The 111,604-nt window shown below is 31.4% G+C and overlaps 7 protein-coding genes and 1 long non-coding RNA gene across 11 annotated transcripts; 4 read left to right on the top strand and 4 right to left on the bottom strand.

Moving 5' to 3' along the window:
• Positions 1-13,362: 13,362 nt before the first annotated feature.
• On the bottom strand, positions 13,363-75,681 carry LOC114126050 (nuclear hormone receptor FTZ-F1-like). Of its 2 annotated transcripts, none has more exons than XM_050201907.1 (10): positions 74,837-75,681; positions 61,595-61,651; positions 61,250-61,306; positions 45,815-46,198; positions 29,802-30,070; positions 27,959-28,717; positions 18,086-18,344; positions 17,755-17,855; positions 17,254-17,650; positions 13,363-16,442 (listed from the first exon to the last, which is right to left on the bottom strand). In XM_050201907.1, the coding sequence occupies exons 1-9, from the start codon at positions 75,123-75,125 to the stop codon at positions 17,504-17,506; spliced, it is 2,322 nt and encodes a 773-aa protein (XP_050057864.1). In that variant the 5' UTR covers positions 75,126-75,681; the 3' UTR covers positions 13,363-16,442; positions 17,254-17,503. The 2 variants fall into 2 exon arrangements, with proteins under 2 accessions (XP_050057864.1, XP_050057865.1); XM_050201908.1 differs by lacking the exon at positions 74,837-75,681 and adding an exon at positions 67,165-67,511.
• An 86-nt stretch (positions 75,682-75,767) lies between these two features.
• On the top strand, positions 75,768-78,317 carry LOC114126051 (vacuolar protein sorting-associated protein 4). Its single transcript, XM_027989923.2, has 8 exons — positions 75,768-76,053; positions 76,371-76,482; positions 76,551-76,692; positions 76,756-76,990; positions 77,064-77,331; positions 77,397-77,610; positions 77,684-77,912; positions 77,973-78,317. Exons 1-8 carry the CDS (start codon positions 76,030-76,032, stop codon positions 78,072-78,074), a joined length of 1,326 nt encoding a protein of 441 aa, XP_027845724.1. The 5' UTR covers positions 75,768-76,029; the 3' UTR covers positions 78,075-78,317.
• Positions 78,318-79,974: 1,657 nt separating this feature from the next.
• LOC114126067 (pyruvate dehydrogenase [acetyl-transferring]-phosphatase 1, mitochondrial) lies at positions 79,975-82,687 on the bottom strand. 2 transcript variants are annotated; one of them, XM_027989941.2, is made up of 6 exons: positions 82,448-82,687; positions 82,239-82,383; positions 81,071-81,555; positions 80,861-81,006; positions 80,559-80,751; positions 79,975-80,382 (listed from the first exon to the last, which is right to left on the bottom strand). In XM_027989941.2, the coding sequence occupies exons 1-6, from the start codon at positions 82,568-82,570 to the stop codon at positions 80,062-80,064; spliced, it is 1,413 nt and encodes a 470-aa protein (XP_027845742.1). In that variant the 5' UTR covers positions 82,571-82,687; the 3' UTR covers positions 79,975-80,061. The 2 variants fall into 2 exon arrangements, with proteins under 2 accessions (XP_027845742.1, XP_027845743.1); XM_027989942.2 differs by lacking the exon at positions 82,448-82,687 and having other exon boundaries at positions 82,235-82,379.
• Positions 82,688-87,484: 4,797 nt separating this feature from the next.
• Positions 87,485-90,450, top strand: LOC114126076 (peptidyl-prolyl cis-trans isomerase-like 1). The gene is made up of 6 exons (XM_027989955.2): positions 87,485-87,869; positions 88,090-88,295; positions 88,360-88,493; positions 89,397-89,486; positions 89,590-89,697; positions 90,149-90,450. Exons 2-6 carry the CDS (start codon positions 88,213-88,215, stop codon positions 90,259-90,261), a joined length of 528 nt encoding a protein of 175 aa, XP_027845756.1. The 5' UTR covers positions 87,485-87,869; positions 88,090-88,212; the 3' UTR covers positions 90,262-90,450.
• A 5,316-nt stretch (positions 90,451-95,766) lies between these two features.
• On the top strand, positions 95,767-99,564 carry LOC114126077 (small ubiquitin-related modifier 3). Its single transcript, XM_027989956.2, has 3 exons — positions 95,767-96,033; positions 96,762-96,878; positions 98,774-99,564. Exons 1-3 carry the CDS (start codon positions 96,016-96,018, stop codon positions 98,921-98,923), a joined length of 285 nt encoding a protein of 94 aa, XP_027845757.1. The 5' UTR covers positions 95,767-96,015; the 3' UTR covers positions 98,924-99,564.
• Positions 97,004-98,372, bottom strand: LOC126550419 (uncharacterized). The gene is made up of 3 exons (XR_007604501.1): positions 97,498-98,372; positions 97,182-97,408; positions 97,004-97,095 (listed from the first exon to the last, which is right to left on the bottom strand). It is a non-coding gene; the product is annotated as an uncharacterized LOC126550419 (long non-coding RNA).
• LOC114126074 (uncharacterized) lies at positions 98,903-102,096 on the bottom strand. The gene is made up of 5 exons (XM_027989952.2): positions 101,895-102,096; positions 101,282-101,396; positions 100,827-100,994; positions 100,146-100,765; positions 98,903-99,473 (listed from the first exon to the last, which is right to left on the bottom strand). The coding sequence occupies exons 1-5, from the start codon at positions 101,919-101,921 to the stop codon at positions 99,246-99,248; spliced, it is 1,158 nt and encodes a 385-aa protein (XP_027845753.2). The 5' UTR covers positions 101,922-102,096; the 3' UTR covers positions 98,903-99,245.
• Positions 100,840-110,876, top strand: LOC114126075 (cell cycle control protein 50A). 2 transcript variants are annotated; one of them, XM_027989954.2, is made up of 9 exons: positions 100,840-100,987; positions 107,148-107,374; positions 107,449-107,582; positions 107,643-107,780; positions 107,859-108,048; positions 108,453-108,566; positions 109,144-109,362; positions 109,438-109,603; positions 110,249-110,876. In XM_027989954.2, exons 2-9 carry the CDS (start codon positions 107,335-107,337, stop codon positions 110,298-110,300), a joined length of 1,053 nt encoding a protein of 350 aa, XP_027845755.1. In that variant the 5' UTR covers positions 100,840-100,987; positions 107,148-107,334; the 3' UTR covers positions 110,301-110,876. The 2 variants fall into 2 exon arrangements, with proteins under 2 accessions (XP_027845755.1, XP_027845754.1); XM_027989953.2 differs by lacking the exon at positions 100,840-100,987 and having other exon boundaries at positions 106,875-107,374.
• Positions 110,877-111,604: the final 728 nt, after the last annotated feature.

Raw genomic sequence — 111,604 nt, 5'->3', positions numbered from 1 at the left:
TTATATAATAATTTTATTTTATATTCAAAAATAGTTTACACGCCTATATACCTATCTGTATGACTATTTAAATCGCACGAAAAATGAGTATAATATTGTGTATATCAGTAAAAAATTGACGTAAAAAACTATAAAACGATGTGATAAAAACTTAGCACATCGATCCGGTGTGCTAATATTTCCTACGGGCTTATTACGACACGCGAATTAATAAAAACGCGAAAGAAGATATTGCGTGAATCAACGAAATGAAAAATATATACTTATCTAAAATCTCGCGTATAACTTACTAATGTATAATGATCAGCACTTAAATCACGTGTGAGAAACGATGATAATTGTAAATAAACGTTTTATTTAATTATTACAGTATAAAATTGTACTAGAACGGAGTTTACATTTTCGGAGTTTGTATATCTATATACAGTCTATAGTCTATAGTCTGCAGATATCGACTATATGTCTCAAACGTTGAAACAGTGTTCGTGATACGAATTTTAAAGAGGTCGTTTTAAGCATTATTTGTCATATAAAAAAGATTACATTAATATTTCATACTGTTATTTAACACTAAATTATGCAGTTCGTGTTAAAGCCATTTTTTATTTTTATCTATATTAATCGAAATTCCGAAACCAAACAAATGTTATAAACATTTATAATACCTGTGTAGGTGTTTCAAAAAATTATCTAAACTTTTGATATACTGTATTTAAATTCATCATAGGTACCTATTACATTATGATATTTTGTTTTGTGATATGTGCTCAAATTTACTTATTTTTATAAAACTAATTAATTTTACCTAATTACTTTAGCTAATATCTACCGCCAACGCTTCCTAAAACGTTTACAAAATACGTCCAAGTTTGGTGAAGCGAGCTTAGTACTCTCTTATCATGTCATTGGATAGAAAAACAGAGAAATTATTTTTACAGCCAAACGAAAGCTCAAAACATAAATTTTTAAGTATAATATGTAATCGTTTTAAATAAATTTATAAGAATATTTAACAATTATTATTGCCATTATTATATATTATATTTTTTTTATTAGCTTCTAACGTTAGACTGTTTAAATCTGATAGAATATTCTTCAGATAGTTATAGATTGTAAAATTTTGTAGAACACACATGACACGGGTCAGTTAAACGAATTTTAATCTGTTAGTGCACAGATCCCATATGGACGAAGAAAACATAAAAAAAAACGGGTAAGGTTAATATAGAAAAAATAAAAAACAAATATCAACCTAATGTACGTACCTAATTGTTAATTTATACGAATTTATGGAATAACTATAAAAAAAAAAAATGAAAAAAGCCATAATATTCTTACACGCAATAAAAAAGAGTTTTGTTATTTACACGGAGGGAAACTAGTGTTATGCAAAAGCTCGCGTTTACACGATATTGTGGCGGTGTTTGATGACGATGATTGACGCGTTAAATGAATTTTTTTACAATACTGCCGACCTGCAAGTGGTAAGGCGTTTAATCATCTTTGAAACCACCCCGCATTGTTTGGTTCAACAATAACTGCTGCAAAACAAACAGCATTAAATAGATTATTTCCTAAATAATCATTTCTGTATGTATAATAATGAAATATTTACGGATGTCTGCCTGTCTGTCTTGTATACCTGTCTGTTTGTCTATCTGTCAGCCTTTGCCTAGGTATAACAACGGAGTGTTCGTCGAATATTATTACTGCTATTATATGGCTCACCGTCGGAGAGTGCCCGTCCAACGTCTAGAGTAACAATATTATTATTATTATATTGAAATAAAAACCCTCAGACACATAATATATTGCATACATATCAGTATAATACGAGAAAATTATCGACGGTAGAAGCTTCAACAAAGTCTTCCGCGGAAAGACCGAAAAAAAATAAAAATAAAAAGTCCCTTGATGAAAGATATACGCCTACCCCGTAAATTCGTGTTTACATTACTTATTTGACAGAAGTTCTGTTGCGCTTTGATCGACATACCATCATATTGATATTTTATTATATAACGTGTACAAGCGAGCCGCGAGCGTACAATATTATAGCGACGTCACATTTTTATCTTCCTAACTTTTTTTCCCCCCATTACAATATACATAAGTATTATATTTGGAACACGATCAATCGAGTGTGTAAGACACGAGATGCGAACACTGTCTATACGCTTTACACGCACGTGTACCGTGTATAATATACGAAATGTAAACGGAGGAAAAGATTACGGGAACACAAAGGAAATGTACATTTTACTGCGCTCGTATATTGTACATGATGGAATATTATATTTTTATATTTCGATCGTTCGTTTGAAGAGAAAGTTTTATAATGGTCGGTACACATTGCTATTCCTATAGTTCTTCCGAAACAGATGTAAATATGCGCGCGACACTACTGCGACAAAAATATAAGAGTGGTGGAAACAAGCAAACACGAGATGGCAGAAAAAATAAAGACAATATTATTATATAATATACACTAGAAACACGCGTGCACTACGTATACCTATTCTAGTTGTTCTTTGTTTACCGAATTTCTATAATATTACGCCGACTGCGCGAGAACACGTGCGACACGATGCGATCTCTTATTATCAATCCGTGATAATAACATGCAATATTGTTATATCCGATGACGAGTATCGTACAAAATAAACAAAGTCTGATTTGAAAGATTTAGAACTTCTTAATTTGTTTTCTATCGACCTTTTAAAAGTGATGTAGGTATACCATGTATGTTATCTCGAGTGATATCTATCTAAAAGTAGAACAAAATACCAAAAGCGTATATACAATAACAGAAACGATTATTGCGGAAACAAATCCGCAGGTTAAGTTACGTAACAATAGAAAAAAATTGAGATTTAGATCGAAACTTGCAAATTCGATGACTTCAGATCTCGATAACACCTGAGAATTATAAATACCTATATATACACGCATCGTATAATACTATAATCAATATAGTTGTGCACTTTAAGACGTTTGCATAGGCCCGACCTCATTAAAATAAATTAACCGAACCGTAATGCATTTTAAATTTAATCACTAAAAATGTTTGCACTTACCTATATACTCTAGTTTTAAAGGTATTATATACGTCTTGACAGTGTGTTTATAAATCACCATTTTTCGAACTACCGTTAAGTAAGCCTCAAACGTATTTTCATTTCATCACAAACGCTATATGAAACTCTCTAGACTTCGTTTCTCTGTTAGATTTGAGTAGAAACGCTTAAAACGAGCAACGACAAAATAATGATCGTGTGATCATATAGTGACGTAATACATATATGTGTGTAAAATATTAATAATTATTATATTTCAATTTTTCATACAGATAAACCGCATAGTAGCATTAAAAAAAAACAAACAAAATCTATATCACGAAAAACGTGCAACACGTCTGTTAAGCGGGTTTATAAATTCTAGTTTAATATTCAACACTTAAAATGTTTATAATGACTGCTATATTCACATTGTTTCTCCCTTTAATCGTTGTCTGCAACCAAATAAGGTCCAAGTTAAAGTTTATACAAAATGTTAACTTTAACTAGTTGAACTTTATGTTTTTTGAACAACAAAACTTTACTTATTCATTATGCGTCCGCTGTAGTTAACAAATTATTTAATTCAAAACTTGACTAAACAATTAGTTAAATTATTACTCAATAGTTTTCTAATTTGTTTTATATTTTCCTCGCGTAAGAACATAACTTTCTCCCTGCGTAGATCATCATATATAGACGCATTTCTATTATATCTACCTAATCTATAATTTTACATTATGGACATTTAATTTTTCTTTCGAAAGAACTGTAAAGTGCTATTATTTTATAACAATAAAGTATATAAGCTACTTTTCAGTTTAATCATAAGCTGAGTTAATAAAAAATAAAATACTTTAACATAAAAAAAGTTTGAAAAACACCAAAATGTCTACATAAGATAAAATTGTTTTAATAGTATTTCTCATATAAATATCTTAAAATCGCATAATCAAATCAAATTAATCGACAAATACAAACCAAAATAATTTTGACTTTAACAATAATGTTACAGGTATAATTTACATGCATATAATAATACATACTACCTATATACTCAGATACAATTATTGTGTATACAGTATACACTCAATTTCTCATCTTTTAGTCTTTTTGGGGATAAATCTATTAATAAAAATTTATATTTAATGTTTTCTTTGTTTTCCAAGTTTACAAATGACTTATATGTGCTCGTGTTTGCTTGACTTCAATCAAATATGTTGTATATTTAATACCTAGCGAATTGTTGAAAATATATTTACTTTATTTACTTAGCATTCAATTCATATCAAATATCATATGTGCATAGCATATGGTACACGTCTTCTTAATAATTATATAAGTATTTATTACCAGTTTCTAAGATACTACTATTAAACTCGAATTTGTTCTATAGTAACATAAATTCAGTATATATATATACGTTTGTATCATATAACTATGTATTTATATACTTATAGCTATGTAATAAGACCAAAGATATTTCACAAATGTACTTTGGATACTTGATTGCCTTGAATTCTATCCTTGAACTTTGTATCTACATATTTTACAATATTGCAGCAGTTATAATACTGTTAATAGTTAATTCCGCTTTAAACATGTTATACCCATATACTTCATCTATACTTCTACTTTCACAGTTAAGTATATATAAGCTAAATGTTTAGTTTAAATATTTAAATAAAAATAATCAGAAGCTTTGATGTATTATTAAATTAGGTCGGTGTATTAAAAGTTCGTCTATCTATTATTCAATATCGTCTTGGTAGAACTTTTCGAAGAATTCGGAAAGTTAAAAAAAATATATTTATAAATCCTTTTTAGTTTTGTTAACGTTTGACGATGTATATATTACGATATTAATAATCATATCATACTATGTCGTACACTTATACAAATCGTAAAAATATTACAGAATATAAACAATAAACATACATGTGATAGGTACGTGCAAAATTCACTAGTTTGGACTGCGTGTGATAATTTTCTCTTTTTTTTTGTACACGTTTAAAGAATAAAACTTTTGCCAGTGTTTGACCCCCATTAAAAGACCACTTTTGGACTCAAGGGTGCTATTAGACCGACATCTGAAGTTTACGAAAAGGAATTCTACAACTTAAGTTCCTCCCTCTCGGTCCATCTTTCTGTATTTTTCTCTCTCACTCATAGTCACACACACACACACATCCAAAGATTTCGCTTAACGCGTATATTACATATAGTACGACAAGTTTACGAGAAATAAACTTAAGGAAAAAAATAACCGTTTATATAATGTACAACATATAATATAGTGCCGTGATAACAACGGCGAAAAAATCGCAGCGACAAATAAAAACCACGTATTATATCGGGTTTAAAAAAAAAAAAAACTGGTGGTTTTAAAATCCATATTCGAGTGTTTAACGTCGCTTTCGGCTATGCCGAAATACTGTGCTCCAGTTTTTGTCTAGCCAAGGACACACGCGAATGTGTGATTATAGCGGCAGCCTATCTCTATAGTATTCTAAATAACCAAATTATATTTCTAACGTCAGTTGCCCCTATATTATTAATAATATTAAATGTTGTAATGCAAATAATATCATGGCTCGAAATTAGCATAGCATTAATTATTTTATTTATGTACGAGAAACATCTGTGGATAAACGAATTATTTGCCTTAATTACTTACAAAATAATGTTTCGAATTAGTATTTTCACCTTTTTCTATATAATAATATAACATATATATATATTATTATTATTATAAACGTTAAAAGCGCGAATCTGTATGACAGTGGCATGACGAAATTAATATGTCTGGTTTTAATTGCCTGTTATATCATAATATTATATACGATTATAAATTTAAAAAAAATATTTAATACATACCCCAATACATTTATTTTTTTTTTAGTAATTTGCTTACACATAACTTCGTAATCGGGTTAAGTAAGAAATCCGGCCACATTTAGTTGAATTCCACGAAGCTTTTAATTTTTCTCTTTTCTAAACACACATTATGTTACATAATAATAAAGGTGTATATCTACCTAACTTAAATCGTAATAACATGTATAATTACAATATTATATGATACAAATATGTACATAGTTTAGTATAAATTATATAATCTACAAATTGCATTTATTAACAAAAGCACGAACGCCGGATAAGTGTTCCTTTCAATAGTTTACATTATTTTACTTGTACTCTCTAATTTAAACATCCTTCATAATAAAATTAGTACCGTTAGGTATATAGTACATATTTTGTGTACTTATTTTTAAAATATTCCAATTACAAGGCCTTATTGAAATGTATAATCATTATGATTTATTTATTTTAAATAGACACTCGTTCTATATTTATTATAATTTTATTAGTATCTAGGTTCTTAAAACGGAACCATAAGAATGCGTGTTGGTTTATTTTATACCATTTTAGAATAATATTTTATTACGTTGTTTTTTTAGTACTCTTTTCTGTAAACAGTTTTTTTTTTGTTTTTTGGTAGAAGTATGCTCTTAAAGTTTTATGTAACAGTTCTAAAGATCTAAAATCTAATTTAGACGGTACTTATTTAAAAAAGGTTTTTTTCTAAGAAAAAAACTGTTGAAGTAGAACATGTTAGAATAAACTTCAGCAAGCGTGTAGTTGTAAACAAATGCAGTTCAGTTCAGAATACTATAAAGTTCTAACCAGGATTATTATTCTAATGCAATGATTTATCAATGCATTTAGATTTAATTTCGTAACACAACACATTCCTAACACCTGTACTTTCCAGTACCCCGAGCCGAAATTATACATGTCCAATGACCAACACTCAGTTTCTATATCTATAATTTATATTATAATCCTTATGAAAATATAAAAATTGTCGCCAAAAAATTAAAAAAGTAGAGTAAAAAAAAAAAAAAATCAATGTAAGTCATGGCTCATTCGTTATCACCATTCGACAAATCTGTCAGAATCGTCAGGTTCGTGATAAACCATGTCGTGCACGTCCACTCGTGGCACGTTGTCCTCCATTCGCAACTCCAAGGCTACTGGAGAAATAAAAATTATGTCGGACGATTTGGAGACGATTTTCGACGAATTCGGAATAACTAAAAGATTTCGATTCAGAAATATTACACAATAAGGCGCGTTCGTGCGATATGCAATTCTCGATTCAGACCAATTAAAATTTCCCGAACCAATATAATACGATGTAGAATTTTATTTATTTTACTATTTTAGTCGTAGTAATCAAAAACAGAAATCCGTCCGGTTGAACGTCTTATAACGACATCAATCACGTTACATCCCGTGCTCGCCAATACTTGCAGGGTTTTCGTTATAGGTAATCGATTATTTTCAAGTACCTGTAAATGTATATAACCACAAAAAATATATAGTTGGTGAGAATGCAATAGTCCGTGAGACAAAAATACAATTTTTCAGGAAACTCAAAATAAAAGGGTAAAAATAGGTATAGTGTTGTTACAATCATATAAACATCACTGCACTTTTGTTGCCGATATTCTATGTACAGTAAACATGTAAGTACGATGATAATATTGATGTATATAAATATACAATGTATTATTAATTATAATACACTATAGATACTCACCTATACAAAAATCTAAACAATATATTGTTTCTTCGCCAAGGTTGTGATTATATTTTTTTGATTTTTATCTATCTATTAAAAGTTTTTACATTTTGATTAAAAAAAAAAAAAATTGTTTCCAGTAATAAAATTACCTTAGTTATTAGTATATTAGTTAGTATTAGTTATGAGTCTAGGATTAGGTATTGAAATACTTATTACCTAACCAATCACTTATGCTATAATGGAGTATGCATTGTTCTCTGACAGACTGGACGTAATATTTCGTTTACTATATGAACAAGATGCGTCTGTAGAAGTTAATATATCTGTTTCGTCCGATTGTTCAGTGCCTATTGGGTTAGGTTTTGAGCAGTGGGCAGTGACATATATATAGTGATATAATAATTTCAAAAATAACAATAGTTATGTGCCAATATTTTTATCAACAGCGATAAATATTAAGCATCCCTCCTATATACTTCACACATGGGTACGACGTCCTCTAAAGCCACACCCTCGCGTATTGTCTGTTGTTTCTGTCTCATTATATACGAACGTACAATACACAGCAAATTTAATACTCAAGAATATAATTCGAATAATTGTAATGATTTCAACGAGTCAAAGAAAACGGACGCGTACAAAGTCGGATCTCCGCATAATAATATGCATATTGCATGTATATAGGGTAAGGCGTATACCTATGTGTATAAGATAGGTATTATGTAAATATATAGGTAATAACTAATTAATATAAAACTACAACCTCGTAACATAATAATAGTATAGGATCTGGTACACGACAATAATATCATAATAAGTTATTATACATAAGTACAACTTGTCGTCACACCAATAATTGGTGGCTACCGTTCAACGTCGCAATATTAGCTGTGATTTACCGACCTTCCACACATAAAAGCTACGACCGACGAGCGAAAATATAATCGATTTTACGGTGGAACCGATACGCGCATCACTTTTCAAAGTAAATATATTTTTACGTGCTCCTGTAGATGATTTTTTTTTTTAGTACCTACGTTAGTACATCATAAACGTATAGCTGCTGGTTATACGGAGGTATACCACACACGTGAGTGCATTAGGTAGATACCTATGCGATATTTACTTGCACGGCGTGTGGATTTAGTAAATTGTTTTTCTCTTTGACCGCAGAAAATCGTCGTTAATATTATTATTATAACATTGAGATCGCGTGTTGTTCTCGATTTTTTCTGCACCAAATTTAATTAACTCTCAACGCGAGCATAATATGAATTGAAATTAAATCCAACAATGTGTTTACATGTTATAGGTATATCTCGATTTTCATTATTACATGATAATAAAGTGATTTCGACACAATTTGTATAGGTAGCCAATCATTATTCAATATTCATTTTGTTCTTATAATAACATAAACTGTAAATGAAAGACTTATATTTTATTATACGATAGCTTATATACAATATGCAATTCACAGTTTTCGTCAATAAGTTATGGCGATTGAGATTATATAGGTACCATAAATTATTTTTCTATATTACTGTATCGGTAATTAAATCTTATGTTACTTATACACTTAATAATGTTTATGTTAGTACTAATAAGTAACTTAGAATTTGGTTAAAATTTTGTATTTATTCATATTTAAATTCGGAACGAGGCAAATTATTACCTACACGGTGAATATTAGGTATATATAATAATAATTTTACTAACTACGTAACGTTCTAAGAAAAGAGGATGATCAATTTGGTTAACCTTCGAAATATCTGAAAAATATGAAACATACTCACCGATACGACACTGTATTATTGTATCATTATAGTCAAATAATTACGATTTCTACACATTTAACTGTAAATGGTTTTGGAAACTGAAAGCTATGGGACTCCAGTTTTAATTCTAGAAAGAAATTAACGGAACAAAAACATCATAAACTTCTTTAATAAGTCTAAAATGGAAACTTTAAACTACCTCGTTCTCTGCTATCGCATAGTGATTTTATCGGTTTGATTCGGCACGTTGAAGGCGCAAATTTAAAAAAAAATTACTGTGTCACTAAATTTTAATATAGGTCACAGATAACCCCTCGTAGGTACTCCAAGAGTTGCCGGACGAATATATAGTAGTGGGTCTATAGAGAACTAGAAGACTTGAATTCAGCTGAAATACAATTAAAACTAATATCCAAAGAGTTTTGGCGATTTACATGCAAGTTTTTCAAGGTTAGTTTGAAAATGTTGTACCCGCGTTCAATCATTATAAAATTGTAATACTCCGTGCGATATCTATAACATCACGGTCATCCACCAGAAGACTGCACAATAATATATTTTATTAATAAATTAAGAAGTTAAACAAGATATAGAATAGTTTGTGCTCATACATACTAATTAGGTATTCTGGTACATCGTACATACATATTGTTATTACTTATTGGGTAATTCTGTTGTGTACACTGCAAATACAGTAGGCGGTACCTTCTATTTTAATATACTCATTAGTGATAGGTGTTAACTCACAAATCACAATATACATTTACATAAAATCTTTAACTCCGCACCAGTGCCGGACTAGATTACGTATATTTTTATGCAAACGATGAGCTTCATTCGTATTTATTATACATTACTATTATTATTGACCATAGATTATTATAATATTATGTTTAAAACAACGAATGTAGCGTAAATTCAATGGTAAACTATTGAATATTATTATTAATATTACGTGTTTATATTGAAATATAAAATACTGATACTGTCGAACCTGTAGAACAGCAATGCGCATTTATATACCTACGCGCAACTATATTTACATTATGTATTACTGTGATGGACTGATGATTATAAGGACGTGACAGGCCTCTGTTCGATAACTTACTTCAGTGCTTATAGTTCCGACGACAATTTGGTAATACGCATGGCACATTAAGTATGTGTACACTGTTCGCAAACCATTGTCCGTCCAATTAGAAATCGTAGTTTCCGGAAAGATTTATATATTTTATTCGAAATCTGCTCGGCTTGAGCATCGTTGTTTATTATAAGCAGTAGGGCGTGTGCAATACACCTATGCCCATATAAGTATATTAGGTATATGTATATACCTTTAGTGACTTACTGTATACATAATATATAAAAATGCAAGTGTATTAAGGCACTAAAATACTATAGTTGGAGTAAACTCAGAGTTTCGACCTTTTTTCACAAGGTAAACTTGATCGTGATCGGATAACATATGAAACCGTTCGACAATAACATAAAACTTAGTATCGGTCTGCAAAGCGTTCGATAAAAACAAAATAAATTGCACATCGGTGGCATACGTTTATAATGATATGAAAATATATTATCTAGTTTTAACATTTATAGTGATTATGCGAATATCGTAACGCAATAACCGGTGGCGTATCCAAAATTTCTGATATAAAAAATGAAATCATAAACTTTTAATTATATAAGAACTGTCATGATATGACTTTATAGGTAGGCAAAAATTCGGTCGATTGGGTGTAGGCTCATTGACTGATTGTCTACGCTACTGACATGTATGCATTAAAATCGAATAACACATCATAATACACAAATAAAACCCAATTGTCGACGTTTTTCGTAGCTCTGAGCAAAATGGAAAACCCACGCCGCGGATTTTGTATAATATATACGATTCACAAAAGTAATTATGAAAGGACTTGTACAGTATAGGTAGTTAGGTACCATATTATATCGTATATAGATACGTCACCACTATGACAAAAATGTTAAGTGCAGACCATCAAGGTGAAACGACTGCAACGTCAAAGTTCTGACTATACCTATATTAAACTTAAATATGATAGAAAGAAAATAATAAAAAAAAATCTCACGAAAAGCGAAATACGGTACCTACTGAGGGACATTATGTGTGTGTGTGTGAGGATAATAAAGACGGTAATTATTGAAAAACAAAATCTCGTCCCGAAACTAGGACATGGACGTTTTAGGAGGACGACGGCGAATAATATAATAATAATAATAATAAATACTAAGACCTTCGAACATGTCATGGACGAGCGTTCGTTACCATATACATTATAATATTATATAGGTAGGCACCAATAAAGTGAAAGGTGTGTGCTGTGCAGTGTATGAGTTTTGTGTGCGGTACAAGCGCTGTACATAATAATAATAATACCACTATACATATATATATATATATGAATATGTATACCTATTATAAAATAACATAATAAATAGCGATGGACGAAACTCATAACGAATGCAAAAAAAAAATAAAAAATTGGAATGGGTAATAATAATAAAATAAAATAATAATTACACGCAGAACACGTCAATTAATTTTCGTTTAATTGCTTAACTTACAACATATTATATTATATTGGTTAGCGCAACACGTATACGCTGCATATATATATAAATACATATAATATTAGTACCTATATGCATATAATTACGTGTGTATAGAGGTATATACGATTACATATGAACAAAACCGTTTTTCTTATTATATATACGTAGGCGTATAAATATATCGCGTACACGTACTGAATTTGTTGACAAGTTCACAACCGACAAATCGTACGCGTGCGAAAAACGGACGTTATAATATTATTATACATTTTACAGTTAGGTACCTATACGTTATAGTATGCGACGAGACGACAAAACGATTATAACAATATTAAAAGTATAACAATTTTTGCTCGACGAGTACAATAATAATAGTAATAATAATAATAACGATAACAATAATAATAATAATTATAATATTTCGGCCGGTGGTGTCGAGTGCGACATAAGATAGTAATAGGTATACAGCTGACATAATACTTATATAATTACTTATATATGGTTTATATTATTGGCCGCGATCCTTCCGTTTACGCTCACTTGCATCACTCGCCCGTCTTAAATTTGTTCTCCGTTCGTCATATATATGTATTCAAATTTTCAAATAGATGAGCACGCAACGATAATGATAAACATCCGACCTATTAACAGTTACCAAACCCTCTCTTTCGAGTGTTCTAACACTTGCGGTACCTATACTCACTTTCAGTCTCGAATCCGTATCAAAACATCGCACGATATGGTCGCAAATTCGTCTCTTCCACCACCCCCCATCAACCAATAACCACTTTTCGACGACGAACTATCGATATCATATTATGATGACAATAACAACTGCAACGTATCGACTTGCAATATCTCAAAAATAATATCACATTACCGTGCACTGCTGCAGAATAATGCACAATATACGAGTACCTATCACGTATGCACACATCTGCATCGATTGCACGCGTTATTTCATATTATTGTAGTGCCGGTTCGATAGAGACGTGTTGGAAAGAAAACGGACGGACCGAGCTTTAACGTATATACTGTATTAGGTATATATAACAATTAAAATTACATTTATCGAAATAATAAAATCTTAACCGAAAAAAAATATATAATGTTATATTATTATTAACACAAGAAAAATAATAATGTCCTTGGCTTACATATCCCCCCACCCACCCACCCACTAGGCTAGTACTCAAAAATCAGCTCTCTCCGAATCCAACTATATAATATCACTCAACAATAACGATATTTCGCTTATCCTAATTGTGGCTATACGTCTAAATAATTATCCTCGATGCCGTTCAGTATGTATTATGACAAAGAAAAAAAAATGATAAATAAATAAAATAAAAAATTCAAATATAATCAATAAACATTATATTTTAAGATCAATACACATAATACGAATAAAAATAATACGCTGGTAACAGGTTTTAGAAACATTCTCGACCACAATTTTGTACCATTAATTATCCGTGTAAATTATTTTTAATTTCGTTAAAAAATAATAATAATAATAACGTCTTAACGAGACAAATAATGTGTTCTGAATGAAAAAAAAAATATCGCATAAATAATAAAATTAAACGTAAATCTATATTTACATCAAAAATAGATAATACAAACACAAAACACTTAATAACATGGTATTTATTATATTTTTTTTTATTTAATAATAATAATTATTAGCTTAAATTATATTTATGTATAAATTATGTTATTTATAATATAATATATATTTATATATATTATTTATATATATTATATGGTACAAACGCAACGAATTTATTGAGGTAACAGGATTTTTTTTTTCATATTTCTTAAAAAATATGTGTTTATAATTGTATTCCAAAGCAACGAGAAACATAATCTATGTTTTATTTTTCGCGTTCTCGTAACTTATCTATAATATACATATACATAATAAAATGTTCATTTAAAAACTAATACGAAACTAAGGAATAAAAAATAAAAATACATAGCTTATATTCTAAGCGCGGTTAAAAGTTGAAAAAAAACCTTAAGGGAGGGTCAAAATATAATTATACAATAATGATAATAATAATAATAATAATAATAATGATGCCAAATATATAATAGTAATATAATAATAATAATAATATAATAATAATAATAATAATTATAATGATGGAGAACAAAAGAACCAACAGTGTTAAAACCATAATAAAAACTTAAAATATTTCATTATCTCAAAAAATAAAACGTATTTTCCTTTTAAAATAGATTAAGAAATATACTTCCAAAATATATATTTATAAATGTATTATTATATTAATAACATTATATATTTTATTTAAAAAATATTCAATCACAATGTTTGATCACGAATTCATACGAAAACCCTGGACGCTTTTTTTTTTTAATAATTATGATTAAATTTTCTTTTAAATTATTAGTTTTCGAGAAAAAAATTGGTTACATATATTATATATATATATGTCTGGAAACATTATAGAACTTTGGTCGAAATTCAAACATTTTTTTCTTTTCTTCTCTCGATATTTAACAACAAAAAAAAAAAAAAAACTGATAAAGACTTGCAGCGATATCGCACTGCTTCGGGCGCGTATGTAAAGGAAGACAGAGGCTGGGAAGCGTTAACGCAAACGCATACACATACACACATCGGACATTAAGTCCGTGTGAAAATTTATACAATCAAATATTGAGATGATGTCTGGATATATCGTGTGCGCACGCTTGTGACAAACCAAACGAACAATACAAGCATAAATGACGAATAAAAAAAAAAAATAAAGGAAAAAGAAAAGATAAGAAAAAGAAAAACAATGAGCAAGTACATAGTAATATTACTTACAAAAAAAAAAAAAAAAAATTTAACGGTAACTCATAGTTTCATACATTCATTCTTGTGTTTTATAAAATTGTTTTTTTTTTTAACGACAATATTTGTTTTAAAATAAATATTTTTAACACCTAACATTATGAACCACAAAGGTATATTATATAATAATAATAATATATGCAATAAATCTATGTATACACGCATAAATAAATAAATCTCTAAGTCTAAACAACTATGAAACTATGTTATATGATAATAACTATAATAATATTATACTTGTAGAGGAAATAAAATATAAAATAAGGCGAACGCTAACTTGTCCATCACCTTCTACAAGGAGAAAAAAAATGAAATAAACGTTTTTAGGTATTTGTTTTTAAATTTAATTCATTTAGACGGAATGTTTTTCTTTTTTTCAAACAAGATCCAAAAGACGAATGCCGAATCAGTGATTTTATGCCCAAATATCCCAAAAAAAAAAAAAAAAAATTGAAAGGTAAAACTAAAGCTAATGGGGTTAACAAAGATAACGAATTGGTTTTAGAAAAATATTTTGTACTCTTGTTGTGGAGGCAATGGTAGTTAAATCATTTTTATTCAATTGATATTTAAAAATACTATATACATAAATAAATATGTATAGGTACAGTTATTTTTTACACAAATCATCGTAAAGAATCAAAATTTGAGTGTGCGGATATAGTAAATTGATTTGAATCATTAAGATCTTTATAATTTTCAATTAAAAATATTAATAATAATGATGCAATTTACAATAAAACACACGAATACTGTAAACAGCAATATTGTCACATATAATTCATTTTAATCATTCTTTCTTTGTATATGTTTCTCACTTATTTATCTCTTTCGTGAACAAAATTTCTGCAAATTAATAAAAAGAAGAAAAAAAACCGAACATATCATAACGGATTAATATCTTATTTAAAATTGGAACAGCGTGTGTAGGAACTGAACGGCTTGTATTATATTGTTAATAATATATTTTTTTTAAATATTTTTTAACCTTGAGCACATCTCCTTTTACTGGCCTTTTGAGATTTGGTAACCAAACATTAAATACCTAAGCTAAGCATTAAAATCATCATAATATATGTACAAACTATTTCGCTCATAATAAAAATATATGTATACATATGCATTATACTCTAATATATAATATTATGCACTATTAAACATAACATAGTTAATAATATAATAATCGGATATTTTGAGCGCACATTATGCACTTTTATTTCATTAGTCATCGGAAGGATTACTTTTCTTATATATAGGTATATATATATATATGTATCATAATAATTAATTAAAAAAAATAACATAATTTAAATAATTAAAAATAAATAATATTAATAATTATGTGGTGTGTATTTGTGTAAGTGTGTGTAATTGTGTATTGGTGTATGTGTACATCAGTGTACGTGGTGTGTACGAGTAGTTTTGACCAACATCGCGTACGTGTGTAATGACGCTGTCGACGAGATCAGTTGGTAACTCTGTAATGACTCAAAATGTATTTAGTTGTCATGGTAACGTGGCTGTCGCTCAAATAGACGATGATGGGATTTGTCTTTAAAAATATTTGGCCAACCCTGAAAATAGAAAAAAAAAATTAGGGTTAAGCACCATATAAAACGGACAGCAAGCAATAGACGGTTTCGTCGCAAAATAAAAATTGGCTGGCGACTATATTATCGGAAGTTACGGAATCGTTTTGTTGTCCGTCGACGGTCGTGTACCGAAATGAACGGCAGAATATCGTTTAGATAAAAACATTAATAATAATATAAAAAAAAAAAACAATAACAGTGCGATAAACACGTAATAGGTTGATAGGTAGGTAGGCGGAGCACTACGACTGCATTTCGCGATTTCGATATAAACGACACGATTCGGAGATTTTGTACTCGGTCGGTGTCTCGATGTGGAAAAACATCACCGGCCTAATTGGCGATGTATAATACATTATTATTAGGTAGGCGGTTTACATCGTAAATAATGTTAATAATAATATGATGGTCGCGAGGATATTACGCGAACGCGGCGTAGTACAAACACGACGGCTGTGTAACGAGTCGAGACTAGTCCCCCTTGACACCGGACGGCGGACGGGTTCGCGAATTAATGTTATCAATTATTATTATCATATTATTATAAAAAAAAAAACAAATAAATAACACTCGTTCGTGTCTGATGACCGTCGGATATAAACCAGTAGCGGGGCCCACAAGCGATAAAAAGAAAACGGGTTAAACTCGAGCCGCCCGCCCGATGAACAGCTATATATAGAGTTGTATATCATCATAGGTATAATATAATAACAATATTATGATATTACATATGATTCCGACGACGGTAAAAATAATAAAAAAATCATAATAATTTAATGTACGAGTCTCTTACGTGTGAACGAGTGCGAGGAGTGCGGGCTCGTGTCTCTTCTCTTCGCATATTGCAGATGGTGTCGATTTGTGTGTGTGTATGAGTGTGTACGGGATGGTGTTGTGTTGTGTGTGGTTTATATATATTTAAATATATAATAATAATAATATATTATCATTATTATATTAATAATAACAGTACGCTATTATTGTTATAAATATAATATTTTTGGTGGTGAGTGGTGTGTGTAGGTATTTTGTGTAATTGTGTGTTATTTTCGCTTGGCGTGCAGCATCTCCATGAGCAACGTCTGCGTGGGAGCACCGCCGCTACAGTGCTTCAAGTAGAGACTCTCCTCGCCCCTGGTGGCTATGTGATGGATTTCTGGTAGCACGGACAACAACTTGGTAAATTTGTCCTGTAAAAACGATCAAAATCGAGACGTTAAATGTGGGATCGTTACTAAAATATGTTATCTATATAATATAATTCTTCGATGATTTTATTTCAAATCTCGTTTACCTGTACTTGAGAGTTGGCTGTGATGCAATAGTCCAACAAAGCCTTCAACACTTGCTCGTGACCTTCGTGAACGTGTTTACTGTTACCGATCCCTTTGACGTCTATAGCAGAAAACAAAAACAACAAAACTGTTAAAACCCGTCATTTCTAAAGTATACCAAACGCGGTACACAGGACGTGATCCGGAGGATTTGATCTAAACTCTACGAATTGTCTGTCGTTATTGCTGGTTTCGTTTAAATCTTTAAATCCTTTAGACAAGCCATGTGTATACGAGTGGGTGGATAAGAGGGGAGTAATGTACGTCTTCTGTATAATAACAACGACTTACCGGGGTTCAACAGTAGCAGGAACTTTAAGCAAATGTAATCGCCAACGTCGAACTTGAGCTCCTGTAACCTGTCGATGACCTGGGCGAAACAATCGGCCATCGAGGTGACGCCGAGCAGGCCGAGCGCGAGCAGATCGAACTTTTGCCCGTTGTGCAACATGATCTCGTTGGCCAGATTGTTGTGCATGTGCTGGTGGATGTGATCCAACACTAGCATGTCCGACCACGAGTGCTGCAACAGTTTCATCTGGTCGTCAACCTAGAAAAAAAAAAAAATAATAACGTTTAGTAAATCGGATTCACAAACAAAAAAAAAACCATATGCCTAGGTAGTATAATATTTTAACTTATATAATATACACATAATCGAGCAGATACGAAATATCATCTTTCCGGCGATGGCGGCGATACGACGTAATACCATAGACGACTGGTGGGTATGAGCTTAATATAATATTATAGAGGTAATCTCAGAATAATAATACGTATAACATTATAACTTCGTAAATCAACAACAGTGCCGTGCACGTTAAGTTCACACGTTTGAGCGATGATAATGACGTTTTATTGTATATGCGCACATAATATTGCGTTATATACCGGCTAATATTATACGGCGTGTACTTAGCCGCCGCGTCTTAGAATTAATTATATCGCAGCTTCGGGGCATCTCCTCTACCGCCGCGGTAGACGGCGGAACGTTATACCGCGGCGGGGTTGAACGCATCATCATATACTGCAGGGGGATGATGGGCTTATGCCGGGGACGCGTGGTGTCTTGTTGCTCGACCGTGATTACGACGACGGGTCATGGCGCGTAGTGGGTATAGGATTAAATTTATATCAATTCCCGTCGCCCCTGTCCACTGCTGGTGCTGCTGCCGCTGCGGATATTCTCTTCGCACATATACCTAGGTATATGTACATATACCTAACAACGATATCGTCGTTACACGGGTATAAAAAATATGTACGCGTGTTGTATTCACGGCACATCGCGCGATCGGAGCGTATAATATTATGATCAGACCTACTTGCAGCATTTACGCGTAACGAATCGTAAGACCTTGAAAAGTGAAAGAAGAGTCTGTGACGGCGGTGGTTGCGCCGTATATAGAAGTGTATTACACATACATACATACATATATACGTATAGATGCATAGTACATCTACTGCACGGTATATAATAATAGTAATAATAATGATATAATAATAATAGGTATAATACAGGTATAAGGTATATATACGTATATAAATCCGTAACGACTGCGTGCACTCGTTTTCGGTCGGACGGTAATTTCGTTTTTATATATTCTCGTCAGAGTCCGAGACGTACACACAAGACGACGATTACTATTACACTACAACTGCTATATATAGTTACTATACTACTTCTACTACTACTACTACTAACACTAACACTATACAACGACCACGACTATAACAAAATAACTACTATTACTTCAATAACAACAATAACAAAACAGCCATCTTTAGTCCAGTGTTTCTCAACCTGTGACTCGTGAAAAGCTCACGATATAAACGATAATCAAAGGTAATCTCGATTAATAGAAAAACTGAAATCGTTATTTACATAATATTGAATATCGGCGTTGTCCGCACAAACCTTACTGGATTCTAATCCTTTATTTTTCATGTGGATACGTCTGTGTAAAAAATACATTTTCCTACTTATTATTATATTCAAAAAATAAACATCGAAATAAATTGGACGTACAGAATATTTTAAGAATAAATAACATATATTGAAGTCCTCGTTCGTTATTAAAACAAAACCGATTGTGAAATATATAAATCATAATAATTGTATAAGTATTTCACTTTACTTTTGTACATTAAATGATTAAATTTTTATGCTACGCAGCTTTTTTAACAAAAGACTCCTCCCCGCAGAAATGAAAACAACGTATTCATTTTTTAATAAACAAAAAAATTAAGTTATAAGATCAAATAATAGATATATATATATAGAAATTTTCAAAACGTATATAGAGACAGAACTCGGATATAAAAAGGTTAAGAACCGCTAATTTATATATTAATTCTACAAAGTGCTGCTATTACGTCTTGGTACAAATTAACATTCCACCCGTTATACTCTGTGTCAGTAGTTGTAGTCGTCGTCGCGGTCGGTGCGAGAAAATCCGAAAAGAAAAAAAAAAGGTTTTAAAAATAACTTAATACAGTAATGCGTTACGCGCGTTATTACGTGAGTCTTAATTTTTTTTTTTTATACACTCCGTCTCATCTGCGTTTTCCGCTTTCACCGCAGGATAGAACCTTGAAGCTCAAGGCCAATGCCGGCGATTTCACTCGTACGCGCGCGTGGAAAATCCGATACGCCGCCGTAAGAAAAACGACGCCATCGTACCACGGCAGTATAAAGCGAGGTATTTCCACGGCAGGACGAGAACGTACAACGCTCGATATTACCATCGAGACCTGCAGTGCAGCGTGCCTAATCATCGCCGTCATCATCATTATTTTTTTTTTCATTATATAGGGTTGGCCACCATGTCTATTTTTAATATAATATTTTATATACGCTACATAGGTGTTGTTATATATACACACACAATAATATATCGTTAGAACGCGTTCCCGCTGATTTTATTAATCCACGAGAACCTTGTAATCGTAAAAATGGGACATTTGACATGTGGCGTACTGGATACACGCCAAAAAAAACTATATACAATAATAATAATAATAAACAACGACGACGACGTAACATGGGAGTACGTTTTATTATCGTTACCTACGCGCGTTATACATAATAATATAGTTTTTTTTTTTAATATCAGTGAAATTGCGATATCACATACGTACGTAGGTATATTGCATCGTGTGTATCGTCGTAGACGTTGGAATATTTTGCTATTATACACGATATTACGTACCGATGAGTAGCAACAATAAGTGTTATAAAATGTATCGAAACGATCAAAACTCGTGCATGACATCATTTTAAAAATTATTCTTTTTTTTTTTGTCTTATAATGACGTCAAGAAAACTCCCGGCCGCAGCCGTCTGCACTGCACCCATATTATATTATTATGTCGATATACATATACTACGCCAAAGTATAATCTCTGAGCATCATCGCGCGTAGTAGACACAACGCTGTACGCGGCGAGTGCAGCTGCACCGGGAAAAAAAGTGCACGTCTGAACGTCAGAGTGGCGTATGATAATAATTACAGAAACTTATCGGACAACCGGTTGGACTATAATATAATATATAAGTGTACGTGTCAACACCACGCCACGCGGGATCGTGACGTGATGCACATAACGAGACATGATTGTGATATTTACAGGCTAATTCTTCTGTTAATGAGTTGGTCACGCAAAAGTTTAAACACGTTGCCCACGGTTCGTTCTCAAATCGTGGCTGTAATGTAGTTGAGCATAAAAAAAAAATGAGGTTTGGATGAGATTCGCATGTAGCCACCCTCGGATCAACCGCAATCTACAGGTGGGTGTGTGGGTGTTTCAAGTATATTGTGGATTTAAATATTTTATCTTATACTCATAAGATATTATATTATTATAATTATAAAGATTTATTTGAAGATCTTACTATTCGAATCGGTAAAATCGAGAAACAATAGATTTGATCAAATGTTACACAACAACACAACGCATATATTACATTATTATGTAGGTATTTGTTAAATTAAAAAAATTAAATTGCGTAATCAACAAACGATTTACAGCAGCAAATCGTCTCGATGATTGTATTCTGCGCACATCCCTAAATGCATCACAATATATATATTCAATATTTTTGATTATTTATTAAAACAATAAATTCACGATTTATTAGTGCACATCAGCGCAATAATAAGTATACCTACATAATGTGTGCGTAGCGCGTTGTACTAAATAGGAATTATATAACAGGTGTGGACGATTTATTGAGGTAGAAACGACACTAGAGTTTGATAATACTTAGGAAAAAAATCTTTCTCGCAGCATTATTACTATACGTTTTATAATATTTAAATGAATAACGAGGAAAGGATAGCATGACACAGAACACGTCATGTGAATGTGGATATTAAGTATCTACTTATATACATTAATTGTGTTTGGCGTAAACATGTCACCGCCGTGCGATTTATACGGCACAACTCGGGATCGCAATATTATAATTATTATATAATATAATATATCAAAGGGTGGGAAAAACGAACGAATCCGAAACCCACGTGTATAGTCTGATTGGACATATCGCCTTATAGTCGCTTGTATACGGCGCGACGCGACACAAGGGCACACACTACACACGATAATAATATCAATAATAATAATAATAATAACACGCGTTTAATGAAATACTAAACAAATCTCGGGCCGATGAACTTCGGGTAAAAAATAAACTACAATAGTAGCAGTTGCCTGTGTATGGAACGACGGAGTCAGTGTCCACCGTGATGTTGATATTATATATATTATGTTGTTATAGGTAGTTTTTTCTTCGGCACTTCCGCGTGCAGCGTGAGCATGTGTGTGATATTTCCCCCCCTTTTTATATTGTTCGTCGACTGCGTTTATAGTCAGAAGAGCATCGTCGATTTCAAGGTGACAAAAATTGGCATTAGGTTCACGACACTTAATATTTACACTAAAAACAGCGTGTACACGCGTTTTTCTATTATTGTTATTTCTAAGTATAAATATAACAGATACACAAACACACACACACACAAGTGTTCTTAACCCGCGGTCGTCGCAGAAAACAATGAACTTGAAGAGTGCATTTATAACTCATTGTAAGCATAATATGGCGCGGGAAGTTGATATCTGTGATATCTGAGAGAATAGACGCCGTCCTGTTGCCGAAAAGACAAATAAATAATATTATAAGACCCGACACGTATAGACAATAATAATATTTAATTGGCGGACGTATAGACGGGGGCCGCGAGTATTTGCGAGTCCAATCCTTAAACTTATTCTGTTTTTTTTTTTTTTTTTTGGCAACCCCGAAAAATAGGTCATCGGAACAGCGCGGCGGCGACGTTGTTAGCGATATAATCGGTATAACGCGTGAGGGGTGTCGGGTGGGTCGTATTATATATATATATTATATTTATATACGTCTCGCGTTATTTGGCGCGCGAACAAACACAATCGGCGAAAAATATAAACGAAGCCCTTTGCGAACAAAAAAATAAATAAAAACGTAGACGACGGAGGAGAAGACGCGAAAAAAGACGAAGAGGAGGAGAACAGTTTAAGGTTTTCACATGGAAACCAAAAAAACAATAATAATAATATTATAATAACGGAAATAAAAACTCATCGACCGGAATGCGTCTAACTGGCAAATAATATTGCACAAGCCCTATCGAATAAAAAACGAAGCGTTTATAATAATAGTATCGTAATAAATGGGACACGATACTATGTATATGTATAGCGAAGTACAGGCGTCTTGGGCGACCTACAGACACACACACTCGCGGACTCGCGCACGCGCACATACGCGATGACGTATATCCCTTCCCACCCGCGCCCGACAAAGATCGATCCCTGGCCTGACCATGACCTACCGTACACAACCAAATTAACCTAGTTGCAAACTGCACCCCTCTGCGAACGTTTAACCCCCGGTGTCGCCTACACGATGGCTTAATAATGTCCGACCACCTCCCCTCGACTGCGAGCGTAAACGACATATTATACGATTATAATATTATACATGAATAACATCGAATTATAAAAATATATTATTATATATTATGTATAAAAAGTGTTATTTTTTTGTCGCTCTGATGGAGGCCGCCAAGCATTTCCCATTTTCGACGAAAACTCCCCAGAGACAATATGTACTTCCTACCCTTCCGTATACATCACGCAAAATATAGGGTAAGCCGACCTTTGGACGAAAAAAAATGCAGAAAAGTTTTTTACGTTAAAATAACCGACTCTCATTTAACAACTCTAATATAAAACTCGATTATAATACATATATAATATGTATAAACGTCATTATGACACGGCAATATAATACTCGATTATCATCGTTATACCACGGTTAAAATATTATAGACGTGTATTATACACACGTATAATACGAGTGACTATATTATACTCAAAATCATCTTTTTTATTCATGATTTGTACCATACCGTCATGGTTTCTAAAAATATAAAAACTCTTACATAAGTGTATAGAATTAACATCATGTCTGCAGCACATCTATAAAAATGAAAAACTATATGGTTTTAGAAATGCAGTCACACGTTATCGGTATGGTTACTAAAATATTATTGTTAACACGTGTGACATCCAAATAAAAATTACATAAAATTTACTGCGTATATTTATACAAACCGTTACGTAAGATACAAACAAGAAATAATATCATCCAACAAGTAAATTAATTTCGTTACAAAAATATCCTCCGAGGCTCCTATAAACAATATTATAATATATTTCATATTAATATGCTATTGTAATTTGTAATACCAGTTTTAAATTCACATTTACAATTTTCAGAAATGAAAGTTTTTTTCATTTTCAAACGTAATATGCGAGACTCCTGACCTTGGCTCTCGCGTTGTTTACAATATGTATTTATATATATTTATATATTTTTATTTTATTTTAAAAATTCTCCAAAAACAAAATTCTATAATAATTTCCGTCAAGTAAACAATAATATTATTCTCTCGGCATTCTTTCAGTTAAAATAAAACATTGTTTATGCATAGAACATTGTGCTTAAAACACGTTTTGGATTTTTAACCGTTTTGCAAAACGCATAATATATATTGTTTTATTTTGTACGTACGCGCATATTATATATAAAAAAAAAAAAAAAAAACTGAAACCGAGTAATGAATATAAATATATTCCGAAATATTTGTGTCACGGGCGTAATGCAAACTTTTCGCCTCGTCGTTCGTGCGCTAAACAACAGTCGTGTAATGTTTATAATACATACATCAGTATTATTATACATACACGTATCTAATGGGAGTTGCCCGTCGTACAATGATATGGGAGCACACGCGAGTACATAATATAGTGTATCCATCCGGTCCACATTTTATATTTATTCAAGTATATTATTTGATTCATTTTAATTATTAAAAACGTTCAGAATTGTCTTAAAAAATAATTTGATATTTACAAACATACAACGCATACCTAATACGTGTACATCATAAGTTATTTTAATAAATACAAAGTATTTGATAAAATACGACCACAACTGAAACAACAATTGGAATATTCTCTCTTGTTGAAAAAAATCTACAATATTTAAAACTTTCGAGACTTCAAATGTTTTAAACTAGCCTAAATTGGTAATTATCGGTCAAAAAAAAAAAGTATTCTATAATTCGACAATTAAATATAACATGTAATCAAATCGTGTTTCTTCGAACTGGCACAAAAATGCTGATGGCTTGGTATTAGCGTAAATAACGCAAAAGTTTGAGAAAATATTTTAATATTTAATTGGTACTCGGCTATTGTTAGTATCGAAACCTATATTATGAGTAAATGTGTCGATAGCAATCGAAAGTATATGAAAAAAAATGAAAACTATATATTTAAAAACTAGGGAAAGAATGATGGGATGGCGGGTTTATCGAGTAGTACTACAACGGTCGAACTTTCGTTCGGGGGCGCTCCTTTCCGGCCATCTATACGTCACCAGCGAATATTTCCACCACGCCATCGATATGACCCAGAAAAAAAAACACAAACACACACTAAAGTGATATTAGTGTACAATTTACCGACGAACGAACACAAATGAAATATTTAACTAAATTCGCAACTGCCGGTCGTGCAAAACGAGGTTAAATATTTCAAATAAATAAATTGTAAAATTTTAACAATAATAGGAAATTTAAACGTATAAAAAATCGTGCTTTATTTCTGATTCGTACAGTATCGTGACTATGTAGCATTTTCCGAACTCTATTACCGGTGCAGGCGGACAATGCAGCCAGCGGGATATCGGGACTTTTCTCGGTACGGTTGGGAGTAGGCGGTAATTTTTATAATTAACAAATGGAGGCATTCCTGCTTTATAGACTGTAGATAAAAATATATATTGAATATTATTGTTTCGTGTTAAACCATTACTGACATTGTTAAAAATAATGTATTAGATAAAAACATACTGTGCAAACTGTATTAATATACTATTCTGTTTTTATTAAGCGGAGTACTGCAACGTTATTCTACACGCTCGATAATCACTAACTATATCGAGGGCGTCGTGTTCCACAAGACTTCGAGATAAGCACGTGTACCCCCCAAAAATATGCCCAGGACGAAATGGTTTTTTTTTCCGGGGCCGAATGTTCAAGTCCGCCGCCGAGCCCTATCGTGACGAGTATCGTCGCCACACGCCCACACGGCATACGTATTATAATTATTCATAATATTATGAGTCGAGGGCGACATCGCCGTTCCGACTCGATTGAACACACAACAATAATAAAGTATTTTATCAACGACGACGACGACAACGACGACGTCGGCGGAACGGCAACGCCGACACAATGTAATGAGCATCGTCAAAAGGCGGAGAAGGCGGCGGCGCGAAGCGGAGGGAACGGCGCGAGCACCACCGCCACCACCGCCGAGGACGTCTCCGCCACCGCCGCCGCCGCCGACCCCCTAAATCGGGCCCCCGGGACGACTGCGGCCGCGACTACCGCACACACACACACACAATACGGGGCCGGTGCCGCCGCGACCATCGGTTTGTCTTTGTGCCGGGCCAACGAGCGCCATGCGCTTACTCGCCGGCACGGTACGCCGCCGAACGTTATTATATTTATACGCTCGTCTTTTTTCGTAAATTATTTTTAACCGACGACGCGCGCAAAATCAAAAAAACGTCTGTACGATAAACGGCATAGGTATACGCCGTAACGTTATTATACACGACGAGCGCGTTCGAGCGGTATAGCTGTAAAAAAAGCGCTTTCGTATTTTACGTTTTCCCGTTTAATTATTAAACGTTCACGGCGATAAAATATGCGCGAATCCCACGGGATTTCGCGTGTTCCCGGGCGGGCCGAGTCCCGCCGTCGCACGCACCGCGCGACGACATAACGCAACAAACCTGCAGCTCTTACGCGATACATAACGAGAACAATATATATAATAATAGTGTATATATACAATCGTTGCTGCGGCCAACTCGTTTTTTTTTTTTTCGGCGGCTACACATAATAATATATCATTTCGATCGTAATTAAATAATAAATACGAAAAAAAAAATAAATCGCACGCACGGCATCTACGGCGGCATTGTTCTACACACACACACACACGCGCGCGCGCGTACACAATCGGTTTCGAGTCGTTGGGCTTTCTGTGCGCCTGAGTTGCGCAAAACCGCGCGGGCCGGTCGCCGCGCCAATGTGAGTGCGAGAGCGTTACGTACACACAACAACGACGACGACGACGGCGACGACGACTTGCTGAGTGCTTGCGCGTGTGTGCGGCGGCGATGAACTTGGCCTCATTTTTTATTTCGTTCGTACGTCCACTCTACCCCTCCCCCCCTCGGCACTTTAATCATATTTGCAACCAACCCGAACCGCGAAACGATCGGTCTGCCGCTGTTTTCATAATGGACCGATCACGCGCGGGCGTGTACAAACACGAGATTGAACACATATATACATGCATACGAGTCTAATAATATATGATCACTTATTATTATTATTATTATTGAATCATATCTAAATAGGTTTTACACGTATCGGCCGTCACTCGAGTGTATATCGATGCTCACGTCGTCGGCTCACCCTTTATCGGGTTTTTTTAAACTTAAAATCTATGAGCAGTATAGTATAAGATCCTTACCTTCAAATCTTTGAAAAACACCGAATTCCGCGCCCAGTCCACCTGCGAGAACAGATTCTGGTCGAGCACCTTGCACATGAGTTCGAAAAGATCGACCTCGCACTGGTTGTACGTCTGGTTCTGCAACAGGCCGAACAGCGAGCTCTGCCACTCCCGGTCGTCCAGGCCCTGCACAAAGTCCCGGATCATGGGCGACATGCCCTTGACGCCGGTGCCGCCGACCACGTTGGCGGTCGCGGCCGCGGCGGTCGACGTGCTACCGCCGCCGTCCACCATCTGCTGTTGCTGTTGCTGCTGTTGCTGTTGCTGCTGCGGCGACACGTGGTGCTGCTGCTGTTGCTGTTGCTGCTGGTGCGCGGACAACAGGTAGTTCTTGGGCGACGATGGTGGCGACCACATTTTGTTGACGGACAACATGGACGCGGCCGGGACCGCCGACTGCTGTTGCTGTTGCTGTTGTTGCTGTTGCGCCTGCTGGTGATGTTGCTGGAGCGGCGAAGGCGGCACGCCGCCGTTCGCTCCGGTCATGTTGGTCACTCCCGTGCTGTTGTTGTTGTTGTTGCTGCTGCTAGTGTTGTTGTTGTTGTTGTTGTTGTTGCCGTTGGCCGATGCCACGATTTGCAGCGTCATTTGCGAGTGTTGGTTGACCACGCACGTAGTGCCTCCGGCGCCGGTGGCCAGAGACCCGAGTCCGGCCTGGCCCAGAGCCACGGCGATCGGGCTGGGAGACGAGTCGGGTGAGGACGTCAACGAAGACACCTGTTCGAGAACAAACATAAACGTATTAAAATACATACACCATGATATTAAATCTAAGTTTCTATCCTTTTTTTTTGTGCGAGTTAGGAGTGTGTAAAATATTACATTTCGGTTGGGTATAGAGAAAACAAACAAGAGTTCTGACATTTTCCTTTTAGCGCAAACCGTCTGTCACTTATAGCGGGCCTAAATTAATAAAATATCGAAACTCTGCACGAAACGAGCTTTTGGCTACCGGTATAAGCGTATAAAAATAATGTTAATTACGGGACGGAGGTTGTGTGAAATTTCCATTTCGTACCAGTTTAAACAACTACGCACATTTTACTGAGCCTACGCGATCGCGTAGGACACCAACATCGGTCGCAATAATCATGTTCGTTGTAACGACGATCGCGAGTTATATTTTCATTATTATAATAAGTGAAATTGATTACCGCAAAAATTACCCACGCAAATACGTAAATAATATTGTTATGTGATGATGTGCGTTCGTCCGATGAAAAAATAATATCGATGCAGGTACACCACACACCGTTATTACTCAGAAACAATAACGTATAATTATTTTGTATGAAACTCATCGTTTGAAAACGCAGAAAAATCGAACGTCGGTGCGATCGTAATGATGCAATAGGTATTGGAAACGATATAAATCAAATAAAACTGATCGAAAACGCACGGTTTTATCATTATTATGTTGTATAAGTACTTCCTATACATTTTAAAGTTGAGATTTTTTTTTTTTTGAAGAGAAGAAACCTAAAATTCTATAAACACATGGACAATATAAATATCTAATCTACGGGTGGGCAAAAGACTTCGATTGAATTAAAAGGTTATAATAATTAATGTAAGTTTCGCGTGAAAAACGCTTATACTCGTAATGTGGTTTTAAAAATTAATTTGCTATTTTAATTTATATGCCCTTGGTTAATTGTGATTTATGATAAGGCATTATACATATAAACACCGAAAAAAGTTCAAAGTGATTTTTCATGTCATTTTATTTGTATTTTTTGCTTAGACGTTACCGAACGTATCTAAGCACGATAATATTATGAAAACCGCAAACTCGTCTCACCTGGGGAATCTGAATTTCTTGTTTGATGTGCAAACTGGACACCGATGATGTGATGGTGGAGCCTGGGTACTGGCCTAGCGTAACCGCGTCGCCGGCCAACATGGCGAATTGGTGGTGGTTGTTGGCTCCGGCCGACGTGACCACGCCGCCGCGCAACGTCTGCACGGCCATCTGTCGCTGACGCATCATCTGCAACTTTCTCGCCCTGTCACGTTTGTACATCGGACCGAATTTGTTTCGTCCTCCTCGCATCCTGTCCGCTCGGACGGCTGAAATACAAAACAACACACTATTAGTCAAATCGTTCAACTTGACAGATTAGATTGTTTTAGAACTTAATATTGATCTATAAACGATATGTTTTAACGTTATCACTATTTGTACATTATATACCACTGAAAAGAGCACAATAACAAACTATATATAAACGCTATAGCGGCATGAGAAAACGGTGGGTGTCAAAATGGGGTACATCGTTTAATCTTGACTGTGAAGGGAGGAGGATAAAATAGAAATGTGTGTGTTCATATCAATTATATTATTGCTTTGATCCAAAATCAAATTATTTATCTGTTTAACACTCCGACATTACAATACCAATGTACAATGAAGGCTTTTGGCGGTTGTATATATAGTAACAATGCGGTACATTGTACATTCAATATTGGTAAACCCATATTGTTTTGATGCCGTCCAAGTATAATATTATATCGTTGTCGCCGAGGTGCGATCATGATTATAATTAAATAATTTGTTTCGCAACGTCGTAAGACCGCTAAAAACAATGGACCGCGATTACGCCACTCGCAACCGGCGGCGACGGTGGCGGCACGGAGCCAAGGTTTAATGTGAAACGGGCGACGGAAATCCTGTCCGGTGGACTGCCTATGGCGGAGATTTATGAACTAGTCCGCGAAAAAGCAACACCCGGCCAAGTGTAATAACTACGCAGTCGAAATTTAATAGACAAAACTATATTATATTATAGCGACTGCATGACACACGAAATCCCGACTAATATTATAACTGTTGACCGGTACGCGCGTTGCACAAAATATAAACAGAAAAAAAAAAGCTCAACGATTTTAACAATACGAGGAATAAAGTCATATATACGTCGACGAAGATCATAATAATATGCTGCTATACGAGCAGCCGCGTCTGAGAAAACGATCGCCGTACCGATACGAATAATATACGTACTCGGCAATTTACGTACGTGTAGAATAAGTGTGTAGACTACATATTTTATAACATATATTATAATATATGTATAAAGCACAATGTATTAATACATATGTACCTACGAGTGTGTGTTTTTAGTCAACAATGGTTCTCATCGCACAGGTTTCCCCGCCACGTCTGCACGGGAGAACAATAATGATAGTGAAAAAAAAAAAATAACTCCTATTATTAAAGTTATTACCAAACCGACATATTATATTATTACTATATTATTATACGCGAGACGACCGCGGAACGTTACATACGACGACGACGACGACGTGTAGAAGAGGGACACCCGCACGGCGTAACGACGACGAATGCGACGGCGACTAGTATTGCATAGTCATTCTCTACACCACATACACTATATAGGTATATATATATTTTAATATTATGTTATTATTATTATTATCATCGTCGTCGTCGTCGTCGTGTGAGTGTAGATACAATGATTACGACCGTGTGTATACACAAAATAATATATAGTTTTTCATCGTCGTTATCATTATAATATTGTTGTTACAATTAATGGTACAAAAAATAAAAAGCGAAAATAAATTAAGAAAAAAATTCGTAAACCGTAGATGATATTATTATGTACGGGTCGGTAAAATAATATATATTGTTGACGGTTATTTGACCGTCGCGACAGCGTCTTAACGACGCAAAATATAAATGGGTCAACGGTTTCAAATATATAAGAAAAATAAACCGTCTGTACACATCCCGTCTTACACGGGATCATTATGAGTAATAAACAATAATAATTATATAATATCACACGATCGCTGGACCCGCCCGACACCGCTGGACGACGACGATGACAATATGAAGTATTTTTCTCGGTTTTACGCGCGTAAACAGAATTAGGTTTTAAAATATTACAATATTATATTAATTTATATACTAGTACATGCAATATTTCGTACGCGCTCGTGCGTATTCATAATGCGCCGTACAAGTCGTAAATTTTCGACGGAGAGGGTGGGAGGACGCAAACGACTTTTGGTAGTCGACGAATATCATTATTACACTGCGTAGTGAATAATATAAGTGAACGAAATAAAAACACAAACATTTTTGCGGACGTTGTAAGATCGTATTTTGGCGGGCGCACGTCGCGTTGTATAATATATATACTAAACAACGATGATGCTGACATTGTTTTTGTTATTATGTACGGTGTACCTCTACCTATGTATCTATCATATTCTATAAGTTTTTTTTTTTTTTTTAATATAAAGTAATATAATGATAATAATATTATATTAATAATTACACGCCGGCCGCACAGATCTCGGTAGAAAAAACAAACGCTAGTAAACACAAACCGGTTATAGCGCAGGTTATGACGCACAACAAAAAAAAAATTAGATATACACAATGGATAATGATACATAATATGCGACCACCGATAATGATAATAAAACATATGGTCGTCCTCAATCGATTATATTAAGATCGTGATAAGGTCGAGACCTGCAGTATCTGCTTTATCTGCAGCGTGCCACTGCCGAATCGTATGTCGTATACATTATTAAGAAGAAACGTCGAAATATTCATATTTTGTATAAAATCGACTTAACGCGCTCATTTATAGTACATCATAGTAAACATGGAAATATATAAAACTCATTCATTCAGCTGATCAAAATAGACGAACAATTATAATAATATTATATTAATACGTTTTGCGGTTTAAAATAATAATAAAAAACGCAAATCGAAAATATATAAAACCAACACAACTCTGTTTCTGTGGGATCGAAATCAATAATAATAATAATAATAATGTCGGTCAGAGTAAAACGTTTTTCCGATCGGATCCGCCAATAATACACACGTCGAATAATAATAATGTTTTAATACGCATGCCCGTGCGTGTGGTGAATTTGTGAGCATTGCGCCACGGCTCCATTGCGTAAGGATATGCGCGCGATTTCAAAACGTAATTTTAGTGGATACATATCGAGATTGGGCGTTAAAACGAAAATAATTACAAAGCGCATTGCGTAAGTTACGAAATAACGTTGTCGTCGTCGTCGTCGTCACCACCGCCGCAGCGATCCATTATTGGATGGAATCGATTACGGACTGTATGTATAAAAATAGGGAAAAAACGTTTCGATGTACACCCTAACCGACGGAACAAAGGTACGTACGCGAACACTGTATATAAAAAGGAAAAACGAATCGTCGCCAAAGGATTTATGTACGACGCATTGTCGTGTCCGAACGCCGAGCCGTAAGTCAAGACTTAAATTTTGATTAAAGCTCGGCTTTTCTTTTGCAGATCGCTATCGAAATCCGTCCCGGCCAATTGTAGTGCGCTGTAACGTTCTCAAATCCGTTTTCATTCGCTCCGAGTCCCCGTTATCGTTATTATTATTATTCTCTCGTCGTCGTCGTATATTATAGTCGTCGTCTGCCTCTCCCTCCGATCACGCCACCGGTCGATATTGTCCCGCCGGTCAACATATATTGTCTTGGCGTTCTTTGCGCGGAATTTCCACGCTCGTACGTTATCGCGAAGCTCGTTAAAAACCGATCGCCTCGAAATGTTTACGAGCACATACTGTATGTATGTATGTATGTATTATATATTATATTATATATAGAACTTATCTTTATAATAATATATGCTGTACGATATCTATACGAGAGGCGAGTCTTTGGCGGCGGCGAATAGTTTATAATCGATATAGTCGGTGATGGAATATAAGACAATTATTGCCAACACCACGTTGTGAATATCACAATATTATTATTCTATAAAATTCGATATTATCATCAGCATATATAGGTACATATAGTAAGTAGTATAAACATAATATATAGATAGGTATATATAACGTATACGGTGCGCTCTCAGATGTTGAGAGCTGCAACTGCGAGACGGAGGGAGATAAGGAGGTGACCGATTTTCTCGGCCGCAGTCGTACATTATACGCACACAAACACGATCTCGAAGGCGCGTGGCCTTGAGAACGACACCACCGCCGAAGTCGCCACGAACGATAGATACACGCCGCTTACGCAATTAAGCGGCAGCGTTGCAGCTACGCGCAAGCGCGCGACGCGGCGGCTATGTAATAAATATATTATTCCGTTGAGCGGGGAGGCGAACGACGATTGTGTGCATATTATGTGTACTCGCCTAGCGCGCGGTTGTTGCGACGTTGCCGTCGCCGTCGCCGTCGCCGCCGCCGCCGGCCGGTCACGGTGTTCGGAGACTTGAACGCCGTCGCCGTCACGTGTAATGATATGTACGTACAAGGAGTGAATATATTCGGAAAGAAAAGAAAAAAAAACTCGAAATTACAATAACAGTAGCGCGTTATTAGTCGGCTGGACGGAGGGCGAAGTGTAGATGTAACGGGGGGGGGGGGGAGTGAAAACGCCCGTCAAATCGCCCGACGACGATTTTGTGCGTTACTATATATATTATTATGTACGTAAACGGTGTACGCGACGACATTATAAAATAAATTATCATATAGACGGAGATATATGTAGATATAATTCTCGAGCGACAACTCGGCTATGCAGTACCTATATATTTGCATATACGTAACAGCTGTCTACCGATTGATCGACTGCCACTCGAAGTGAGCGAGAGAGACAGATATGCGTTTGCGATCTCAACGATGTGGCCGGTGGTGGCCGAAGACCGCGGGTGCGCGCCAGTGCGAATACGAATGCGGCGGCGGTATATTATTATTATGCACACGATTTACGGTCAAGGCCATTCGCCTTGGCCCAGTCGCGACGGAGAAAAGTGAGTGCGCCGCGAGAGTTATGTATATATAATAATATAATGGCTATGGCGTATAATAATACGAAAGAAAGCGCGTGCAGAACTGCCGCCGAGTTCCGCTTTTACTTTCTTCGGTTTTGCCGGCTCTTCGAACGTAATATATAATATATATCTATATCGCCGAAGACTGAAGGTCGTGCCGCCGGATTAGCGCCATCGCGTCGTAATCGGGAAATATTGATGCACTAATTCTCGTAATACGATGTATATAATATGCCGTCATCGCCGCGAACGAGATCAGGCGAGATTGCGCAGTCGAAACGAATTTGCAACTGCACTTTATATACGCGGCTATATTTAGACTCGAGAGTTTACGACCGGCGATATTGTGTGCGCATCGGAAGTAGTGACTTGGTGACGGGTTGACGGTAGTTGGTGTCACAGTGAAAAATATTTAAGACGACCGAATTCCGTTCAAACACGACTAGGATTTAACGCATATATACGATAAGATATAATATGCAAGCTGTACAAATGTTTTACAGCGACTGTGTATACCTGCTATATCCTAGATAACGAGATAAGTAATAACGCGTCTGCGTGATGTATAGATAAGACGATATTTGTGAGAAAAGGGTGCACAAATTGTAAATAAATAATATATATAGGTAACGCGGTACAGATATGCGGTAGGCAGACAAAACAATGCCGCCGACAATCAGTGTTAGTTTTGTATATGGACTGTAAACACGGAGAGAACATTATATTATATATGAACACAGTAGAGTTATTTATACACTGCAAAGTGCAAATAATGTTACGTGTAACGTGATAGCTGTAGACTAAGATAAAACGACGTAAAGTAATTTGATGAAACGACAAATTTTGAATTTCATTAAGATCTATATGCGTCAGATACACCATCGCGGTTATATTACACAAATATATACAACACATACAATATATAGATTACATACATAATTGAGTTCACGGGTTAAACCAGTGAGTAACTGCAGATGATATAAAAAAAAAAATCATTGATATTCTACAGGAAGTATAAGAAAACTGCAGAAATGGGTGGTGATGTATGGGAGAGAGTTGTGAAGTTATTACAGACGTAACAGATAGGTAATGCATTATACATAATATATTATAGATAGACACCTACCTAAAATAATATATATCTACTAGGTGTACATAAAAAAAAAAACCAAAACGCTATATGAATAGTGATGAGTTACTGAAAGAGATATTACGTTATTTAAAGTTACGTGTTTCTAAAGTTGGTGAATTCTAACTCATTGTGTTTCAATATCTACGCAACCGGTATGCATTTTCATCAAAATCGATTAATTTCGTTTATGAGATATAAGTGCGCTATACACCTACGTTTTATTTTTTTGAACAAATCTCAGTTGTCAGTTAGTTAATTATATATTCCCACGTTTATATAGCAAATACAGGTATACAAGCGACTTATCGTCTATAGTAAATAGGCATACAAAATAATAGTACATTTCGTCAAGTGAAGACGCATAGTGTTTCGAAAATAACAAGTGAAAATTATCAATTGTTCCGTTTTTCTTCTGTTAAACGAACACAAATCGATCGGATTTTTTTTTTCTCTCGCGAATCTATTCTTGTCTGAACACCAGGAAGAGATGCTCCAGAGTTGAAGGTCTAATGGTTGTACGGAGAGATATTATACTAGGAAGTTGTCGTTGCCGCGACGCTGCCGTCGACGGCGGGTTCACCTTGATTATCACACCGCCACACGCCGCCGCGGTGTAAACAACAACCCGGAATGGACACAACAATGCATACCATTTTCAACAGGAGAAATATATACTCCGCCTCTCTACTGCTACACAAGCTCAGTCGGATTATTATAAACAAAAGCGCATAAATCGAGTTAAATTAGACTATTGAAGTATACCTAACGGGGAAACGTTTCGGAATCTGATAATAGGCTGCAATGAAATGGAAAAACAATTTTGATTTTGTTTTACTGTACACGGTATACCTACAATATATAAATGCACCTGCAGTACATTATGATATACTGCAGGTGTACTATATTACCGGCCTACTCTATTATATTGCACCTCGTTCGTATTAGCCTCACGGGGCAACCCCAAGGGGCGCTCTATCGAAACCGTACCGGTAACTTTCTAAAACTAATCTATATTATGACATTATTATATTACATTACAACGGGCATATTGTTGAGGCGTCTATTATTATGCTATGATTAGGTATTATTTTTGTTCTTATTGTTATTGATAATAATAATAATAATAATAATAATCATAATTAAGTAACCAACGCCTCGGGTCAATGTGTACATATTACACGCGAAGACTGAGAACGCAAGTCCTACTTTTTACGACACACGCTGTAAGAAGATTATGATTCGAAACCTTAAAAGTTTTATAAGAAAAATAGTAGCTAGTAAATAAGCCATATCTAAGTATAGCTGTTACGAAAAAATTTCATCTTGCTTAGTATATTTAATTTATGATACCGAAAAATATTCGTGTTGATTCGAATCAGGATTGTTTATTTTCACAAAAGAAACGATTTAATCAAATGTTTTCAAACTACACGTCAAATCACACATACAATACAATGTAATAATATATATTATATAAAAAACGGATTTTATTTTATTATTTTTACTGCACACACGAGTAGACTAACAAAATACGTTGATATAAAAAAAAAAAACCGTAATAAAAATATTTATTTTGGTCACGTAATATTGTTTCGTTTAATATTGTTTAAACTTGTACAACAGTTTCAATTCCGCCACCATGGCGCGACTATATGTCATTATCGAAGCGTTATTATTTTTCTTCGAGAAGAAAACTTCAGCGAGGATCTATAATAGAATATAATATACGATATTGTCCCGTGAGCGAACGGACGGAGGAACCAAACCTTATAAAGGCACATGCATCGATGGCAATTGTTTTCCCCTCTTTCTCTCTCTCCTTCACTATTCATACATATTATATATATATGAATATAACATTATATACACGTCGTCGCGTGTGTATACCCCGGGGGAAAGGAAAACACGAGAATTAAAGAGGGCTGTCTCGTGATATCAAATCCGAATAGTGGTGGCGGCGGCGAATCGTGCTTAACCTTGACAACTCGGCGTGGCGCTAATATTCTCAAGGCCGACAACGGCTACACAGTCGTGATAATACGCGCAAACCGCACCCGACGGTTAATCATCGTCGCGGTTTTCGATATACTCATTATCATCATTATCGTCGTATCGCAAATCGTCAAAAGCGCCTGTATACACCCTACGTAATACGGCGGCGGCGGTCTCGGGCGGCAAAAAAAAAAAAACAGCCGTCGTCCGTTTTCTCTTTATTGTCCCGCTACCCCGCCACCGTACTAAGTTCACCGAAGATCTGTTTGAATAATATTACACATATTATTATTATGCTGCGTTTAACAGCGTGCGTGCGTGTGTGTCGTCGTATCGGATTGTGAAACTGGTTGTACCTAATAAAATTAAATAAAATTTGGGCACGTGACCATCGACAGGTGGTGGGTACACACGACGGACGGACGGACGGAGGGGCGGGCGGGCGCGAGCGCGGCGTACGTAATGGTGAGGCCGAGTTTGGAGAAAGTGAACCCGATGTCGTGTACACACATATCTATAATATAATATATAATGTTATACGCAGGAGGAGAGGAAGAAGAAGCAGAAGACGAAGAAGAATACGATATGTAACGTGCGTAAAATAATGTGTATAAATGTATTATAATAATGGTGTGGTATAATAATATATTATACATTATGTAAAGGAGAGGGAAAAGTGGAAGGGGCCGGCGCGAGAAAGATATGGGACGCGCGTCTGCGCTGAGGCAACCGAACGGCGACCGTTGCGTAACGTTCGCTCCGGGCACGTCTGCAGACATTGACAGTGGCCCATTTCGACGATTATGATATTATTGCCAATCATCAGACGTCCAAAAAAACTGACGGATGATGGTGAAACGGGGACGACGAGAAACAATAATTATCACTGGAAACGATTTCATAAAAAATCGATTTAAATCTCGTTTTCTTGTTTTATCGCCGTTTACTGCCTACGACGTCCTATCCTATAATAATAATATTAAGTCGGCGTCGTCCGCAATCGTTCAATCGATAAATCATTGGTATTGAGGTTATAATATATATAATATTAATATGCGGATGGAAATAATATAACAGTACAGACGCGCACAATATCCGACTAATAAAAACATGGCTCAACAGAGTCAATTGCTCTTTGCAGCGTTCATCCGTCCGTAATTTCATCACAGGCGGACGCGAAGCGCATAAAAAAAAACAATATATGCATAATATAGGTCTCGGCGCGTAGAGACATTTACGACGCCGCTACGTACCGCCCACGTGCGATAGCTCTCCGTAAGCAGACGTTCCGTTGGTGAAAGCCGGACACACACGCACACACATCATAGGTTATAATATTTCGGTTGCAACCGCACCCCAGACGCTTTCGACATTAAGTACGAACAACCGTACAACAATAATTGTCTGGACATTGTCATTCAAAGTTATTTTTTCTACATATTTTTGGTGTGGAACGAGACGACGACGACAACAAAAAAAGGTAATAAAAATACGAGTGAAAACGTCTGCCCTATTGTTTTTTTTCGAAAGCAAAAATGCGTGCACAAAACAGACCGCGGTTAACGTACTTTTTACTGGGAATCGAGATAATATTAATGTACATGCGAGCGTGCCGGTTACACGCGTACGACATATACTTAATAATACACGATATATGACATAAGTACGCGTATTTACATATATAGTTTTTAAATCGGCGTAGATATAATATTATTGATATAAAATAATAGCTGCATATAGTACGGACGGGGGCCGCCACCTGGGTAGAATTATTATGATGCAAAGCAAAACGAATGTCGCAAGACGCGGGCGAAAACGGACGGAAAATATCGATTCGATTCGGCCGGCGTTTTGAAATAACCGACTACAGCAGCAATATATAGTTTTACGGATGGCGAACCAACAGGCATTTTTACCCCGCGACCCGGTCCACAGGTCGTTAAAAAATTAAAAAAATACGAAATTCGTTTTTCCGTTAGAACACACACACACGCTCGGTGAATGTCGACACGGACACCATGAAAAACCAGCGGCTCGCGTGAATGCATCGCCGCCGCCGAGTATTTTAATGCCGACAGATTAAGCTGCTGTACGTGTGAAACAGTGAACTCTGATAACTCTCGAGGTGTTAGGTGCAGACGTGCAATGGTATAAATATTATCATTGTATAACCGAATGTAGGTGTTGTGTACAGACAAAAACCATATTTAAAAAAAATAGGTCAGTCGATCGAACGTAACGCGCTCGTCGTCGCTGATAAAACGACAGGAAACACGCACCTATCTCGGCGCCAAATGGAACTTGGAACAAAACTTTCGGGAGCGTTGGATAATTTAATTAGAATTTATTCTATCGTGTTCGATGGATGTCACGAAAACACCGCGAGACTGTGATTATTAATAATAATAATATTATCGTTTTATATAATTGTAAATAAATATTAAATAATATATTATTATAACAGTGCGGCGTTAGCGGCATTAAAAAAAAAAAAAAAAACGCGTTTATCGTCGTTACGTGATGACTACGGATGAGGCGGCGGCAGCGGTTGGGTGTTGGCCGACCACGTTCTCGCATACATATTATTATTATACGTCGAGAGAAACCTACGACGACGACGGCGGCGGCGACGGGTCCGCAGGGTCTCCGGGGCGGTCTTTTCGTATGATTATCATTAAACTCTTTATCCCGACGGACAGAAATTATTTAGTAATAATCGACAGCAACGTTAAAATAATATTATATTACAATAACGTATATAATATGACTCTGGCAAACGGGAGAAAACGACGACGACGACGATTCGGTGGCGGCGTAACCGTCGTCGCCGCCGCCGCCGACACCGGTCTACACACACCGTACAATGACCGAAACGCACACGCACGCACGACAAGGAATATTCCGATCGGCCGAGCTCAGAAAAAACCGGTCCCCCCTCGGCGGCGGCGGCGGGGCGGTGGCGCGTCTCATTATAAAAAGCGGCGGCGACGACGACGTGCACGCGGCGGCTTCTTATATAGGGGGCAATGTAACGAAAACGAATAAATCGTACGAGGAAAAAAAATCATCCGACCGTCGTCGTTTTGCTACGCGTCCTGCCGAGAGAGCTTTTCTCGACGGACGTCGTACAGAAATAATTATTTTTTAAAAACGTCGCGATTTTACCACACTTTACGTCTGTGCCGCCGTTTTCGGACGGTCGTGTATAGTATATTATTATAAGTTTCGAAAATCGTAAGCCACCGCGATCGGCCAAGCCGGGGGGGAGGGGGAAAAAAACTCGCGTAACAATTTGCCGCCGCGTACACCCGGTGAGCGTGCGCGCGCGCATAATATACGCGGGCGGCGGCGGCGGCGGCGCGGCGCGCAACTGGGCCAACGGGGCGAGCGGGGGGTGACGTTGGGCGGAGATTGTGTGACCTACTCGCCGGGACCCTAATTAAAGGAGCGCGTTGCGAAACGCCTAGGCCGCGCGCGCCGCGCTCGTGTGTGTGTGTGTTTGTACTCGGGTAAGCGTGTAAACGCGCGTGTGAGTAATACTCGTGTGTGTGCGTATATGTACGCGCCCAGCAGACACGGCACACACACACACGCGCGCGTCTGTAAATGAATAATATGCTAATCTACATTCTGAATGCATTGTGTGTGCGTGCGCGCGCGACAGCAAAAGAAAAAACGCAAACACACACACGCGCGCGCGCGCAAACATCAAACCGCACCGTCGAGAGTGAGAAGAATGATGACAACTATTGTGCAACAGCCTACGCGTACCTGCAGGTGTTTGTGTGTGTGTGTGTGTGCAGGCGCGCGACTCGATTTTCGTTTTCGTTTGATTATTCGTTTGTTTTTCGTAAAATATATACATAATATGCAGACTCGCTTTCGCGCGGCGCGGCAGATAACGCAAGAAACTAGGTAACCGCCGCCGCCGCCGCCGCCGTAACTGAAATATTCTCTCCCACCGCCGTCGCCACTGCCGTAACGTTACGACGACGGATTATTAATGGTCCGTTAACGAGAGCCTATGGCGCGCGGGGGATTTTTTTGCACAACTCGAACGGTGCAGCGTATTTCAGAAACCGTTTTTTCTGTCGAAAAAATATAAAATCGCGTGCCCTATTTCGGCGTAAAAGAGCGTATACGAGTAAGTAGCTACCGGTGCACTCGACCAACACCCCCCCTCGGGACACGGCAATAATAATAATATCGCGGGTGCTGACTCGACACGATACTTATACACAACACAACACCTGAACAATTTATCGCCCGAAACACAAATGGTATATATATAGGCATTAGGCGCGTATATAAAGGCGACACGCGCGAAACGAACGATATATTTATATATATATACAGCTGTAATAACGTAATATAAATATAGTTGGGAAATCGATACGCGCTTACCTATATAGTTTTATTGTTATTATTGTTATTATTGTTGTTATAACCTATACTACATACGTCGTCGTTATATAGTCTTAGGGGAGAATTTTACCACCCACGCCGCACGCACGCAAATGTCGTACACACGTATAAGCACGCATCGTGTCCGATGTTTTTGGTCATATAGGTCACGGATGGTATTGTTATTGTGTTTTTCGTGTACGTACCGCGACGACGAGATGGAAAAAAAATATAAAATAATAAAATAAACGTGGAACGCGTTGCGCGTACGAATCGATGCGATTTGTGATGAGCCAATTTTCAGATTGCACGCAACAATCGCTACGAAACAATCGACAATGCACATTACGCAGAACAGGATTTCCGAACGCGATTATCAGCAGTACACAAGCGCCCCGGCGGTTAAAAGAACGGAAGTTCGATGCGTAAATTTCAATAGAATAACAGATTGAACGAGCACACACACATACGCGCCGGCCAGGGCGGGCGGGCGGGCGCGCGACAGCGTCACAAACGTATACGTCGTACAGAATACACCTCGATGTCTATCTATACATACGTATTATACTCTGGTGCACTATAGCGGGAAATTAGGTTAATTTTCATGCCAAAACCAATTATTATTATTATTATTATTACTGATAATAATATTATATATATATTAAATATAGCTACTCGTGTATATGTACGACAAATGCTTTATCATTTTATAATATCTAAACCATAAAAATGCGCCACAATTTTTATCATTATTCAATGGTCAACCACATTACTCCCTTCCACCGCCTATAACCACCCGATACACATATCAGTGCATAATATTGTATGTATATAGGTATCTATAATACGACAACGAAAATTAAAGAATATTATTTTATTACTTTAATACGTAGCATGTACACCGAATATATTATATATAAATGGACATATACAATAATAATAATATAATAGGTTATACAATTTTAACTTTTTTTTTTTTTATTATTATTCTTAAAAAAACCGAAGGACTGAATAGATTATAAGTACAAAACGCAATACATCGTCGTTTTTATATATGTATTTCTATTATGTATTTGATATTCTACCGGTGGGACGAATCGCCTTGTAATAGAATAGCAGAAATAATAATAATAATAGTAATAATAATAAACTGTATGATGTCATGGAAGAATGGTGGAAAGCAATGTATACAGATGGTGGGAGGGGGGACGCTGAGAAAATCTTGACGATCTTGACACGGATTCGGTCTGTGGAACAGAAAACCCGAGTTTTTTTTATCATTATTATCTCTGCGTGTATATATTCCCCATAATACGAGTTACAAAATAGTAAATGTGTTTTTTACAACTTGTTACAAAAATCTTATGAGCAAGTTTTTTTTTTAAATATTATTTACAAACACTATAAAACTAAAAGTGTATGTACCTCAATAGATATTACTATCCAACCTTATCATATGTGAATATCACGATTTTATTTCATTTATTTTATTCGAATCAATTTTAATATACATAGCAATATTATGATATATTAAATAAAATTATTAACCATTAAATTTACTAACGTGGTATCATATCAATATTATGCGGTTTCCTGACAATAATTATAATGTAAACATTTTATTATTTGCACGAGTTATTATACGACCATTATCGTTTATCGAAATACTAATTATTTTACACAACACATTACAACAAACGATACACAATACGTTAACTTTAGTTTATTGGCCGACAGATGAAAATATTGTATAATTGAAATTTTTTCCCAACGTGCAATACATAATTTCAATAGTTTACGTTGAAACAATGTACTAGGATAACGTAAATAAATGAAACACGGAGACAATAGTAAGGATACTCGAAATTTTAAAATAACGATAATACTATAATGCGACCAACGGACCAAACATTAGAACGAACTTTTAGCGTATATTTAGGAAAGCTTAAATCGAAACTTCACCACTGCAGAATGATTAGGTAATATTTCGGAAAATCATGTATAGGAATTTATATGATTTTCTATAAGATTAAGGGTTCTATAATTTCTACATATTATGTATTTATCAAAAAATATATACGTAATACTGTATGGGAATCGTTCCCTCCTGTTGCGCAATAAATGGAATATGATTTTAATAGCAGAAAAGAATTAACACCACGGGTTACCCGTCAATAAAAATCAATATCATTAAATTATTATATGGTAATAGATATAACCGAGCATAAACAAAGACTTGAAAATTGTACAAAACAACAATTCACATGTGGGTATATTTATTATAGGCGCGTTGGAAAATTAAAATAAAACGTTCAACCTCGAAACTCCCTGGAACCTTATTAATAATATATTGCAAGACTGACTTTGATGGTTAATACTACATACAATAACCTGGGTTTAAAAAAATCGAAAATACGGGTTATCAAAGTTGTACTTTTGATTGTTTTTTTTCCTGTACGCGCGGTTGGAAATTCACAACAATACTACGCGACCCGCATTTCCTCAAAACACGATTATTAAACGCAAATACTCAAATTAATTAATTATTAAAAAATAAATAAAAATAATAACGAATTAATCAATCCGAATTTAATCCGCACACCGGGATAATTGAAAAACGCTATCCGATTCAAAATAGACAAACACTGACCAATTCGTCGGCCACAAATTGAGAACACGATCTTAAATTTTACAAACGATATTATTATCACTAAGCATTATAAAGGTAGTAAAGTAGTATAGGAGTGATGTGTCACACACACGCACGTTTTTCGAACTCGGGAGAGAAGCATTTAATTAAAATAATTGGGCGGATGATCCAAAATTGTACACTTACGATGTTGTTTGCTGTTCGGCAAACGTGTACAAATCCCTCGTAAAATTTATTAGAGCTGTTTTACGTATATCATCATATCGCCCGGTGACTATAACACGACAAATTATTACAACTACATAATAATAGGTGATACGCGCTGCGCAATTTTAGAATTTAAACACCAGGCGTTGTTTTCGTACGTTAACATACTATAATACACATGTCAGACAAATGCGATTTTCGATCGTATACTTAATAGCTTTAGATGGCAGGTGGCGGCGGTTATTGATAATATTAGTCTATACTATTTGACCTAACGATATATTTACGAAAATACCTCAACCCAAATAATGATAATAAAGCGCCTACAACGAATAAGTAATAACGATGACGTGTTTTTGATGTTCAATTACTATATGGAAATTTATACGACGGCCGTTTAAGTTTTCAACTTTGAAACACAATGATAAAGAACTTTAAAAAGCACGATTTTACGCAAACAAGACAAGTGTACGTGTACGCATTAATGTAGGTATAGAAGTACTCGAAACAGACCACGGGTGAAGTACGGTAGATACGTATATAATGTGTTAAATAGTGATAATAATAAAAAAATAATAAAACATTAAAAATATGACACTAACCTTCGAGTTTCATGCCGACTTCGAGACATTTCTGGAACCGGCAGAACGGACACCGCTTCCTTTGGGTCTTGTCGATGTGACACGATCGCTCGGCCACGCACGTGTACACCTTTTTGTTTTGAACGGTCCGCTTGAAAAAGCCTTTGCACGACTCGCACGTGAGCAGACCGTAATGGTAACCGGACACCTTGTCACCGCACACGGGACACAGTTCCTCGATGCCTTCCTTGGTGTCAGGAAGCTCGGAACCGGTGGCCGACGGGTTGACGGCGGCCGCGGCCGCGGACACGGGCGTACCGCCGCCGTTTCCGCCGACGGCCACGTACTGCTGGAGCCCGTCCATGGAACCGGACACGCCGCCGCTTCCTCCGCCGCCGTTTCCACCTGCGGAACCGAACAAATACGCTGTGTCCACATTACCCAGCTGATAACAGCCCTGGTTGCCGCCACCCATCATCGAGTACGCGGAAGCCGCACTGGACGAGGGCGTTTGGTGCTGGGGCGGCATGTACTGGTACAGGGGAGGCGATGAGGCGGGCGGCTGGTACAGCGAATCGTCACCGCCGTCGTCGCCGGACGCCTGTGGCGGGCTTAGCCCGAAATGGGACAGATAACTGGCAGAATGATCCATGCCGGCTGCTAACATATGACGTACGTACGGGGCGTCCCGGAGGGGCACCCACAAGACACGCGGATTGCACTATTTGTCACGAATAAGGGCTGCTCGAGAGCATATTATTTTACTAATGTACTATTGTATGTGTATATGATTTGCTGCAGGGTTCTGCGACGGGGGTGGCGGGGCGCGAAAACGACCCTACAGCACCCGACGGAAAGAGCTGTGTTTTTTGTCGTTGCGACGACGGCCGTTGCGCCGGTGTCGCGCTGGAATGTCGTCGCCGTGTATTACTATAGCAGTTGCGAAGACCGCACGGGGGGGCGGCTAGCTGTCGGCTTTCGTCATGTCTATATGGATATTGCACTGCAGGTTGGCGGAGACTCGTTTGCACAACAACGCGCCCGGCCCGATTTCGTCACTGAGACTGAATCGGGCGACGACGACTGTACGACGGCGACGACGAAACGCAATCGTTGCGCGGCTCGCCGCACACAAACACACACACACACACACAAACGAACGCGGGCGCGCGCGCGCTACACGAACACACAACAACACACGAGCGCGCGCTACACGCTACACGCACCGGGACCGGTGGGGGACCGACACACTACTGGCGCGCGCGGACACTGTACGACTGCGACGACGGTAACGACGCGACGGCGACGGTGACCAAACACGAATATTCCGAAAATTATAATAATATATTATAATATATTATTATAACGAATAAACGGCTTTATTTAAAAAAAAAAAAAAAAAACGATTTTTTTTCCGATTTATATTGTATATATTATTTATATCCGTACGATATAATAATACATATATATTTTACACACTAATTCGAGATTTATAAATACGAAAAAAAAAAATAAATAATAAATTTTCAGTAGTAAAAATAAAACGGTACGTACGAAAAAAAAAAATTTTTACAAGTACCGCGAGAGGACGTATATTTCGTTTCACGACGGATCAAGCGCGCTCGACGAACACATGTACGAAACTTCGCGGCAGAGTCAGGTTAGCCGTGGCCGTAAGATCGGATACCACACACACAGACACACTGACACGGACGGCACGACGAAACGGCTGAAACAAGTGAAAGTGACGGGGCCGGCCCGAGGTGGGGGCAAACGCGTAATGGCTGTGGCGGCGGCGGCGGCGGCGGTGGTGGCGACGGTGGCGGTGGCGGCGGCGGCGCGGTCGTACGGTCGGAGGCGGGGCGGCATAGGGGGGGATCTCAATGACCTACTTTCAATTCTGTATGTGTGTGTCCACAATGAGTCCGACACACGGAGCGAGGCGGGTTAGCGAGGCGCGGGCGCGCGTGTGTGTGTACGAGCGCGAACGGGGAGTGTGTGTGTGAGTTTGAATAAGCGCGCCAAGAGGGGTGGCGAACGAAGATACGCGCGCGTCTCTCCTCAAGGTTGCTTAAATAATTAACTAATATAATATATTATTATATTATGTATTTATATTATATTTGGAGGGAAAAAACTAGTTAAATATTAAGTCTAAAGTAATAATAATAATAATAAAAAAAAACCCGTAATTCACGCGTAATAGTTCTAGGTATTTTATAACTCTTACATTTTAATATCCTATAGCTACCTATATATTATTATGTTATAAGCGTATTGTATCGATCGCAGGATTTCGATAAACGTGCGCGGTTTATTATATTATATTTAATACCCGAATACCCGAATTTTACATATTATTTTATAACCATAAGAAAATATTCTTAGACCTGCAGTTAGAACCTCGACAATCGTTAAATCGTTGAATTTTTAAAACAGTTAAGACCTTATTATAACCATAGTATACCTACTTTAATACTATACCTAATAGCAGTATATACCTACTATATTATGGATTTTTTAAAATAAATGTGATATTTCTTTGTTCCATCGTCGCAATCAAACGTTTTTAAACATTTTTAACGTTATTAATTTGTTGATCAGTCCGGCACATATACGTACGAAATACGATTATTTTGCTGTATTGGTTTTACAATAAAAATTATGCATATTTTGCCAATATAAATTCCAATATGTGGCAACTGTCCGATAATTTAATTGTTAATTAAACTTTATGCAAATTGTGCGTATATGCTTAAATATTACAGAGAATCATTCTCCTATGTGAGAACAGCTTTTCTATATATTAAACCTAACTGACGTGAAACGTGTTCTATTATTATAATTTTGGGAAGTGTATCTTCTAACTTTGGAAGACTGTAATAATTATATAGTAGGTTGACCAGAATATGAAAAGTTGTATGGTGTGTCTATAAGTGAATTATATTTTACTGGTTATAAAAATGTACCTACCAATGATTGAAATACTAAATTGAAATAAAAATACTGAAAGTTGATTGTAAACATTAAATGTAATACAAGTACATACAGTACACAATAACTATATATACAGATGGTACAATCGTTGAATTACTTAAGAAAAAGGTTTAATTATTACAGACAAGATTATTGTATGAATTTTGATTACATTCGTTTTATGTCAATAAAATGTTAAAACTAGTTTTTATTAAGTTAATTTAATTTGCATCACTTCCTATATCGTAGGAACATAAAATAGTTATTAATAATCATATTGCATTAATAAATATTTGAAAATTAAATTACATAATTAAAACATAAGTATAGATAAAAAAAATATTTACAGTGACATCGTGACAAAACGTTATATCGTATTATCAAATACAATTTAACGATAATGATAACCTAAATACAAAATAATCAAAAAAAATCGAGGAGAAACAGGTGTGATGTGTCGATCATTATTTCAATGTATTAATTGTAACAAAACATCATCAAAATATTGTCAAGCCCACTTCCGTCGTGTATTTAAAGTTTTTCTTGTCGTTGTTACCCCACTGACCCAATTCCCAAGGGAAAATAGAATCATATTATCAGACCCTTAACGATTACACATACAGCGTGTATAGAAAAAATTAAGTCCGCCTTATTTTTTAATTTGTTTTACTCACCAGGAGATTATACCTAATGATTTTTTTTTTGCTATTCATAAACGTTTTGAGTGTTTTTTTACACGCCCCCAAATACATATATACATACGCGCGCAGCAGTCACCTGATACTGTAGACAGGTGCAAGGGTTATTAGAATAAATCCATTCAACAGCATTTAACATTTTCCCTAAACAACCATAAGGTTTACAATAATGAAGTATATATATTTAAAAAAATTGTTTTTTAAACAATTATGTAAACGTGACCTATTTCCCACACAACTTAAGAACTAACCAAAAATTATAATTAGGATTCTATAATAACCATATGCACACAATCTAAAAATATTCATACAAATATATTATATTTATATTTTGTGGCGCGGTATGTTGAGAATATAAGTGACGATCGAACATAAATATATCAAGTACAATATTATTATACAAATAATACGCAAGTTCAATTGTTTTCATTTTGTATAAACATAAAACTACATGTCAAGTGCCGAGTTTAGATCTATTCAGCTTCTGTGCAATTATATATATATATGATAATATGATATATGGATTATGGTATATGGTGTCCTACTGACCTACATAATCGAGTGTGCTCTCGTTTTCTTATCAGTCGTCAGGGGAAAAACAAAATACATACACATATATTTGCACACGCAACTTGAACAAAATCGATAAATATCCTTTTTATGGACGTATTATCAATTAGACGAATAAATGACGAATAATTGGCAAAACATATTATAATAATACGAGCTAATATTATTAGATATAATATTTTTTTAAGCACGTTAACGCACGTTACTATATACACGTACGTATGCCGATAATATTATATTATATTGCCTAACACGGAGGTAATTAATTATTATAAAAATGAAAACAAATAAATATATTATTTACAATTCATGTCTAACTGTATGTTTTCAGTTTATCTGCGTGATTAATGCGCAATTAAATTTAAATTCTATTAAAATGTCAATCAACAATAATTTATGTAAATAAAAAAAAAATTCTTCGATTAGTTAAAACTTATAACATAAGTATAATGGTGTCATTTGTTTAAAACTGTCATAAAAAATGTCTGAAATTTGAATTTTTAATAACTCAATAGTCAAGACATATTTCATAATCTCACCACTCAAAAATAGTACGCCTATATAGGTGCTATATACCTATAAATAATGATGATTGATGACTAATATAATATTATTGTGTATTGAAACGTTCAATAAAATAATTGATAAGAAATCGGTATTTTATGTTATGTCAGAATGCATTTAACTTAATAAAATTAATTTTTAAGTGCACATCATGGGTACAAGGAAATTGTTTTCAAAACTTTTTTTATATTTTACTATAATTCTCAACCTATATAATATAATATGATATTCAATGCAAAAAACATTTGAACATTTGGAATTATTAATTGTGTATAGATACTAGATATAATATATATATACATTTAAAAATCGCGTAAATGGATTCGCATTTGATGTCAAATCGAGGCATACTATTTTATTATTCATATGTGTCAAAGTAGAACGTATATAAATAAAAACAGACACTCGTATATCGATTGTTATCGCGTCTTTTTTATTATTTGAGCTAGGACAAGCAGGTCCATAGTTCAACACATACACATCAGAATACTTTGAAATACCATATTTATGTATCTAGGTTACTGACAATAATATCGTATATAATTATTACATTTAAGTAAATATATAAAGCATACACACACGTATTATAAATATATATAATCAAATCGAAATCATTAAACGAAATTACTACACTTTTGAACTTGTCACGTCTCTAAATTATTATTTGCCGACATAAACGACGAAATAATCGCGAATTGTTTCTTTTCGTAAATGATAAACCACCAAATGTCATAATCGATATAGAAACCTAATAAGATAGTACAAGCGCATAAGGTCACTCAAATAACATTTACACACAGTGATCACAGCAATCGTTTAGTATAACATTTGAGGTTTCTGAGACGCGTTTCGCACACATTATATTACAAATTATACGAACTATTATATATGACGCTATTATACAATAGTATATAATATATATACTCGATTACGTGTGTAGATGAAATATAATGACGATTGTACTGTTTTAATGATTTATATTTTTTGTAGATCGCAATATCGTATTCGTCGTAGTGCATTTTAATTTTGGAAGAGAACAAAGTTCGCGTGGGATTTGGCCTTAATAGAAAATACGAAATAAAAAAATCGGCCAGCCGGCATCATCGCCGTAACAACACTCGTATAACTATGTGTAGCTGCGACTACACAGTAGCAAAGCGTTTACGGGCTATACGACCGAAATTTTAATTCAAACACACCCCGAGTGTAACGACACTGTAACGGGGTAGAGTTAATCCGTACGTGGACGAATAGCAAGCATATATTGTTGTACTCGAGACGTTAAAAGTGTTAAAACCCCTAATCGATTATAATATCGAACATAAATTTGACTCGGTAATTTCACTCCGAAAACCTATACGACTAGCTGCACTATATTACGTACAGCCGATGTCGTCTTAAGACATAAAAAATTATGTCGGATTGGTATAAGTGAACTTATTATACATACAGGCATATATCGAGAGACACGATCGGGAGTCTTAAATCGCGTTAAACGTATAAAAATGATAAATACACACTGCAGCAATAATAACGTACAAAACGTATACACACGCACAAGACACGCGGGGGGGAAACCATATCAAACGAATTCGGAATTGAACGTAATTGAATTGTTGTACGTTCAAAATGTTTAAGCAGCGTCGTGCGCTCGCGCGCCGGCCCAAATATTATAATATGCGACCGCGAGTATAGATACATAACACACACACACACTACACACGTATGATACACGTATATAATATAATATCAATAATAGATTCTAAACGTATATAATATAATATAATGCGTACGCGGACGACAAAGGGATCGGGCGGCTTTGTGCGGAGCGCGGCGGGGCGGAGGGACTAAGCCCATTGTGTACGTTATTATAATACAATATTATTGCTGTACACACATAATATAATTTAGTGCACACACAAGCGGGCGCGCGCGCGCGCAGACGGATAATTATACGTGTACAGACGGACGTGTGTCGTCGTCGTCGTCGTTTATTACGTGTGTTGGTGAATACGCACACGGTTGATATGTATACACATTGTGTGTGTATTGTGTTTTATTATTATAATATATACGCGTAATCTATACGGCGCCGCCGAAAACCCAAAGATATATTGGCCAGGGATAATCAACAGTAAATATCGATGTATATCGTAATATATATATATATATGTATATAAAGCTCGAACATTATTATGTACATAATATTAAATATTATGTACACACACACACACACACACACACACACACACACACACACAATAGCAAGGCGTTATGGGCCGCAACGTTAACGCAGTTGTGCTGGGCACGTGAACGGAACGGACCGGCGCGATGCGCCTGCGCGCCGCCGCCGCCAAACCGCGATACGACCTACTTACGTAATCGCAACACTTGCACTTGAGCCAGTTACGTCTCCGTGACGGTGGCAGGTTGTGTCAGTGGCGACCTCCGTCCCGCCATCGCGCCGCCGCCGCCGCCACAGCAGCAACAGCAGCAGCCCGCCGCCGCCAACCCCACCCCGCGCCGACACCCGCGGTAGCGGTTTTTCTCTCGATGCGAAATTTTGCGCGCGCGAACATAAATAGACGCGGGCCCGCGTATAAATAAACGCGCCGGACGAAACGGTTGTGGATAAAATAAAAAAAAAAAAAAAACCATCAATGAGAAAAATATCGAATAAAATACACACGCGATTATTTCGTTGTTAAAACGCTATAAAGATCCCGTTGAGAAACCCTATCACATCATATACTGCCTAACCTATGCTACGACGTGTATATGTGCGCCTACTATGGGAATAAAAAAAATAATTGGTGGTATAAAAAATAATAAACAGAATAGGTACCATAATAGAACTCGCGCACGCTGTAGGTTCAAGGATTACATATCATAGAAGTCTTATATAAAAAAAAAAAAAACAATTGTCGCAAATGGAAAATATCGAAGAGACCGGTATATCGGATGGTGGTCGTATTACATTATAATTTATTAACACCTTTACTATTGTCTACTACAATAATACTTCCATGCCGTGCGATTGATAATAGTATTATAGTGTATATGCTACTATTAGTCATTTTCCCGGGATAATTATTGTTATATAGATAATATTGTGCAGTATTATCGTATTATCAAAAGCGAGAAAAACTACGTAGCCCGACGAAATATCGTCCCCGCCTCCGTTTTGCTGCGAGTCATTGAGCGGAAAATTATATCGAAAACAAAAATTACTCTCTGAAATTTATTATGAAATATCATTTTCGATTTTCGTGCACCTTTGGACACACGTTTTTTTTTTTTTGCAAAACCATGATTTCACAAATAAATAACGTTTTAAGTGGTGGCAAATGAATATTATTTACATCAACTGATTTGTATACAATACACAATTAAAAATTTTTTATAGTATCAGCTCAAATATTCACGTATATTTAAAATTAACCTGTACACAATAGATAATTTATAAGGGTTATGTATTATTATTTATACAACAAATTAAAACAAATAAATCATAACGTTCTTTTAACTAGCTATAGTATAGTTATTTAAAATATTATGTATTTCAGGTGTAAATAAGCTTTTGTCAATTTTAAAGTAATTAATAATTATAATGGTTTTATAGTCTATACATATTTACATAATATACATGTAATATGTGTATACATTGTGTAGGTATATATAGAGATCTTATGTAACAACAATATCTCAAATTAAGTTTTAAAGACATAATATTTTACGAGTTTCATCGATTGTCTTATGAAAATCTAATTGATTTTATTTTCTAATGTGGTTTTTTCTTCACTACCTACTAATAATAATCGATGTCAATTGATTTTAATTAAAAGTTTATGAAATTACAGTTATACCTACGTTTATTTTGTATTTTTATTTTTTAGGTCAGACATACACATTGCTGAATAAGTTTTCATTCAATTCAGTGAAAAATAATAGAACTGCCAAGAAGTTGTAGTCCTTGAGATAACTCCCCACCCTTTACATATGCTAGAATTGTAGAAAATCGTCACGGATTGTAGTGCACGATAATTATTTTCCCGATTGTCTATGAATTTTACAATATAGACTTTGCGTAGAACAGCGATATCGGAGTAACAAACAAATATTTATTTTAGAATTGGCATACGCGTTTTATTCTAGAAAAAAAAATATAAACATAAATAAAACTGAAAGTTATTTTCACTTTTTCGTGCAACAATAAGTGCCCGTCGGGGGTGTGACGACGACCTTGCCGAAACCCTAAATTCAATTGTTTGTCATTTTTCCCTTTCACGGGATTGAAATTGGCTATAAAACGTATTTACACAAAACAACATCCCTGCAGAGACATTATGAACGTTGCATAGGTAAAGGCGTATGGTGAAATATCTATTGTAACGAATTTGTTTTTATTTTTGGTCATATAGTAATCCCCAAAGAATTGTAATAACATATATAATATAAATGTAAACACAGCCACACACGGGTCTTCTGTTAATTCTCGAAAAAATCGTGCTCTTTTGTTAGTTGGTCAAGGTTTCTAAAAGAGGGTGAAATTCACAATTATCAACGCTTAAATATGATTAAAAGTATAGCCAATATCAGGTTATTTGTTATCATGTATGTTGTCAAAATGTTTTAAACATAATAATTGTATTTTACATTACATTTTTTTGGATTATAATCTATCGATTACTCGCATAAAAATTTTAATCTAAATATTAATGGAGTTTTAAGATTTTAAATGATAATTTAATTTGAAAATGTTTTTAAGTATTTTACTTAATTATTTGCATAATATATGTGAATCAGTACAAATAGTTAAAATAAAACATGAGAAATCAATATTATTACTGAACATGTTTTTGTTTCAGTATAGATATACATATTATGCTCGATATTATGTTATAGTACATAAAATACATTAGTAATGATACTTAATGGACATTATATGACCGATGTGTTATAGTTTCTATGTTTTATTTTATACGTTTACAAAATAATTTTTGATTTCAATCAGATTTTGAATCAACGATGGTTTGCATAGCAGTAGAGGGGAACCGGTTCATCACAGCTCTATGGACCGTGTCGTTAAGTTGTCCTTGACACGGTTCTGTTGGATAGATTTTTATAAAAATACAAGCCCTCTCTCTTCTATACGTATCCAGTGATACCAGTAGGTTTTCATCATACACATAATATTTAACATTACTCGTATAATATTAATTACGTACAAACAGAAACCTCCCAGACGCTTTAAAATAGCTAGTTGTATTATACAATTATAATATTGTCCAAATTATATAAAACGTATTGTTATAAATTTCTACTTTGAAGTTTTTTTTTTTTTAATACGTATATTTAATACTATTTAAAAATTAATTTAATAGACAACTCTAAATATATAATATAGACTTAAATTTGTTTTAACTAACTATAAATTAATCATATTTAATAGAATCATATTATAACTATAACTAACTTAAATTTGATAATTTATAAAATTCGTGTAATTGAATCGAATACTTAAAATGTTGATTTACCAATTTTTATAATAATTTACGTTTTTAAAATAAAATTGAATATTTTTAAAATCTTATAATTTATTTTAAACGCGTATGCAATTCAAAAATCTATTGTATTTAATTATACATTTTTTATAAAATCGGTAACAAAAAATATTATTTTAATTCATTATTTATGATACTATGAATTTCTCAAATATATATATTTAATTATTACTAAATATTCAGATTAAAATTTCAAAACTTAAATTATATTAATAAAGACATGATAACAAATTGTTTTAAAAATAAATACAATACAATGATTGTATAATGAAAATAGTATATACGTTTGTTGCACACTTTAATTTTCTACAGACGGCGTTGTGTATAGGCACAGTAATTTGCACAGCAATTCGTGAAGCAAGTTCGCGAATAACCACTGCCCCTTTATCCGGAGACATTGCAATAACTTAATAGTTATTAAGCGTTCACAGTAGGTTGTATGTTGTCAAATAAATGTGAATCAAATAATTACAATAAAAACATTAATATGAACTAAAAGAAGTTTGTTTAAAAGTGAAAGTGTATTATATATAAATGTGGAATCTGGATGAACCAAAGAACAAGAATCTTAAACATTGCTGCCTGGACGATTAGTAATTTACCTAGAAATATAACAACACGAGGCAGCCAATGAGAATCAACTTCAGTTGAAAAGTTTCGGTCTATGATTTTTTTTTTTTTGGTTTAGGAGGCAATAACCTTTTGGACGTACACGTGTGAAAGTATGATCATTGTAAGCCTACATAGTATACAGGTGAGGAACGCCTATAAGACAATATTATAATAGATAGCTTACATGTAGCAACTACTAGCTATAGCTAACTCACTAGGTACATAAAAATGGATTTCATAATATTCTAAAGCAGTAGTAGAGCTAGAAAATATTTTTTATTCGAATACTAATAAAAAGTAAAGAGGATATATTTAAATAACGTACCTATTCACATTTTATAAGGATTATCATTAAAAAATCTCATAAATAAACGTATTTTACTGGGTAACTAAGAAACAAATTACTTATTTTACCCATACTAAATACTAAATATTAACTGCAAATACATAAGTAAAAACTCATGTTATCTGTGCACAAATATAAGACCTTTCCACAATCATCAATGATATTTTATGTATTTTATATTCAAATTAAAAGATGCTAAATGTACGAGAAAATGCCTTAAGAAAAATCTACTAATCCACTGCAGTCAATATATATTGATAGGATTTCAATGAAATATGATTATTTCTTTAATAAATTTTATTACTTTTGTATATACTTATTGTTTTTATTTTTTTTGGGAACCCCTACTCATAGAATTCCTGAACCGGAGCAATCGTCTTCAACGGCTAAGGTTATTACCCGTGACCGAAAAAATTGAACACGTACTTTTCTCCCTACCTACGACTCTATTCGTGTCCCTTTTATCGGCCGACATCATCAGTCTTCATTGTTAGAGTTCCGTCAGAAAGCCGAAGTGCTTTCTTTCTTTCATTCTCACACGGGTCAACCAACCCCGGGGATTCTTCGGGTAATTATTATCCGTGTGTATCCACCATTCGACTGGCCGTTATAATATTATGGTCGACTTGCCACTGGGAATAGTAATGACTCTGCGGTTGTAGATGAGGTTTAATGACACTGGATTTAACACCGCCTTCTTTTTTACCATCAAAATTGGAAAGAGCGATAATAAAAATAAATATATATTCTAAATCGAAGCTTGTCACTGAATAATAGAATAATAAAACCATTTTAAATAAGTGGTTCGTGGTCCATACAACTATACAATATTTGATTGATTTTAATAGATTTTTAGTACCTACTAAAACACGTAAGTAAGAATAATCATAGTTTATAATATACCATCTTATTTAAAATAACAGCACTTTACATACATAAATTAGCTTCGAATTTTTTTTTTTTTTAAAAAAAAACAGAAAGTCTCTCTGCTGTGTATTAGGTATGAGTGTGTCTCGTCATTGAGTAGACCATTATAATAGATACATTAAATTTGAATTCAATGATAAATCATTGTATACGATAAAAAAAACCATTTGATTGGAGACTGTCTGTCATCCTATACTTCTTAAGGATGTTTTATTATACATTTATATTGCTATTATTAATTTAATTATCAATTAGTAATACAGTAGGTTGAATTAATTTTTTCAAACACAAATTATATACACACATATGATTATAATTATAATTATTCTAGCTGCTATACGCTTAAACGAACCGGAGAACAGTGTGTATATATATATATGGCTTAAAATTAATCTAAATATTTTGAAATAATTGCATTGTATATAGTTAATAATATACATGATAATAAAACGATTCAAGCTCGTACAAACAATATTTTTTAAATACAATTAAATAAATGTAAAAAAAAAAAATCATGCTTATGTAATATGTATACTTAAAATTTTTAGGTTCATGTAAGAACTTTGGAGAAACTATAATAATATAATATGCATTAAATTATCAAGCCTTGTTTTATAAATTAAAAATATTATACATTTATAGCTAAGATATTGGCATATTTTATATATTCTTTTAACCGGGTTCATTTGATGTAAAACACTTATAATTTCAAAAAATATTAACAATTTTAAATATGTTTTGGAGAATTTTGATAAAAAAAATGTATCCAAGAATTTTGAACGAGTACATATAAGAGCGAAGTGATCCACTATTAACTAAACATTAATTACCTACAACTAATTAACTACAAGTCTAAAACTTAATTTTGATACATCGACATATCGACATACCTGCCTACTCAAAATAATATTATTCTTTGGAATATAAAATTAAAAATGTAAACTATCATTCAAAAGAGTAAACAACGATTAAACGATAACAAATAGTAAAAAATGTTTCATTTCCAAAATGTTACGTACCTAATTAGTCAAAATTGTTTTAAATAGATATTGAAAGAGTACAATCTAAATATGGGATGTAGATTTTTTTAATTATAACACAAAAACCAAATCTATTTCTTTTTCTTTGTTTTTGTATTTTAACCCTGATTATTTTAAAAAATACCGTGTCTTTTTGTCTATAATATTAACTATATCCAATTTAGTACCAGTAACTACCCTTAATGTTGAAGACTGATGCATTTTTACTGATCTAAAAAGTGATAAAAAAAAATTGAAAGTCATTGTAAACCATAATACAATCATCGATCCATCACTCAGAATCCAAAAAATGTATACATTCATCTGATATAATCACTTATATTATTTAAAACTGTGTGGACAGGATGTCAGAATACAGTAACTGGATGTGGTTCGTCACGCATTGCTTACAATACCATAAACCAGTGTTCTATAATTATTTTTTTAGAACTATAAATGATAACAAATTACTAAATTCAAAAACTATTCAGAATCAAGTCTTTATTTACTATAAATAGTATTTAATTTTTAAAATATTAAGTGATCATAAAAAATGTATATGTACAATATGATTATGTTCATTATATTCTATGAGGTGGTATTTAAAAAACTTTGAATCAAAATATTTAAAATGAATTAAAAAGGTTAGACATTTTTCAATAACTTGTTTGTGTAAAAAAAATATGTAACCCATTACATTATTGATTACCTGTTTAAATTAAATAAACATACAAATCGCTATTTATTGTACCTATAATAGGTATTAGGTATACCAAATATAATTAATAAAAAGTGTTAGGATAAAACTAAATATTTTAATAGAATAATACTTCAATGATAAAGAATTTGTATGTATAAAAAAATATACAAATATATCTATATTATCTAGAAATGAACTGAATAAAATAAAATATACTTTATAAACGTTAGCCTATATGTATATTAAGAATATAACCCTAAGTAATGGCTTTATTTGAAATGTATACCATTTATGTACACCTACACCATAATATCGTTTGACATACACATCACAATTTATTATCAACGCTTGTCATTTAATAAGACCATTTAGTTCGAGACTTGTCAACATAAAAATCCCAAAAGAGATTACCAAAAATTTACAAGGGTACTGTTGACAAAACATTTTGTAAAACTAACTCAACTAAAGGGATGCCGCCTATCGACGTTATTACGGTTGTCCGAATAACTGGGCGTAAAGATTTACTGTTTTATTGAGGCGGCGTCCTTGGTTAGCTCGCTTTCTATCCAATCGTAACTTGTCTGAGTATGTCGTTCCAAAAATTTCGATTTTATTCTCCCTTTAACATGTAAATAATTTATAGCTGAATTACACGCCGAATTTCAGAACACAATACTTAGCCTTTTTTTACGACCCCGTTTGACCCAAAGACCTATTTATAAAACGAATATTTGAATTGTTATTGTTGTGTCAAGTGGTTTAGAGGTATTCGTAGCACGTGCTAAAGGATACTTAAATTGAAGATTTCAACAAGCAATAAAAGCGGTCAGATGAATAATACAATTACCATAGAAATGTGTATACAATGTATACATGTTATTAAAATAACAAAACAGCTTTAACCCTTAAACATTATATTATATTTTGAACAATAATTTATAAAGGTATTATTATTATTTTTATTTTTATTATTCAGTAAGATTGGACGGTAACATTTACTTTTATCGCCTACAATATTTGCAGTTATAGTTTGGTGGTTTCTAAAATAAAGACACTAGAATTTACAAATCTTAGGGCTGTCCAAAAATAGGTCTGAATTAGGTGAATCGGAGCGACCCTGACACTATTATATATTTGCGGGGGAAGGGGCGAGCAGAGGGCCCTTGCCGTCCTTGCTTGAGCACATCGTGGCGAATCATTCAAAAGTGGGTCACTAGTCACAATGTTAGCGGCCCTGCTATAGCCTTGAGCTAATAACTGCACGCATTCATCCGCTGTCTGTGATTAGAATAATAATACACAGACGGACAACAATCAATTAAAACAACGAAAACTGATTTCATAATAAATATAATTTACAATCATTTCAAACACGTATCGTCAAAGGGAAAATACAAACTGCCCCAGCACACATGATTTCTTGGTATAACAAATAGTTAAGTTTAAATTAAAACTGTATTAATTATTTCAACACTATTACCTTCAATGAAATTGGGATCATCGTCACTCAAATGACTCAAGTCCATGCACTTCGAATCTGAAAAAAAAGTGAAACTAGAAATTATAAACTCGTATTGTTTAAAGTCAATGTCATAGTCAGAATTATGTTTTTGTTTTTAGGATAGTGCACTTGTAATGGTTTTTGTTCTAACGATTGTATTCTCAGTTAAATATAATTTTTACATCCCATTGTGTTTAAAGCATTGATTTAAATTTAACGATTAAAATTATGCAACGAATAAAACGGTAGCAATAAAATAACTAATAAAACGCATAGAATTACAATTTTTAACTATACACATATTATATTAAATATGCAAATTACCTTCGATGAATGTTTGATCATCTTCGTTCAAATTACTGAGGTCCATGCACTTTTGATCTGAAAAATATTCAATATATCAATCATTAATTTAAAAATATAAATATATATAGGTAGGTACCTATATCAATTATTAAAAATCACAAATTTAAGTTCTTTAAATTGTTCAAATGTATAGGAATAACAAAATACATATAATATATTAAGTACAACGTAATCACGCAATTAATACAAAATCATATTAACATGGGTATATGGACATATTATATTTACACGTGATTACTTGCTATTAATATAATATGTAACTAATCCATATCCAACATAGCTTATTGCCTTCCATAAATATATGACAATATCATATTTACAAACATTTTAATTGTTTAAATAGGTATAGGTACTCTTTTAACGATAAAGATAATTTAAATAAATTTGACAAATGACTTGTTTTTTGTCAATAATTTATTGGCACAGTATTATATATTAAGAGTTTATGTTCCAAAATAGAAACGAATCTATCGTATATTATGTATACAAGGTGGGATTATTTATAAGGTAAACAACACTCATACTTTTGAAAACAATTTTTTAATGCAATTTGAAGTAATGACAACACAATAAATTTTGGAAATACTTTTATTGTTTACTAATTTTTATTATTATAATTTGTAAGTTTTTATATTTTTTTGAATAATAACATACATTTTTCTCAAAGCGGGATGTTTTTTCTGAAAATCCCCATATATAAAAATCATATTTCAGACAAGCTACCTAATTAGTTATAATTAATTATAAATATTTAAATTTTTTGAAAACTGTAGTGAACCAACATTTTGCTTAAAACTATTGCTATACCATTCTAATTTACTTGCCAATAAGTAACAATAAAAGTGTTTTTAAAAAATTGTAATGAATTAAAAAATGAAATTTTCAAATTCGTTAAGTTTTCAAAAAAATAAATATCATAATATATAATAAAAACCAACCAAAAATCAAATCAAAAACGAGCATTTTATGAGTTAAAAGTAATTAAAGTTTAGAATGACTGTATAAAATTAGTGAACCAACGTTTTGAGAGATACCCTTAATAATATTACTAAACTATATACTATACTAATATATATATCTATAGGCAAGGCCGAATATGAGGGGGGGGTAGGGGTTCAGCCCCTCCGCGCTGAATATTTTATAGTTAATAAATTTAATTTATATAATTAAGATATAATTATAATAGTAAAAATAGTATTTGGTTTAACCCCCCCCCTCTCGAAAATCCAGCTACGACCTTGTTTATAGGTACATTTCAATACTCCATAAACTAATATAGCTTCCAGACGAAAAGCAATCAATCATGTTCTTTAAAACATACTTATTAATAATTGTAAATACTAGCTGCAAAGCCTGTCTATAAAATTCCGATATCACAATACTCTTTTGAACGTAATCCAAGTGCGCAACATTAAATTGCCAATTTTTTTTTTTTTTTTGTTCCAATTACTTTGTTAAACAAATTTATAAATAGATAGTGCCTGGCTGTGTGATAAGAAAAGGGTCAATGGTCAACGATTTGGGTCAAAAATTATAATCGACATAGTTTAAAGTCTATTATTTAAGTCTATAGTATTTCTTTAAATTCATTAAAAAAAACTCTTTTTCCTGACTGTACCCATTCATTAAATTTATCAATTTCGGAGGACTATCGGAGTATTTATTTTTAACCAATATATATAACATTATAATAAATTTTGTTGTATAAAATAATCATGTTATTAATGGTGACTGCATAGTACATAATATTATGTAATTAATGTGTAGCTACAATAATATTAAATAATATATTTTCTTAGTTCATAGTCAGGTATAGGTTTTATTTTTCGAAATCAAAATAAATACATTTCACACCACATCATATATAATATAACTGTATTAATTTTAAATTTTATTCAATATACTTAAATATATGAAAAATTAAAAAAAAATTCATTAAATTAAAAAATTAAAATGATATATAGCTTCTATTTTTTATACCAAATTTATAAATACAGCTTAATTCATAAATTAACTAATTTAATAATATTGGTATTATATATAATATATATACATTTATATTTACACATTAGTACTGTATTCGATAATTTTTTAAGGAGATAAAATAATAAATAATCCAGTACCTATTTAAAAAAAAAAAAAATTAGAACATCGTATGTGTACTTGTAAATTATGTTCATAAGATCTAAATAAAATAAATATATGATGATTAATATATAAGATCGGTATACGAAAAAAACAAAATATTTACAATATTATCATATAAAATAATTAACAAAGCTATAATAGTTTAACTATATACATTATATACCTATTATAAGTCATGATTTTTTTTTTTTTTTTTAATTATTAAAGTAGTACCTAAACAACATTGATCTATTAAAAATTTTATTTGTAAATTAAAATATTATTTCACTTAATTCATTTTTAGGTTCTGAGTGGAGTGAGGAATGTATTGGTTTTACAATGATGTTTATTTCTTTTTTATTCTATAAACACTTTTCCTCCCCCTAAACTTGCTCAAAAGTACAAGTGTAGCATATTTTTTGAAAAGTTATTTAAATACTTTAGAGAAGTCATTTTTGGAATTTCGAAACGGTACTCGAAATAAAAGTGGTTAAAGGAGAAGAAACGTACGATATCACGATTTTGTAATATTAAATAATAACTACAGACGACTAATTACGACTTTGTTTATCACCATAGAAACGAATAAAATTAAATAAAAAAGATCCCCTCGTCCGCGTCCGCTCAGAATCGTTTTTTATCGAATGCAATCATTACATTCAAATCGAATACCTACAGTAAAATTACACTATCCTGTCCGAGGACCGAAGGGACGATGGACAAACATCCACCACCGAAATGCGCTGACCTACTTTTTTATTGTTCATTACAGTTATATAATCTATATATTTTAATAATAATAAGCATAAATTATGTTTTCTATAGCTTGATGACTTAAATGGAACTACTATATTATGAGGATACATCCTAGGTTTACTTATAAGAGTTAATTTAAACGGCAGTAAGTCGATTATAGGTATTTAAAGACTTTTGTGTAGTCACGACATAAAATTTCATGTAATGTAACAAAAAATCATGATACTTTTTTAGACAAGTTTTAGAATTGAAAACGGTTTTTCATCACGTTTTCTCCATAAATTGTTTTATTTAATATTTAACACATTCAAAATGAAATTTCTAATTTATTCTTAATTCGATAGTTATAAAGTATTATGTATTTTAACATTAATAGTTAAGTAATTATTAACATTGGTTCAAGGCGAATGATGCAATATTAAAAACTAATTGTTGATTAATACGACATCATTTGATACTTTTAACCTTGAAAGAGAATCTTTCGGAAGTCTGGAGAAAGATATGGATTTTTTGCAAAAATCAGTGCTAATTTTTTCAGTATAATAACAGATTTGTCCTTTAATACACATATACCAAGGTTATACTTGTATATATGAGGTGAAGGTACACACAATTAACACATATATTTTCATAGTAAAAACAATGTCCCTTAAATGCAAATTTACTAGAAATATTATACAAAACAAATATTGGCTATCATTCACAAAATAGCAATAAGTTAATTTGATCAATTTGCAATTTAAGTGGGTCATAAAAAATAGGTGGGAAAGGTAGCACAATTCAGGAATGACTTCACGATTACCTACAAGGTCGGCAGCAATGAGATAACGCCGGAATAATACACCACATCAATGATAATATAGAAAATAAATAGACATTTATATATATATAAATTTTTTAAAACGCTCACATAAGTATTATGTCGGTCCAAGAAGTGGGCCAATGTCAGATACCCCATGTATGTCAGTAGGTCAAACGCGAATCTTAACAAGATCACTACACAATATTACGCGATACAAATATATACATAATAATATAAAAGTATATATATATATTTCACTTTCATTTTCGTCGCATTATTATTCACGCACGCACGCGGAGGAAAAAACTGCGGGCTATTGAGTCACACCACACCATACCAAATACTATTGTGTTGATCGTATTATGTATATACTAACTTAAACATTCTTAGTGTTGTTTCAACTTTTGTAACAATATATAATGTTAAACTATTTGCAAGTAAAATATATGAATACTATAATTTATCTGACGACTTAAGAATATTTGCTTTAAACATCGGCTTAAAAAAACACTTTCACCCTATCCCTATAATCAAGGGCGTATGAAAGTTGTAATGACCTAGGAAATGTCAGACAAGGTAAAATCTACAATATAATACACATATTTGTCTATATTATGCATTTAAACACAAACTAATTAACCAATTATGATTTTTATTGTTATTATATATATATATTTATAAAAGTTACTTTTTGAAATAATAGAATACTTTCAAAAATGGTGTATTGTTAATACCGTCCTACTTTTAAATAAAATAAAATAAATTAGCAACAAGGACAGTTAATAAATTAGCCTAATTACCAAGATTTGGAATATTACTTTTTCTAAGATTATTAAAAACCTATATTTTGTATCATCATTAAATATATAAAAATAGGAATCCTTAAAGACGAAAAATTACATTCAGTAGTTTTTATTCAGTAATAGGTTTTCTTAAATATTATACCCAAAAACGAGGAAATTAAAAAATCCATTGATATACCTTTTACTTTTTCAATTTTATTTTTAAAAATATTTTAAATGTTTAGCAATTTCTAACACAATTAAAAATAGTTTTAATTTATTTTTTATTTCTAAAAATGTATCATTATATAGATTAAGTAATTAGGTACTGCTATTACCAAACATAATTTTTTAATTAACCAAAAACTTAAAGAAATATTTGAATGCTAAAGAAATATTTATTATTCATTAATAATTCTACAATAAACTTTAGTTAATGTTTTTTTTAGAAATTAGGCTTCAGTTACTTAAAATAGATATGAACACCACAAATAAAAAATATGTACATATTTAATTTATTTTATGCATATTAGAAGTGTATCAAAACAAAAAAAAAATTATATACAGTTTATATATTATATAACTCCTAAAACGATAATGATAAATGAACATGCCATTCATCTATATTCAGCTACTGTAAATTATTTTTTTTTAATATTTAGCGTGTAAAATATACTAATTCATGGTAGTAAGGTTCATTTATTACAAATTCTAAATGTTAATTAAATATAAAATATACTCTGATATAATAGCTTTTAAAAATGATATTATTCCACAAAACTATAATTAATAATATTAAACATACTTTTTTAAACTGCGTATTATACCAAATTTTACAGAATATTCTTATGAATCGATAAATTACAAAAATACATTATTCCTCGAGCTAGGTAATTAAGTTCTAAATTTATAATAGTTACAAATTGTAAATCATTTATTAATATTCAAAATATCAATCATTAACTAAAATACTATAACACATTTATATATAATAAATATTTATACATTTTATTTGTACCTATGATAGTACCTAATTATGTACAATTTATTTAATAACATACCTGAATCTTTGTGTAGATAATGTGATGTAACGATAGAAGAGTTGCGACAAGGCCTTTATTGCTAGTGACCCGGTTAGAGGGATGAAAATACGAGACCGAAACTAGGCCGCCGCCCCGAGACCGTGGTAAGCCAGGGAGGAAAAACCCGGGACGCGAAATGGGTCCCAAAGGATACGCATGCGATTGCGTGAAAATGTGGGCGGAACGCATGACCTCGCGAACAAAAAATAGGTCGACCTGTGCGAATTCAATTTTCATTTTCGTCCCGTGCCGATCATATTTTATATTGTTTTGTCATCAGTATGGAACAAATATGTAGGTACTAACCTAATTTAACAACTATACATACAACTTAAAATCATTAATCGTTGATTTGTATAAAACATGGTCAATTTTTGTTTTTAATTTGTATTTTTAAAATAAAAACTGGAAAAATCTAGAAATTTTTTTTTTTTTGTTATAAAAACAAATTAATTATCTAATTTTAATATAAATGTAGAAATCATGTTAAGACATTATATTATATTATGCTACATATTATAGAAACAAAATGTAAAGATCCAATTTATTATACTAGTAATTATACTATACTGAGTTATTTATCAAGGATATTTACGCCCATTATATCATTTAATAGGGAATTTATTCAGTTTCTAAAATTTTTAAACTTTTAAATTTACTATAAAAACCGCGTTTTTTGATATTTGAAATGATTTTTTTATTACCTACTTACGTAGTTTCCTGTGACAAACTTCTGTTTTTCAAATAAAAACCTCATTTCCCTTCCATTAACTATAAAATATTTAGTAGATAATAACTTTTTTATATATTCTGACACACCTATTCAAAATATAAACGAATTGTTTTTCAGTTATTAAAATATTTATACTTAGGATAATTTATACAGTCTTTAAAATGGTTTCACAAAGATATAAAATAATACAATGTCGGACCTGGAAATTATTATAAGTGAACAATTTTTATAAAATATATAAATATTGATAGATGAATAAAAATTACAAAAATTTTTAAATTACCTACCATCATATACATTATATCTTCCAAAACAATACATTATTATATATTATTATCCTTATGCCTATTATCCTTAATACACAAGTAAAAACCTCAAAAACTACTCATTTGAATATTGATTTCAGGACGTCAATATTTTTAAATAAATTATTTAACAACCAGCAGTTATTTGAAAAACAAAAGTTTGTATCCCCGCAGAACACTTTTAAGTAGTACAAAAAATCTCAATCATTTGAAAATTAGTCTTTAATTATAATTAAAAATTCTAAGAAATTTTGAATAACTGCATTATGGAAGAAGAAACTGGAGAGTAAATATGCTTAGTGAATCGCTCTATATAGACGCAAAACTTTTTCTTCTAAAATTAAAACTCCTAAAAAAATACAAAAACCACCGCTACAAGAAAATCAAAAGTGGAAAATATAATTCAATTTAAAAGTGATTTGAATGAAAAAAATATCGTATTTACATGCAAATCTACTTATTTTGTCTTAATTTATGCTGTTTATAATATTCATGTTTAAAATTGTTGTAAATAAATAATCTGCTAATTTGCCACTCGTTATTTCATAAGCTATATATTGAATTACAATATAGAACAAACATTTACTTTTTTGGTAAAAACTTTTTCTCTTTTACAAAATCTCTATATTATCATTTAATAACATTTCATCATTCCAATAATAAGGAAACTAATACAGTCTTAAAAACATCAACAATTATATTCGTACTTTAATAATAATAATAATACAAAATATGTACACACATGAACCGCATTTTAAATTCTAACATAGAATATAATAGGTATTTGCATTTATAAAAGTTATACGGCTAGCATATAGTTTAAGGTTTAACCATACAGACTCCAGAGTATATAAACTAACTATAAACCTGTATTCTATAAAAGTACACTTTAAACTACATGATAAATTAAATCTATGCATAGGTGTCTGATAATTCATTTATTTATTATTGTTAATATATCAGGAAGTCAACATTTATTCCAGTGTAACCATAACCGTATAGTTACGTCAATTACATTTTTTATTTTGTTACATAAACACTAGGGTCTAGGACTTGTATCTATAACCCTCATCAATAACAATAAAAGTTAATTTTATACAAAATTAATAAATAATAGAATATTATGTTTGGCATAACATTAATTTGATTTCTATATTTTAATTTTATTGGTATAAAAGCATGAGGCATATATAATATTTAAGATTAAGTTATTAAACTGAAAAATCAGAAAAAAATATAAAAACTAGTAAGTACCTAATAGTATTGATCACTCAGATAACCGCGAACGTTTCGGGACATGATAAACATTGATAGTAATGTATTATTAATTAATATTTGTCTTAAAAAGTTATACAATTTAAATCTAATGATAAATCATTGTATTTTAAAAATGAAACCTAGTTTCATATATTATTACATTTTTAATAATAACAAAATTATAATACATATTAAGTATCAATTTTATTAGAACTTTTGCTAAAATGTCCTAATTTTTATTCTTAACTTTACACTTTTTTTATTAGGCTTTTGTACACCTATACAACGAACTCGATAATTAATATAATATATAATTAAAAACAAATTATTATCTTTACACTTAAACAAATTATTGAGAAAATACATCTTTAGATTATTTTATACCTATATCCTATAATTATTATCTTATCCTTATCTAAATGGTCTCAATTAGTCATACAACTTTTATGTTCGATTTTGTATCAAAAAGTATAATATAGGTACAATAATGCAATGAATATTAATGACTAATATAATATGACTAAGCTCCGTAGTACATTGTAAGCATTCAATTTTGACATTATCGATAATTTCACAGTAAAATTTTATATTTAGCAAAAAAACCATACAAATATTTCAAGATAAGTGTACAGTAAACTACAATGTGTGAACCGAGTTCAATGTATTACGTACACGCAACAGTCACGAATCTCATTGTATCATCTATAACAACAATTTTTACGTGAAACAAATTAGATAAACAAAATCTGTGAGCCTCGTCGCTTCCGTTCCGCGTCACCATTATTCTATGGTCCGGTGCGACGTGCTAAATAAAACCTTAAACTAATCACGTGACATGCAGTACAATGAAGTTCAACTTTACGCGAAATTTTGACGGGCATGAGGTTATGGTGAAATCAGTATTCAAATTAGTTGGAAGCTCACTTTAGCGAATAATTTTAAATGTTCTACGTCATTACGCATGTCTTATATAAAAATACTCATAAACACTAAATAGGTGTACGCCAAAACTAAACATTATGATGAATATTATTTAACATACACATTTTTGTATAGATTTACCTTAAATGCGTCGATATTAATATATAAGTACATTTAAATAAAATACAATAACGTATACAGATAATATGCCATATATTATTATATACAAATCAATTTATAGGTTATCCAATTATACGTCGCTGTGGGAAACTTTATACTACTGTCTATTGCAGCTCCGAAGGTATCATTTTGGGGAGAATAATTCACCCATTTAAATTTTCCAAGACTCTATTGGCAGTACGGGACGGCACTATATTAAAAAATATTATACGTAATATAGTTTACAAAAATAAAATAAAAATATTGACTACCTATTACTTGAATATTAATATAGCACGTCGTACAATAATAGAAATAACATCGGCGGGACAATAAACAAACACTACCAATAAAAAAATTTAAAGCAAAGCTCTGCAAATGTATTTTTTAAATAAATTACATTTTCTAAGTAATCAAATATTTATTCGTACATTTCTAAACCAACTTTATTTAAATTATGTCAATTACTTTTATAATTTAAATTACAAAAAATAAAATGATCACTTTTATAAATATAAATAATTACATTAGTTATTTAGAAACAAGTAACTACTATATACTAATTTAACTTAATGATAAAATCATTAATTTTAATAAAAATATAATCCCTAATGCCGTAATTTAAAATAAGTTATTATTATAACATTATGAACCCTTATTACACATTAGAAAATTCAAAAATGATGATATGTTTATTACCCTATTTATAATTGCTTTTACCGAGGCTTTTACATACTTATGGTACGGTATAGTTTATCTAATGATATATTCAGATATATTGGATATGTTAAGATTAGGCCATGAACTATTAGTTTGTATTTTAACCTTTAATATCAAAGCATAACTTGGTCAATTTAAGTCCGGATGCATCCAATAATAATCTTTCCTCCTGCTATAGAATTAGTAGGGGGAAATCATACTAACTGTTGTGGGTCAACAATTCAAACGTTATATTATAATTCATTGAGCACTACGTAATGATAAAAATTTAAATCCTTTTTTATAAAAATGTAACTATATTCAACAGTGTTACTTTATTTTTAAGTAATCTAAAATATAATTATACACATGTAACACACATACCAGACTAACTACTATTGTTTTTGTAACTGTATACCGAGTGGTCCATAATCATGACGAGAGACACTCACTATTTAAAAAAACCTATAAACGTTTTTTAAATTATTTTATTTTACTAAATTTTAAGTCGTTAAAAACAAAATTTACTAACGAATATGTTGGTCCACTTCTCTGTTCATCTAAACTTTAAATGCTTTTAACTAATGAACTATTTTTATAATATTTGATTCCATCAATTAAATTACTTCAAATAATATTATAGTTTAAAATGAAATTGAAAATGTATGTTTCATTCAAAAGAATAGAAACGTTAAAAAACAATAATAAATAATAATAAAAAAACGTTATTTCCAAAAACGTTACATTTTCTGAATAAATAAGTGTCATATATTAAATCGAGTATTAAATGAATTACCCCGTACACACAAAACAATAAATTTAAGACATTTAGACTACAGAAATATTCAATAATTTTTATCGTTGTAAGTGTTGTAACATACACATACTTAAAAAGTTTAAATTCACTAGCTAGGTACATAAATAAGTGATAAAATGTATTTTTTTTATATTTTAAATAATCAGAAAGTAAAATTCAATAGGTACTAGTGTTTAAAATTTGCATATTAAGTTTTCATTTGTATTTAATACTGCAATATATATATAACACAAAATATTGTTTATACAACTATAATTTTTTTACTAAACGATATATCTGTACAGATTGTTGAAAGCTATTTTTAATTGTTTAATTGATAACATTAGAATATTAAATACCTACCTATAACTAAATATTCTTACTAAATAATTTCAAATATATACGAGTAAAGTACCTGGTTAAAAAGTTAAAAATAAGTATTTAATTTCTTTTTTAAATATTTTTCATTTAATCTTTTATTAAATAAAAAAAAAATTGGTGATCAACATACTTTTCTTACTTACTGCATTTAATTTAATTAGAATCAGAAAAATGATTCAACACTCGGTTAGTTTTTAATATTTTAATATTATGGTTAATAGGATATCCATTTGACCAACTTTTATTAAACATTATCCCCAACATTATCCTTTAAATAGCAACAATATAGCTGATAGATTGGTGAAATGACGAAAGTGCATTGTGCATAAGCTAAAAATCAAAAAAATGTTTAAAAATAAATGTTTTTTATTACTAAAACAGGTATTAAATGAAATAGTACTTTTAATAATAACTATTGAAGTTATCTTAGTAGAACTTGCCTTGCATCAATTATACCTTAATAATAAATCTACCTATTAAAAAATATAAATACCCATGTCATTGAATGGACTTATTGAATCAATCCCGGTGCTTGTTTGATAATTAACAAAACGTATTTTTTATTTAAAACAACCTAAACAAAATGAAAAACGTGTTGCTATAAAAAGCCGTGAAATTTTTAAAAATTGACTCTATATACTCTTTATTACAACTAATTTAATAAATGCATGAACAAGAATAGATATTTTTTAGAAGTAATTACTCCGTAGAGGATCGTTTAAAATAACGAACAAAATCAGTGACAAAATATCAATTTTATCCAACAGCAACTGGCATCTCAAAGAGTTAAGCCCGAAATAGGTATATTATTTTATTTATTATGATACTAAATTCCTTACTCTCTACTTCTAAGACGCTATACTGACTATTACCATAAGTCGTTACTACACACACAACACCCAATGACTATTGTCTATTGGTAATAAAATTTTATTTCAAACCAGTTGCGTGTCGCGTATAAATGTATAATAAACATTGATATTAAACGTATGGATGTCAACATCACAACTGATACCATTGTGTAGCATCGCTACATCTCTTTCTCTCTTGTTTAAATATTAGTTTATTTATTTTTCACTCGGAAGTTTCCTGTAAGAGTAAAAAACCATCGTTTCTCATTCGTCGACCTAAGAGTATACGTTTAGTGAAGACGGGAATTCCATATCCACATGTTAATATTAATATCAATGGCAATAGAAGATTCAAGATGATAAGTAGCTTCTAACCAGCGGGCGGTGAGTTCGAGTAGTTACAAAATACGAGTACGTACATCGATCAATGGTAGGTACCTCTCCCAATAAAACGCGAGACATGACGGACGGTTAAAAATTGTAAATCAGGCGGACGGAAAAGGGCTAGTAGCCCCTCGCCGCGGTCCGCGTTTTTATTAATTTAATATGATTAAAACCTATAAAACCGTGTAGTACACGACGTAATAATATCGTACTTAGCATACGATAACGTCGTGTACAAAGAACGTCGTATTTTATCATCCTCCAAAGGTTCTCGGGCCAGTGGACGCGGAGTGTGTGTGTGTGTGCCCGTGAAGAAATCGCGGTGGAAACCACCGTCGAGGAACGCGAACGGAAGGAAATTGGGAGGAAAAACCGCTGCCAGCGACAAACGGCTCGTTTCGGCGGAGCTGCGAGTCCGATGCCGCACAACAATGCCCCCCCGTGCACGCCCTCCCGCCGACCGAGTGACGAAAAAACAACCACCGCACGGCACGAACCCTTCCACGGTCACGTCAAACCCAATTGGCCCGTCGTGCGGCGCATCAGGTGAAAACACAATATCTTCGGGACTCCCACCGGGCTGGCCACCACCACCACCACCACCACCACCATCAACGCGCTGCCGGCGACCGCGTGGACCCAAAATAGCTAATCACCGTGTCCACAGTCAAGGCTCCGCGGTGCCCGCGCGTGAACTTGACCAGTAAAAGGTCACCCCCCGCCCGCCGCCGCTCGCCCACCCGAGAACACCACAACAGGTGAAGTGCGGTTATCTACTGCTACCGAGATAAGCATCTGAATTCGCTCCGCACGCCGAGCTCAGACGGCGATCGACACCGAAGGGTGCACCGCACGACGACGACGACGACGAAAACGAACGCTTGTCGACGACGACGACGACGGGAGAGCGGACCGAGCTGACAACGGCGGAAAGAGAGATAGAAAAGAGAAAGTGTTGCTCCGCGCCCGCCCGCCCCGCCGGGGAATACGCGACGACCCGGACGTCCGGTGAAGCCGAGCCCATCGCCGCGTACACGTTGTTTTTCCACACGACGGAAGGAAACCACCCTCGATCGGGATTATTAATGTTATACACACGCACACGCACACACACACACACACACATACATGACATTATATAATTCGATAAAGTACGCAGTCTTACCAGCTGTATTGCCGTCCGACGAGAACGACGGTGGCGGCGGCGACTGCTGCTGCTGCTGCTGCAGCACTATGGCGTGCGGTTCCGAGTTCGAATCGTCTCGAGACGGTCCGGCTACCGTTTCGTCGTCGCAGTTATTGTCATCCATTTTGAACGCTATCATCACTACCCGTCGTCCTGCGGCGGATTCGTCGCCGCCGCCGCTATCGTTGCTGCTGCTGCTGCTGCCACCGCCGTTCTCGTCGCCCGCCATCGGGCTCGACGTCGCGTACTCCGACAGTTGCGCCGTCATGCTCGTACCGATGCATTTCCGACGGACGGCCAGCACGGCGGCAATGTAGGTCGGTAGGCCATCGTCGTCGTTCACTTGCACTTGTTTTTCACGTCGTCTGGCATAGATATATGTATAATAATATAGGTATTGTTATGAACACTGGCGCGACGGCACACGAAACAGGACGGCAACCGTCCGGGACGACGGCGGCGGCGGAAAAAATATCAAATACTACAAATACCTACTATCTACGTACACGTCGGCGGCCGATGACGATTTCGTCGTTATTGTCTCGCTGCACGACCCGACGACGGAACGGACTACGACGGCGATACGCGAAGGGTTGCGACGAATGCGGCGGACGGATTTATTTACTTATTTTGTTTTTTTCGCGCACTAGGGGGAAAGATAAAAAAAAAGTGAAAATGAATAATTTGGTTTGCTGATGAAAAAAAAATAATAATAATAACACCGTAGGTCCACTTTGCGTTGAACGCAGGCTTGCCGTCTCGACGATTCTTTTAGAAAGTAGGTCATCCAACATGAACAGTTTTCGCGGAAAATACCGGGAATGTCCGCCGGTGCTGCCGGGCTCGAGACGAAGATCGGCATAAATTTTCACGCAAATTTTACGGAAAAACACTGTCCCAAGACAATTGGATAGGACAATAGCCGTCGTTTTCCGGAGTCTGTACCGAGATAACGACATCTGTTGTCCGGACGACACACTAGGTTCGAAACCGTTGGTTACACTGCAATCGCATATCCTTATCAATTCTGGATTTTTTCTCGATATTTATTATTTTTTCCATAAAAATAAAAGTATTAAGTCGAAGTCGAACAACTCAAACAATTAATAACCAATTAAATGAATATCTAAATTCATATGATATAATTTACCTAATTTAGTCTAGATTATAATATGGCTGTATCTGCAACTTTACAGGTAATTAATAATATTGTATATTATGAAATTCTTAAAATCATTGTCATGAACTTTTAAAGTTTTAATACAATAACCCATGAATTTGATTTTCTAGTAGATATTGTAATTGTAAATATGTAGTTGTGATAGCTGGATAGGTGGTTTTAAATATTATTTTAAATGTACGAGTCAATAAAAATTACGTATTCAAAAATTAAGAAAGTATAATATAATTGACTATGAAGATTCTTAATTCTTTATTTTCACTTTGATTTTATACATTTTCTTTACCAACATCCAAATTTAAATTATATCTTTTCAACTTAATTTTGTTCCAGAAAGCGATTGATTTAGTAACCAAAGCAACTGAAGAAGACCGTAGTAAAAATTATGAAGAAGCTTTAAAATTATATGAAAGCGGAATTGAATATTTTTTACATGCTCTAAAATGTAAGTTAAATAAATATTATATACATTAAATAAGTATTTTTTTAAGCTTTTTTATTACAAATATATAGATGAAACCCAAGGAGAAAAAGCTAAGGATAGCATACGAGGTCGTTGTACACAATATTTAGAAAGAGCTGAAAAACTAAAAGATTACTTGAAAAATGGAAAAAATAAAAAGAAACCAGTCAAGGCTGGAGAGTCAAACTCAAAGTAAGATTTTCCATAGAATACATGAATATGAAAATAAAAATGACTTATTATGATTATTTAAAGAAATGATGACAAGAAGAATGATAGTGATGATGATGGAGATGACCCTGAAGCCAAAAAACTACAAAATAAATTGGAAGGAGCTATTGTTGTTGAAAAGCCTTGTGTAAAATGGTCAGACATTGCTGGCTTAGAAGGAGCAAAAGAAGCGCTTAAAGAGGCTGTCATACTTCCTATAAAATTCCCTCACTTATTTACTGGCAAAAGAATCCCTTGGAAAGGAATACTATTATTTGGGGTAAATATACTCAATATTTTCTTAAATAATTACATTAATGGATAATTAAAATGTTTTTAAATTGTTTTCTTAGCCACCAGGAACTGGTAAATCATATCTAGCAAAAGCAGTTGCAACAGAAGCTAATAATTCTACATTTTTTTCCGTCTCATCTTCTGATCTTGTATCTAAATGGTTAGGCGAATCTGAAAAACTTGTCAAAAATCTTTTTGAATTAGCTAGACAACATAAACCCAGCATTATATTCATAGATGAGGTAGATTCACTTTGTTCGTCGCGCTCAGATAATGAATCTGAATCGGCTCGTCGAATAAAGACTGAGTTTTTAGTTCAAATGCAAGGTAAAACTGTCATATTTATTTATTTTTATGTTTGATATTTATGTTATTTAATGTTTACTGTTTAGGTGTTGGTACTGATAATGAAGGTATTCTTGTATTGGGAGCCACAAACATACCTTGGGTACTTGATGCAGCTATACGTAGACGTTTTGAAAAACGTATTTACATACCTTTACCAGAAGAGCATGCTCGGTTAATTATGTTGAAACAAAATTTAGGAAATACCTACCATTTACTAACTGAAGCAGACCTAAAGACATTGGCAACTAAAACTGAAGGGTATTTATACTAAAATGTACTTATAATATGAAACTTACTGAAAAATAACAATAAAAATGCATTTTTTAATTAGCTATTCAGGAGCAGATATCAGTATAGTTGTAAGAGATGCATTAATGCAACCAGTACGTAAAGTACAAACAGCTACACATTTTAAACGAATAGCTGGTCCTAGCCGAGCAGATCCAAATGTAATTGTGAATGATTTGTTAACACCGTGTTCTCCAGGTAGCCCTGGTGCCATTGAAATGTCATTTATGGATGTCCCCAGTGATAAACTTCTTGAACCTGCAGTATCTATGGTAAATAACTGATGTTTTTAATTTTATAAATGTTTGTATCATTTTATACTGTTATTATAGAGTGATATGTTACGATCATTGGCTACATCTAAACCTACAGTGAATGATGATGATATGAAGAAATTGGATAAATTTACTATGGATTTTGGTCAAGAAGGGTGAGTCAGCTCTTAATGTTCAAATATGAAATAATTGCGATGAAAATGATTCAATTTTTAACAAGTTCTGTTTCTTCAATGGATCAAGACATGATTTTTTTTTTTTTAGAAATAAAATTATTTTCTCCAACTTTGTATCTAATTATTATGTTATCCTTATCATCTATACATATTATTTATAAACTTTTTATTTTTCATATATTGTCTAGATATTATATTTAAAATAAATCATTTAATTTTTAATCAATTTTCATAAATATTTTATATTTTATTTTATAAGTCTTCTACAAAATGTAGCTACTTAATAATTTATCAATCTTTTTCTATAGCAGACCATTTAAGATAATCTTACTTATAACATGTTATAAAATTTACAAAATATTTCTTTATAACATGCTTAATAATCATGTATTATGCTTTCACTATATAATCCTTTTTACAAAATTTTTAAATGCTGTCAACACACAACATAATATATCTGATAGCAATGTAGCATTGTGATAACACATCACTGGTGTATAATATACTTTTAATTGTTACAATTAATGATCAATGACAAAACTAAATTTAAACATCATTACATCAATGTACAATATTACTACACGGAAAATAGTGTATTTTATTTGTGTAAAACATTTATTAATTGTAATCTAATATTAAAAAATTTATAAATATTTCAAAACTTAATGCCACCCACCAAAAATATAATTCAGAACCACTATAAATTGCCATTAAAAAAATAGTTGTAAAATTAACCAATTACATAATTTTATGACCAAAAAAAAAATGTAGCTAGCTATTTTATATATTTCCTCTGCAAGGATAAGTTCAATATTTTTCTATCCAAGAAACATGTTTATGATTCATAGAATTTCTTTGCAAAGGAAAAATATCAAGTAACATTTTAGCTATATTTTTTTATTTTCAATTTTCTTCCATCTCTAATGTGTAAGGTAAGAATGCATGTTTTAAATTTAATACGATATTAAGTACGAATATTTCGTACCTTAAAAACTCTTAACTTAATGTTGAATTCACTACTAAAAAATTATTATTATTAATTTTCCATGGCGTCTGCAATAAAATTCCATACACTATTACTGCATCGCTAAATTTAGTAGTGGTACAACAATGACTCAATAAAAAAGATGTTTAATTTATATTTTAAATGGATGGGTGGCTGAAGTTCTGTTGTTTCTAGTTTCAAATAATTAATAGAATTAGAGCTATGGTTTTTTTAGTCTTTCAAAAATAATTATAAAGATTATCCAAACCAAAATATCTTGTCTTATTAAGCAATGTGTACTAAATAAATATTATTTATTATTTATTACAAATTGCAATGAAAGCTGTTGCAATTTATTGTAATATAATGCATATATTTTATGATATTTCATTGTATTTGATGAATTGCTAATAAATAGGAATAAGGATGTATTTGTTAATGATTAATTATGGTCAATGGGGATATTATAATTAAATATAAAATGTAATATATATATAATATATACATTACACTATTAGTTAAAATTCCTTTTGTTGTAAAATCTCAAATAAACATGAAAAAAATATATTTTTTTATATAAACCTATATAAAATAATCTATTTATTTTGTTTATACATTTTTTTGTTATCATTAAAAATATTATTTTCCTGAAACTTAGAAACTGTTAAAATTTTCATTAATTTTATGTTACAATCAGTGATGGGATCTATAATTATGCTGCTGGTCTTATATTTAATAAAATAAGGATTATCTGAGCAATTTTTTAATTATATTTGTGATAATTCCTCCTCTTGTTAACATAGCTACAATAACTACATATACCATTATTTATAATTATATTTGTTTGTGATTAATTTATACTCAACAAATAACTGTAAATAAAAACAAGCATTTCCAATTCTTTACTCATATTATATTTATTTTGTTTTTTTCTGAAATTAAATACGAAGACATACATTTTACATTTGAAAATAAATAAACTATTTTAAGCTTGAGGATGTCTTAAGTATTCAGTGTTAAAGTAAACAATAGTTATAGTTATATCATCTCTAAATGATCTAGAAATATTTTTGGGCAAATTTAGTAATTGAGATAATTTAGCATGTTCAACACCATACTCTGAACCTCCTAATGCATTACGTATTAAATGTGTACATGCATTTGCATCAACTGGTTTTCGTTTTAAACTGTCTCTTCTTTGTAAAAGTAAATTATTTATATCACTTAATTTCATATTTTTTCTTGGTAATTTAAGTGGTGTCAGGGTAACTTTTCCACTCATGTGTTCTCCAACCAATCGAACAACCTAAAATTTTAAAATTATTACTTTAGTTACACTTTTACCTTTAAAAATTAATACTGAGTAGTTTTTGAATTTTTATAAGTAAGTAATTGTTGGTGTTATCCTTAAAATTGTAAAACAATGATGTTGTAGATTTAAATATAAATAAAATACCATACATAAACAAAACTCTATATTACCTGTAACGGAGACATAAAATCCCACAAACCATCTGTAGCAAGTATTAGAAATTTATCTCTAGGTTGAAGATGATGATGGGCAACTTGAGGTTTAGCAGTTAAATATGGAGGTGTATAGTAAAAAGGGGGTATTGCATTTTCACCCAATTTAGGAACAATGTGTTCTATTAACATTTCTCTTGACCATTTATACCTAATATTTTAAATATTATCAAATAAAAGATAATGCAACGCACATATTATAATACAACTAAAGATATTTCGTAATAATATCATTTCTAATTTACTTAAAATTTAACAACCTTAAATCTCCAAAAGCTCTCAAGGGTGCTAACTGACCAAGAAGCCTTTCATATTTTATAACTGTGTCTTTTTCATTTGATGGATGTTCAGAAATCACTCGATGAAGTTCATTTAAATTATCCGTATTATGTTCTTCAACCATAACCTAGTTAAACATAAAACTATAATATATTTTAAGGAATATAAAGAATAAAAATATATTGGTCTACTTTAGCTATCCATGTATTGTCGTCAGTATATACTCCAACTACTGCCAAACAATCTCCAGTTGAAGCAACATGTAAATGAGGACCGTCAATGTGAGCAACACATGCTACAGATCCAGACAATCCAACATTTAATGTCAAATTATCAACTTCACTATTGATATTTAATCTTGCTTCAGACATAATATCTTCGTCAAGTTGCAAAAATGCTTTTTCTAATGCATCTTTCATTTTAAACTGGTGTTCTTGGCGTTCATTTATTAATTTAAGTACATATGACTTTAAACTTTGGGCATATAAAGTTTTTAATTCAGCAACCAAATCAAATGTCTCATTACGCATTTCAACAAGTCGATTACCAGATTCTAGATATTCTAAAAGTAATGGCTTGGGCAAAAGACTTACACAAATATAATCAAACAAACGTTTGGTAATTACATGTGAACAGCTTGCACCACCATGTCCATCAAACACTCCAAACAACATACCTAAAAATGTATAATAATAAATATTAATTTAATTTGAAGTCTTTGATATTAAACTTATGGATATAGCATTACTATCCTTTACTAAACACACACTTTTTAGGCACCATAATGGAGAGAAAATATGACTATTGCAGAAGCTTTTGAGCAATAAAGAAAAGTTCACTTTAACAAGAGTAAAAAGAAGTACAATAATATTGCAGTTAACAATGGTATCAGTTATATTAGCTAACAGATCTTCAAAACACATATGTATCTTAAATTAGTAAATCACATTTTATTATAAATAGAAAATAATAAAATAATATATATAATACTACGACTTCATAAAAATTACTCTCGTTCTAATATAGTTATATCAGTATATTAATTAAATGCATTGCAGTATGAATATACAATCAATAAAAAGTTAATTTTAAATTAAATTTAAGATATTAATAATAAATTGTTGAGTTATAAATCAACTACTATGAGCACCAATATAGATGTTACCTATTAGTCTTATTAATTTTATGAGAAGATTGTATACTGTAATTTAGCTGTTATAAATTTAGAGCTTAAAACCTGATTTTAAAATGTTTATAATCAGCACTTAAAACTTGTTTTTGACACAAAAACTACAACTGAAATCTAAAGCTTTAAAACCATATTCAAAACTTATAAACAATATATTCAAACATACCAACCAGATGTCAAAAGGCATTTTGCTTCAGCACGAGCATCTTCAATTGGAGCATTTGATTCCAGTTGATTTGTTTCATATGCTTTAACAGATCCCAAATTATGTTCAAATTCATAAATATGTTCTTTAGAGCTTAAAATCGCTGTCACCTACAATTATATAAATAATTAAAGTAATAGGATAGTAGGTATTCTAAAATTAGAAAAATAATACTTCTTGAGGTGTGATTTTTCTGGCTACAGCAGACCTATGTATACATTTTGAATGTAATTGAAACTTGAATATATTTTTAATGCCCAATAAACACACGTTATTAGTGTAAAAATTAATAGACATGGTCAACCAAATCAACAGGCAACAGCAATAATAAAAGCTATGAATTAATTTTTAAACGTTCATTCATCGATCCTCAGAATTATTAAAAATGTTATCCAATTCCAAAAAGTATCACACTATCACGAAATACGAATTCACGAGATAACGTAAGAGTAGAGAAAAGTGATAAGGTGATACCACTTCAATAAATTTGTTGCGCCAATATTTACGGTTTATTAATCCACCAGGTAGCAGCACAATTCACACGAAGACCAACTAATTTTTTTTTTTATAGGTACCTTCTTTACAAGTGTTGTTTTTACAAGATTTTAGACTGTGCTTTAATGCTTGTTAATGATTGAATGATGTATTTTTTTTGTGACTATATGCCTACGCGATGACTGATGATGAGTCGATTAATTGCTTTGATCTTCTTCAACTTCGAGGGTGATTTCTGATAGTAAAAATTGATGTAATTCGTATTTTTAAGAGTTAGGTTATTTTTCAAAATAATCGAGAAAACAAATAAAAATTATGAAAAACAGAAATTTTTACAAATAACCATTTTTAGAAAATGTATGATAGAGTAAAGTGCTTAAAAAACTAATTAAGTGTTTAATAGGTTATTCATTTAACAATTAAATACCTAATATCGAAAATCACAATTTTTTTATGAACAAACATTAAAAATGCAATATAAATTTCAAACTTGAAAAAATCTCGACAATTTAAAAATAATTTTGTTAGTTACATTTTATTTCAAGTTAAGCAGCGATTGCCAATTATAACTGTACTTGATTTTTTAGTGTATTTATTTATTTCGTTGATTTTTCCTTCTTATAGTTGACTATAATTAATGCATCTCAACTTTCATTTAACATTTATTTTAATTAAAAAATATCAAAATTATGTGACAAAGGTTATGGGCAATGTCCATCAATGCGAACATTGAACGATTTCAATAACGACAGCTTAAATCCAAAACATAATAATATTTTTTAATAGTGGGTAATTGTAGGATAAGTAAATCTAGCTAATCTAGGTATATTGTAGGACTAATGTAGGTATATAGATCTCATTTAACGTGTATTATTATAATACAATATATTATATTTTATAATTGTGTTAAAGATGAAAAACAAAAGTCGCAAAATATTCAAAATATCTATGGCAAGCACGTATTAGAAGAAAAAACTAAAAACTGTTGATAATTTTTCGGAATTATAAAACCTTAAATTTTACCTTAAAAACCTAAAGTTAAAAATCTTTCTTATATAATAAAATAGACAATATCATGTTATATACTATATACATTATACATTTATATTTTATACATTACGGAGTAATCAAGCGAGATATATCTCGGTATACGGGAATGATGGCTTCCACAACTCGGCTTGTACGAACACATAATATTATATTCAAAGACGAACAGGCCAAGTGGTAACTGGTAATAGTCCTATTGTGGGCCTCGGGTTTTTTATACCCACGGAGCTGAAACATATAAATGTATAAACTTTATACCAAAATAATATAATAATGACTATTAAAATAAATCTATTTAGGCATATTATAAAATACCATAATATAAAATGTTTGTAAATATAAATATTGCCACTATAGTTGTTTAAGCATAGTTCCAGATTTGAGCCCCAAAACCTTACTGTGCCTGTTGTACAAATAGGTATCATATTTTTTTAAAACTGGCTTATAATTTATATTCTAATAATCTAATCCGAACAAATGTTATAACAAGTAGGTATCGTAGTTATGAGGACTTGACGAAATTGACGTTAGAAAATTAAAATAAGTTTATGGGCATATTATCTGGTAATGGACAACAATGCAACATAGTATTTTAGAAAAATAGTGAACAAAATATTAAATAATTAAATTAAATCATGCTTGTGTAATTAAATGTAATATAAAATAATAGGCCAAAAGTATGTTGAATTAATTTACCAATAATATCTTATTATTTTGGTATACAATAAATTCAATTGCTAAATCGTATTGATATTTTTTTAACGTTCTTATATCTTATACTAATACTGTGTCAGGTGAAAACGACCACTAATTATTTGCGATGAATGCCAAACTTCATTGACTGCTTAATAATTTGCTTTTTTAAGTCAAATAAGTAATAAAATTTGGTATCATAATTAGAACTAAGTCTTAGGTACATGTATTTACTATTACTTTAAACATATACACATTTTATTTTATTTTTTATTTGGAAAGTCATTAGTTCATGATAATATAGTCGACCATCGTGTATTCGTGGCTTTAATTTGATAGCCTCATAAAAAGGATGTAATATAATATGTACTAATATGTAAAGTCCTATGGTGTATAATAGCCAGGTAATATACATGAAAACTATAACTATCTAGTCTATACTACGATAATAATCATTGATTATAGAAATTAAAATACTAAATAGCAGAATAAGTAATAATATAGAATTTTTGTTCTTAATCAATGGCCAATATACTATAGAAAGATAGTATAATGTGTAATGACATCTAGCGGTATAGTAGGGCTGTCCGTCAATCGTTATCGTTAAATTTAGAACTAACGATCATCCACTCTACCACGTGATAACTCCAGTAGAGCGTTAAAGTATATTAACAGTTAATCGACTGCTATATCTCGTGAGGGCCTGAGAGGTGCAGAAAGGAGGATGGAACCAGCTGTGTGGATGCCATGTGTTGGATCCAGGGTCTGTGTGACCCCCCGCTGGAGAACATCAATGAGGTATGAGGATGGCATCTTTCAGCGCCTTCCGTAGAACTTTTTTTTATTCTATTTTATGATGTAAAATTGTATTTATTAAATTTATCATCTAGACAAAATTTGTATTCTAATACTTATCAAAAATAATTTTAACTGTTTTTTTTTTTTTCAAAAAACGATTATTATTGTAAGAATAACATAACATTTTGACCTTTTGTTCTATTAATAATAAATTAGGTACTTATGGACATCTCGTATCAAATGTTCAATCATTTCAACTCATAATTAATGACAAATTACCAACAGGTACGAGATACATACCTATCTATAAATAAAAAATACGAGCGAGTGTGTGAGCCCAGCCCTCTATTTTACACTCTGAGAAAGTAAAACTTCTTTCACGAGTAATAGGGCCCGTGAAATTATAAGTGAATTAGGAAGAGAGTGAGAAAATTAAATCGACGCCTTAATCCACTCGGCCACTCCGTCCCCCAGTTAACATTAATTTATATATATATATTGTATAGTATATTGTATATACCATATTTGTTTATTTGTGTACCTACTCATAATATAAACCGTTTAAATAATAACGGCGCGCCTTGTTATATAATATACTGTACAGAGTACATACATATATAGACATAATATAATATATGTTTCTATCGCACTTTTACACACACACATCCATACACCATATTATATGCTGTTTCATTTTTCGTGAGTCCAGGCACGGATTGAAAATGTGAAAAGTTTGGGCTAGCGTTCACTACTCGATAATGGGGCTTATAAATATAAATTTTTGCGTTACAAAAAAAAAATAATAATAATAATTTGTTGATAAATGATAAATATTGAAATACGTGATAAGAGTTAATAGGCTGTCTCAAGAAAAGTTAAAATCATTTCTTTTTTTAATGTTTGTATAGTAATAGAGATATTTTGAATAATTTTAGTAAACAATAACACTTCTAATTTCTATAATGGACATTATAATTTGTCAAAAAAGCAACACAATGAAAAATCTGTTGTCATTATTATAAAATAAACAATGCGAAGTACAATAAAAAAATTATTTATTTTAAATATTATTTAGCAATTGTATATAATATGACATTTTTTTAATAATACGATTTCTATAATATAATAATATAATAATAATATAATTTTTAATTTTTTAATTTTACGTATTAGTTACCAATTTTATATGACTTTTTAAATAAAATAATAAGATCAATAATATAAAAATATAATTTTTAGTTTAGCGAGCAATGATTTCTCTTCGATCAATTGTCGTTTGCGAGCAATTGTATTTCGATTAATAGTTTTAGAGCAATTGACGGAATACCCAAATAATTAACACATTTTAAAACAGTTATCGCATTAAAACTGCCACAATTAGCAAAAAAAAATTTTAGAGGGGGTGGACCACCCTTCCAATCCTCCATAGTTATAATTTTATAATTTTAAGTAGTGGTGGTTGAGGGCTACTTTAGTTGTTGTCCTCGGGCCCGTTTTTCTTGCCAATCCAGTCCTGTTCGTGACGATTTTTTTCCACCCATACCTCAAGAAAAAAATTTTACTTCAAAAATTCAATATATTCTGGATTGGAGGGAACAACACTTCAAACTAAATTACACGATCTTTCTAATAAAAGTAAAAGTCTGATAAATCTATGACAAATTAATACAGTACCTATTTTTACTATTGAGCATTTGGGAGAAAACGTTTAACTTGATATTTTTAAAAATCAACATTACTTAGTTGCTTCAAATATGCCTCAACCCCTTTTATTGACGTCGAAGTATTAAGTATCTCAGTGACTAGGTATTTAAAAATGTGTTGATGGATAAACGTCGTACCTAGCTTCACTAAAGCAAAACTGGATATAGGATATGTATAGTACGGTTATTCGTTTTGATAATAAATAAAACGTAAAAAAATATACTTATTACATTAATTTAAAATACCATTCTTGTAATGTTTAAATATAAGTAAGTAAGTACCAATATTAATATTTAATATTGTAAATGTAAAAATGTTAAATGTAAATCATTAATTTTTCTTGCATATTTGTTGCATCTTGTATATATTTACGATTTAAACTGCATAAAGAAAGTGACAGTGAGTACCGACTTTTTAGAGTTTAGACTATAATATTAAAGTGATGGCTACACCGTTTTATCTCCATGGTGATTAAAAGATAATATGAAAACGGCGTCACCTTATCTTCAGCAGCTGTATTCTGCTTTTTTGAGCCTCAACTCGTTCTAGCTTGATCCTTGATTTGTATTTCCCTCCATAGTCCGTGGACTATTTTTTTGCATAACTTTGCTATAAGCGTCAAGCGGCTTTAATGATAAGGCATTCATATCCTCTTTCCATTTATCCAATTTTTCAGTCCATTCAATCTATCATTGGGCTAAACGTACTATTGGAAATTTGGAAATAGTCATTACATTATAATAACAGATTATAGAAGCACAGACAGCAAAAACAGAATACAATATATTGGTTGCAAATTGTTTTTTTGTTGATTAATCATTTATTTTAGTCTACAATAGGCATACAAAAGAAATTATAGGTAGGTGTATAATTTTATTTTTATTCATCTTAGCTGTTGCCTGTTGTGTAAATAGCTTTAAAAATGTAAACTGTTTTATGATTGCTTTCGATGTAATAAATTATTTTTTATTTTTTTTCTCACCTAATAAGCATAGGTTCGGCACTAATCGTTTTAGTAATATGTATATTATGGTTTTTCTATTTTTATAAGGTATTTAATAATTAATATATTCTTTTAGGAACTGGAATAAAAGTTTCTTTCATAACTTTATATCAAGCAGGCGAGCAAGAAACATTATCATTAAATAAATCAAATTTAATTAGTTATTCACTAATATAGATTTAAAAACATAATAATAACAATGAAAGATTCAGTGATGATTCATGGAGCTGGTGGTATCCCAGACAAATCATGGAAACCACAATTTGGAATTATTGAAACTTCGTAAGAATAATAATTATATTAATAAAAATACTTATGAATTTTCACTTACTACTATTAATTTTAGAATGGGTCAAATAACTATTGAACTGTACTGGGATCATGCTCCAGAGACTTGCCGTAATTTTGCAGAACTTTGTAGACGTGGTTATTATAATAATACAAAATTTCATAGAATTATTCGTAATTTTATGATTCAAGGTAAGAATTTAATATCTTGAAATTAAGACAGTTCATTTTCCAATATTTTCTCTTAATTAAGCTTAATGAATGTTTGCAAATAAGTAAAGCATAGAATAGGTTTGAAATTATGTTCATTTTTATTTCTACAATATTTATAAATTTAGGTATTTTGCATAAAATTAAAAATTGTTTATTATTTTCAATTTTGTTCTTAATTTAAATGAAAATTTAATTACTTCTTAATATTACAGAGTTATACTAAAAATAATGTTTTAATTAGAATTTTTTCAATATTATTAACAAATGTGTACATTATTCATATTGTTTGTATGTATGTACGAACTGAGAGCCAATAGTATTCAGTGCTACTAAAGTAAATTATTGTGACCATGATATACTTAAAAATTTAAATTTAAATGCAGTCTTTGTGCTTTAAAATATACATACCTAACCTAACCTATGAATTATTATTTATAGAGCTATTTTATTACCACCTGCCTTTTACTTATCTGGCGCAATTTTTTTTAACAAGTTATGAAACATTATTAGCGCATAGTAAAATATGCTAAATACTTGAATAGTTATTACTTATTAGACATTAAAATTTTTTATTAAAATAAAAATAACTTAAAATTTGGGGAAATGCATGCATTTAAGTATTTATTAAATGTGCCTATGCTTTGAATAATTTCACAATATATCTATGATTATAATACTTAACCTTTTAAGTATACTGGGTATAGCTTAATATAGATTATATTAATTCACTTATTGTTAGTACAATTAATTACATATAGTACATGTTGGCAAACATTAATGAATACTAATTTTCTTATAGATTTTTTATCATATTAAATTATTAAACTGAATATACATAAAATTATAATTTAACTATAATAATTAAACTTTTGTTTGTTTTAGGTGGTGATCCTACTGGCACTGGCAGAGGAGGTACATCAATTTATGGTACTCATTTTGATGATGAAATTCATGATGACCTTAGACACACAGGTTAAATTTTTAAAACTGTTATATATTCAAATAAATATTGTTCATTAAACATTTTTAATTTTATAATTCAATCTATGTTTAATGTATTATTGAACGATTTTAGGAGCAGGTATTTTGTCAATGGCTAATTCAGGACCTAATACAAATGGTTCACAATTTTTCATTACATTAGCACCAACTCAGTGGCTTGATAAAAAACATACAATATTCGGTAAATATATAATCTAATACTATAAGAGAATCATCTTAAATTTTATAGGAACAGTAAAAAAAAAAAACTATAAGTATTTACTTGTTGGAAATAACTAAATAGTTCTTATTTGGTTATAGTGTTACACATTAAAATCAAATATAAAAACTGAATATAATTACAACTGTTCAAGTTAATAAGCTTATAAAAGTTTTAAAAATATATTTTTTAAATTTAAAATTTTAAAAAAAATAGCTAATTTATGAGTAACGACATGTTAACCATAACACATGCTCATAGATAGTTTAAAGGTAGGTGTAAAAATGTAAAATCTACGCAATATTAAAATTATTTTTATTTTTTAAATGTTATAATTTATAATCTAATATTTGGAATATTAACTATCACATTTTAAGTATGAATCACTTGAATTTATATGTAATATATGATAATTTTTTTGTATTTTTAATAGGTCGTGTTCATTCCGGTATGAATGTTGTCAAAAGAATGGGCATGGTAGAGACGGATAAAAATGATAGACCTGTCGATGATGTAAAAATATTAAGGGGTGGAATAAATATGTAATTACATAATGAATTCATCTATATTTACAAGACAAAACTTGACTAAAATATTATAATGTATTCTCTAATCATTACAAATTTGATAATATATTTTAGTTTTTTTATTAAGATATTAAGTTATGATAATTATATTAATATTTTTTTTATGTTTCAAACCAATTGAGGAGCATTAAACCAATATACAATTTAATGGTTTTGGTTTTTTTTTTTTATTTTTTAGTTTTGAGGAAAAATTAATACAATAATAGTTCCTATTATTAATTAATAGAGGTTATAAAGTCAGTATTTTATTAAAATATACTATCCACTTTTTTCTTCGCTCAACATATTTCTATCAATGGTTTCTACTGCTGCTAATCATGGATCAGCGTTGGTAGTAGGGACCGTTAGATTGTCACCAACCTGTGATTGTCACTTGTACACATCTATTATCTTTAAATATGCTAATAATTAACTTGGCCATAAACTTAGTACTTCAATATTAATCATGACCATTCAGTACATACAGTCAACTAGTGATATAACAAAGCTTGAATACCTAAAGAAAAATGAAATGTTTTTTTTTCCTTTCAATATTATGAAGATATTTGGACAAAGCTTTTGTAATATAACAAATTTTTACAATTTTGGATCTTGATATTGCTAATTTTTAGTTTTTATATGTATAAGATAAATGTTTGTTTGTGTATAATGACTACGAATAAAATATAACTTATAAATAAATAGCTTGATATTATGGAGTTTGTTTTGATGATTATCATCAGATAAAATTCATTATATTAACCTAACCCTTTCTAGGTAAACTTCTAGAAAAACTAATACTTAAAAGGCTATTACCTTACATTTTTACAAACCAGATACTACCAGATTCGCAATTTGGTTTTCGCTCAGCGCATAGCACAATACACCAAATACATAGGTTAGTTGACGCAATCTCGTGTACTTTAGAAAAAAGTATTATTGCACTTGTGCTTTTCTTGACATTAGCCAAGCGTTTGATAGAGTTTGGTATGAAGGATTACTTTTAAAATTAAGAAAATTCCTCTGCCCCTGTTTATTTTTATTGATTAAATCCTATTTAAGTGATCGTCATTTCCAAATCCGGTTTGGATCCTCAGTATCCAAAATTAAGAAAATCTTAGCTAGAGTTCCCCAAGGTGTAATTCTTTCTCCTATTCTTTTTAATATACAGTGGAACCTCGATAACTCGAATCGATTGGAAGCGAAAAAAAATTCAAGTTATCGAAAATTTGACTTACAGAAAAAATATAAAATATATATTGTAAGGCATTCCTTCGAGTTATCGAAAATTCGACTTATAGAGGTTCGATTTATTGATTTATTGAGGTTCCACTGTATTTACCTCTGATCAGCCTATCTCCCAAAATACTAGTGTAGCCGATTATGCGGATGACAAAGCCATCATATCAATTGACAAAAATTCTCTAACTGCCTCAATAAATCTCCAAACTCATCTCAACCTAATGTGTGAATGGTACACTGATTGGTGCATTAAACCTAATCCCTTATAAGTCAATACACACAACATTCACTCTAAGCCACTCCATTTGTCCTAATGTCTATTTACACAGCATTCTTATTCCCGCATCTAATACAGTTAGATATCTAAGACTTAACTTGGATAAGCGCCTAACTTGGAATAGCCATATCCGTATTAAGACTTGCCTTAAACGCCCGTCTTCGCAGACTACGAACTTTACTCATAAATAATAAACACACTGAACTAAAAGTTAAGGTTCTTATGTATAAATCATTACTTAAACCTTTATGGGCATAATATGGTCTCCAATTATGGGGTACTGTAAAAGTATCCAATACCTACCAATAAAATTCAACAATTTCAGAATATTGCCCTTAGAAAAATAACAAATGCTCCACCCTTTGTTTCTAATTACAATTTACATAAAGACCTATCAACTAAAAAGGTGACAGAAGAAGCTACACAATTCTACAAAAAATTTTACACCCGTCTACAAACACACCATAACCCACTCTTTGAAAATCTGTCCACCCGAGAAACTGGTGCCGTGACTTGTTAAAAAACTAATCTGAAAAAAAAGAAATAGAAAAAAAAAATGCTTATATAAATTATATAATTAGATAATCGAAAAACTCCCTATCAAGTGGCACTAGTGGGTGGCTTCTTGTCAAGTACTGACTACTCATGTTATTTAAAGCCGTTATCACATATGCTGATTGTGCAACAATTGTACAGATTGTTTATATTATTATATATAAATAAACAAAAAAAATTATATATTTCAATAAAAATCAAAAATAGATCTTCATGCTGACTTACATTATTTACAGACATGATATTGACCACACTGTATTTTGTAACATTTTAAATTTGGAAAACACTATTGACTGGGCTTTTGTACCCCTTGTTTTTTGTTTAATTTTACAGAAAACAACTAAGGTACTTAGCAGTACTGCCAGTACCTAAGAATTATTATGTGGTACTAAATTAGGAATATAAGTGTAATTGCCTTATTAATTTGTATTTTATCAATATTTTAGGGTAAAAAATAATTAATTATGCTATATATAAAGGTATTTTAGAGGATAAGTCTTTACAATTATTAATAAAATTAAATCTAGTTTTATCTAATTTTTATAAGAAGTGTATTAAGTTTTTCATGAATTTTATAAATATACATTATTTATAATTCCTATAAGGCTATGCTCTTGCTCTTACAAAGTTCTATATCCAATAAAAACAAATATTGATTCAAACGTTTTAGGTTTCTCATTCTTTGGTTTTAGGTTTGATTACAGTATTAAAAAATTACAAAATTCAATCTTCACAAGAAAAGCATGTTATAATTTATAAAGTTATATTTATTATAATTCAATAATAATTTATCATTTATAAGTAGGTAACTAATACATTTATGAAAATGGAACAAATGAGTAGATATCTATAATTAGCATCATAAGGAAAAATTATTATTTAATCATTATTAATAAATACTTACAATGAATTACAAAATAATAAATATCATCTATTTCTAACATAAATACTCTATTGGATAACTTAACAATGCATGATAAAAAGTGAGCACTCAAGTCTCAAATTATTATTTACTCTAGAGCTTAATTCAATGTATGTGACAGAAGACTACCACATGAGCTACAAATTTAAAAAATGCATATAATAAATTTCTTTTTATACATCTAGTACCAGACAATACTTTTGAAAACTATTATACAGATGAATCATGAATTGAAAAATTATTTGAATTGGATGTGCATATCAAACTATCCTACTAGTTGTAAATTTGGCATCATAATATCTTACTTATCTATTTTATCATACTCTATTTATGATTAATACTTAATAGATTAAATATTTTATCTTATATAGTTTTATTTACTATATAATATCGATGACCCAAGGGCGATAATTGTGTTTAGATCAAGGTGGATATATAGAGGTGTAAACACTTCGACATTTCGCATTTCGATAATCAATTGATTGAAAAATGTACACCATTGGTGATGTGGTTTCCACCAGAAGCGCTGCCTACTCGATGAAGGCTCAAAATGTTCATATTCGACATATTCCTTTACGAAAATAATATGATGCACAATAGTTGCAAAGCTATACAAATATGATTTATGAATTAAATTTAAATAATAAGTAACTTAGATAGATTTTAATTAACATAAATCTATCTTCAATAATACAATTATTGTTATTGTTAATTACCCGCATTTTTCGAGGGAAATAATGTTTTGTGGAGCAGATATAGACATGCTGCCTACTTGTGTTATAATTAAAAATTACCATTTATTGATTATTGTAACCATTTTCATATTAAATATAAATTAAAGTAATGGCTAATTTATTATTTCCTTGATTTGCTACCTATCCTTAGTCTCTTTGTCATGATATGTTTATTTTTGTAAAAATATATTATACTTATAATAACTAAAAATAAATAGAATAATTCTATGTATGGCATATTATTGAAAATACTAGGTAGGTATTACTAAAATATATATTTTAAATACTAAGTATTACTGTATATATTTAAAATATTATTATTCAATAGAAATATCTATTAAATTGATGTGTATAATAACCATAGACCTTATACTCTCTTATACTCTTATACTGAGTATAAGGTCTATGATAATAACAGTATTCACATCTTATTATACAAGTGTACTCTTTCTGAAGTTATTCATTTAAGTAAAATATAAACTATATCATGATATTATATAATATATATATTTTATCATGAATTATATTATGGCATGAAGTCCATAGCCTCTGTAAACCCTAAATAATATACTAAATAATAAGCAAAATAAAAAATGCTAAAATGCATTACGTGCCATAGAAACTGTAGTCGTTTTAGTTTTAAGCCCTCATCGGGTAGTCAGCGCTCCCGGTGGCAGTTACAAGTGGTGTACTTTTTTCGGCCCACTATCATAATGGTACACCTCTATATATCCACCTTGGCTTAGATCATTATTTATTAAGTTTTTAATTTCATTATCAGAAAGGATTTAATAAGAAAAATATCTAAAATCGCGGGAATTTTGGCGTTAGTGTGGCAGTGTTCACCTATCACCTTCGTGTTTACAATTATTTATAATGTAGAGTCTTGGCAAGACCGTTTTGCCACAGGATTATTATTAATTAATATTAATTTTTCTGTGGTATGGTCATACTTTCATGTATTATTACCACTACCACTTACCAAACCATACCACCTGTAAATATATTAAATATATATATGTTTACAGGACGGTACTATATGGCTAAATATTTATCAAACATTTAACACACCTGAAAAGTGAAAACAGGGTTGCTGTTTTACAAATTATTTCTCTTCTTTACGGAAAAAAAATGTTTATAGAATAATAATATCATAGGTCATAGTTTCATTTCACATTTTAATATTTTAAAACAAAATAATTTTATTATGACATAAGGTCATAATATATTATATTTAAATTCAACTATTTTAATCGTGTAATACGTAGTATTATAATAATTTGTATTACGTAGTTTTGCTTCGACTTAAAACCGCAAAAAACATCTACGCGAGAACCGAATTGTTATATTTAGTTAGACGTCACATCTTAATTCCTCGTAACTATAAACTTTTGCATAGAAAATTAGATAATCGATAAAACCGTAATGCCGATTACGGTAATTTAAAAATAAATAAAATAAAAAAAATAATTTTATTATCCTTTACGGCTTTGCGCAGTGCTGTAACTAGACTACTCGAAACCTGTGTGCAAACCAAAATCTAGAGGATCTGTACGGCCGTATTATAATCTTTTTGAGGCCTGTGGCCCGTGTGCGGTGTACACTTTGAAAGTTTGAAACTTTGAACACCCGGTTTTTCCGGCACTGCCGGCTTTGCGGTACTCCTGGAAAAGCGGAACAATGGTATTGCCAACATAACGGATCGAGTGGCTACAATGTGTACGCGCATTCAGTTATTCCGCATACTGCTTCCATATGTATTTTGTTTATTGTTGTCTGTGGCGGTAGCGTCTGTCTCTGGCGTGTTAGTGACACTGTACATTATTATTCTTGGCTTTTGCCGGTTTGCCGAACCAACGAACCTTATTCGTTTCGAATGCAAATTGTTGACGGGATTTTCGTCTAGAAATAACATTTCACTGTTGCCGCGTTTTCTTCGTCACACTAGGCATCGCACCGTCCTTCTGATTAGCGACCAATTTTTTATACACACGCATCAGAAAAATGGCAGTAGACAAAGGAGTAAGTATTAACATTACTAACGAATTCGTGTAGCGCGCGCAAATTAAAAACACGAGTCGGCATTCTGTAATGGCGTCGGATGGTGGAAAACCCGACGGGCGATACCGGATCACGTCTGTTGCCTACCCGTTTCGACGTGTGTTCGTGCCAGCCGAACGGTGTTGTTACCTCGTGTTCAATTCGGCGCGCATTTTCTGTCTCACAGTTTATAGTTTTTCCGATTAATTGATTCCCACTCCGGTTTGTTAACGCACGTATTATTTCATTTTCCGCAAGCGCTCGATTGTTTCATACACGTCTCGTGAAACGACAAGAGCTTTTCTTAAATCCAACAATGCTGCGTTAATCATGGCGTCTCGTCTTATTGAAGGTCGTCGATAGCCCCATTAAATGTATCATTCGTATTATAATTATTTACCTCAAACCTGAAATTTACCACAATACTTCCACAATTACTTACCTCAATTACTGTTGACTGTTATCGTTAACATTGATTATATTAAGCACGATAAGTCGACTACCTTCTGACTTCCATCAGATTTTATAAGTTAATTAATAATTGTGTGATTATTAAAAACCAATTATGGATTGTGTGATTAAAAACAATAACTTGTCATTATACTATTATTTTATCAAATTATGTTAAAGTAAATTATTTGTTCATTACCTTATTAATTTTATTAGTTTTTTTTGACACATATCAATTCTAAAGATACCTTGTATTTTAGGATGCCCCAGAACATATTAATCTTAAAGTTCTTGGTCAAGACAACGCTGTCGTCCAATTTAAGATCAAGAAACATACTCCATTAAAGAAATTAATGAACGCGTACTGTGAGAGAACTGTAAGTATAAATTATTAAGAAGTTGTTTATTGTAATTGTTTCTATTATATAGTCTTTAATCAAATATGAGCGTATTGAGTGGTGTACAAAAACTGATATAAACTCGCACATGACCGAGAGTGCTACCTCCGTATGTTTTGGCGGTGGCAGGGTCAACTGTTTATACAGAGTGTTGTACATTATCACACTATTTTAACTGTATTTTTTGGTCGCATTGCTGTATAATATTGAATTTTTCTTTTAGTTCATTTTCACATACACTATAGGCATTTTGCAAATAAAAAGAAGGGCGTATTATTTTACTTTATAATATTTGTAACGCATTCTTCCTTCAATTTTCTGTATTCATAGTTGTGGGAACACTGTAGATGGTGTTGAACACGGTGACATATAAAAAAGCTAATAGACTCCACCAGGGGGGCTGAACGTTGCTCTGCGATTCATTTAAATGTGCCAACACTAGTGCGTTCTTATATAATACAGACTATGGTAACAGTGAATAAATTTTAGATTAAATAAACCTTAAGTATCTGTATATGAAATAAAAATTGTGTTGAAAAAGAATGTATTATTTTAGAATTCATTTAGGCATTGATCAAAATTGTACTAATTTACTTACCTATTGTTGGTGAACAAAATCACAATTGTATTACAACTATAGTTATGCTTGGGTACCAAATTAATTTAGTCATGGCAACTTTAGTTGCTAGTTTTAATTTTATTGGCCATATTAATTACATTAAACAATTTCATGTATGTATAAGTATGTACAGTAAACAGAAGTTGGTGAAATTTTACCCATTAAATTTTTGTTATTTCCACAGCATTTTAAATTAGTACCGCAAATCATTATTAGCAGGTATTTTACTGTCACATTTATAAGATAAATGATAACCATGTAAATGTTACTTTAATTTTCATTACTAGGGTCTCTGCCTTATATATTTGTGTATAAAAAATGTTACTTGATGTTATTAAATTATTTTATTACATATTAAGGTTTTCAATAAATCACCAAATATTTTTACTGAATACCTTTTATGTATATTCATAATCTTTGTATATAACTCATATGATTTAGATATTTAGCAGGCCATTACTTTTGTGTCCTTGTTTTAGTGGAGGTAAATAAATATGGTTTTTTATATTATACTGGTATATTTTTAGTTACATTCCATTAATTAGTCATATTTTATCCATTTTACACAAACGTCATTTTCTAAATTGAAATGATTTGCTGTAAAAATTAATATTTATATTTAGTTTTATTTTACTTGAATCAGTACATCCTCATTACTTGGTTGTTCTCACTGCAATTATGATTTTTCAAATAAACATGTTTGTGACTGCACCAACACCAATAATTTATGACTGCCACTGAACTGTCAACCAGTGATAAAACGCATAGCTTTAACTTGTGATATCAAACTATTCAATATGTGTAAAATTGTTTTAATTTTAGGCTGAATTGAGTATAGTTTTAATATTTTTGAAAGTAACAATATTATTCTCGATATTATCTATTTGAATCAAATTATTTTTATATAATATATTATATATCTATAAATAGATGGAAATTATAATATTATATACACTTGTAACTTGCTTTAAAATTAATACATCAAAATTAAGTTAAATGATTATGTCAATTAACTAATATTAAAAATAAATAATGCTTACTTGAATTGCTCAATATACATTTGTGAGGTGAAGACAAACCTTGATTTTTAGATAATAATGATTCATTGTTTGAAAAATATGGATTATAGTTTTGATTTTAAACACTAATATAGATTTTATTCATCTATAAAACTAGTATAAACTTAATCTATGTGCCTAGTTTAACATTTATAATGTAATCCTTAAATAATTCATTCAAAATTGTAATGTTTTAGGGTTTGGCTATGGCGACAGTAAGATTCCGCTTTGACGGACAAGCTATTAGTGAAGCTGATACTCCGTCTTCCTTAGAAATGGAAGAAGGTGATACAATTGAAGTCTATCAACAACAGACTGGTGGTTGCTTTTATTTTAACTATTATTAACTACTTATATTTTATACATAAGTTTAAATTTTATTTATAAATCAACATTTCATGTACATCATTAGTTTTTGAAACCTCAATACCAAACATTTTCTTTTTATCACTATACTAGCCGTATTAAAAAAATTGTTATAAATACAAATTTATAATCAATTAGAACAATATCAAGAATTCAACTATATTAAGCAAATAAATGTTATATGTACAGAACATTATATATGAAATATTTACAGTAATATCTTTTTTGTAAACAATTTATTATTATTATTATTATTATTATTTTCATATTCCTCTAGCTTAATAATAAACTTGATATACCTAATCAATGAGGTTTTTTAATCTGTTTAATTATTTTGAATGATTCACTAAATTGTGTAAATGCTATTATAATTATTGTGATTATTAGAACAATATATTCAATCCGATTTTTAAAAGGTGTTCCACATATTGTATAAATTTTGCTATATTGAGCAGGAACATCTTCCACACAGTGGAAATCAAAATCTTCATTATAGTCTTCAATACATAAATATTTACGTTTTTTTAATTCCTAAAATAAAATGAGAATATGAAAATATTTTTTTTAAGGCTTGGAAGAAGTAAAGTTTTTTAATATATTTGCTTTATTATTAAGAATGTTATACCTATATTTGTTTTTCTGTTTTATAAGTTAATCTATTATCACATAATATGATAAGACAAAACTAATAGACAACTGTTTTTTTTTGTCTTATTTTAAAGCAAATTATGAGCATTTAATGATTGTTAATTTATTGTGTAATTTGAAATGCATATAAACATACTTTAAAATTAAAATATTCATAAATTCTTTTCACAAGATGATTTACCCTTAATTTTAAAACATGGCATTAAAATGGTTTATTCAGAATAAGAATTTATTATGACAGATGACACTTAATCTGAGTAAATCATTTTAATAATGTTATTTTAGGTATTTAATACCATTTTACCAACTAAATTTTGCACAATATATTAATAATTTTAATGGGTTTAAAATGTGTTTAATGTTAGTTTTCATAAATAAACGAACTGTTTTTTGTTTAATTATTATTCCTAATAAGTAATATTACTATTAAAAATTAAATAGATTAAGTGTATAGCATCCAAATGAAATTTCCATAATAAAAATTGTATTACAAGAAAACAGTTTATACTACTTAGATATTTATTTATATAGTTCTAAATCTTAATGAATACTTACTGTTCCAAAAGATGATACTGTAATATTACATGGACCAATTTCTTCATGGGGTCCAAATGAAATTTCATTTTCTGGTTTTCCCCATATAGCAAAACACAAAAATGTTGAGTAGTACACGATAAGATACAAAATTATACTAGATGGACGGTTAAACATTTTTCTAGGTTTGCGTTTTAAAATAGACAACAAAATATATAATGCTATTAAAAACATCATTATTATTTGTGTTGAAACATTATATAGATCATGCAAAGGATGATAAAGTACAGAAAAGCATAATATTCCGCAGGGCGTACTAAGGAATATTGCTTTTAGAGAAGTTGAAGTTTCTGTTCTGGTTGTATATGTTTTATCAAGATCAACACCTTTTATGAAAAACCAAAAAACAAAACTTGCAGAAAATACCATATGAAAATAATATGAAGTCCATGGTACCCAATACATTCGATCCTCTATGTTTGGATCTGTATCATGCCAGGTCCAATGAATAAATTTTATACCCATTATATCATATGGTAAATCAATTAAAAATATATTTAATCCTACAGTTGCTATGAAACCTACTTTTGTTTTGTTTGTCCTGTACGCTATTTCAATTGCTATGTAGTAAAAAACTGAATCTGTAAAATTAAGAAAATGTCTAAAACATAAACTTTACTTACCTAGAAATGCAATACTTACATAAGATTATAACATACAATGGAAGCCTATGTCGGAAAAACATAATTGGTGCACTACTGTGCCAAAAATTATCTATTTCAGCCATGAGATAACATATACATTCAACAACTAAACCGTGAAAAATTATGCATAACCAAAGTAAAGGACGTCTTCCTCCATTAGTAAGTGCTAAAATGATGATAGATTCAATGAATGTTTTAGATTTCATAAATAATTTTATAAATTATGCTGTTTTGATATATATTATAAAAATGTTATTCTGTAAAATATATCTTCCGAGTTAATTAATTAATTATTAATTAAAAAACTTGCAATTTGATAGTATCCAACTTATAGGTACTAAATATGTATAAACAGGACATCGCACATAAATTTAATTTTGTGGTGATAATATTATAATACATTGAATATTGTACTAATAGCATCAAAGTACATAAATACTTTTTATATCTTACCATGTAAAAGTGTTACTGCTCCACCCACAATAAATAACATCTGGACTATTAAGTATGTTGGCTGATTTTTCCATAATTCCGAAATAGATTCAAATGATATAAATTGCTTCCGAATCTAAAATTATTTAATATTGTATAAATCAAAAGGACAAACCTTGTGATGTCAACAGTTGTTTTAGTCTTATTGTGTTAGAGTGAATTGACAGAATATCAAACTCAAATTCAAGAACATTATCTGTTTATTGGCTTTTATACAATATTTAAATTTGAATTTAAGTTTTGAGATTACGATTTACGAGTATGTATTTATGTAGTTATGTAAAATATAACAATAATTTAAAAATGGTTTTATATACTCAAAAAAATTGAAATATTGTATAAAATATAGCGTTAAACAACATAAAGATCTTATCCTAATATTTGATAATGAACAAGTAAATTTACTCTAATATTAAATCTTAAAATTTAAAATTGGTTCTAAATTTAAGTACTATGTTGCACATGAATGTGAGAAAACAAATAGTGCACTGATATTCTTTTAAAATGTTAAGTAAATTTTATTAAATGAGTAATTCTATTAAATAGTTTTAACAAATATGTTGAATGTTCGTACATCACTTAATTGTTCGATGGTCGCCATTTTAATGGAATAACTCCGACCGTGATTTACTAATTGCCTACTTCACAAGTGGATAAGTACTGAGGAGCTATTGGATTTGTTGCTTTAATATGTGTACATTTATATTTTTATAATATAGGTACTAAACTATCTAAATTATTTTTTAAAACTGTTAACGCCCATTGAACAAAACGTGATAAATACTAAATAGTATTCTATATAAATAACTAGGTATAGTACTATAGTAGTTACCTACTAAAGATTAAATAAGTAGTAAGTGCTGTACTACTATTAGGTACCTATTAATTATAATATAGGTAATCATAATCTACTTTTTTTGTGTATCTGTTTCTGATAATTTAATTTTTGATAAATATAAATTAGATAATAATTATTGTACAGCGCCTGTACTACTAAGGTACCTACCTATATTTTATATGTATTAATCTTGGATCACATATATTAGTATAATATGATGATGATCTAAGGTAATAATAGGTAATATGCATAAGATTTAACTATTTCAAATTTAATTTTTTTTTACCCAATAAACATGTATACAAATATTATGTGTTTAATATATGAAGATATGAACACTAAATTAAGAGGTTTTATAATTTATATGAAAAAATCTAATGTCTAATTAGTAAGCACCAATTATTTTGGTAATTTCAAATTTGTATAATTGTTTTTTTTTTATATACATAACTCTTCGACATTATTATATAATGTAATAAATTAGGTACCTAAACGTCCTAAGCTATAGTTAAAATTAAATTCAGTTAAATTACTATTTTTATAAAACAATAAATCGAATAAATATTTCAGTGTTTTCAATATTTTCAAGCGAGTTATGAAATGATTTGATTAAAAAATAATTCACTTTTATTATAGATACCTATTACTTCTAGAACCTACTATTGGCTACTATCATCTATATCTATAAAATCGATATTTATTATTTATCTGCGTGAGTATGAGCAAATACTTTAGAATGATTACTTAAGTACTTGGTATAAGTGTTCAAAAAGTATTAAGTAGGTAGCTCTAGTATGTATACTGATTTATACTACCATTAAGCAATAACACTATAACTGTAACCGTGGCAACATTTTTCCACAAATTGAGTTTATGCCTTTGTCTTAGCACTTCAGAAATTAGCACCCATGAATTTATTTTAATTAATATGTAGTAGGTACCTATGTACCTACAATACTACAATAGTACAATAGTAATAGTACTTTTACAATAAAAACCACAGAACTATTAATGAATCAAAGACAAATTAAAAAAGTTATTTGAAGTGATGCTTCAATTTCAAACTTCAGGGGTGGTTTCCGATAGCAAAGTGAATAATCCTTGGACAGTTGGACCTTGGTGCATTATATAGAGGTCAAAAGTAAACATTTTCCAACAGTTTTTAAAACATTGATTTTTTGATATTGTTGTACTTATTTGAGTTGTTACTTTGTAGTAACTCAAAAACTAATTACTGTAAATACTTGAAATTTTCACCAAATGTTTATATTAGCGTTATCTATACACGGTTAATTTTTCAAAATATTAGCATTTTTGAGCTATTTATATACAACTAACATTTTCGATTTTTTTTTTTTTTTGAAATGTTGATAAAAATATTTTCCAAAAAAACTTGAAAATTTAATACAAGGTTTATAGAAGTCGTTCTTATTGTAGATAAAAAAAAAAATCAAAAATCGTTAGTCACTAAGTTTCCCTTATTTAAATAGCTATAAAGAAAACTCGAAGCGTCATTACAGAAAATAAATGTTATGAGTGTGAATTTAAAATTTTTACGATATCGCGTAACGATAACGATTTATCCTCAAACGATTTTCAATAATTGATATTATTCAAAAAGTATAGGTAAGTCGTAGATACTTAAAAATTTCACCAATTATTTAGATTGTCATTTTCTTTACATAATTTAATTTTTTAAATATTTCGCTTATTTTAAAGCTATTTATTTGAAATATTCGTTTATGTTTAGTTTTTTTTTTTATATAAATATCGATAAAATTGTTTTGGCTATAAGTAAAAATACTTGAAAATGTAATACAACATTTCTCATGAATTAGTTTTACAATAATTCAAAAATTATAAGAATACATAGGCATAATTTTTTTTTTTTTTTGTGTTTGAAGTTCAAAGATTGACAAAATTCGTCAAAATATAATAATATTTGCATATTATTTTGTAGTTAAAAAATTTGTACAAGTTGCTAAGTGTTGAAAATTTAATAGACGATTTTCCCACAAGTGTGGGGTATTCTAGTCATTAAAACATAAACCACCTTTTTTACCCACTCAATTTAAAATATATTATATCCTAGGACCTAGGCAGTAGGCTGATAAATCTTTTCCGTTCAGAATAGTTTTTCGTATACAATGATGCCTATCATTGGATTTTGGGATTTAAATTTAACACTCCTATATTATAATATATTATTAGTGATCCACACGCCACACGGCACTTAATTTACAGCAGAGCGTCAACCACTTGACCACGTTTTTTTTCTATTTTTCTTATTCTAAGTTACGTAGGAACAGTTTAAAATTAAAATAAATATTAATTAACAAAAAATAATACATTAATTAAATTTTATTATACCTATATATTATATAATAAATACCTATATAGGTATGTACCTATAGAGTATAGACATATCACATATAATTTTATAAATAAAATATTTTGTATTTTGTATATTTTTGTAGATCTGTTAACCAATTATCATCTTGTACATACAGTTTTACAAAGTTATTTATATTTTATGAAATCCAATACTTCTTTGGTGCCTGTTAACTTATTAATTTGTGAAGAACTAAAAGAAATGAAATAAAAAAATAAAATACATTTTTTTTTCATTACATATTCACCAACACCACACTGTTTTCGTCTTTTTTTAACGTTCATGTTTTACTACTGCTACTTACCGCATATAATGAACACAATATAGGTACTAATGTACTATTAAACTATTTCAATGTTTTAATTTTAACATTTTATATTATTATCGTTTTTAAGTCTTCGGTTTTTTATGTTAATAATTTTTCCTTTATAGTTTATAGTATGCAGTATTATGATTTATGAATGCCTTTCATGATTATGTTATAACCTGTTCTATTTTTTATTACTCTCTTATCGGTATTTAAGTTTTTTTATAAGTCTATATATAGGTATATATTATATAAAATATAGAATATACATAGGTAACAATTCATTATGTTTAATAATTTAATATAATAGTAGCCAGTAGGGAGGGTAGGTATAGACGTATAGTTATTTTTAATGTCAATATATTATTGTTACCTGTAAGTATAGGCGCAATTAGGTGGGGGTTAGGGGGGTCTTAGTCCCTCAAATATTTGGCTAGCCTCCACAGATATTATCAATGTTGCACATTCCATAAACAAAATATACACGCATTGCATTTGTTCTAGCCCCCCCTCCCACAAAAAAAAAATTTACCCTAGTTGCGCCTATGCCTGTAAGCTTAATAAATTGTTTCCAAACAACTTTAAGTGGACGGGACCACTTAGTAGTGTGAAGTAGAAGTAGTACTTAACCATCACTGTCTGACTTAAAAAACTGCATGTTCTGATACCTCGCCAATTTTAATGAACAGGCCCATATTCAATCGCACTATTTTAATAAACGATAGTTAGGCAGGTACTCCTACTTCAAAGTATTAAAGTCTATAAAGGTTCACATAATCATATCATTATATTTATTCACACTGGCCGTGTCGTGTAGAGTTGAATCTTATTCTGCGTGGGAAGGGTGGGTGTACTTAATTATTGAAGGTATTCAATTTGTGAGTAACAAATATAATATACATAATAATACTGATATAAATAAAATATAAAAAATAGAACTTTATATTAATGTATATATTTTTTTAAATTGTAATATATTTGGCATGTAGTCAATATATTAATATTCAATAATCAATTTAAGTGTATATAGGTACTCTTAGTGAAATGTTTATACACTAATTACTCTAATACCGGTGGCTCATACCATAATACGAATGCCTAATTGTTTATAAATCATTCCCATTTGAGTATTCGACATTCGTAATATGTTATAGGTACCTACGTCCTACTTAGTTTATTGTTTATAGTGTTTATACACCGTAGACGAGTGTCACATCAGTCACCAGTTACACCACATTCCTAGACCGTGTGTTCAGCGTTGATGTGTTATGCAAATTGTAGATATGATACACAGTTCTTGGTATTAGATAACTAAAGTATGATGTACTAGCCTACTCTTTATAAGTTTTGAAATCGCCTTTCATTAAACAATGACAATATAATGACGTTAAGATAATATTATATTCACCATTCAACGTTTAATATTAAAATTTTGACGATTAATATTCTACTTTCCGTCCAACTAGAGTGACTAATGACATTAAAAAATAGTGGCTGGCTGGTATAAATGGTATAATAATTATTAATCATAATCTCGACGATATTTATTGGAAATCATAATTCATAATATTATATAAATATGTATACGTTCAGTGGCGTATACCGGATGCATTTTACGGGGGTGATTTTGTTTTAACGTTTAATAGAGTCTTGGTAGGTGGGAGTAGAACCCCACACCCCCGCAGGTTAAAAACCGTAATATTATATTGATTTAAATTATTATAAGATGTGTAAATTGTTGATTGGGGGTGTTCTAACACCCATATCATCCCCCTCTCCTAGATACTGTATATTATGTTAACATATATATGTTTGTCAAGATAGACAAACATTTTGTCATGATTTTAGATTGATTAATTATAGAATATAGATCATGTACAGTAAAACTGTATATCAGTTATATATTATTATAAAAATAATGTATAGGTCTTCCTATTATTATCTACGATTACGATGTTTACACAAAAAATATAAACTTATGATGTGTATACCAAACAGCTGATAACGATTATTTTAATATTAATAGTTCATACTCCGTTCAGTAGTTGAGGACTAACGATTTGTAAGAATATGATATTATATACATAATATGATAAAAATATATAATGTACAGTAAAGTTGTTCACCGTAGTTTCGAACACTGAACAGTTCGTCACAGAATAAACTTTATTACACTAATATTATTCTGGCAATTACCCGAATGCCGCTGTGCCGTCCGCCGTATTATCACTTTAGTTTATAACAGTAATAACATTCAATTTAATCTAATTTTTCATATTTTATATTAAAGTTTTACAGTCGCGATTGTCTGATTGATTGCATGTTCCGAAGTGATCAATTTTATTATATTCGTAGTGCTGTCAAATAAGTGATGTGCTATCAGTTAGCGTTGTCGTCTGTAGACCCGCTATAGTTGTTATAATAAAATACTTATCGCTTGTACTGTTAAGCGTACATCTTACAGTGTTATACACACAATGTTGGATGCACAGGAACCAAAGTCTAAAAAACCAGCAGGTAAATTTGTTCATAAAGTATATTTTATATTAACACAAATTTATGTCATACTTACTGTTCGGGTATTATTACAGATACAGCATTCAAACAACAACGATTGCCTGCGTGGCAACCAATTCTAACGGCCCGCAATGTAATGCCCATATTCTTTGCAGTTGCCGCAGCGTTTGTTCCGATTGGCATAGGTTTACTATACCTTACAAATCTAGTGAGTAATTTTTTATATGTACATTTTTATAAACCTAATCATATTTGAATGTATTTTTAGGTTCAAGAATTTACTCTTGATTATACCTACTGCAAAAATGTTGATAATTTGACTGAATCTTGTGCAGAACACATAAAAAGCAATCGTAACTTGTCTTGTAATTGTATTATTCCATTTAAATTGGAAGAAGATTTTTCTGTAAGATATTATATAGATGTCAACACTATGGTTAATGTTATTCAAATTTTAAAAATATGTTATTTGTATTTTGTATAGCCTAATGTTTTCATGTACTATGGATTAACCAACTATTACCAAAACCATCGGCGCTATGTAAAATCAAGGGACGATTTTCAGTTGCTTGGAAAACTTAGCAAAACTCCATCTAGTGATTGTGCACCTTTTGATTATCACAACAACAAACCAATTGCTCCTTGTGGAGCTATTGCCAATTCATTATTCAGTGGTATGTATTACTTTATTTATTTTTTCTGATAGTCTCTTTTTAATTTATTATTTATTTGAAATATCAATTAGGTACCTATAAAGAATTTTTTAAATGGTAATAATTGTTATTTCACTGCAAAAATATTTTAGTAACTATTATTACTATTTACGACCATTTATTATATAATTTTAGCCATTTTGACTATAATTATATTATATTAATATATTTTCTAATTTGTATACTAAATCTTGTTTAATGTGAAAAAATATTAGGTATCTAGATTTTCTGTACATATTATTACAGATTAAATAATATCTAGGTAGTGGGTAATTTAATGCAACAATTAATTTTAAAACTAATATTAAATGAATTAAATGATATTGTATTATACAATATGCTGAAGTATTCTTTTTTTATTTCAGATAACTTAACATTGGTGTACAATGATAAACCTGTTCCATTACTTCGAACACAAATTGCTTGGGAATCTGATAAAAATATCAAGTATCAAAATCCAAAAGGAGATTTGAAAGAAGGTTTGTTATATAATCACTTTGACTATTTTATTTTACAGTTTTTGAAATAAAATTATTGGAAACAGTTCTAAGTCATTGCTGCTTGTTACTTTGTATACAATGTTTAGAAATAATATTATATTGCATTATACTTTCTAGAGTAATATCTTTACACTATAAACTCTATTTTGAATTAGAATGTGTAGGTGTTAGATTAAAACGCATTGAAACTGTGCATTCGTCCTCATAAACGTTAATCAACATCAATACACTGTCACTGCTACCTTTATGATCTGTTCATTATCCTATAAGGGTGGTAAGAGTAGAAACCACGTTCAATTGGAAACAATAGCATTTCCTTAATATTATAACTCCACGTTTTGATAAACTATTTTTTTTTTAGTTTAACATATAGTTTAGCTATCTATGTTGATTTTTGGTATGAAACCTCTGAAGAAAATGAGTATATGTTACATTGAATTTTTTTTTAATTTTTAACTAGCAGTAGATAACTATGACTTGGAAAATGTTTGATTTGTAAACTATGTATGTAAATAATAAAATCATTTATACAGCATTAAATATTTGTTTTTTATAGCATTTAAAGATTTTGAAAAACCAATTGACTGGCGTGTGAATATATGGGAATTGGATAAGGAAAATGATTCAAATAATGGTTTTGAAAATGAAGATTTGATTGTTTGGATGCGAACTGCTGCACTTCCTGATTTTCGTAAATTATACAGACGTATTGAACATAAAAATGAATTTAAAAACGGCTTACCTAAAGGAAATTACAAATTAGTCATAGAATATAGTAAGTTTCATGTAATTAAAATATATAATATGTATATGTATATAATTTTACTAATATAGTTATTCAATATTTTAGATTATCCAGTTGCAGGCTTTGGCGGAACAAAAAGTCTGATACTATCTAACACTTCATTTACAGGGGGCAGAAATTTGTTTCTTGGATATGCTTATATTGTTGTTGGATGTTGTTGCTTTTTATTAGGGTTAATGTTTTTAATTCTTCATATCAAATATAAACCCAGGTATGTTAAAATTAAAAATTATATTACACTTGGATCTTTGACCCTATTTCCATTTATTTACACTTAGTTAAATATAAAAGTGTTATTTAAAACTTGAATTTAATATCTGTAATTGTGTTCTAACACCTGGTGTAGATCAGTAAGCAGTTTAATATAATATACTATAATAAATAACAGTCGCATATTATTGATTTGATGTATACCTCACCCACTTAGATAATATGACTACTTCACTCATTCAAATGAGGATTGAATTCTGGTGTGTGTAATGGGAGGTCAAACCACTATACTAAGTGGTGTTGTAATAAGAAACTACTAGTTTTGGTTTATGTGCACTCATACTATGCTCTTTCAGTTGACAGAGTATAAGGTTATATACTTAAAATGCATAATATGTTTCTTGAATTTATTTTAGTAATTATATTTAACATAAATCTTATAGAATCATTCTTAAATTAGATAAACCATGCTTTAAATTGATGAGTAATAATTATAATAATCATTCAACACTTCAAAGATAAGTGTTCAGCGCAACATTTTTTCATCATTTATCCTCTTTTCATATAGTCTTTCACTTAAATAATACAACACAATTTATTTTAAATAATAACGGTTATTAAATTTATTAACATTTTTTGTTTTCAGTGCAAATACAGGAGATATTACTATTGTTTCCCCATCAACATCTTATCAGTGATTCAGCATAATTATTTCTTAAAGAAATAATTCCTGGTGTTATCTGCACGTACAAATCTAATTAGGCTGTGCTTAAATTAGCAACTAATGAGCTTTATAAGACAATGTGATATATTTAAAAAAATCATATTTTAATTTATCACAATTGTTTAATCACAATCGACCAATATCTAATTTATTTTATAATGTACTTATAAGTTAAATTATTTAAGCATATAATATATCTTTAATACATATAACACCATATAACTTAAATCAGTTAAATCCAATATATATTAAGTTGTACTATTATTTATTATGAAACACTGTCACTTAAATAAGTTTTGATAATTTATTAAAATTTGTTATAATAATCATTTGTTACCTTTATAAAACAATTTTAAGCTTTAAACTATATATTTGCACGTTGTTTTAATGTAAAATGAATAGTAAATAAGGATTTTAAGTATGTGTTTCTAGTCATAGGGGTTAACATTTGTTAGCTGTTATTAAGACTTAATTTTAGAACAATATAAAGCTTTTTTATTATTATTTGTTTACATTTAAACATTAAACAATAACATATTTGTTGATTTTATTTCTTATTTTATATTTAACCTTATGTCCTTATACAATTATTTTATACAGATTTTTTTAAATTATTTTAAATTGAATTATTTTGTTAAATTTCAATAACAATTAATACAAAAACAATTGGTCTTTTTAGTTCTTTTTTTTATATTTTATGAGTTATTAAAATTTAAAATTTTTTTCATGAAATTCTAATGGTATTTTCTAACATGTTTTTTCATACTATTATTTTATTTAATTAACAGCAGCTCAACACCCAAATTTGACTCATCTATAAATCATTGTAATCATTGCTAAAAAAACCTTATGTAGGTTTCTATTTTTAAAGATTTAATTTATTAATATTATTAGTTTGCTATGAGGTTAAACTATTTTTTGCTAAAATAATCTCATATACATCTACAATAATAAATTATCTTTTTATATTATGAAATTTATAATTTCACGAAAGTTGAAGTAAAAAATAAAATTACTTGATAGGTTCTGTAACTTATAGTAGTTAACACAAATATTTACATATTTAAGTAATTTAACTGGATCCTATTTGATATATTATTAGTAAATGTCAAAATGCTATGGTAACATTAATCTACAGCATATGGAAATAATGATTATTTTGATTTTTTGTAACTCATGAGTTGAACCTTTTATTGATTTTTTAGAAGTTTTAACCGATAATTCAAATATTAAAAATATCAAAATCGAGGTTAACAAAATATTAAATTGTTGAATTTT

This window comes from Aphis gossypii, chromosome 2, assembly GCF_020184175.1.
Source record: "Aphis gossypii isolate Hap1 chromosome 2, ASM2018417v2, whole genome shotgun sequence".
Taxonomy (NCBI): Eukaryota; Metazoa; Arthropoda; class Insecta; order Hemiptera; family Aphididae; genus Aphis; species Aphis gossypii.
This window is presented reverse-complemented; position numbering and strand designations above follow the sequence as displayed.

Bases quoted from the DNA above. Each gene is read 5' to 3' on its own strand.
- LOC114126051 (XM_027989923.2), top strand. From the start codon at position 76,030: ATGGCTGTATCTGCAACTTTACAG. The intron at 76,483-76,550 runs GTAAGTTAAATA...ACAAATATATAG, and splicing joins TTTTTTACATGCTCTAAAAT to ATGAAACCCAAGGAGAAAAA. The intron at 76,693-76,755 runs GTAAGATTTTCC...GATTATTTAAAG, and splicing joins GCTGGAGAGTCAAACTCAAA to AAATGATGACAAGAAGAATG.
- LOC114126074 (XM_027989952.2), bottom strand. From the start codon at position 101,921: ATGGCGACCATCGAACAATTAAGTGAT. The intron at 100,995-101,281 runs GTAAGATATAAA...TCATCATTTTAG, and splicing joins AGCAGTAACACTTTTACATG to CACTTACTAATGGAGGAAGA. The intron at 99,474-100,145 runs GTAAGTATTCAT...ATTTTATTTTAG, and splicing joins CAGTATCATCTTTTGGAACA to GAATTAAAAAAACGTAAATA.
- LOC114126050 (XM_050201907.1), bottom strand. From the start codon at position 75,125: ATGACGGCGCAACTGTCGGAGTACGCGACGTCGAGCCCGATGGCGGGC. The intron at 28,718-29,801 runs GTGAGACGAGTT...GTTCTCGAACAG, and splicing joins AAGAAATTCAGATTCCCCAG to GTGTCTTCGTTGACGTCCTC. The intron at 17,651-17,754 runs GTAAACGAGATT...TCGTTTTTACAG, and splicing joins CAGCCAACTCTCAAGTACAG to GACAAATTTACCAAGTTGTT.
- LOC114126075 (XM_027989954.2), top strand. From the start codon at position 107,335: ATGTTGGATGCACAGGAACCAAAGTCTAAAAAACCAGCAG. The intron at 107,375-107,448 runs GTAAATTTGTTC...GTATTATTACAG, and splicing joins AAAGTCTAAAAAACCAGCAG to ATACAGCATTCAAACAACAA. The intron at 109,604-110,248 runs GTATGTTAAAAT...TTTTGTTTTCAG, and splicing joins CATATCAAATATAAACCCAG to TGCAAATACAGGAGATATTA.
- LOC114126076 (XM_027989955.2), top strand. From the start codon at position 88,213: ATGAAAGATTCAGTGATGATTCATGGAGCTGGTGGTATCCCAGACAAA. The intron at 88,494-89,396 runs GTAAGAATTTAA...TGTTTGTTTTAG, and splicing joins TCGTAATTTTATGATTCAAG to GTGGTGATCCTACTGGCACT. The intron at 89,698-90,148 runs GTAAATATATAA...TATTTTTAATAG, and splicing joins TAAAAAACATACAATATTCG to GTCGTGTTCATTCCGGTATG.
- LOC114126077 (XM_027989956.2), top strand. The intron at 96,879-98,773 runs GTAAGTATAAAT...GTAATGTTTTAG, and splicing joins ACGCGTACTGTGAGAGAACT to GGTTTGGCTATGGCGACAGT.
- LOC114126067 (XM_027989941.2), bottom strand. From the start codon at position 82,570: ATGTCTATTAATTTTTACACTAATAACGTGTGTTTATTGGGCATTAAA. The intron at 81,556-82,238 runs GTTGGTATGTTT...ATACATTTTTAG, and splicing joins AAAATGCCTTTTGACATCTG to GTATGTTGTTTGGAGTGTTT. The intron at 80,383-80,558 runs GTAATATAGAGT...TTAAAATTTTAG, and splicing joins ATTTTATGTCTCCGTTACAG to GTTGTTCGATTGGTTGGAGA.